The sequence below is a fragment of the Nyctibius grandis genome, chromosome 33 (genome assembly GCF_013368605.1).
Source record: "Nyctibius grandis isolate bNycGra1 chromosome 33, bNycGra1.pri, whole genome shotgun sequence".
NCBI lineage: Eukaryota > Metazoa > Chordata > Aves > Nyctibiiformes > Nyctibiidae > Nyctibius > Nyctibius grandis.
Genome location: NC_090690.1, coordinates 373,023 through 494,918, shown reverse-complemented (window position 1 = coordinate 494,918; position 121,896 = coordinate 373,023). Strand labels below are relative to the sequence as shown.

Here is a 121,896-nt window from a genome sequence, read left to right as displayed (position 1 = left end):
ATGCAGCGCAGCAGGGCCGGCTCCGGGCAGGTTTGGAGCCGGTGGCATTTAGATGGGAGGCTCCAAGGAGGCATTTAAACACCGTCCATGTGACAGAGCCGGCTCTTAGTCACAGTCCCCAGAAACAACAGCGAGGCTCTGCCCGGGGCAGCGCCAGGGCTTGGCGTGCCTCTTTCCCAGGCACATGGAAATTTCCATGGAATTAGCGTGCGGGTAATTATTACCATCTGCCTCCTCGCAGACACCAGTCACCGCGCCGGCCGGCTCCGGCACTCCTCGGGGTGCTGGATGGGTAGGGGCTGCGGGAGCCCTGAGCTCTGCCAGCAGCTCAGCGGGACGGTCCCAGAGCCCTGGCTGCTGCCCTTCCAGTGAGGGGGACCCCACAGCTGGGGCACATCTGGGCTCTGCCTGATCGCCGCCTGCCTCTCCCTGCAGCGTGCCCGCTCTGCGCCTGTCCCGCCGCCGCCGTGGGCATCGTCAGCCCCTGCCCTCGGGGGAACGGCTTTCCCGGAAGAGTTTCGTGGCCTTGGCTGTGTGTGACTGTTAAAGGTCTTGTGACACTTCGCACAGCTGGGAAGCGAAGCCGTCTCTCTCGCAGCCGTGCTCGCCCCCGGACTGTCGGAGCGGGGCTGTGCCTTGGCTGGGGCTCCTGGGGGGTCTCGAACAAGACCTGTCGCTGCTCTGAGGCTGAGGCTGTGGCTTGCAGGTGGCCACACTGCCCCTTGCTGCTGTCCCCAGGGGCTGGGAAAGCTCAGTTCGGTTTTTGCCAGTGTTTGTGGGGCTGAGGGAGCTCTAGGGAGGTTGGCATGGGCTGGCACTGCGCTTCTGGGGTTTGGCAACCAGTTTTCTCTCCTAGGGTGCTACGTAACCCTCATTTAATTTTGGTGTCTTCCCCCTCCTGATTTTCCCTTGCGGTGTCTGAGCAGAAAGCCTGCCGTTTCCCAGGGGTCTGTGTGTGTTTGTGGCTCGGGGGGGGCCCGGAGCGCTGGGGCTGCCGAAAGAGCCGAGCTCCAGTGGGAGCCGGGCACGGGGCAGCAGCACTGGCACGTTACCTGCTGCGCTCGGCGTCCGGCAGCCCTGCCTGGTGCTTGTGGCACCCGTTTGCCAATGTGTGATTGTGGCTGGAGCCTTGGCTTCCTCACCTGGTGCCAGGGCAGCCCGGTGAGGAGAGAGATGCAGATGGGAGGGGGTGTTACGTTCGGGTTCACCCCTTGGCAGAGGTCCGCAGCGCAGTGAGGCCTCATGAAAGCCTATTTCTGAGGTAAAGCTTGGTGCATCATCCCAGCCTCGCGGTGTGTGCAGGTGCCAGGCACCCCCCGAGGTCTGAGCCGAAGCGCATCTCTAAACCGCGGCGGTCCGGCACCCCGGGGGTTCGCCTGGGCTGGGGCAGCGTTTCCAAACGCATCACTTGGAAACGGCTGCAGGAAATTCTTCTGAAACCAAAGGCACGGAAACGAAAGGGCCGAGCCCTGAGGAAAGGTGCGGTGCCACAGCCCGGCCCTTGGGCACGCATGGGTGCTGCGCTGGGTGCCACACAGCCCTGCCAGCAGGTCGCTCCCAGCCCGTTCACCGGGCAGGGCTCGTCCTCCTCTGCAAGGTGGGCAGCGGCGCAGGAGCAGCACGTCACGTATGGGGTGTTCGGTGTCTTAGGCACATGCAGAGCACGAGCGCAGCCAAAAGACCGCTCTGAGCTCTGCATGTCGGGCCTGGGAATGCAAAAAACCATCTGGTCGCCTCCGTCACCTGCCTGCCACAAGCGAGTCAGGGCTCTGGGCTTGTGCTCCAGGCTGAGACCCCCGGGCGCTCCCTCCCTGGCACAGCCAGCAGCGGTCAGCCGGGGAAAGCACGAGGGGCTGGAGCAGGACCCGTGCTCCCCTGTGGAGCTGCCGGGCTGCGGGGCAGGATCTGGGGCAGACCTCCTCCCGGGGGCTGTTTGCTGCTGGGTTTTCCTTTGCCCGCAGGGCCGCGGTGCAGTGCCAGGGGAGGCTGCGGGCATCCCAGGGAGGTATCGCCAGCAGCGCGGGCGGCTGGCAGCACCTCCGGAGGGCTCGGGGTGCCCAGGCTGTGGGCGATGCACGGGTGCTGCCCGCGCCACTGCCAGGGACCGTGCACCCACGTGCGGGGCCCCCACGCCACGTCCCACGTGGTTGTCACCTGACTTGGCCGTGGTGACCGACCGCAGCAGCCTCCAGCCTCCCTTTGGTTTTGTTTTTCTCATTTTTTGGAAGGTGAAAGCTTTCAAGACTGTCAACACTTTTCTTGCCAAAAAATAATGCAGCCTAAGCCAGAACACCCTGACCGACAAAAAGAAGATTAATATGTGAGTTTTCAGTTTCTCAGAAGTAAAAAGCCCCAAATGGTGTCAGAAATGGATATGTTCTCTCAGGCACTTTAATTAAAATAAATCCAACCAGGACGTTTCCTTAGCAGGGTCACCTCTGTGCTTTTAAACTGCTTTGTTAAATCTCTCCCCCGCGAAGGGGTCTGGCTGCTGTCTGACAGCGGGGCTGGCTGTTTGTCTGGTTTCCCCTTCAGGGGGTGATTTGAGGAGGGGCTGTTTTAAGGGGAGAGATGGCATCGGTGCTTCATCAGGGCTGCTTGACTGAGCGCCCCAGCTAAGGGGCTCAGACCCCATTTTCCCATTGACTGTGCAGGATGAGGGGCTGTGCTGGGGGCTGGGGGCTGGTGGGAGCCCCCTGAGGTGAGGAAGTTCAGCCCCTGCAAGCAGCTCTGGAGTGCAGCGTGAAGCACCCTGGTCTCAGGACTAGACCCAATTTGCATCGTTAAGATCTGCGTAATGTCAAATTCGCTGGATGAAAGGAGGGAAAGAGACAGAACAAGTCCAAGGGAGCTGACGTGAACACGCGTGGGATGCTGGCTCTTGACACCAGGCTGCGTGCTGGCCTGTTATTAATAATCTGGCAGCAAAGTTATGTCCCTGCAGCGGGACGCAGCTCCAGCGCCCTCGCTGCCGAAGCCACAGCCTCAGCACGGCACTCTGTGGAACAGGGAACTTAGCTGGGAGCCTGGTGAATAGACGGTCAGATACCTCGGTGATGGGCATCTGGGGTAACCCAGAGGAGCTGGAGATTTCAGCGCTGAGGTCATGGCTGGTTTATGTCGGCCCAGAGTGAGGTCCAGGCTGGCAGAAGCCACTGAGAGCTGAGGACAGATCATAAAAGTGGTGTGCGGGTCCCTGCCCCGCACCGAGGGGGTCCCTGCCCCGCACCGGGGTCCCCGAGGGGCGGTGACCGGGCGCACCTGGGTCCCAGCGCCCCCGGCCCGGCCCCGCGCGGGGGAAGCGGCCGCCCCCCCGGGCCGGGCCGGGCCGTGCCGGGCCGCCCCCCTCCTGCGGGGGCGGGGACGCTGCCGGGGCCGGCGGAGCGCGGCGGCAGCACGGCCCGGCCCGGCCATGGGGGCGGCCCAGAGCCAGAAGCCGGCGGCGGAGGGGTCCCCGCAGCATCGGTGAGTGCGGGCGGGGGGGTCGCGGTCCGTCCCGGGGTCGGGGCCGCCCCGCTGCCCCCAGCGCCGGCTCCTTCGGGGCTGCTCCGGCGGCGGCGGAGGGAAATGAGAGCGTGGAGGGGTTAAAGTGGGGGGGAAAGCGCCGTTCCGCCCCTGCCCCCCTTCAGCCCCCCCAGCCCGTGCCCCGACACCCCGTCCCCGGGGTTCCCAGGCTGCAGCTCAGACCCCTCCCGCGGTGGGAGCCCGGGGCAGCTCCGTCACCCCGCGATTTACCCCGTCCCCCTCGCTGCGAGGACCCAGCAGCGATTCTCGGTGCCGCCGTTGGAAAACCAGGTGTGGAGGTGGGGGCTGGCAGGGGGTGCAGGGGCTGGCTGGGGGTCCGGGGGCTGGCTGGGGGTCTGGGGGCCAGTGAGAGCCAGGGGCAGGGCTGGGGGAGCTGCTCCTCACCAGCTGGCTCAGATGCTGCAAACGAAAGGGAAAGCGTGCCAGCTGCGGTCAGCAGGAAGACTGGAGGCACCTTATCTGTAAATCAACCAAAACACTTCGTGGAACATGGAAATATTTACTTTAAGTGAGCTGCCCTGCGGTGCCGCGCTGGGAGCTTTGCTGCTGCTTCTCTGAGCCAGCCTGTGCTGCGGGGACACTGGCCAGGCCACGGGGACCTGGTGCCCAGCTGAGCACTGAGTTTGTCCCGGAGCCTTTGCCAGCCTTAACCGAGCAGGTGACCCCGCAGCCAGGCTGCAGCTCTTCTAAACGTTTACAAACACCCCTCTGTTTGCAAACGCTGGGTTCCGACAGGGAAAACAAGTGCTTTCTCCCCCTTGTAGCTGCTCAGCCCGCCGTTATTCCCTGCAGTGTCTCCCAAACACACATCAGAAGGTTCCCAGGCAGGAAAACCATCCTGTTGTTCACTGTGTGCATTGGAGCCGCTCCTCTCTGCCCCGTCGGACTCGGCTGCTTCTCCTTCCCACCTGTTTGCTCCACCTTGAGCAAACTTTGTTTTGTTCCCCTCCCGCCCTTTATCATCTCCCTTGCCCCGCTCCCTGTGCCGGCTGCTCTCCTCGCTCCTCAGCTGCCCCCCCATCCCTGCCAGCGCCCCAGGTTATGGGGCTGAGGGGCTACCCGCTTCCCAATATCACCAAGTCCTGACTAAACCCAGGGAGCCGAGGCCTGACAAACACCTGATAAGAGCGTTCCTGCCGCACAGCACTGGTATTTTTAGCAAACAGAGTGAAGGAGTTGGTAGGGGAGCAAAGGAGCAGCAAGACGAAGGCAGATGCTGGCGTTCATAAACCATCAGGGTGAAAATCAGGCTGGAACTCGCGTGCCTTGAGCCTGTTTCTGCTGAATTGCTTTGCATGAGCTCGCATCCATGCGAGCAGCGTCAGTGGGATCAAGCTGTGGTTGTCGTTTTTAAAATGCAGGAATAGCCGCGCGTTCGTTGTCGCATCGGTCCTTTTTAATGCAGTCACAAACGTTTGTGTTTATTAATTTGATGGTGGTGTGGTGGGGAAAGACAGCTGGAGCCCGGGGGCTGGTTGGTGGCGTCTGGGGCCCGTGTGTGACAGTTGTGTCCTTTACTTCTATTTTTGTAGAGCTATTTTGATGGAATGTGCAGCGATGGGAACTGTCACATCCCGGGGCTGTGAAGGGGGCCGGGGGAGCTGAGCTGCTCAGCAGCTCGAATTCCAGAGCATTCGGTATTGCACTTCTCAGTCCCGTGACCTGTGACTGGGCTGCGGCTGCGCCAGGGTCAGGAGAGGCAAAAGGAACCTGGGAATTTTGCTGTCGCGGATTTGCCCTGTCGCGGTCCTGCCTGGTCCCCCGGCAGTGACCTCGTCGCAATGGTGGGAACATGCCCCAAAACGCCAGTGGGGTTGGGTCGCTGCCGCTTTCCACCCCTGCTGCAGGGGTCAGGGCAGGGGTCGGGCTAAGGCGCCCCCTCCGCTCCTGGGTGCTGCGGGCAGGGCGAGCCCGAGGGAAGCCGCAGAGCCCCGGCCCCCCCCCGCGACCCGGAGAGCCGGAGCCGCTCCGCAGCCCTCGGAAATCCCGTCCTGGAGTGCCCTCTAGTGAGAGCACCGCCGGGCTCCGGGGGTGCTCTGGGATCCTGCGGGATGCTCTGGGATCCTGCGGGATGCTGCCGCGCCCGAGGGATGCTCTGGGATCCTCCGGGATGCCGCCATGCCTGGGGGATGCTCTGGCATGCTCCAGGATGCTCTGGGATGGTGCCGCGCCCGGGAGATGCTCCGGGATGCTCTGGCATCCTCCAGCATCCTCTGGGATGCTCCGGGATGCTGCCGCGCCCAGGGGATGCTCTGGGATGCTCCAGGATGCTGCCATGCCCGGGGCTCGCTGCTGCCCCTGGCAGGGTGGGACCCCGAGGCCCTCGTCCAGCGCTGATGCTCTTCCTGTGGCCTTGGTTTTCTGCTTGCCCGTTGCTTGCCCTTTCCTGGGGCCTGATTCCCTTCCTAATTCGGGCTGTCAGGGAGGGTGAGGCTCTCCTCAGGGCGCTCTGCGGCCCGAGCAGGTGAGCCGCAGACGGGAGTTACCAGCATTAATCTTTTCAGTGTCACTGCGAAGGCCAGGAGACGTATCATGGAACCATCTCTCTCCCCGCTGTTTGCTGCGCGTCGTCGCTGGCACACACAAGCCTTTGTGTGAATAGTTCTCTTAATTCCCCAAGTCTACATTTTTCACAATGCGATGGCAGAGAATAACTTACCTTCTTACTGATGCATGGGCCTGCTTTAAACTGAGGAAAACATGATAAATAGAGTAGGGTGGCGTAAAAACAACAACAGAAGAATGTTCCCATGAAACACCTCGTGCCTTCTTTTCTGGAGGAGGTAAATGTTCTGTGGATAAAGTGCTTATTACAAGCTTTTAAGCAGACTTATATAGCAGCAAAATATGGATTCATGTTGTATCGGTGTGCTGATCTCCCCGGGCTGCCCTGCAATCCCCTGCTGAAAGGTCCCTTTCACCGGGGCACGGCTGGCAGTGCCGTCCTCCCGTCCCGTCCTGGGGCTGGCTGCGGGGAGCCGAGCCCTGGTCCCCACGAGGGAGTGAAAGGCCCCGGAGTGGAGAAAAATGCAAACCCACAAAAGATCCATTTCTGAGCTAGAAATGGAAGCGCTGGCTCGCTGCTCTGTGCCCAGAAAAGCTCGGCAGCCAGAAATAGATGTTCTCCTGCCTAATGAAAGGGCTGAGAATGGCAACTGCAGGTGCACGCCTTGCTCTGACCCGGGGCACTGCAGCTCCAAACATGACTGTGGCTGCGTGATACCTGTTCCACAGCGCGTATTTCCCACACCCTTCCCGGGGACTGAGGTGTGGTAACAGTGAGGAGAGTGGGGCACGAGGTGTTTGTGGGACGTGAGGCCGGGCGGAGGCCCTGCTGCCAGCCAGCCAGGAGGAGATTCATCCTGGTATAAAATAAGGGAAAGTCCGTCTGGGTGCGGAGCTGTTATCCCTGGATGCAGCCGCCTTCCGGCGAGGATCAGCAGCAGCAGAGCGAGCGAGGTTTTGCATCTTTTTGCAGCCTTTGTGACACCAGGGCTCTTCCAGCTCCAAAATCTTTGGGGCTCCAAAGAGCAGAGCGCTGCTGCTCTCCCCCTTCCCTGGAAAGCCAAAGGACGGGAGGTGACAGCAGCGCAAGGGACGGCCCGTCCAGCTGCTGCGTGTGCAGGCTGCAGCTCACCGCGCCGATGGAAACTGCTGCCAGCTCTTTATTTGAACGGGTCAGCGTCCTCCCTGCTCTGCAGAAATGTGTCTGCTGACTGTGCCGAGCCGTGTTTGGCAGCCGGGGCCACCGGTGTGGCTGACAAAGTCAGGTTGTCTCTTCAGCATTTGATTTGCAGCCTGTGTTGCTGCCAGGCTGGGTTGGGTGCCAAGCTGGAAAATGCCACTCGAGGCATTTTCTTAATTGCTCGTCGTAAACAGCAAGTGGCAGCAGGCTCTGCTCTTGCACTGCTCCGGTATCTGCCTGCCCCAGGGCCCTGCAGGCCAGGAGCTCTGCAGCCCGTGCCCGTGCTGTTCAGTCCTGCTGATCCCGTCCTCTCCTTCCTCTGGGCGGTGGGTGGGAGCGGGGGGGTCCTCGCTGGGCGCGCGGCGTCTGCGTGCAGCCTTCACAATGGGAGGATGCTGCTGGCTTCCTCCGCTCATGCGCCCCAGCTCCCTCGCCCAACAAGTGGGGGGGCTGTGGAAGTCAGTCCACACGTTGTTCAGCTCCTTCCCCTCCGCAGCGGAGGCAGCTCGCTCCTGCTGCTGGCACCCACGCCAGCTGCTGCTCCGGCGTCGTGCGCGTTTCTGCTCTCTCTGTGCTGTCCCCGGCAGAACCCAGGCAGCCGGTTTGAAACGCGGCGATGCCGTCGCTCCGGCTGGCCTGCGGGGTCGGCGGGGGTTCGGTGGGAAGGGGCAGAGGGAGGAGGGTTCAGGCTGCAGCGAGCGGTGCTGCAGAGCAGCACGCGCTGGAGATCTCCTTATGTAAAACCCATCTGCAGAAATCAGCTCTGCCGCCTCACATGGTGGGAAGGAGGCTGCTCCTTTCTGCTCACAGCGGGCGTGGGCGGCAGGATGCTGAGCTTCTGCTTCAGCCCCTGGGTTTTGGCTAAGCTTTGGTAGGTGTCACTTAGTCCCCTCTGGCTCGGTGTCCTCTGCGTGGCAGCAGGGAGGTTTGCAGGGCTCCTTGTCCCCTGGACCCCGGGGATGTGGAGGGCAGCACTGTGCTGTGGCCAGGGTGATATTGTGGGGTGTGGACACGTGAGCTGCTTCTGCCGCTGGCCCGCGGTGGGAACCTTTGCCCTGGCTGAACCAGAGGTGTCTTTGGGAGAGTCTGGAAATGTTGTGTAAGGGGATACAAGATATTCTTTGACAGAGGCCAGGCGATAAAAGCGTGCAGCAATGACATATATTTAATAAGGACACCAACAGATGGAAGCCTGGAAGAAAGGATCCCTGTAGCGAGGTTATTTGAGCTGCTCCGCAGTGAGGAATGAGCCCTTTGAAGCATCTGATAGAGGCTGGTGTTAGAGGCAGCCAGACCAGATGGACGGGTCTGCTCTGACCCAGAGGCCTCTCTGCCCATGCGGAGGCATTCCTCACACGGAGCTGGCTGATGATTCACAGGAAAGCACCGGGCTGTGGGCTCGGGCTGCCACGTGAGCACTTCGTGTGGTTATGGAGGGCCAATAGCGCTGCTTCGCCATGGGCCGGGCTGGCTTTGCAGCGGGACAGTGGTCTGCCCTTTCCCAGGTCATCCCTGGGACCTGCCGCGGGGCGCGGGGCGAGCGGCAGCAACTGTCCAGAGCCAGTAATGCCGCTGCCTGTAACAGATCTGCTGCCCGAGCCCCCGACATTCCTCACTTCGGGCACTGCGTGGCATCGGTAACGTTACGCTCCTCTCTCTAGCAAGTGCGTGGGAGGTAATGAATTTGGGAGCGGGAGCCCTCGTTAGGGGGAAGACTCCCAAGGGAGGCCAGCCTGGCCGTGTTTATTTCTGCAGGGACTGTGGGCTGTTATTTTTAACAATAGTTTAATAAATAAATAAACCAGCTGCCACGGAAGGATATAGCATCAGCCAGGGCTGCTGAGGCCGGTATTTCCTTGGAAAATGGAAGGGGCAGGTGTTTCCCTGCCCTCTGCCCCTGTCCCTCTGAGTCCGACTGCTCGGGAGCCATGGGCTCCGCCGGGCACTGGGCAGCCCCCCCACCCTGGGCCAGGCTGCCCGGGGGCCGCTCGCCCTGTGGGGCAGCTCCCGGCGAGCCTGGGGCGTTCGCTGGCACGTCCAGAGTGGAAGGAATCCGCCGTCCCGCCGGCTGGGTTGCAGCACAGGTGCAGCCCCCATAAGTGTGGGATAAATCGGGGGGGGATCTGGTTTCACAGCCCCCGGCCCGCTGGCGCGGGGGTCTCCTTCGGCGCAGGGGGTGTGGGGGGCGGTGGGGCACAGCGCAGCATCCCGGGGGGGGGACAGTGGGCTCGGGGCTGGCGCTTGGGCGGCGCTGGGAGCGATGTGCCCCCCCTCCGCGCAGGGGCTGCCGCGGCTCCGCGTTTGGGCAGAAATCGGTGGATTTGACAGTTTGCGTGGGAAGGGAGGGAGGGGCGCGGCGGCGGCAGCCTGTCCTCACCCGGGCGGCGGGGTGGGGGCTCGGGGGCGCTGCCCCGCATCTCCCCCCGCATCCCCGTATCCTCCCGCATCCTCTCCGCATCCCCCCCCGCATCCCCCCCCCGCCGGCGGGCGCGTCCAGCGGAGGGCGCGGGCGGGCGGCGGGGCCGGGGGGGCTCCCGTGGGCCGGTCCCTCCCGGGCGGGCGGCGCCGGGGGGCGGCGGGGGCGGGCGCTCTCCCCGCCGGCGAGTCGTGCGGCCCGGGGGAGGCCCTTGGCTGGCGGCGGGGCGGCGCGGCCGCAGTGAGCCCGGCGGGGAGCGGAGCGGGGAGCGGCGCTCCGATGGCGTTCAGCGCCTGGCAGATCCTCTCGCCGGTGCAGTGGGCCCGCTGGACCTGGTCGGCGGTGCGGGGCGGCGGCAGCCCCGAGGGGGAGGACGGCGGGGCGGAGGGCTCGGCCCTGGGCTTCAGGCAAGTGACCCGCGTCCCCTTCCCCGGCCCGGCTCCGCCGTCCCACCCGCGCGGGGGCGGCCACGGGCGGCGTGCGGGGCTGCGGGCGCGTCCCGGCTGCGCCCTGTCCCCCCCCTCCCCCGGCCCCCGCCGCCCCTCGCTGCCCGCTCGCTGCCTGGCATCGGCTTGGCTGCTCCGCGCCTGGAAGTGGGGGGGGGGCAGAGGCTGCCGGAGGTGCCCGGCGGGGCTGGATGTGCCCGGCGGTGCTGGGCGCTGCCCGCCCGGGGAGGTGCCGGCGGGCGCAGGGCTGGAGCATCCCGGCTGGTTTCCCACGCCGGCTCCGCGGCAGCGCTCCGGAGCGCGGGGGGAGATGCCGGCGGGGCTGCCGCGGCCGTGGGGTGCGTGGCGGATGCTCACGCAGCCTGGGAAGGACCCGAGAGCCGCAATCCCGGAGGCCCGGCCCGGATGCGGGTTGGGGCGCGGGGGGATGCTCACGCTGCCGTTTCACCTGCTCTCCCTTTCCGTTTGCCAGCGTGTCCCGCCGGACAGGAGCCAGCGGCCGCCGCAGGATGCCCACGGCCGGCCGGGCCGGGAGCCGGCCTGGCTGGAGGCGTGGGCAGTGTGGAGGATTTCAGAGCTAGCCTTGAAAGCGGTAATTCCTCACTCTTTTCCCCCTCCTCGGCAGCTCGGACTCCGAAGGTAATTTTGAGACCCCCGAAGCAGAAACGCCGACCTGCTCGCCCCTAAAGGAGTTCTGCGAGCCACCGCCGGGATCGCCGGAGCCCGAGGCCGGGACCCAAGGTAAGGAGCCAGCACGCACCTTCTGCTTGTCGGCTCTGTGCTCTGGATGCGGAAAGGCAGGGTGGGGTCAAGGAGGAGAAGTCGCTTGTTTTGAATAATGCCTGCCACATTTTCTGTGGTTAGTGGCCTGGGTGGTTCAAACGCCAGGACTCAGGGCTGTGTGCGGTGCTAAGGGCTGTTCCCTCGCTTGAGTGAAACGTTGGGTTTATTGAATCGCTTTGGAGAGGAGGGGGCTGCACTGCGGGCTCAGAAGGGTCGGTTTGCCCCCCTTAGCTTGTGCCTACGCAGTGCAAAATTATCGTTGTGCTGTTTTGCAACCATCGGTCGCACCCTCCGGCCGCCCCCAAGCCCAGCCTGAGGAAGAGCGAGGGGCTGCAGGAGGCAGAGCATTAACCCTTGGCCTTTTGGGCACCAACTCCCCCCCCGTCGTACCCTTCTCTCCAGGGGAGATCGCAGTTGGTCCCTGTGGCTGAGCTCGGTGTTTGTGTCTGGTTTTGTGCTGCTGGGAGGAGGCTTTGAAGCTCCAGGACCTCTGCAACAGCCGCTGGAGGTTATCAGGGCAGGGAGGAGACCTCCCCTTCCCTCTGCTCTCGCAGCAGAGCAGGGTGACTGGGCAATGTCAGGACGTCCGTGAGACCCCACGGGTGGTGGCGGAGGGGCAGCATCTCTGGGGCACGGGGCAGGGGGCCGGGAGGTCCCGGACGGGCTGTCCCGAGCATCCTCTGCCCTCACTCACTGCTGCAGGGCCCCGGTATGGCACTGGCAATATTGTGCTTTTCCGGAATGCTCACAACAGTGGGCTGGGAGCTTCCTGCTCAGCTCGTTTCAGAGTGTGGTAGCTCGAACCAGACCCTGGGTCCTCCATGTGCAGGAGCCCAAGTACTGTGTGACCTTGGCAGTAACAGGGTGCTGTGGCTCTCCATCTTCTGCGGTGTTGTTTCACTGTTGGCATGGATCTGGGTGCCCATCACCGTGGAAAACACAGGTCGGTTTGCCTTGGTGGAGAGAGCGCTTGGTTCATCCTTCTGATAATCGCAGCTCTTGGAATAATCCTTCCCGTTTAAGAAGGGATGATAGAGGCGTCTTTGCTTTGGGGGATAATGTCTGGGGAGGACGAGAGAGGAGATAAAGGTTTTCCCAGCAGGTATGAGGATCTTTTGTGCCAAAGCTTCTGCTCAGGGAAGCGCGTTGCCTCAGACTCCAGGAGTCACCGTCCTCAAAGCGCGCCCGTGTCCCTGCTTCCCGGGGCACGGCAGCGAGGGAGCCGGCTGCTCCCGGCACCCCACGCACAAAGGTCGCAGTGTTGCGGTGCCAAGGGGACGATCTCCGGCAAAAGCTGTTTTTCCGCGCTGGCTGGTGGAGAGCGGGATGTTGGAGGCAGCACAGGGCCAAACCGCAGTGCCGCTGCCCCCAGCTCCATCCCTGCCCTGCCCGCGCTCCGGCTGCATCTCTGGGGTCTCTGAAATGGTGGAGAGAAGGGATTGCCCAGGTGCGGCGTGCGAAGGCATCCTGGGGTGTTAAATCACCGTACCTTAGGTAATCTCTGCGTTAAGCCCTCATCTTGGCAGTGCTGCTCTGCAGCAGCGTGTGCCCTCTCATCTGGCTGCAGCAGCGGTGATACACGCCGTGGTGGGAGGTGATCCAGCGTGATGGCTGCTTGTCAGCGCTGGAACCGCCACGCTGCCGTGTGCGGGGAGCAGCTGCTGCCTGCGTGCCCCTGGGAGGGCAGCGCACCAGCCCAGGCACCCGGGCTGGCACCCAGGCTGGCACCCGGGCTGGCACCCGGGCTGGCACAGCCTCTCCCAGGCGCGGAGGGACCCTCAGGAGCAGGCACCCATCTGTCTTACAGCTGCAGCCTCACCCTTACTTGGGATAAACAGGGTTAGGAAACTTGTAAGACAGAAGCGGTGACCCGGGGGCTGGCTGCTCTGTGTGCAGCTGAGGGGTGGCCTGGGTGCGTTAAACCCTGCTCTCGGGGACAAAAATTCAGGGGTCCCGGTGCCCCGGGGAGGGGCTGCACTGAGGCTTTGTGCCCGCTCAGGATCACTCGGACAGTTTTCCTCGTGCTGTGTGGGGTGGTGGAGGCTGTAGCTCTGTCCTTTCCTTGCTCAGGTTATCTGCAGCCATCTGCCAGGAGATGTTCTGTGCGAGGAAATGAGCAGAAGCAGCAAACATGGAACCGCCAGCGATGGGAACAGGCTCCTCGGCTCTCGCTGCTGTTACCCTGGCGCAGGGCACGTGTTTTCCGGCGCGCTGGCGGCAGCATGGTTTGCCGGTTTGCTGATTCTTAACAGAATAGATTTAAAAATAGATCAACGGCTGCTGAACAAAAGCGGAAAGCCAAAAGAGGAAAGAAGTCGTTAGCTACGTAAGCCCGGGCTGACTGCACCAGGCAGATATCCTGTGCTCAGCCTGCGTGCGCGGGGAAGGGGGACGTGCGTGACTCGGGTCGGGGGCTGCGGAGGGCGGAGGGGTTGTTCTCGCCGGCGTTTGGCATTCAGGGCTGCGCGGAGGATGGCTGCTGCCTCGCTTGGCTGCTCTATGTGGGCTGAAAAGGGCGCGGAGCCTTCGCATCGCAGCGCCGCTGCTGCCAAGTTCCACTGAATCGTTTAAGGGAGCGAGGGATGGCACGCAGGAAAGCTGTTCAGCCAGCCCGTGTTTGTGTTTAATTTCAGCCCGAGGAAGACAAGCGCAACGATTATAATGCACGCTGCGGTGCCAGACTGTCCTCTCTGTACGGTTTTCTTTGGAGAGTATAAAATCCCCGTTTTCACTTTGTACCCTCCCCTCCACGCACGCTGGCCGGGCCAGGAGCAGGTTTGCGCTGCTGGTTTTGGGGATCCACGGTGCCTTTTGCTGGACTGGCGTTTGGGCTCGATCCTGGGGTCGCCGGGCATGCCTGGCTGCTGGCAGTGTCTGTTTTCATGCAGGGACTAAAATGTCCTCAGCTGCAGGGCACAGCGCCGGGGGAAACGGGAGAGCTCGGGGTCACCTTCCCGGGATGCTGCTAAAGGCTCGCGCCCAGCAGAGCCGGGCAGCTGGGGGGTCGGGGTGCACACCTCCGCTCTGCCCCAGCATCCCCAGGCCCTTCGGGTCACTGGTTTCTGCATCCTGTGTAATTGTTCCCGCAGGAACGCTGGGGGGCCTGGGGCCAGGCTGTGCCCCCCAGCCCTCGCTGGGCAGGAGGACCCGTGCGGGGTGGGTTTGCCTGGGATGCCATCACCTTTGGGACTGCTTCACAGGAGGGTGTTTTTGCAGGCAGGAGGGGCAGGGGCTGGCTCCCCGTCCCTGCGAGAGGCAGCCGATGCCCTGGCTGGTGCCCTGGGAGCACCCCTGGTCCCGCAGGTCCCTGTGGCGAGGGCTCTGCCCCACAAACCATCGCGCGCTTCATCCTGGCAGCGCTCTCCGGGGGATTAATTGACCCCATCGCTTTGCCAGCCTCTGTGCTCTCTGTATGGAGCGATCTCGGTGCCAACAGGAGCCCGTCCCGGGGTGGCCTCAGCCCCTGAGGCTGGGGTCCCTGGGGGAGGTGGAGAGCTCAGCCCAAGCAGGGCTAAACCCCCGAGCTTGCAGGAGGGATGGTCCTCCTTCAGAAGCTGACCAGAATCGCTGGCAAGCTCCTGGGCAGCCCTTCACCTGTGCCTCCTGCCTCCCAGTATATTCCAGTTCCTCAGCCTCCCGGACTGGCTGAGCGGGCGGGCTGTGCTGCAGGCGGGGGAGAGCGGAGGAGCTGGGCTGTCTCGGGCACAGAAAGGGCGTGAATCACAAAATGGGAAGACCTGGGAGGGTGGTTCTTCTAATTTTTGTGCAGAAATGGTTGTTCTGAGCGATGGTCACACGCAGCAGCCCTCCTCTCCCCGCCCTGCAGCCGGCCGCGGTGGTTTGCATGCCGCCTGCTTGCTATTCAAGAAGTAATTACTCATTGCTTGGGTTGGAAACCAGGATGGGCTTGTGTCTGTGAGAACGGCGGCTGCAAAACCTTCCGGTGGGAACGTAAAATGCATTTGAAAGGTGCCTTTTGCCCTGGCTTTGAAGTCTGTTCTTCTATTCAGGACCGTCTCGGCGAGGTTTAAAACATCTGAGCAGCACAGCAAGTGTAATAAAGTTTTCTTTGGGGTCTGTTAAGGAGGTTTTCTTGGTTCCTAAGGATGGAAGGGCCTGGCAGGCGCTGCCTCGGAGGGTTTTCTGGCCGCACTCCAAGTACGTTTCCACTGGGTTTGTGTTTACTGATGCGTTTCTGGGGCAGCGAGGCGATGTCTGTTTGGAGGGAGCTTTTCTGCAGTCGGAGGGAGCTTTTCTGCAGTCTCAGGGAGCGCACAGCCCCTCATGATTCATTTCCATGGCTTTTAGCATCCTAGGGATCAATTATGCAAACGAGGAGCCATCAGCTGAGTCAGGGCTGCTGGCTCCATGTCCTGGATTAGCCCCGGGACCAGATATTTGCCTGATTCACTTTCCTTCTGCCAGCCTGTGACTCGCTCAGTCACCAGCGAACGTGAGCTGGTTGCAGACGCCCGGTGACAGGAGAAACCTTTGCAGGGAGATGCGGGTGTGGGGGTCCGTGGGAGCTCTTCATCTGCATCGTGGACAAACCTCCTCCCTGCAAAATGGGGCACGCTCGATGTGATGCCCCTCCGCGGCCATCACCGGTGTGTCAGGGCAGGGGAGGGGGACAGGCGGGTTTCCCTGGCACAGGCTCGGCGTCACCCCTGCCGCTGCTCCCAGCCAGGTTCTCAAACCAGTCTGGTCCTAGGGTGAGCACTGGTTTTGTTCTGCCCTTGGAGGACCTGACTGGGCTGCATCTCCCCAGAAAGGGTCCTGTGCACGCCCTGATGGGTGCTGAGCACCCCGCATCCCATCCTGCCTTATCCTGGGTGTGTGTGCAATCGTCCCGGTTGGGATGCGGGAGAAGAGGTGCGGATGAGCTGGACAGGGGGGACACCGGGTGTTCTCCTCGTGTGCCGGTTGGTGGGTGCAGCTTTCGCGATGCCTCGGTGGATAAGGAGCTTCCCCATCCCCTGGCGGCAAAGAAAAAATTAAACAGTAAAAGGATTTAGGGGAAGGGATCGGAGTAACAGTGATTAAGTCACGGACTGGGATTTGTGATTAAGAAGCTCTGACGGTGTGGTGAGCCTGGGGTGAACGCACGGGCGTGTTGGTGGGTCGGCTGGCGGGGGTAGAGAACGGCTCCCCGCAGGGGCTCGCCCTCGGTGTGCGGTTTATGTGCGTTTTCTCCGCTGTGTTTGTGGAAAGAGACCAAAAGCCAGGGTGACGGGCTCGTTCTGGCTGGTGGGGAGGCTGAGCGTTGGGTCAGTGGATCCCCCATAAAAATCTGACCCTGGAGCAGCCCTGAGGAGGGGAGAGGAACCCCTCTGGAAGGGGGTGCGTGGCAGGAGGGGGTTTAACCGGCTCCTTTTATCTTTTCAGAGCCACGTGGCCATGGTGACCTGCTGGTAGGGGCAGCCCGCCGGGACAGCTCGCCTGGGAAGCACCCTAAAGATGAGGCTCAACCGGAGACCGGAGCCCCCAGAGCCAGCTCGGATGCTGCAGGGGAAACTGACCCCGAAGACTCGTCCCTGACGCAGCCCCCGGCTGAGACGCAGCCCCCGGCCACCCGGGAGCGGGGCATGTCGGGAGGGGACCCGGTGGACGCCGACGCGGGGCTGCAGGCTGATGCCCTGGCCCAGGAGTGCTCGCCCAGCTGGGACCAACTCGGGAAAGGGAAACCACCTTCGCTGGGGAGGAAAGCAGAAGAAAGCACAGAGGAGACCCCGGTGCCCCGAGCATCCTACCCGTTCGACCCCGAGCAGTACGACGAGGGCGTGAACCCCTTTGTGGCAGGGGGCTGCCGGCTGCAGGGCTCCCCCCCGGCGTCCCCGCGCCGCCTCCCCCGTCCCGGCGGCAGCCCCGGTGAGCCGGGGGGGGACCCGGAGCCCCAAGGGCAGGTCCCAAAACCCGAGGTCGATGTTACGGAGCAGGGGGAGAGCGCGGAGGCCAGGAGAGCTACGCCCAGGAAGGGCAGCAGGATCCCGGCCAGCAAGCTGACGCCGAAGAGACACCGAGAGCCCCCCAGGAGACCAGCCGAGGATGCGGAGAGGGGTCCCACGGAGCCGCCGCCGCCCCGGGGCTCCCCCCGGCTGGGTCCCGAGCTCTGGGACAGCGCGGATCTCAACCCCCTCGGCGCCAGCTCAGCGCTGCAGAACTCGCCGGCTCTCTCCAAGGGCTCCTACCAGTTCGACCCCAATAACTTTGACTCCGTGGATCCCTTTAAGCCCACCAAGACCCTCGCCAGCTCCGCCGCCGACTCCTGCCCCACTGCCGAGAACAGCCTCAACGAAATCCTCGAGTCTCAGACGCTGGAGGTGCAGGACGACCTCGTGAAAGGCAGAGACTCCCCCAAGAAGCCCAAGTCCCGCCTGATAACGTGAGTGCCGGCGCACGGGCTGCTGCTCCCCTGCCCCGCGCCTTCGGAGCGAGCCCCGAGTACCGACGTACCACCCCGTGTCCCGGCGGAGGGGCAGCTCCCCTCTCCCCGCCGGTGCTCCGGTCGTTCAGGGGCGGATGGGAGGAGAGGGACGGGTGTCCCGGCGCGGTGCCGGTGCCCAGGGTCCCCAGGCAGCGTGGGGAGGGCTGGATCAGGCCCCGTTTCGCAGGGTCACCTCTTTGGAAGTGCCCTCGGGGCTCCAGGCCGTGGGGCCGAGGTGCGGGCGCTGGAGGGTTGTGGGCTCAGAGCAAACCTGGCCCGGAGGCTTGAGCTGGGCTTGCGCGAGGGTTTGTGGGTCGCCTGGAGCTTGTGACCGCGGGCGCTGCTGGGACATTTTGTGAGCTGCCACTGGGTTTCCTTTTTATAACAGGGAGGAGGATGGAGGTTAAACAGGCAGGTTGGTTGTTGCTCTTATTACCTCTGCACAGGAGGTAGGGAGCTGCGTGTCCCTCACTGAACTATTTAAGTGCACATTTAGTTCCTGATCCGTGCTATTTAAAATCCCCGTGTAAATGGTGACGTCTCGTGGTGCCTCCTGGGAGCGCAGACAGCAGTACCCTCCTCTGGGAACAGCTTTAGTGGCCAAACTGGGCTGTTTTCTTGGTGTTTCACCTGTTATGTCACAAACGTCCTCCAGCCCGGGTCTGGGCGGTGCTGAGGTCTCAGCCTGACGCTTCAGATTGCTGCTGGGCTGGGCTCTGCCCCGGTCCTTCCGCTGTAATTTGTGATTGTGCTTAACACGGGCAATTGGAGCCCGTTGCAGGGCTAAGCAGGAAATCAGCTTAAAAGGGGAAATTTGAGGAGCGCAGAGTTTGTGGCTGGTTTCACAGTAAAACCAGAACAAGCTGCCCCTCTGCTAACGGATCCGCTGGTGGGAAAACCAGCGAAGGGCTTTGACAGAGAGAGCGGATAAAACCCAGCAGGGAAAAATAAGGGTATGTTGGGTGGTTTTTCTCTTGGAAACACTTTGCAGGGCGTTAGTGGAGATGATCTAAGGGTCGGCGTTCCCGTGTGTGGTGGGAGCTGGCGGCAAGGGGCAGCAGTGGGGGGTGCTCAGGCTCCCTCACCTCGGAGCACCCCAGGCACTCGCCTGCCCTGGCAGCGGGGTTTGTGGTTGGATCTCCTCCTGCCGCCGCACACGGCGATGGCAGCCTCAGAGCACCCTGTGTCTGTGTGCTCCTTCCGAAAGGACAGCGCGGGGCAGCTCGCGGTGCTGCTCCAGCTGAGCGTTAATGTCCAGGTCTTTTCGCATTGATATCCAGGTCTTTTCACACGCTCTTCTTCTCTCCATCTGTCTTTCTCTCTCCCTGTCCGTGCTTTGGGGCATCAGGACTACTGAACAAGTCAGATTTCTCTGTTTTCTCTTGTAAGTACTCTCTACTCTGTTTCTTTCTCCTTTTCCTGTGCTGGTTTTTGTCCCCTCTCTCTGGGTGTGTGCTGGCTCCGTGGCATGCCGGCTCCTCTTGCCCTTTGGCTCGTGCTCTCGGCTGTCTGCTCTGTCCCCCGCACCCCCCGGCTGGGTCCTGGGGGCGAGGGGGGCGAGGAGCCGTGCTGGAGGCGGGTGCCTGTGCTTGCTCCCGCAGCATGCCCGCTCCCAGCGCCCCTCGGTGATGTGCAATCCAGAAACCAGCTAACGGAGGGGGAGAGGGTTCCATGCAGTCCGGGTCCCTGAAAGACGGGGAGGTTTTAGCCCTGAGGATGAGGGTGTCCTTTACCCCCTCCCACGCCAAACCCCCAGGGAGGCGGCTGCTGTAGAGGGGCAGGGTGGGGAGCATCAGCGGGGAGGTGAGGGGGTCAGGGGCTGTCTCTCCTCTGGCTCCAGGACGTGTGGCTCTCAGGGGAGCTTTGCCCTCACAGCCAGCCCCAAACAGGGCTCCCTTTAGCTCTTCGGTGGCTGCCAGAGCCGACGTGCTCGTGGCTCCCCTTCGAAGCATCCCTCCTGTGCCCAAAGCTGGGGCGGTGGAGCGGGTCTGCGAGATCCTGGATGGGCTGGAAAGCCCAGCTCGATAAAGTAGCCTTCACTCGCTGCCCTGCGCACGGTGCCGCTGCAGCAGGGCCGTGCTGTACCCCCGTGGTGGGACACCGGTGAAATATCAAGTGCCCCGTGCTGTGTCCCCTGGGCTTGCTGCTGCCCTGCGCCTGCATCCTGCGGGAAGGGCACGCAGCAGGGACCAGGGTGACCCCTGTTCAGTGTCCCGTGATGCTCCATGTCTCTTGCAGCTTGTCAGCCCCCCTGGACCCTCTGGGGCTCCTCTGGCTGGGAATGCGGGCAGGGGGCTGCGTGTCCCGGCCGTGGGGCAGAGCCGCAGGGGCTGCCTTGCCTGTCCTCTCCCCATTTCCCCACCCCTTGAGTTACCGAGCTGTTACCGTGGTGTGGGGGGGCATCAAACCAGCATCAGGCAGTGTGATAACAGCGGCCCCGGGAGTCCGGAGGAGGGTGACCAAGCTGGTGAAGGGTCTGGAGGGTCTGACCTACGAGGAATGGCTGAGGGAGCTGGGGGTGTTTAGCCTGGAGAAGAGGAGGCTCAGAGGTGACCTTAGTGCAGTCTACAACTACCTGAAGGGAGGGTGTAGCGCAGTGGGAGTCGGCCTCTTCTCCCAGTCAACCAGCGATAGGACAAGAGGACACAGCCTCAAGCTTCGCCAGGGGAGGGTCAGGTTGGACATTAGGAAACATTTCTTCTCAGCAAGGGTCATTAGCCATTGGAAGGGGCTGCCCAGGGAGGTGGTGGAGTCACCATCTCTGGAGGGGTTTAAGACAAGCCTGGACATGGCACTTAGTGCGCTGGTCTAGTTGCCATGGTGGTGTCAGGGCAATGGTTGGACTCGATGAGCCCAGAGGGCTCTGCCAACCTCATTGATTCTGTGACCACACAATTCAGAGAGGGTGGTGAGGTGCGGGAGCAGAGCTCGTGCCCTCCTTGGCGTCCCGGGGGCGAGTGCCATGACACATGTCATCCCGTCGCTGGTCCCTCAGCCCCTGTGGGCTTTGGTGACACGGACCCAGCGCTGCTGGGGCTGGTCCACAACTGTCCCTCCGCTGCCTCGAGCTGACCCGGCGTGTCGGGATGTGGCTGTGCACTGCGAGGAGCCCAGGACACCGAGCTGGAGGGCATCCAGCCACGGGACCACCTGCACGAGCACCCGGAGCTAAACCTTCTCGCATCTGCAAGGCCCTTCTCCGTGGGACAGCGTCTGCGTCTGGCAGAGGGAGCGTTCAAGGCACGGCGGATTGTCCCGGTGCCCTCGAACCAGCAGCCCCCTGCCCCGGCGCGCGGGTCTGGCTCACGTGGGAGACGCGTGGATGCTGCGGGGACGTCCCAGACAAACCTCCAGCTGCCGGGACAGGGCATGGGGCGGCCTGGGATGGTTCCTGCCTGCAGAAAACCCACGGGCACGCAGACCCCGGGATGCCACCGCAGGGGTGCAGCGGGGGAATCCGTCTGTGCCGGCTCCTCGGCGATCGCCTCTCGCCATCGGCGCCGCGGGTCCTTCCTCTGATCCTTGCCTTCAGCAGGAATAAACACCTCCAGCACAAACCCACTTGCTCTGTAGTCGTGTGTTTTGTTCGCTTGTTCCCTCTGTCCGCTCCAGAACTCGCTCTGCCTCGGTATTTCACTGGCGAGGGGGTTGCTGCTCGCGGCGGGTGCACTGCTGGCGCCGGGGCTGCCTCCCCCTGCTTGGGCTGTCCCGCATGCGTCCCCGCGCCGCCCGCGCCAGCCCACCCCTCAGCCCGACGCCTCTCTCTCCTCCGCAGGAGCGGCTGCAAGGTGAAGCAGTACGAGACGCAGGCCCTGGCCCTGGACGTGGGCGCTCAGGTACGTGGGGTCCGAACCCGGAGCTGGGATGCGCGGATGGCAGCGTGGGGGGAGCTGGGGTAGCCAAGCTTCGGGCTGGCGTGTGGTGGTTGGCGCCCACCCCGGGGTGGGTCTGTCCCTTGGGGGGTTCCTGGCCAGCAAACGTGCTCTGTTTTCCATGTGGTTCCTTAGGGACCCTGTGCATGGGTTTTAGCCCTGTCCCCAGCGTGGGCCAGAGCAAAGCGTGGAGCTCCGTGGTCAGGTTAATGGGTTTTGCTGGTTAATCCCCGGCACCGTGTGTTTCCTTGTGCCAAAACCTGCCAAGGAGCTGGCGGGGAGCAGCTTGGTGGTGGATGCTCGTGCCTTCCACACGCTGTCCAGGCAGCCTGGTTACCTGATCCCCACGGATTAGCTCGGTCCTGCTGAACCACATGCCTTGATCCCGCAGGATGGAGGAGCGTTGATCTCAGAAATCCCAGGTATTGCAAATCGGGATGGACGTGCCACCGATGAGGAGAAGCTGGCCTCCACCACCGCCGTGCAGAAACCGGCCGGGCTGGAGAAGAAGGGCGAGCCGGAGGATGACCTGGAGTACTTCGAGTGCTCGAACGTCCCCGTGCCGGCGGCGAAGCACGGCTTGGAGGCAGGTGAGGAGCGTCCCCGCTGCCTCCGGCTCTGGGGATGCGCCGTGCCTGCGCCCAGGCGATCCCCACAGCCGCTGGCACCGCAGCTTCACCACAGTCTGTTGGCACTGACAGGGCTAAAGGCTGTCCCTCCCTCCTGGTTGCGGGGTGCCCGGCCCAAAGCCTGTGCCAGGAGCGGGGCTGCCAGCAGTCGCTGTCCCAGCTTAGGGCTGTGGCTGATGGAGATCTCCATGTCGCTGCAGCAGACCCCCGCTAACGCGCCTGGTGGCACTTCGCTGTCAGCCTCTGTGTAATTAGCCTCTGCCCAAACCATTAAAAAATAATTAAAAGCCAGGCGACATGGCATTTAATCAATAGCAAAGTTACAGGTGCGAGCAGGAGAAATCACCGCGCGGGGGGTTTGCGCCGGTGCCCGTTCATCATCTCTCCTGGGTGCTGCTGGAGAGGAGAGTGGTCCTTTGTCTCTGCAGGGAGGGACGATGTGACAGCCAGCGGAGAGGCTGGGAGGGTTTATTTATTGCTGCTGTCTCAGAGAGCCGGGCAGGGGTGCGCAGGCTCGGCGCTGGCTGCAGGGACGGTGCTGTGGGCTGTGACAAGCAGCTGCTGGCCAGGGCACAGGGGTAAATGGGGGGAAACATGAGGAAATGTGCAGTCACGGGCGCTGCGGTGCCTCCTAGAATCTGCTGCTGTCAAGAATCGCAGGGGCCATGTGGCAGCTCCGTGGGAGGCGTTGGGCCCCGCTGGCGTGGGCTGGGGCTTGTGCAGCCGGGCTTCACCCCAGGGATGCGTCCTGCCCGCGCCAGCCAAAAGTGCAGAGCGACCCCAGCGTCTTCACTGCTCCTCCTCGGCCCCCGCGCGCCGGGGGGACGGCTGGTGCGGGTGGCAGCTGCGGGGACACGGGGCTGAACTGCCACCAGAACGGGGCTGACCTGCCACCAGAGGGGAGTGTGGGCTTCCAGTCCGGGGAGTGCAGGAGGAGAGGGTGGCAGGGGTGCAGGATGCGTCCCCCCTGCAAGGGCAGGAGCCGGGGGCTAAGAAGCCTTTTGGGAGGGGAAGCTCCGGGGATGCAGAGGCTCAGGGGTACCCCACCGCATCCCAAATGTGCCTGTGCCACCAGGGTCTTTTTTCCAGGTAGCTGAGGGGTTGTGTTTGCTTGTCTGCAGGCTTTGAAAAGGAGATCTCCAAGCAGCTGGAAAAGGATGGGCCTGGCATCTTCCCTGTGAGTGCCTCTTGCTTCCTCCTCCATCGCCCGCGGGGAGGCTCGGGGTGGCTGTGCCAGGGCTGGCGTGTGGCTCAGCGGGACGCAGGGGCTGTGGGAGGGCTGGTCCCCCGGCACCGCCGCTGCTGCCAGCCCCGCCGTGCAGAGGGGTGCGGGGAAGCTAAATGGGGGAGAACACCCCAAACAGGGGAGTGGGGTGAAGAGCAAACCCACGCAGCATCCCAGCTGGGTGCTTCCCCCAGGGCAGCCCCGGGCTGTGCTCCGTGGACAAGCCCCCCGCCGCCGTCACCAGCACGAGGAGCGACAGTCCCCTGGATGGCATCTGCCTCAGCGCGTCCGAGAAGACGGCCGTGCTCACGCTCATCAGAGAGGAGGTAAGGGATGGGGACCCCGTCCTCACCCCAGCGTGGCAGCCACCCGGGGCTGCCCCTCGCCGGACCCCTGACGCTGTGGGGGGAGCGGGGACAGCTCTGCTGTGCCCGTGGCGGGGGGTCTGGTCCCCTGCGCATCGCAGGCGTGGGGCAGCAGCCACCCAGAGCGCGTCCCGAGGGTCCCGTGTCTGCTGCCACCTAGATTATCACCAAGGAGATCGAAGCAAACGAGTGGAAGAAGAAATACGAGGAGAGCCGCCAGGAAGTCTTGGAGATGAGGTAAAAGCCTTCCCCCGCGTTCCCCCGCCCCGTGCTCCGCGTGGTCCCCGTGGGAGGTGGGCGAGCACCAAGGGCTGCCCTCGTGGCAAGGGGAAGGGGCGGCCCTGGGGCAGTTTGCTGGCAGCGGGGCTGTAGGTGTGTGTCTGCAAAAAACTGCTGCCTCTCACCTGCTTTTTTTTCTCCCTTCCTTCTAGGAAAATCGTGGCCGAGTACGAGAAGACCATCGCGCAGATGATAGGTACGGTGCCGTGGCCTGGCCGGGCGCGGGGGGCAGGGAGCTGGCTGCGTGGCCATCACCGTGTCCCCGCTGTTTGTCCTCCATCACAGAGGACGAGCAGAGGACAAACATGACGTCTCAGAAGAACCTGCAGCAGCTCACGATGGAAAAGGATCAGGCTCTGGCAGACCTAAACTCGGTGGAGAGGTCCCTGTCGGATCTCTTCAGGCGATACGAAAACCTGAAGGGTGTCCTCGAAGGCTTCAAGAAGGTCCGTACCTTGGTTCCCTCTTTGGTCCCTGGGCGCAGAGCTCCCACGCAGCATCGCCCCCGCTCTGTCCTGTGCTGCAGCAGCTTTTTCCCACGCTGCCGAGCTGGATGAGGAGCTCCAGCATGAGGGAGAAGCTGGGTCTGTTTAAAACCTTTTCTGTTACACTCAGACCAGGATCCATCATCCCATCAGAGCAACATCTCTCTGCTCAGTCCTGATGCAGATGGATGTACATTTTTTTTTTTCCCCAGAATGAAGAAGCTCTGAAGAAGTGCGCTCAAGATTATTTAACCCGGGTCAAGCAAGAAGAGCAGCGGTATCAGGCCCTGAAAGTCCACGCAGAAGAAAAATTAGACAAGTAATGTCATGCACAGGATTGCTGGGTGTGCTGAGGAGCTTTCTGTGTGCTTAAAGACCTTGTAGGGCAGAGTCTGGGTTTGGCTTCCCTGAGGCTGGAAGGCAGGAGCTTATTGATGTGAAAAGCTGCCTTTTACAACCTCAGGCTCAAGTGACTTAGACTGGCCGTTAAGTAAGGCAGCACAAAGCCCTGAATAGATTCTCTGATCTCTGCTTAGATTTTTTTAAAGGATAAACTGAGGTTCACAGTCTATTTACAGTCACTTAACGGGTTCCCACGTTTCAGAGGGCTCGTGTTTGGGTTGTGCGAAGGGGCCGCGCAGCCACCGAGGCTCAGCTGATGAGCAGTAGCTGGGTGAAGTGGGTGAAGTGGGTGAGGAACTGGTTTAGCTTCGCTCTGAGAAAGCAGAGTTTCCGTACAGGAGTTTGGAGGAGAATTAATCCAGTTTCACACAGGTTTTCCCATAGGGAAAACTCCTGATGCATCCAGGCGAGCCGGAGCCGGGCCCTGCCAGTGCCACGATGCTCCTCGTGCCCGCGCCCAGACGTGACCCCCGTGCCCTTCTCTCCCCCCGCCGCAGAGCCAACGAGGAGATCGCCCAGGTGCGCGCCAAGGCCAAGGCGGAGAGCGCGGCGCTGCACGCGGGGCTGCGCCGGGAGCAGATGAAGGTGGAGTCCCTGGAGAGGGCCCTGCAGCAGAAGGTACCCCAGCATCCTGCCGCTGCCCCGGGGGTCCTGCAGGGTTCTGGCCCAGAAAGTGTTTTGTGGTTTTGGTTTTGGGTTTTTCTTTTTGTTTGTGATTTTTTGTTTAAATGTACGACCGTGTCCTCTCGCGAGGAGGGAGATGCAGGCTCTGCCCGGGCGTAGGCTGCGTGCAGCGAGGTGGCTGCGGGTCAGGGCTGGCGTGTGGCCCTGAGCACAGGCGTTATCCGCGGGAGTCCTCAGGGTCTGCTTTTCTTCCAGAACCAGGAGATTGAGGAGCTGACCAAGATCTGCGACGAGCTGATAGCGAAGCTGGGGAAGACAGACTGAGTCCCACCGCCCCTCGCCCAGCACTCCGCACTTGGCCGCTTTTCTCGTCACGTCAAGCACTTTGCCTTATCGCCCCGGAGCCCCCCGGCAGAGAAGCACACGCGTCCGGCTGCCTGCGCCGCTCCGTCCCCACGCTGTCCCTGTCCCTGTGCCCCCAGGGCTCCGGGGCTGGGCTCCCCGCGGTCGGGCTGGGCGTGTGTCCCTCCTGGGGTCAGCAGCAAGCGGCCGCCGCGCCGTCCATCCGCACGGTGCCACCCCCCCGCTGGGAGGTGACGCCCCGGGCTCTGTCCCCCTCGGCCGGGTGGGTCTGGGGGTGCCCCTGCGTGCTCTGTCACTTACTGTCCTCACGTGCTCCATCGCACAGGTCCTGCCCTGGTACGGGGGTGACGCAGGTTGGGATGCACTGGGGAGGGGGACCTAGCGTGTGGGTGGGGAGGCAGCAAAGGGGGTTGGGGACCCCGGGCACCCACCACAGGTGGTTTGGGGTCACCGGTGTGGATCCTCTGGCTGAAGCAGCCTCCCAGTAGATCAGTCAGTTTAGGGGGAGGCAGAGGATTCCAGGGGCTGGTCCCAGTCTCTGGTAGGCGGGTGGAACATGGCACCGCGCGTTCCTGTCCCCGGCCGTGCCAGCCTCGGAGGAAGGCAGACGACGTCTCTGCGTCCGTGCACTTTATTGGCGTTTATGAGCACTCGGGTTCTCTGCTCACTTCTTCCCATTGGGCACGGTCCTGCCCCACGTGTCCTTCCCCCAGGAGCACGTTTGCTGCCACTTAACCAGTAGTTACTGAGGTCCTGTCAAAGGAGAGTCCAGCCAAGGGGGGCACAGGAGGGTTCTGCACCAAGACGTGTGTGAGAAACGGGGAGATGTTGGTTCTGGAGAGCTGGGGCTTGTCCACCCTGCCCCGGCCCCCTGCCCGCAGCCCTGGCACCTCCCGGGCCGTGTTACCGGGGGGGTCTCTGCTCCGCTTTAACACCTCACCCCTTTGCACAGCTGCCAGAAAGGCAAAACTTTTTTTTTCTTCTTTTTTCCTTTCTCCTCCCCACACGTCTCTCTAATGGGCTGGTGGAAAAGCCTCTGCTAGGTCATCTACAAAGACCGTTTCTGTTTGGGGAGTCCAAATGCCAGCCCCAGCCCCCTGCACCGTGACTCCCCTCCGTGTCATCAGCGTTCGGGGTTTCGCAGACCACAGCACCGCTCTCCTCCTCCTCATGTGTCTCGCTCCACAGCAGCTCTCCTGCCCGGGTGTGAGGGACCCCTTCTAGGCTGCGGGTGGCTGGGCAGGGCGGTGGGGACTCCAGGGGGTGCTGCACCTTTGCCCCTTCTGAGGGTCCGCACCGGCAAATGCAGACCCCTGCCCCTCTGGCCCCAGTGCTGTTGCGTCCCTGTGCTTGTCAGCGTGCACTCCCAGCCTGGGCAAAGAAGATTCCTAAGGAATGATTTATTAACTATAATATGGTTATAGTTACATATATATAAATATATATATAATGGTTATAGTTATATATAATAGAAGGCGTGTGTTTGTGAACGGGCAGGACTGTTGCATCTCGCGTGTTGCTCTCCGGCGTGCGGAGCCGGCCCTGGGGCTGGGGGCTGGGGGCTGGCTCGGCCCCGGGGCTGGGGGCTGGGGGCTGGCTCGGCCCCGGGGCTGGGGGCTGGCTCGGCCCCGGGGCTCCCACCCGGTGAGGCTGCAGGGGCCGACGCCAGCACTCGCTGGTGCTGCTGTTCCCAGGTGTGTGTTTGCCAGCAGGTCTCTGTCTGCAGTGAAGTGCCAACCAGTAACCACCCCGACTGCAAAGCGCTCCCCCCCGTCCCCCCAGCGTGTCCCCCCCAGAGGCAGGAACTTTCTCTGCAGTGACTACTACCCCGATCGCTTCGTGCCATGTACGTAACTGCCACCACCATCAATTTTATATGTACAATAATTTCCCTTTTTTATGTCAGGTAAATATTTGTAAGAGTTATACTCACACAAATGAGATTATTATAATGATTACTAATATATTTTTTTTTTCCATGTTTCATTGCCTGAATAAAAATTGTGTTTATCATTCTTGAAAGCTTTGTTGGTGTTTGTGAGGTCAGTGAAGGGTTTCGGAGAAGCTGGCTTTATCCTCTCGGAGGGGCCACGTGTGTATTGATGGGGTTGATAATGCAGTTGGTTTCGAATAGGCACGGCTGAAATCTGTGTTCGTATGAACAAGCAGTTCGGGGCTGTCCTGTGCACGGGGGCTCCTCGGGGCAGCGAGGGCTGGGTGACCCCTGCCCGTGCCCTGGGTTGGGGAGGGGAGCGCGGACGTGGGGCTCGCTCTATGCTCTGGGTCTGCTCTGGTTTGTGAGGGGAACGGTAAAAGCAAGTGAACAAGGATGGGGAGGAAAGAAAGGGGAGTGATGAAGGGAGGAGAGAGAAGGATGGCCGGGAGCGTGGAGAGGAGAGTGGGAGTTTGACTGCGAGAAGGGTAACGTGGGGCAAGGCAGCGAACTGCTGCCTGGAAGCCCAGCCGCTGCTCCTCCAGCACGGCGATCTGCCGGGAGTTTCCCTTAGTCATAACGCGAGAAAAAAGGGAACGGGTACTGAAACCGAAAAGAGCAAGTCTGGACGGAAGAGAAGCAATAATTCAGCACGCTGGGATCCAGCCGTGGAACTCCCTGCTGCAGGATGCTGCTGGAACAGAGACCTCGGTGAGGGTAAGAGGGTCCGAAGTCCTGGAGAACATGGAACATGGATATCGAGCCTTGTGAGGGTTAACACCAACAGGGATGCTTGGCTGCTCCCCACGGGAGGGAAGACTCCAGAAAGGAGATTGTTCTGTGTCTGCTGTGGGCCCTGCTCCTTCCCCTGGGTACACAAGGATGCTTATCTGTGGGGGACCCTAGGTGCTGGCGGGACCTCCAAAGGCCCTGGGGCAGAGACGTCCCCTCACGCCCCTACGTCTGCTACTGGGGTGTCTCTGCGAGTTCAGGGGGCTGCTCGCTCCCTGGCACAGGCTACAGCAGCGAAACATACTGAAAGCTCCAGGAGGAGAACTGCAAGGCTCCCCGAAGGAAGGAGGAGCAGTGTGACTAGCTGCCGTGTGACTGCGCCGTGGAGAACAGAGCTGCTTCAGATCCCGGCCCTGGTGCGAGTCACAAGGTCGGCAAGAGATGCCCCGGTATAAAAATACTCCATGGAACAGTTTAGTCTTTGCAAAGCAGGCAGGGTGGGGGGGCAGCCCAACAGAGCAGCCAGCCCTGCCTTGGGGCAGGAGAGTTACTTTTCCAACCTCCTGTTTTCTCTTTGTTTGTTTGCTTTTTTTTAATTCTAAGTATAACCCAGTTGCTGTGACCTGCATTTCCATAACTGGTGTTTTTTCATGCTTCAGGTCTTGGTTCCTGTATAGCACTTTCAAAAGCTCTACAGTGAGTGCTTGGCACTTTCAGACTCCGGCTCCATCAGTGTTTGCAGCTGGGTGAGGATGGGCTTTAGGGTCCGTGGCCGTCTGTGTGCGCGGGGAGATGGGCAGTGCAAGGAGTAACGCAGCAGCTGCACCGAGGGGTGATCCTGCCCTTAAAAGGTGCAGGAGGGGCGATGCCAAAATCCTGCTGTGTCGTGCACAGCAAAATGGGTGTCCGGGCTAGAGTCGCCCCGGGAGCATCGGCTTGCGATGATGCACGGTCCCATCGGGGTGTTGGCAGGAGGGGCGGAGGGAGGTCATCACTTCTTTTCTCCTGATGTAATTATTAAATGATGCCTTTTGGGCTGCAGCTTCTGGCAGGGTGTGTGGCTGCACCGTCCCTCAACGGGGAAACCGTGGAGGGATGAGAGCGGGGAGGGAGCTCCTCCGACACGCGGCCACGGGCGGCTGGCAGCAGCGAGGGGGGCAGCCGTGGCTGGACGGTGAGGGCAGGGGGGGCGAACAGCCCTGCCAGGGTCCGACAGGAAACTTCTGGAACAAAATAACGTCATGTGCAAAACGCTGGGCGATCGCCACCCGCGTGGTGTCCGCGTGGTCCACCAGCACTGGTTTCACCCGCGCTGGGAGAAAGTGCTTCGGGGCCAGATGCAGCTCCCAAGAGAAAGCAGGGACTTTCCAAGGGCGCAGCCGCGGGAGCCCGCGCTGTGCTGGGCAGCGTGGGGCGGAGGCGGCGGGGAGGGAGGGTTTGCTGCTCCCCAAATCCACCCTGAGCTTTGGCAGCAGCTCTCCCAAGCGATGCTCCCACAGGAACTGACCCCAGCCTGGGCAGCTCATGTCCCTTCGATGCCACGCTCCGGCACATGCGTAAAAGCGTGGTGAGAGCGGGCCCTCGCCTGCCGTGCTCCCGCGGGCTGCATCTGTGAGGCTGGAGGCTGTTTGGGCAACGTTCCACAACGTGGAAGGGGAAAAAAAAACATTGTTCTAAAAATGACCGAGGCCATAGGAAATGCTCGGGGTCGAGGCAATGTGTTTAATTAACAACTCTTTGTACAGCAAGCGCTGGACAGAGTGCAATTTTCCTGCTCTGGGAGAAAGATAATCTCCAAATGCACAGCAGGATCCCCACAACTAGAGTCTCACCCTAAAGTGCTCTCACCTGCTTGCTTGTACGTGCTCGGATGCTGCTGTATTTGATGTTACGTGCCGTAATAAGGCCGTGGGAGTGGGGAAAGGTTTTTGCAAAGCAGTACCATGCCCTGTGTGGTTTGGAAGCCTTGGGACTTTGAGTTTGTGTCAACGTGAGGGCTAACTGTCTAGCAGGACCGCTGAAGCGTGCCTACACACAGCAGCTTCTCTTGCATGAGAATCCACTCGCTATTTTGAGCATCTCAGCGAGCAGCACAGGCGCTGGCCCCAGGCAGGGTCTCTGTCAGGGTCGCTGGTCTCAGGGGAGGCAGTTTCCCGTGGCAGGGGTGCAGCCAGACCCCCGGGCCCCGGGGCAGCTCGCAGAACGGGCCTGGGAAACTGCCGCCGCGTCCCGGGCCGGGGCAGGAGCAGTTCGGGGGACGCTGATTTACGGAGCTGTTTTCTGTCGGGTTTGGGGGGCTCTTGCCAGGAAAGACCCGAGCCCAGCACTGGGGGGGCTCTCGGAGGAGCTCTCCCACCCCGCGGCGAGGGGGCAAAGCTCAGGGCAGGGACGGGGACCGGGAGCGGGCTGGCCCCGGCCCCGCTCCGCAGCGGGACCCCCGCGGCGGCCGCCCGGGGGCGCGGACCGTGCCGGTGCCGCTGCGGGGGGACGGACCCCGGCGCCCCGCACTCACATCCGGGGCCGGCTTCGCTAATGGGAGGCGTAATTAACCCGGAAAGAAGCGGCGGCGGCGCCAGGGGCACACCCCCTCGGCCCGGCCCGCCCCCGCGCCCGGCGTGCGGAGCGCCCGCGCCCCCGGCCCGGCCATGCGCGGGGGGCGCAGCCCGGAGACGCCGCGGGGTGAGTGCGGGGCCACGCGGGGACCCCTCCTGCCCCGTCCCCACCCGCGGGGGTGCCCGGCGGGACCCCCGCAAGAAGGGGCTGGCGTGGCCGCGGGGTCGGGGCGGCCGGAGCCGTCGGTGCCCCCGCGCCCGCAGCGCGCTGCGGGGCGGCTCCGCCTGCGCGGCCCCGGGGTCCGACCCCGAGGGGCCGCCGCTGCGTGGGGCTGGGCCGGCGGTGCGGGGATGGGGCGGGCCCCCCCTGCACGGCGCCGCTTGCAGCGAGGGGACGGAGGGAGCCGGAGGGAGCGGGGCTGCTCCTGCGGGGTGTTGCGCTGTGCGGGGAGCGGGTCCCGGGGGGCTCGGGGTGCTGCACGCGGTGGGCTCTGGGTCGGTGGGGTTGGTGGCAAACGTGCGGGGTTGATTTGGGACCTGCAGCTCTTCAGAGTGTGTTCCCCTGCCCGTGTTTCTGTGGGGGGATGAAGAAAAGTATCCTCGCTGCTCCCAGCCTGCCTTCCAACAGGTTAATTAATTCGTTAAGGCAAATGGAATCAGCAGTTGGTGGCCGGGCTCTGCCTACACCGTCTGTGTGCGAGCCGCCGGATAGACGTCGGCAGGGCGAGCTCTGGAAACTCCTTTGCAAGGCCAGGTAGAAGGAAGTCGTGCTGCAACCGCTGCGGCTCGCTCAGAGCTGCGTGGCGGCAGCGGGCGTCGCAGCTTGGAGCCCCCCTGGAACGGGGGTGGTCGCCCCGCGCCCCAAACGGCACGAGGGCAGCACGACAGACAGGCGGGAGAGGGGAGGAGGAGGAGGATGCCGTGGCTGCGTGCAGGTGCGATGGGCCATGCTGTGGAGCGAGGTGCTGAGGAGATGCCTCCGGCCAGCGCTGCTGCGGCGCTCTGAAGGGCAGGTCTCCTGTCGCCTTGGCTTCTTCTGCTGTGGGTTCCCGTGGGTCACGTTCCCGTGGCTGTAGCTGCGCAGCGAGTACCAGGAGCAGGACAGAGCAGGGCACGGGCAGCCGTGGTGGTGTGATGAAGCGCTGGCGTCCTGGGGATGCTTCCTGGAAAGTCTGGCTGTGTGGCTGCACACGAGGCCTTTGAGCCAGCAGTGACTGCAGAGGGGGGCTTGGGGGCCGCTTGGATGGTGCCCTGCACCTTCTGCGCCCTCCTGGGAAGCAGTTACCTGTATCCTGGGAGGCAGGCGAGAGGGTATTTTTGTTATAAACCTTCCTCTGTAGCCTGATTGCTCTTGTCATCTCATTAACTGAGCCAGAAAAGGGTGGTTGTTCTTGGTGGGATGTTATGGCTCTGAAAAAGCTGGGAAGTCAGTTGCTTCAGAGGTAGGGAAGAGTCCTGGAAACCCCTGATGTACTTCACTAGGGGATGGCATAAATTCATGAAGGGGATCTGGTAATGGTGATAAATAGTAAACATCAGTGCAAACTGAGCGTTTTCTGGCCCTCCCGGAGCTCCCGAGCAGGGGGACCAAATACCCACGTGCTGGTGGAGCTGGCGATGCTGCTTTTATCCTTTTCCTATGGAAAAGTGCAATTTTCAGCGGCTGCAAGGAGCCAGTTCGTGTCCTGCAGGCAGTGGGATGTGCGGGGACGGGGAGCACAGTCTGGAGGGCAGAGCGTGGAGCAGCTGCAGTCTCCTCTGCCCAAAGGTTTTGCATATCCAAGTGCAGTCTGAGGTCAGCTCGCACAGAAGACTTGAGCTGGTTTGGGGCTTCCAGCCAAGCCGGTATTAATTAAGGATGGCAGGGGGGAATGTAGGGAGTCCCGGGGGGGGTCCGGTGGGCCTGGCACCACAGCCCCGAGGGGCTGGGGACTCGTCTCTGTGCTGCCTGCAGCGCACCTCGGCTCCTTCTCATCTCTCTCATACACGAAATCTCTGGACTTTTATTAGCAGCAGGAGAAAGATAATTTATGAGGCCTGGTCTGAATGTGTTGGTATGGTTGAAGGCACTTGGAAATCTGCTTTCCGTGTGCTTCCCCCTGCCCACAAAAACAACCCCACAAAAAAGCAGTAAAACGTGAAGTGCCCACATCACCCTTGCATCAGGGCACACGTGTTCTTTTAGAACAGCCTCTTCGCCTGAAGCAGAGCGATTTCCCTCTGAGCAAAGCCCTGATACCCATCTCTGAAGCGCTGGTGATGATAAACTCTGAGCTCCTGACAACAGGTTGGCTTGTTTTCTGCCACCTCTACCTTTGCAGCTGCACCACAACTCTTGCACAACACTTGCCTCCTGGGGCCCCGCTCCGCTGCAGCTCTGCAGCTCAAAAATAGCATTTCCTCCTTTTCTGCATGAGATCTTGTATTTGTGCAGCCTCCGCTTCTGGCACCTGCGCGAGTCACCCCTCTTCTACCGGACGAACCGCGCCGGGTTCAGCTCGCGTCCTTTCGGTAACGCTGCCTCCATCCCCACCCGCCCTCAGCGTGGCGAGGGGCTCTGCCACGGGTGTCGGCGTGGGCTCGGCACGGCGTTCCTCCCTGCTGCTTTCTGCAGAGGGGGTTTGTGCCGAGGCTGTCGCAGCCCACTCTGCTCCTCCGTGGCTGCCGTGGCCGAGGGGAGCTCGGAGGCGAGCTCCTGGCTGGGGAGCAGCGTGGCAGACCTGGTGACACGGCGTGGCCCCGCGGCGATGGGTCATTGTTTTCCCTGCTGACTCGGCACCCTGGCCGCACACATTTTCTGCTGGAGTTGCAGATTGTTTTCCATTTCCTGGGAGTGTGCTCGGGCTCTCTCCAGCGCGCAGTCTGCTTTGGGATTATTTTTTGTTACGGTTCCCAGGGATCTGGTGTCTCGTGCCAAATCCTTTGTGGCTGCTCTGTCCCCCCTCTCGGGCTGAGCGGGGATGCGGGGCTGCCCCGCGCTGCTGAGCTCTCCGGAGGGCAGCTCGGTGTGCGGGCTGGGGCTGGCAGCTCTCGGGGCTGGGGAGCGACGGGCACCTCCACGGGGTTTGTGCAACACGTGTGTGCAAACGCCTCGCTTTTCATTGCGGGGAGGCAGCTACCGTGCTCGCGTGGGTCAGCCCTGGCAGGCTGCCCCTTCCCTCCCCCCTGGGAGCTCGGGTGCGGGCTGAGCGGCTGTGCTGGCATCCCGGCACGCCTGGCACCGACGGGTGAGATGGATGTAGGTGCTCCCTGGGGAGCTGGGGCTGCGGGAGCGGAGCACCCACCTCTCCCTGCCTGTGCCTCCCCCGCAGGGTGATGCGAGAAGGAGCCCGGCATGCCGTACGTGGACCGGCAGAACCGTATCTGCGGCTTCCTGGACATCGAAGAAAATGAGACCTGCGGCAAGTTTCTGCGGAGGTATTTCATCCTGGACACCCAGGCCAACTGCCTGCTCTGGTACATGGACAACCCCCAGGTAGGCTCCGGCGCCAGCCCCAGCTTTAGGCTCCCGTGGCCCCAGCTTCACGCTGGGCACGTCCGTGGAAGTTGTTAGCGAGTCTTTAGCTGCCTCTCGGGCTCCCCGCTGGGCTGCCCTGGCAGAGGCATCTCCTCTGGGTCCCCCAAGGAGGGTGCTGTCTGCTGCATCAGTTGTCTGTCGGGGTGTCCCATGGCTGAGTGTGGCCATGACCAGCTCCAGCAGAATAAACCCCTCACAGCTTCTGTGGCTCACGGCACCACGAGCCACTGACACCCCGGAGGAGCCTACAGAAGTGCTGTGCCCATGTGAGGTGTTACCTCTCCCTTGTTCCTTAGCGTAGAGACAGTGACAACAAGTAAGAGAAGAGTTTATCCTAGAAATACTTACCGTCTTGGAAGTGGTGTCATGCAGCAAGAGCACTTAGACCAGGTGGCTGGGGGAGCTGGAGTCTGTGCGTGTCGCACCCGACGTTGATGGGAGCTAAATGACAGCCCTGCTCCCCTCCTCCGTGTTCTCCCCGCCGTTTAACCCCCGTGGCTCATTTAATGTTTTGCAGAACCTGGCAATCGGTGCGGGTGCAGTCGGATCTCTGCAGCTGACCTACATCTCCAAGGTACTGCCGGGGGGGGCGGAGGGAAGGCCAACGCTCCCCGCTGTCCCCTGCTCCGCTCAGCTTTCCCGGGACAGGCGATGGCAGCACCGGGGGCGAGGTCCTGCCCAGACCGGGAGCCTGAGCGGGTCCGTGGGCAGGGGGGAGCATCCCCACAGCACGGCTGATCCCAGCGCTGGGACCAGCGCTCGCCTTCACCCACCACCCGGCACGGGACGAGCTGCGCGGTCGGGGCGCGGGAGGAAGAGGAACTGCTCTGCCATGGGGAAGGACGCGGGCGCAGGGGCTGAGCGGGGCCGGGAGCCTGGTGTCGGTGTGAGCTGGACGCAGAGCTGGCGACCAGCACCGTGCTGCTGCTCCAGCACGGGACCGAGCCGGGGTTTGTGCTCGTACCGCGGTGCCCCTCTCGCAGTGGCACTCGGTCCCCATCACCCCGGCACGGTGCCTCCCGCTGCGGGCCCCGCTGCAGCCCGAGGTCTGCGGGAGGGTGCTCGTCAGACCCAAGGAGGATGGGGAGGTGGGGACGGTCCCGAGGTCCCGCTCGTGATGGGTTCGGGGGCACCAGTAGCTCTGCCCTGCGCTTAGAGGGCAGCGCCCTGCAGGATGAGACCTGTGAGCTTGGTCTGTGTGTTGTAACGGCATTATCCAGCCTCCACGGGATGGGAAAATAGAGCAATAAATGCCAGCGACTGGCACGCGTGGAGCCGTGGCTGCGAGCACGACCGCGGAGAGCGGAGCTGCCGCCGTCCTTCTCCCACGAGCCGCCCCTCGGCCGCTGCGGGGAGCGGGGGCTCGCGGACGCGGAGCCGGATAAAGAGTTGGACAGATCTCCCTGTTCCTGCTGAATCATGATTTATAAATTAAGCGCAGATGAAGCAACGCCGGGAGGTTGAGCCTTCCCCATTTCGGAAAGAGCCTCGCTTATAAATTATGTACGTTTTAGTCTACAGGAAAATTGCTGTAGGGCAGCACTTGGTCCCAAACTGCAGGATGGGGTTATGCCAGCGGCTGTAACTACCCGCTGTAAATACGCCAGAAGAATGGAGGTTTGCTTGAGAAAACATATTTAAAGCATTATAGACTGGCTTCGAAGGAGGAAGCTTGTCAGAATAAATACTCCATGAATGCTGTGCTTGGAGCCCCGGGGAATATTATTCTTATATAAATGATTCCTGCTCTTTAGGGAGAAACCACTACTATTTTCCCTCAATTTTCTTAATTGCTGACAAGAGCGGCTGTGTCAGGGCAGCAGAATCCCGCGCTTTCAGGGCCCGTGAAAGCTTTCTGCTCTCCTCAGCGCGGCCAGTGCTGGGGGGTCACAGCCCCGTCTCGGCACTGACCTTCCCCCAGTGCCACACGTGGGCTGCGTGACCCCCGGGACGGGCCGGCTCCCCAGCAGCTCCTGGGCATGTCCAGCTCTCCCGCGTGCCGTCAGCGTGTGCTGTTGTCTTTAATTCTGTATTTAATTTGCCCCGTTGCAGGTCAGCATTGCCACCCCCAAACAGAAGCCGAAAACTCCGTTCTGCTTTGGTGAGTGAGGGGGACCCCGGGCCCTGGTGGGGCTCTGCGGGGGGGACCCCCACCACGGGGGGCTGCGGCTGAGGTGCCTCCCCTGAGCCCTCCCGGCTGCTGCCGGCCGGCCCGCGGGACCCACCTGGAGCATCCTTGCGCTCGGGGAGGGAAGGGGCTGCTGGCTGGGGTTCCCTAACTCCTCTTTCCGTTCCCTTCTCCGATAGTCATCAACGCTTTGTCTCAGCGCTATTTCTTACAAGCCAGCGATCAGAAGGACCTGCAGGACTGGGTGGAGGCGCTGAACCGGGCCAGTAAGATCACGGTAGGTGCGTCGCGCTCGGCTCTGGGGTCACCGAGTCCCGCCTCGATGGTCCGCTCGATCAGCGCCTGGGAGAGCTGGGGATGTTCCCCCCGCCATCCCCAGGGGTGCTCGAGCACCTGGTCGGGGTTTACTTTGCTGCTCTTCGCTCGAGCATCGTCACGCTCCCCGCCCAGCTGCTGCAGGGGACGGCACGTGCGCCCCGGGGAAGGTCCTGTGGGATCTGTCCCCGTCCCCACCTGCTCTGGGGACGTTTCCCTCCTGTCCCCTGGGACACCCATAACCGAGTCCTCGCTGTGGCTGTCAAAGGGCGTCTTTCTGTGCTTCAATAATTTATTTACTCAATTTTTATTCTCTGTGGAACACCGGGTCTGGTGACGAGGCGTAGCAAGTGCCCTGTGCTGTAGGGCATCGCAGGGCAGGTTGTGCCTAGATCCAGGGGGGGGGTGTCTGCCATCTCCTCCCGTCCGCTGTTGTGTTCACATCACCATAAATTAATGGTCACTGACCCAGTAGCTGGCGGAGGCTGCGCTGCTCGGCTGCCCGGCGCTCCCGGCGATGAGGGACGCTGCTGCCACGGAGCACGAGCCCCGTCTGCACGCTGTGGCCGCTGCTCCCTTGGCAGCGCCGCACGCCGGGGCTCGGGGGCTGGGGTTCCTGGCACCGCGACGGGGGGTCCCTGCAAAAGGCTCCTGCGTGCCCGGCTTTGGCAGCGTTGCCATGTGCAATGGCTGCAGGGCTTTGCTGGATCATGCGCTGATGGGTATTGTTCATGGTTTGTAAACTAAACACAAGGCAAAATCACGGCAAACAGTCTAGGATTGGGTCCTATCAAATAACCTTTTTTCCTTTAATTTTTTGTTTAAAAATCACTGGAGTGTTGTGTTTATCCCTGTGGGAAACTCATCTACGAGACCAGACCTGGCTTGTATTTTCTTGTAGCTGCAGATACATTAAAGGTGACAACCCCAGCGCCTGAAGCTGCCGAGCTGGCTGCACGGGCTCGGGCTTGTCCCTTCCCCTTTATGGGTTCGGGTGATATTGGCCACAAGCAACTCGCCTCCAAACCCAGTAGGGATTGTAACCAGAGCCTGCCCAGGCTGTTTGTTGGGGTAGCTGCCTGCGGGGTCACTGGTGCGATGGCAGGGAGAGATGCAGCTTCTGTCCCTGCGATAAACCACGGTGATTTTCACACCCTGCTGTTGGCCAGCCCTTCCCTGCTCCGGCTGTCCCAGCCCTTCCCCGGGGTGTGGGTGACGCTGCCGCTCTGCCCGGTGTGGGAAATCTCTCTCCCCGCTCCGCAGCTCCCCGTAGGTCTCCGTTTGCGCCTGGGTTTCCTTGGGCCGCTCCGAGGTGCGGTGGCATCGTCGCTCTGGCGTGGGTGGGGAGGCACAGGAGGGCCATCGGGAGAGGTTCTGGCTCTCGATGGCGCATGGACCCTTGCCAGCCTCTGGCCCTTGAGGGTCTCCCCCCTGCCCTGGGCTCTGTGGGGCTCCCGGGCGCGGGTGCATCACACCAGGGACGCTCATGCCCTTGGCACCGGCCGAGCCGCTCGCCGCGGTGGGACGGGGAGGATGGGGCAGCGGTCTGGGCATTGCTCCCGGTGCAGGGATCCGGGTTCAGCTTCTGCTTCTCACGGAGATTTCTCTGCTCTTGGCAAATCGGTTCCTGTGTTTCCTCACCCTGCGTGCTGTCCCTGCAGCCGGGGCCTCGGGGGCTCGAGGCACTGAGGTGTGACCGTGACCGGGGACACTGCTCAGCTCTGCACGAGGAGGCTCAAGCTGGCAGCAGCACCGACCGGTGCCGGGCACTGAGCAGCACCTTCCCCTCGTGCTGCTGCCTGCAGGGATGCAGCTCCTGCCCTCTGCCCTCGCCCCGCTGCCCACGATGTCTCTGCGTTGTGAAACCGTTTCCTCCCGTGCCGGCTCCCCAGCCCTGCCACGCACCCACCTCCTGCTCGCCCGGGGCAGCGCAGGTCGCTCCCTGTGTGCCCGGGGTGGGCTGGGGCCAGAGACCCCCGTTAGTGGCATTAGAGAAGTGGAAGTGCAAACTTGGGAAGGGAAACTTGGAAACTTTCTGTCCAGAGCCGGGTGCCAGGGGGAAGGGGCTGGGGCGGGGAAGGGGAGGATGCCGGTACCCAGAGCCGGGTCCCCGCGGCGCAGCCTCTGCCCGGGGATGCGGAGACACGACCTGCCCGGCTGCGCGTCGGTGTAAGACAGAAAGTTTCCAACTTTCCCCTGCAGACCAGCTGCCTCCTCGGGCAGGTGAAAGCTCATCGCTAAGCCCAGCTGTAAGCAGCTCGGGGACAATTAAAGGAGCAAGTGTCCCACAAACGCGTGGGGCTGCAGAGGCGAGTCCCAGACTTGTGAGGTGATGCTTGGCTTGTTCATTTATTATTTTTTAAAGGGACTGCACTTAGGCTGGGGGGACAGAGGCGGCGGTGCCCGGTGCAGGCGTGGGGCTGCCCAGCACGGTCACGCCTGTGCCCCTCACCCCCTTTCTTTCCCCCATAGGTGCCGAAGGGCGGCAGCATCCCCCCGGCCACGGAGGTGGTGAAGCCTCCGGCCGTGCCCCCGGCCCAGGAGAGGAAGCCCCAGGTGGCCTACAAAACCGAGATCATCGGGGGGGTGGTGGTCCACACGCCCATCTCCATCAACCAGGTGAGCTGGCAGGACGGGTGTCGGAGCAGCAGAGCTCGTGGACGGGGGTCCCGTGGCCTGGCGCTGGGCTGGGGTCCAGGGGTCTGGGGGGGTCCAGCTGTGGGGCTGGAGGCAGTTTGGGCTGTTGGGGCGGCTGGTTTGTGCTTTCATTTCTGGAAACCAGCTTGGTGCCTGCAAACCCTTCCCACTCGGGTGTATAAATAGCTGCACTGAGCACCCCGTAGCACCCTCCTCTGTCTCGCTCTGAAGTGTGATGAGATGAGGGGGTGTGAGGAGGAGGAGGCTACGAATCTGCCCGGCTTCCTGGCCACCCCTCACCATCCACCCACCCGTCTGGGGCCCAGATCCCCCGCCGAGGTGCCCGGGGCAGAGGGACCCTGTGCTGCTGTCCCCACCGCAGCGGCCGCAGGGCCTGGCCCGTCCCCGAGGCGGTGGCTGGCACCACTCGCCGTGGCTCTGCACCCCCTTCCCTCAGCTCGTGGCCATCGGTGCCTCCCCTCTTCGGGCGCTCGTCCGGCTCTGGGTCTCACTTCAGCTCTTATCAGTGGCAGCACTAAAAATAGAGCAGAGAGTTAGATCATCGCAGCGTTCCTTTGCTGGCAGGCGCGTGTGACGCTCCCCTGGCCGCGGGGTTTGTCGGGGTGCGGAGGCACACGGGGTCGGTGGGGCTGGCGCCTGGGACGCTGCGGGACCCTCAGCCCCGTGCGTGGCGTGGGGAAGGGCAGGGGCTGTGCCTCCCCCTGCTTCCCCCTGTGCCTGCGATCCAGCCCTGGGACTTGTTTGTTTCAGTGAGTTAAAGCTGCTCTGTCCTCCTGCCTCCCCGTCCTGCCCTGCCACCACCTCTGGGAGCCGCGAGCTCCATCCTCAGCGCTCGCCCAACCTCTTTCTCTCACAGAGGGTTTTTTAGAGGTGGTGCAGCAGCTGCTGGGCTATTTTCCGCGCTCTTGCCCCGTGTGAAATGGCAATTCCTCCGCTGCAGCTTCCTGGGCGCGTCCGTGGTTTCCTGGCTCTGGGCCGGCAGCGGGGAGCCCCGCGCCCCGGCTGCACCCCCAGACCGCCCAGCAGCATCGCCCCGGCCCCTGGGGGTGACGCTCCCTCTCGCAGCAGCATCCCCCCCTCTGGTTTGGGACACAGACATGGGTGACGCTCGGCGGGGCCGGTGCAGCCCGGGCGAGGGGTGCGGGTGGTCCCCCCGTGCCGGCCGGGCTGGGGCTCTGCCCCGCCGCTCTCGGGGTGCAGGGTGGTGGTTTGGGGCCAGCCAAACGGCTGCTGGTCTCTGTCCTGGAGAAACCAGAGCAGCCTCCCGGAGGTGCTGGGAGGGGCGGCGCGGGCAGGTCGCTGGTTAACCGCGCTGGCACTCGCACGGCGCGGGGCCATATAAGGCTGCGTCGGGCAGAGCCAGCCCGGCTGCCATGGCAATGCCGAAACCTCAGCGGAGCTGGAGGAAGGGGTTGGAGGGACGGGGGAAGGAGATGAGCGCAGATGTTTCGTCTCAACCATCCTCTGCGCTGCCGAGGGGGAAGGGAGGGCGCTGCGGGGGGAGAGGGGCGACACTGGCAGCGGGGCAGGGTCTGGCCCTCGGGATGCGCTGGGGGGTGCCCGGGGTGAGCCAGGGGATGGGTGCTGGGCACGCAGCCACGGCAGCGAGCATCGCGCTTGGGGAGAGGCTGCTCGGGGCCGGGGAAGTGCGGGTTTTCCACCTGAGCTCCAAACATCACAGCTGCTTTCGGGAGAATTTGGCTGTGAGAATGTAGAGCGGAGACTTCACGGCTTCCCTGAGCAGTTTGTTCCCACGACATATTGCCTGCGCCGGTTGGAAAGCAGCCCTGCTTTCTGGCTTGGGTTTGCCTGGCTCCAGCTTCCAGCTGGTGGGTTTGGTTCTGCCTCCCTCTGCCAGGCGAAGGGGCTGCTCGCCCCGTGCTCCCCGGGCAGGGCTGTGGTGCAGGCGAGCTGCTCCTCAGTGCTGACTGAGCCGGGCACACGAGGTCCCTGCACTCCCCTGCTGCGAGGGATTTTCTCCAGCCCTCAAATTGCTTCTGTGGCTTTTCTGTAGCCTTTCCAATTTCTTAATGTTGTTTTTAACATGTGGGTGCCAAGAGGGTGAACAGTCCCCGGGCAGCAGCCTGAAAAGCTGCATGCGAGGAGATACCATCAGCTCTGGGCTCTGGCTCATCGCCCTGCTCGTGTCCAGGCATCGCAGTCAGCCCCGGGCACGCAGCGCTGCGCTCGGGGCTTGCTCGGGGTTGCTTCTCCCTCCGGCTCAGGGGTCCTGCCTTCTCCCCGGGAGTTCCCCTCCCTGCTCTCTCCCTGCTCCCTGTAACTCTGTGCTCTCCGGTTGCAGAACGGGGGGGACGGAGGGGAGGGCGGCGACGTGGCCGCCCACCCGCTGCTGCGGCGCTCGCAGAGCTACATCCCCACCTCGGCCACCAAGCCGCCCGCCGGGCCCCCCGTCCTCAAGAGCGGCTACGGCGTGAAGCAGGGCAACGTGGTGAGTGTGGGGGTCCCCTGCGCCGCGGGTGGGCTTGGGCTGCCCCGTGGGTGCTCCGGGGATGCTCTGGGTGCAGGACCACAGCAGCGTGGGGACGGCGTTGAGCGGTTCCCTCCTCTCTCTTCCAGAGGAAGAGCTGGAAGCGACGGTACTTTGTTCTGGATGAATTTTCCATCAGTTACTACAAGTGTGAGCAGGTGAGTGGTCCCCCCCGGGACCGGCTGCTCCGAGCAGGGGTCTGTGGGGGCTTTGTGAGCACAGGCGAGCGCTGCCAGCCCCGGGGGCCAGCCGGGCCCCTCAGCATCTCCTCTCGTCCCCGCAGGACAAGGAGCCCCTGCGCTCGATCCTCCTGAAGGACGTCTGCAAGACCCACGAGTGCCTGGTCAAGTCTGGGTAATGCTCCCGTCCGTGTTTCCCTGGGCAGCAGCTCCTGCCGCAGTCCCGGGTGGTGCCGGGGCCGGAGCAGCCAACGGGAGCTCCGGGTGCTCCGGGTGCGGGGGGGAAGCAGCCCCCGAGGAGCCAAACCAGGGGAGGGCAGGCGGGGAACTCGGCTCTCTCCTTTGGGGAGCCCAGAGGGCCCCCAACAGCGGCTGCTGCTGCGAGACCGTGCCAGGCAGTGAAAAATGAACTAAGAAAACAAACCTCTGTAGCGAAGTAAAAATACAATTTATTAATGTGTCTTTGAATTGTTTTTTTTAATAAGTAATAGCTCACATTTTAAATGAACTGTAAATGAGGTGGGTTACGGGTCTGGGGAGGGGCAGGGGTTTGCTGGCAGAGGCTGGAGTGTGTTTGTAGGTGCAGGTTTGGAGGCTGGGGTCGTCGTCTCAAAATCCCAATGAGATCCAAGGTTTGCCTTCAGTGTGCTTTTCCCCAGCCCACTCCAGAGATGAGGGTCAATACGGATTTTTTCCATCCACGACGACTCCTGGGCAGTGACCGTCTCTTTCTCGCTGTTCCCAGGGACCTCCTGATGCGGGACAACCTCTTTGAGATCGTAACGAGCTCCAGGACCTTCTACATCCAGGTGAGGCAGCCGAGGCCGTTTGCTGGGCAGCGCCCTCAGCTCTCTCTGGCCCGCACCAGCCGCACACGGGCTGATCCCCAGCAGCCCCTCGGCCAGCGGACGCGAGCAGATGAGTCTGTGACAGCTTCGCCCGGCGCGGGGGCACGGGCAGCAAGGGAGGGCTGCCGCGCGGTTTCACTTCTCCCCTTGGGCTTATTTATAATAGCGAGCAGGAAAAAGCAGAGGCACGAGCACGGGGCGATCCCGTGAGCATCCCGAGCACCTCCGCTGTCCCGCGGCTCCGGGCAGCCCCTCGCTGCCTGCGGAGGGTGTCGGGTCGGTCTCCCCGTCGCTGGCTGAGGCAGCGGATGGGGGATGCTGTGCCCGGTGCTCTTGGTGTTTGCAACACCCCTCGGCACTTGCACCCCTGAAGAGCAGCCGCCGTGCCGTGCCGTGCCGTGCCGTGCCGTGCCGTGGCTGCACATCCCCACGTGCACGGGCAAATCCCCCAAGCCCTGCTGCCCGGAGAGGGGGCCCCGGGCGGGCTCGTGGCAGGAGGCAGACCCCAGTGCAGGGACAGGGTTGGTCACACCCCGACAATTGTTTTTTTTCCTTAAATGCTTTATCCATTCTTGGTATAAAAATGGTGCAGGGTGGAGAGCGGCTCCCCTTCCGCGGGGGAGGAGAGGGTGTTGTGGTGACTTTTAGGCAAGGATAAATGAGTAGAAAATATTCCGGGGACCCTGGTGGCCTGTCCGCCTGCGTGTCTGTGCTTCGCTGCGGGGATGGAGGCTGGTTGTGCCGGGGGCTGCAGAAGGCAGAGGCTCACGGCCGGTGTGTGTTGCAGGCGGACAGCCCCGAGGACATGCACAGCTGGATCCGAGCCATCGCGGGGGCCGTCCAGGCCCTGAAAACCCGCCCGAGGGTAAGTCACGTCCTCTCTGCTTCATATTTAGTGTCACATGAAGATTATGCCAAGGTACAAGATATTTATTTAGTGGCTTGTGTAAGAGCTCGGTTAGCCCCTTTCCAGGACGGGATCCCTGCCCTCCCCGGGCTGGTTTGCCAGTCACTGGAAAAGTTTCCTTGAACAAGATTGAGAAGTGAGATTGAGCCGTCAAACCTGACCTGCGTGAGCCCTGCTCTGCTCCGGGGCACGAGCGAGAGCCAGACCGATGGCAAAGGGCCGTTTAATTCGGATGGGCAGTTTGCTCAGGGGTTTTTCCCTTCCTGCAGAAGGTCCCGGTCCCCAGCGCTTGGCAGATTGCTCACAGCGTGGCACGCACAGCCGCCAGCGCTCGCCCTGTGTCTGTCCTTGCAGGAGATGTCCTTCGTGAGATCCACCTCCATGGGCAGGCCCGGGGGCCCCTCGGCCCCCTCCCAGCAGCGGCTGGTGGCGGAGGAGAGGCGAGCGCTGGGCCGAGCCCCCTCCACCTCCTCCTGGCAGCCCTGGACGCCGGTGCCGCGGGCGGAGGGGAAGCAGCCGGCGCCGGAGGAGATGCCCGCGCTGCCGAGGGACCCCGTGTTCCTGCCGGCCCCGGCGGAGCGCGACGCCGGAGCCACGCCGGGCATGCGCGTGCGGCACAGGTCGGAGCCGCAGCATCTCAACGAGAAGCCGTTCGCCTTCGACCTGGACGATGAAAGCATCCGGACCTCGGACGTCTGAGCGGGTGCCGAGCCCCCCCCGGCCCCACGCGCCGCCTCGCCGGCTGCCGGGGTCCCCGCGGGGTGGTTTGGGGGCCCGGGATGGCCAGTCTCCACGCGGCCGCTCAGCGCCTCGGACCGAGCTCACCCCGTCGTCTCGGCAGGGGCGAAGTGCCCCGTCCCTCCGCCGCCGCTCGCCCCTGCGATACGGGATCCGGCCGGACCCCTGTCCCTGCGCCCCGCGCTGCCGGGAGCGGGGTCCCTGCTGGCTCCCAGTGCCGTCGCTGGCTGCGTGGGGCGGGCAGTGCTGGTCCCCAGCACAGCCTGGCGCGGGGGCATCCTCTGCTGCATAATTCCCCCCAAAAACCAAGCCCGGAGGAAGCGGCAGGAGGTCTCGGGGGTGTGAAGGGGAGTGTGGCCTTTCCTGTGTCTGGAAAAACGTTTTTCTCCCCTTTTGTGCTGCTCAGCCTTACCTGGGCAGAGCCGGGGGGACGCCAGCCCACAGCCCCTGCATGAGGGACAGCGTCCTGGCACTGGAGCTCTGGGCAAGGCTGCAGGAGGTGCCCGGGGCTGCGCGGGGCCCTGCTGACGGGCACGTGGGATTTTAGATGCACTTGCCTCGGCCCAGCTCACTGCCACATCCCGTGTCAGACACGGGCACGCTTTGTGCCACCTCGGAGACCTGCTGGCTGAAACCCTGGGTGCCGGTGTGGGCATTGCACTGCCAGCTTAGCAGCGCCTGGCGTGCTCTGGAGTTAACAAGGCTTCCCTCTAGTGTGGACTAGTTACCTGTGCTTTTTTCCTTCCTTTTTTTTTTCCTTTTTTTTTCTTTCTTTTTATTTTTGGCATTACATGTTCTCTGCTCTGCAAAATCAGCCCAACATGCTCCCCAGGAGCAAAAAAAAATCTGGTTTGTCCCTGCCCTCCAGCTGTTTGACAGCTGTGCTTCAGCTAGCTCAGGCTCAGCCTGGGATGGAGCCGAGCTTTAGCAGTTGAGCTCTGAGGTGTTGATTCACCCCATGGTTCTTAAGATTGAAATTGCATCTTCCTGCATCGCTCCCCGCCGGTGTCGGGGGGCTGCCCCCAGCCGCGCGGTGCTGGAGCCCGGGGCGGGCGCAGCTGGAGGTGCCTCGGTGCAGCCTGGGGGGGTGATGGGGCCGCCCAAACTCGGGGGTAAGGGTGGCCCAGAGGGGTTGTGTGGGGGTGCTGGAGAACACTGGAACTATGAAAACGCGCGGGAATCGATGCAGACGGTACGGGGCGAGTGTTAATATTGGTTATTTAATTGTAGGAACCCACATCATGCTGGTCCTTTTTCTTCTCCTTTTTGCTTTGTTTGCACTAGTGTTTGAAATTTTTCTTTTCAGGCTGACTTGCTGTTTGGCTCGTAACGCGGTGTTTCAAAAATGCTTTAGTGATTTGCTCAGCCTGTCATTCACAGGGTCGGAGCATTCGGTGGTGGTGCTCTGACCTCATTTCTAGAGAACACCAAATGCAGAGGGATGAGGGTTACTTCGTGCAAGGCTTCAAAACCACGGAGTACCAAGTACTTTTTGTTGCTTGATAATCGCAAACTTTCCTCTGGCCTGGGATGGTGAAGCAGAAGCTCGTTGCGCAATTAGGGGTAATTATCCAGGAGGAGAAACCACCAGTGGCTCCAGCGCTGTTGCAACATTCCTGTTTCTCATTCCCACCCTCCCACGTCCCCCGGACAGCGCGTTGGTAAGGAACACGACAGCGTGGAGGAAACCGTCCCGTCCCCAGGCGATGTGCGTCCTCCCCGCCCCAGGCACAACTTTAATTTTATTGCTGCTGAGTTGAGAGCTCCAGCTATTGCTCACCTCGAGCCCTTCCGTGAGTAAGCGTGTCCCAATAAAACTCTTGGTTTAAACACTTTGTTCCTTTTTATTTTTTTTTTCGCTCTCAGTGTCACGTTTTCCAGCGAGAACTGGCTGAGCACCTTCCTGCGGGCAGCTGCGAGGTGGGCGCTGGCACTGCCTGGCACACAGGCGGGTTCTGGGGTGAGAGGGGGTGAGCACGTGGTGGCGTCAGGGAAGTCACAACCGTCTGTGCCTTTGAGTACACGGGCAGGAGGAAGGCTGTCGGACACCCTGGTATTCCCCAGCGCAGTCAGTGGCAGCCTCGGGCACGAAGGAATGTGAGGTCCTGCTGTTAGCTGGCAGCTGCTGGGCTGAGGACAGGGGGAGATGTTAATGACCACGGGCTTTTGCACACAGGATTATTATTTTTTTCTTTCTGGCTCACTGCATAATTCCACCCCCATGGGCTTTTCAGCCCCGTTGTTCCACTGGTCCGAAGAATGTGGTAGTTTCATGATGAAGCCTCCCCCCCACCCCACTGCCCTGAGGCCTCTGCAAAGCTGCCAAATTCAGATTACTTGTGACCTAACTGGGATATAAACCCCAGTCCCCGGAGAGGAGGAGTTGTTGCAATAAACCACAAACCAAAACTGGAATAGGCAGAATTCCCAGCCAGATTGAGCCCCGTTGCAGCTCCGCTGGAGACAGAAGTAACACGGGCAGAAACTCGCCAAAGGCGAAGGGCTGGAGGGTCCCTGGTTTGCAGAACTGGGTGAGAACGGGGAGGGCACATTTGCTGTATTTTATGTCAAAAGTGACTGGACTTTTTTGCATATATGGATTTTGTGTCTGGTTCTGTCTGTCACTCTGCAGCTTCCTTTTCCCGTTTTTATTCAGCTCGGTCAGTTTTCAGACTGCATCTGGTGGGGCTTCCTCTTTTGGCTGCGTGGTTGCTCAAAGCTCCCACTCATCTCGGTACCGCACGCACCCTGTGCCGTGGGCCAGAGCCGGGGGGTGACCGGCACGGGGGCAGGAGTTACCCCATGGCAGCTCCGACCCCTTCCCAGCTCGCCGATGGCTCCTGGTCGTTCCCTGCAGCTCCGGGTAGAAAGGAGTGTTCTGTCACTAATGAGGCAAGGTGATTAGTGTTGAACAGTTTTGTAAAACACAAATGGTTGCCACTGAATGGCCGTGGTTTTAGAGACTGTGACTGGCAGCACGGAAAGGGAATGCAACCTGCTGCCCTGGCAGCACGATGGAGGATGGTTTGAAAAGCACACTTACTATGAAGGGCAGGGGACAGGAACAGAATCAGGTAATTTTAAAATAACAGTGCAACCACTCCGAAGCAGTGTATGTGTCCTAGAGGTGATGTTTCTGTAACACGAGCAGGGCAGGGAGAGTTACTGCAATGGACACAAGCACTTCTTTTGAGAGGCCTGAATAGTAACTGTTTGCTGCCCTGTGGCTTTCCCCGCCTGCAAGATGGTGCAAAGTAATCTCTAAAGGGTGCAGGTTCTCCTAAACCTAACCCAGCTTCCCCTGCAGCCAGCAAACATGGCTTTACACAAATAATGCAGAATTAGAGCTCATCACTTTGCTGGAGACTCTCTATAACACTGGTTTGGGTTTGCAAAGTCTAGTAACACAAAACCACACACTAGTGGCCTGCGTCTCTGTGGCTGTACGTACTCTACTAATACTGAAAGCACGAGGAGTCAGCTCCTTCCAGACTTTATTAAGATTTGTTTGACCGCCTGTGTTTGCAAGGTCTGATTTCTTAACCTGTCACTGCCTGGGGGAAATCCAGATTATTTTAAACAAGCAAAATATACACTGAGCAATTTTGTGTCCATGATTTGTACAGAGGAATTAACAAGAATAATTGCTCTGCAGATGAAGTTACAGCTTTGTAAATCCACGCTTGTGCGAGGCAGAAGTCCTTCAAGCGTGGAGGAGTCCGTCCCCAGTCCTGCCGGTCCCTGCCGGGGTCAGCCCCGCTCCTCTCAGTACACGGTGCACCAGTTGCTGCCGTCGCTGGGCATCAGCCCGCCGGTGATGAGGAGAATCAGATCCACGAACCACCAGATGCCCAGTCCTCCGAGCGTCAGCAGCTTCCCCACGGCCGTCCCGGTGTGGCCCAGGCAGAACCGATCCACTCCGAAGCAACCCAGGAAGAAGGAGTAGAGCAGCGTGGTGATGAAGTAGTGCCCCGTGTACCTGCAGCGGGGGCGTGGGGAGCCGCGTCGAGGGGGGCTGCGGGGGGGGCGGCCGGTCCCCGCCCGCCTCGCCCCGAGCCTTACGGCGCGGCTCCCCCCGGTGGGGGCCGGGAGCGGTGCAGGGCCGGGAGAGGGCAGCGGGGCCGGGAGAGGGGATCGGGGCCCTCCCGCCCCCCGGGACCGCGTCCTACTTGACGCAGGGCCGGCTGCCCCGCAGGAAGCTCCGCGGCTCGGCGCACTCGATGCCGTCCAGCGCCCGGCACTGCACCCGCGTGTGGTCCACCTCGCCGTAGGCCTGTCCGCCGAACTGCGGGCACCGCGGCCGCGCTCAGCCGGGGCCGGGGCCGCCGTGCGAGGCCCCAAAGAGCCGCCCCCGGCCCTGCCCGCCCGCCCCTCACCTTCACGCAGCCGTGGCCCAGCTCCTGCTGCGCCGTGGCGTTCCCGCCGTGGTCCACCGGCTCCTCGCACTCCACGAACTCATCGGGGCTGCGGAGAAGGAGGGAGCGGTGAGGGAGGGCGCGGCGCCCGCTCCCCCCGCGGCCCGGCCCGGCCCGGCCCGGCCCGCCGCGCTCACAGGTAGGTGCAGAGGACGAGCGGCGCCCGCGGGTCGGTGTAGGCCCAGGCGGCAGCGGGCAGCCCCGGCGCGGGCGCCTCGGTCTCGGAGCCGTTGCGGGGCGGCCCGCGGGAGGCGCCGTGCAGCAGCAGCAGGTTGCCGAGCAGCAGCGCGGCCTGGCCGCACAGCAGCGCGTACCCCACGGGCGCGCCGCGCCGCGGCGCCATGGCGGCGGCCGCTGCTAGGAAACGCCGCGCCCGCCCCGGCCTCCGGGCCGCGCCGGCGCGGCGCCGGGACAGCCAATGGGCGCCCGCCGTCCTGCCCCGGGAGGCGGGGAACAGCGGCTCTCAACCAATCAGAGCAAAGGCGGAAGAAGCTGCCGTGGGGGCTTTGGGGAGGTGAGGCGGAAGTGCGCGCCAGGCGAGGAGGCGATTGGCTGCTGGGGAGGCCTGCCAGCCTATGGGCGAAGGCAAGGGGCGGGGCACCGGTGCTGGGCGCGGTCCCTCCCGCGCCCTTCCCGCCGTGAGGGGCGGCCGCGCTCCGCGCCGCTCCCGCCGCTGCCCGCGCAGGCCTCCGGCAGAGACGGGGCTCCGGACGCGCTGCCCCGCTCGGCGTGAGTTGCTGGGGCGCGGTGGGAGCCGGCTGGCGCGGGCGGGAGCGGCCCGCTGCCGGGGAGCGAGGCCTCGCTGCCCCCGGCCGCCGCTTGCCGCCCAGGCGCTCGCCCCGCGCCCGGCAGAGGTGCCCAGGGCGCCTGTCCCGGTACCGGGGACCCTTCCCTGCAGCAGGGCGCGCCCCGTGCCCCCGCCCCGGGGGTGCTCCCGCCTGCCGTTAGCCCCGGGGAAGGCCTCGCCGCGGGCCCCGCTCCCGCCTGGGCTGGGCAGCGGCAGGGAGGGGCGGCCGGGGCTCGCCGGGCTGCGGTGGGGCTCGCAGCTTCCCCCGAGCCCGGGCTGGGCGCTGCGGGGGCGGCCCTGGCCGGTGTGGGGAGCCTCTGCTCCCCTCACGGCAGAGGGGGGGTGAGGCTGAGCGTGCCCCGTGGGCCCGGCGCGGGGTGACACCCCCCTCCCCGGGGAGCTGCGGCTCTGGCTCGTCCGCTGGTGGCTAACGGCCGTTGTCGGGCTGCAGAGCTGTGCGGTGGCACTGCTGGAGTCCAATTCCCTCTGACCCGCGACAGGAGTTGGTTTGTCTGTGGGATGTGATGGCCGGCTGTCCCACTGAGCCCTTCTTCAATGATTAAGCAGCTTCCAAGTGGCTTTAGAAATACCTTAAAGGCTGCATAGCATGTGGGCTGGGTGGCAGTGGATTTTGTTGGCACCACTAAGGAAGGCAGAGGAAAAAATCACATCAAGTGTGTGTTTTGCTCAGGTTTTACACCATTCCGTCAGCATAAAGCATCTTTGAAATGGGTGCAAATGAAACTCATGCTTTAGGGCCTAATGCTTCAGACTTTACCACGTTAATTGCTGGCGGAGAGGTCATGTCCAAAGGGGCTGGGAACGCTGCCGGAGGCGAGAGGCGGCAGCAAGGAAACACCAGCCAGGGCAGCAGCGGGTCGTGGTCCGGAGGAGCTGTACAGCCTTGTGCTGCTTGGCGGAGGCTTAGAGCCAGGAGGGGTGAAGCTGTCTCTGCTCCCCTGAGCTCCCCGAAGTGTGGCTTTGGAAGTCTTTTGAAATAAAAGGAACTTGACCCCTTGAGCAAACAGCCTGTTAACAGGGAAACAGGGAAGGGATTTCAGGAGTTGCCTAGACCATCTGCCTGCCCAGAGGAGGAACTAGTCCTGTTCGGATAGCCGAGTAGCAGGATGTTTTTATCCTAATTGCCCTATCCCTTGTACAAAGGGATTGGCATTGGGAGCCCCCTTGCCTACTCTGTTTTGCTCAGAGAGCTGTAGAGATCTGCCTCTGAGTGCTTTCTGGATGAGACTTGGTGATTAACTGAAGAGAACGGCACACTCAGCTGTATAAAGGCAGAGGGTTGGAGACTGGGATCCTGCTATTGACCCTCTATATCTGGACACGCTGCTGCCTGTCTCCATCAGTTTTCTTCTGCCTTGTTTTCTTCTACCTCATTTAATCACCCCCACAGTGTCTTGAGGTCATTAGATTGGAAATGCCAAGCGCAGTTTGAGGCAGGTACGTGGCATTCATTAACTCCAGCTGGAAGCCAGGCAAAACATGTAATTTGATAAGAATGCATTTGGGAAAGAGCCATTACCAGGATTCGTAGGTGCCCATCAGCCCGCGATCACTGGTGCAGTGTTAACGAGTGTGTTGCTGGTGATGTCAGTGAAGTCCTGACTGCATCCAAAATCCTTGATCTGTTTTTATTTACAGTGCTTATAAGCAAACACCAGGCATGTGGTATGAGGAGAGGATGTGGGAGCCAGCAGGACTGAGGTTGGAGGGAGAACATGCCATGTCTGACTGTGCTATTTAAAACCACTTACATGTTTAGCCAGTTTAGTTGGAGTCCTTACACCCTTCAGTCTGGCAAAGGTACACACTTGGCAGTCACTAGAAAAGGGAGTGTAATGGCCAGCCCCAGCATGAGGATTTCTGAGAAATTTCTTTTCTTGCTGATTCTACAGCTTTGTTACTGTGAAAGGAACTGACAAACAGCAGAAGTCCTTTGGGGAATTCATTCCGTATCCTCTCCCCTGCCCTCACTGTCTGCTCGAGCACAGTGTGGCTCGCTAAACCACAGCCCAGCAGTGTCTGTCGTCCAGCTCACAAAGTGTCAGTGAACTCCACAAGTACACACGTGTATGAGATTTACACCCCAATACACCAGACCGCACTGCCACTAGTGTTGTACATCAGCCTTGCTCCCCTTAGAAACCAGACTAAAAATCTTCTAAAGCCTCCAAAGGGGCCTGGCAGTGACAAAGCACAAAGGAGGAAATGCCTCTTTGCGTGGGCTTGCCTGACCACTGCAGAGGAGATGCAAAGGTCCCAGTTATCTGCTGGTCCTCACGTCTCTGGCCTCGCACCGTCCTCTTCGCTGCATTCCCTAGGAAGTGGGGCTGCTGCCTTGTGGTCCCACAGGCAAGAGGACTGTGTCCCTGCTCTGTCAAAGGACAATGGAATGTTTTTCCTTGAAAAACACCAAACTCCTTTCCCCAGACATTGAGTGAGGTCCTTTTCAACATCTACCACATCAGCGTTGTCATCACATCGCACACTACCTTGCCTTTGGTGTTTGTAGTTGGGTTTGCACCTTTTTGGCTCACCAGCCACACCAGCGAGCGATCTCAGCTAGACTGGCTGCTGTGTTGCACGGCTTACTCTTGTGTTACCAATGTCCTGGGGAAATGAGGTGTCCAGCACGCATATTTGGTTTCCATTTGTGTACATTTTTTTGTAGTAAGTTCACTTCTTTGAGGTATTTCCTGTTTCTGCCTTTTATGCCTGTTTTAAGAGAGCATCGCTCCTGTTTAAGCCTTTGAAAGAATGAAACATGCTAATTTTAATATCAAGTAATCTCTAAGGCTCTTGTCTGCAATGGGTTTTCTCACTTTGCCTTATTCTAGTCATAAAGTCTGTGCTGAAGATAGCGAAGGGCCTGAATCCCAGTGCTTGCCTTTGAGGCTCAGTTGTGGCTTAAGACATCGCAGAGCGCCAGGATTTCTTGGTTTGTTTCACCTGGTTCTTCTCCAAGAGCATCTTCCACTATGTCTGAGCGATAGCTCTGCTGATGTGGGCATTTCAGGGGTGTTTGAACTGGGTGATCAGATGAGCAGCACTCGGTTCTGTTCCCAAAGTTGGCAGGTCTGCATTTGACCCAAAATGTGCCTTCAGAAGCTGCCCTAGCTTTCCGGCCTCATTTCTGGTTCGTTTCTGGAGCTTTGAGGTGTGTTGTCTTCAATTCCTTGTACTGCAAGGCTGCGATAGTGGTGGTGAGTGGTGGGAGAAGTCGAGGAAGGTGGATATAGCTCTTGCTAAATACGGACCAGGGAATCTCATGCCCCTCAGGCAGGAACTGTGGCTGATCCATGTTTGTGTGTTATTTGTACAGAGCACAGTGGCATCCGTATTTGATCCATGATATTATCCTAATCCACGGGAAGCCTCCTGCAGCTTGGGTAACACCCAGCTTCTGGGAAGCGCAGGGTATTACCTGACTCGAGCTATGTGCAGCTTCCATAAGGGCTGGAGATGTATAACCTCCGTGTTGTTTCTAACATCAGGCGGGAAGAAAATCCTCTGTCTCATCTCGCAGTGTTGTACATTCAGCGTGCTGGCTTCCCGCACGGCTCTGTGCTTTGGTCTGTTAGGATATGTAAAACTGGCTTCATAGAGTTGAGTTGTCCTGAGGAACAGGGGGTTTTCTGGTTGCTGGAGGCTGCGAGGGGGGAAACCTGAGACGTAGGTCATCTTCCTGCAGCTCCTGCAAAAATGGATGCAGAGTTTTGGGATGTGAAGGGCCAAACGACTCTTTCCTCTGTAGTTGCTTACCATAGCAATAGCAGTAGAAACCTCTATGATTCTCTTCTAGAATCTTCCAAGAACTCATGGTTAAGGAGAGGGGGAAGACTTGCGCCAATTGCTCAGCCTATTGCGTGTTTATTAACGGCATCTTTTGCTTTATGTGCATTCAAAAGCAATTTCTAAAACATTGTAGATGTTGGTCAGACCCCCGTGAGTGAGAGCTTGGGTGCGTATGGATGTTTCTGGCTGACAGCCCTCAAAGGGCACTCACGTCTCGTTGTCTGTTGTTTGTGCTGGTGAGATGTGTGTGGCCTTTGGTGTAGGTTTGGCTCGGTGTCTAGGGTGAGGTATTTCGCTGCATCTGTTTTGTTCAAGAGCAAAACAAAAACTGGTGAAGTACCACACTTGGAAAACCAGGAGAGGTTATCAGCATCTGAGAAGTTGTTGGTAAACCTGGATTTTATTTGTCTAGGCTCTCATACACTACTTATCACTATGGCATGAGGGTGCTTCTCCGTCACCCACTCGTAACGTGACTGCTGTGTCACATGTTGTTTATTCCTCCTTCTCCCGGAGGAAGCCACCGTGCTCTGCGGCGTGCCTCGGGAGGGTGGCTAATGGGTTGCTGTACACTGGCCGGAGGCTGGCCAGGGCCACATGCACGACGTGTGGAGCAGAGGGCTGCAAAGCCTGTGACAGTGTTTCATTGTGGAGAGTTTTTCTCTTCCTCACTCGTGTCCCGTGGTATCGCGCAGTGGAATGCGATGAAGTTGTGTTTCCATGTGCTTCAAATTTGTAACGTAGTTTTTTTTGGAAGGAAAGGCCAGAAGAGCCATTGTGTCTGTGGGCTGTGCTGAGACCAGCGCCCTTCAGCAGGCCTTTTCTTCGGGACTCCCTTGCTCTCGGGACTCGGTTGTTTCTCTCTAAGAAAGCACTGGACGCGTTAAGGCCGGGTTTCTTCCAGGCTCCGTGCCCCGGGCCGGTGCTGCCCGGGTGTCTGTCCCGACGCAGCCGGGCTCTCTCAGGGGGCCGGTGCGGACGGGGTGGCCCGGGTGGGCCCCGGGACGGCTGCCCCTGCGGCGGCTCCGCGGCGTCCCGGGGCAGCCGCCGCCGCTCCCGGCCGGGGCCGCCCCTTGTCCGCGGTGCCGCGGGCGGGCGGAGCGGCCCCGCCCCGGGGCGGTGAGGGCGGCGCGGCGCAGGCCCCGGCCCGGCCCCATAAGGCCGCGGGCCGCCGGCCGGACCCAGCGCCCCAGCCGGGAGGGGCGATGCGGACGCGGAGCGCCATGGCCTGGGCCCGGGCGGCGCGGAGCTGCCTCTGCCTCCTGCTGCTGGCCGCGCCCGGGCAGCCGGGCCGCGCGGGTGAGTGCGCCGGGCCGGGCCGGGCCGGGCCGGGCCTGGCCGCCGGCACCCCCCCTCCCCTCGGCCGGGCGGGCCGGGCCGGGCTGGCGGGCGGCCTCCGGCCCCCGTGCCCTTCCCGGGCCCCTGCCCCGTCCCCTCTGCGAGCGCCAGGCCCCATCACCCCCAGCGCTGCCAGGGCCCGGCCTGGCCCCGAGGGCCGGCAGGTGGGCTGGGAGACCCCCCCCCTCCTTCCCTTTGCCGGAGCGGGGGGTCCTGCCGGCTGTCCCCGCCTGCCCCCAGTGCGGGGCTCTGAGGGCAGGGGGATCCCCCCGTGCGGGCGGCCCTGGCGGTGCGTGGCCACGGCGCGGGGTCACAGGTGCGTGAAGGGCCGCGCGGGAGCGGGGCGCTGCGGGTGGTGGCACGGCCCGGGCCTGGCCAGGGCCCTCCCTGCCAAAAGGCTCCTGGAAGTGATCGGGAATGCTGCCGAGGGGACAGCGGGGCCTTTGTCTTGACCCGGCGGTGCGAGGAGGCCGCCCCGGTGAGCTGGCGCGGTCCCGTACACCTGCTCGAGTTCCCGGGCACCGGGGAGCGCTGGCGCTTGGCTCTGCAGCCCTCCTGTGCCAGGCTGGGCACTCTGCTCTCCAGGCTCTTGCCAGGCGGGTGGCAATCTGTGTACGGGAACGCCTGTCAAACGTGCGGCGGGGCGGGCACCCAGAAATGTGTGTGAGCAGGTCCTGGGTACAGCCGTGTAATTCCCCTGCCCAGAGGATGTGACATTTCTGTTCTGAGGTGACAGAACACCCACGTCGTTTCACTGCGTTTCAAGGGACACGTGCAGGGACCTGTGTCTTCCCCCTCCCTGTTTGGGTGGCCTCAGCCATCGCGGAGCCCGGGCAGCGCCTGCGCTGGCACAGCCGGGCACGGGGCAGGACCCCGGCCGGCTGCTCTCCCCCAGGGAGGACGGAGGCTGCGTCCTGGGGCAAGAACTGGGGCGCAGCGGAGTGCCATCGCTAGCGGCGGTGAGCGGGCACCGCGCTCCCTTTGTGGGCTTTTAACGAGTTGACGCTGTGCTGTCTTTATGGGCTGTTCATGAATCGAAACCGTTCTGTTTATGGGCTTTTACGATGCTGATTCTGATGTTATATATACATGATAGGCAGAAATGTCTCCTCTGTCGTCGTTTTCCTCCTCCTGAAGGGATATATGCACTGTGTTAAAGTTCTGCGTTCATCATTAATGCATAGTTTTATAGTCAGGGCTTCCTAATTGAGGAATCTTCTCTAAAACTAATATTGATGCTTCATGCTGAGCAGCAGTGCTCTTGTGGTGGGTATCTCTCCCCGAGGGATTCTGTGCTGCGAATCTCTTGCCTCTCACTTGGCGTGTTGCTGCTGGCGGCTGTGAGCTGTGCGCTAGACGAAAGCCAAGCTTTGAAAGGTGGCTGTTGGCTTGTGGTGGAGGTGGCACGGCGTGGTGGAAACTGCCTTGCCAGAGCGCCGAGGAGCGGAGTCTTAAATGACGCATCTCCGGGATATCGGACGCTTGTGCTTCCTGTGGACTGGTCGGCATTTTGAGGAGTGATGTTTTAGTTCCTACCTGAGGGTGGGAGGAAACACAGGTCCCCGAGTTACTGCTGGTGGGTGGCAGTGTTTCTCTCTGCCTTCTGGAGTCTCTGTCCCAGCTAACAGTGTCAAATGTGCGGTGGGAGGTGATGGACCTCCTTTGTCTCAGGTCTGAGTGTGGAGGAGAGGGGAGAAACAAGGCACCTGGTTCAGTTTATCCGGGCACTTCCAGCTTTGGGTTGGAACGTAAGTGCTTTGGACGCTCCCCGATAAACAGGGATATGAGGCAGAAATGAGGTGTTACTGGAAACTACTACCTGAGAATTCCTGAATGGACATAATCACATAGTGATGTGTAGCCTTAAGGGATTTGTACAGTGCAGATTCTCCCCTCCTGTTTGTGTCCGTAGGAGGCCTCAGCGTTTGGCTGTATAAATTCATAAAGAAACCGGCTGGCATGGCCATGGGCAGGGACTGTGGGGTTTGCTGCTTGGTCTCTTCCCCGATGCTTGGTGTCAGGCACACCCCAGGGTGTTCTAGCCATGCTTTACCAGTTTTTAAAGTGTCTAAACACTTTGGTTTGAGTTTTCTGGGGAGATGCAATGTTTGGTTAAGATAATTCCTTTGTTCAGCTCATGAAAAACACAGCACTGCCTCACCCATATTTCAACAAATCTGGGACAATCATTCAGCAGAGTAAAGAGGGGTTTTGTGGTTATTTCCTCTGTGTGAAGAATAAAAAGAGGAAAGAAATTTCAGTGTAGCTGATGTTGCCTCTTCTGGTGCTTTGTTTTTGGAAAAAGGAAGTTTGAAACATGACTTTGTAGTTTTTGCATGTCTTGGTCATTCTCATTTCTCAAGCTAAAATTAAAAAAAAAAGGTTTATTTGCTCAACTCTACCGAGTTCTGTGATTGAATTTGTCTTGCGTGGTTTCCTTTGGTGGCCAAATTCAAAGATAGCGACGTCTCCAAAGAGAAGAGTTCCCACGAACCTCCCCTGTGCGAAGCAAGCTGACATCTGCACAGCTGAGCCGCGGGGAAGTGAGTGGGCTCTGTGTGCGAGGAGCTCCTCTCCATGGGCACGGCTCTCAGGGGTGGGAGGGCAGAGGCTCCTGGGCCGCTGACCCGGGAGGGAGTGTGTCCTGGTGAGATTAATAGTCTTGCACCAGGGGATAGAGTGGCTTTGCTCTGTTTCTCCTTGTAGGAAGGTTCCAAGGTGGAGAGGATGTTGTGACGGTACCAGAGAAGAGGAGTAGTAGTCCTTTTTGTGGAAAAAGAGTAGCTGTTGTCTTGCAGACAAATGAGTGTGGCTTTAGAAAGGGCAGAAGGAACAGCAAGAGTCTAGACAGGAAACACTTACAGCATGGGTCAGGATTTCAGCAAGAGGGACGTAAGAATATTCTAGGAAATATTGCTGTAGAAGAGCTCAGTATCCTCATTAACATCCAACACCCCCAGTAAAATACTGAGGAAAAACTACAGTAACCGTTCTTGCCAGCTTTAATGTTAAACAAATATTCCAGGTGAGGAATAAAGTAAGTAGATGAATTTGCTTCTCTTGCCATGGTAGTTGGTCATCTTTTCCTGCCTTCTGAAAAGGCACTGTGACACAAGGAGACCCACTGGGTCTGAAGATTTAGAGCGAGGAAGGAGATGGAAAGAAAAGTCACGAGGGGTAGTACTCTGTAGAAGAACAGCTGGCCAGATGTTCCTGGGTGCTTTGGAGATGGAGTACCACTAAGGTGCTCCTTAGCCTTTGAGGTACAGGAGGAACTGAAACTGCTGGCTTCATAGGAAATGTTCCTGCTTTTAGCAGAAGGTTTGTTAGCTTGGTGTTTTGTATAAATCTCTAAATATTTTTGAGTGGACTTGGGTAATATTTACGTAGTGAAAGTGAAGGAGATTTTTGCTTCCAGTAATCCAAAGAGTAGATCTTACTACAGCTGTTGTCCTAGCAGAAAGGTTGGCTGCACCTAAAAATGCTTTTCCTAGTGTGTAATCGATTGAAGAAGTGATCGGTGGTTACGTGTCATTCTGGAAGGACATCTGTAAGCCGGTTCACAGGAGTTCCTCCTCAAACACATACTGCTTGGCAAAGCCCTCTGTGATTTTGGTAATGGGATACAGGGAGTGCACAGTGAGTTTGCAGTTGATACCCTGCCAGTCAGGTAGGATTCAGGCTCCTTGAAGGATTATTCTGATAGTGTGGACACATGAGAGAAATACCTGGCAGGAAGGTGCGGCTGTGAAAGGACGGGTGCGAAGTGTTCTGCTGAGGTGGACATGATTGTCTGCACAAGTACGAGCAAATGAAAAATGGGATGCAGGAGTATGCTGGCAGGAAAGGAAATGAGTGTTAGAGTAGGTGAAGTGACAAGTGAATCAGCCGTGCTGTTATGGAAGAAAGAGTAACCTGTGGAGATACACAAACACACAAAGCACGTGAACCTTGTGGGGCCTCACTGGACTGTTGTGTCCTGTTTGGGGTCCTCTTTCAGGACATGTGAACGGTCAGAGAGCTAAGAAATAGGGTCCACAAGGAAATACTGAATATTGGCTTTTACTTAGCTGAAGGAAAGGAGAGGGGAGTGTGACAGCACACCTCGAAAATCTAAAAATTTGCAGCCAGACAGAAGGGGAGTAAACTGTCCACCTCCTCTGGGGATTAGAGACACAGCTTACAACACAGCGAGGGAGATCCGTTGGGCATCAGGGGTGCTTGCTGGAGATGCTCCGTGTGGAACTGGTCCTGCCCTGGGGCCCGAGGATGGCCTAGATGGCTGCGTAAAGCTTTTGGCACCTCTTCTAGTGAGCAGTCTGCTGCCTAAGTGTCGAATGAGTGGTGCAGCTGACCTCATCTGTTAATTGTAATCAATTATAACAGTGGTTAATTTAATGAGTTTGTTGTTTAATGCTTTAGCAATGTGCATCTTTTGACTCAGACATGCACACAGCTAATAGAAGATGAAAACTTGTTGCTGCTAGCTGGTGCTCTAGGTTTGATACGGTTTTGGTCAAGCCTTTACATTTATAGTAAAATGGCTAAAAGTTGCTAGTGTGGGTGCAGGCACGGGATAAATCCGAACAGAATGTCAGCAGTGTCTTACTTCTGTGTGGTGCTGATTTTTTTCCTGACTCTATTTCCAGGCCAGGCCAGTCCCCTTCCTCGGGCTGGGACGGGGGTTCTCTGCACCTTCCTTGTCAGCGTCTGTCTGCAGCCTGAGCTGGTCACATGCTGATGAGTTGTTTGTGTGAAATGAGTTCATTTTGTGGTGTAATAGGCCACAGTCTAAACTTTCTTATTTCTTTTCTTTTTTTGCTTCCAGTGAAGAGTATGTCATGACCTCACGTCAGCAGGCTTGGGAAGGAGTTACAGTAAGAGAAGGGTGATAACTGGGGTGAGCCGTTCAGTGTGGGTGGATGTAGCTGGGTGCTGTGTTTCTGTAGCTGAGCCAACGATCCGCAGGCGTGCCCAGGTCTGTGAAAACAGGAGATGCAGCTTGACTTACACAGAATGTAGGTCTTACCTGTCGGGGAGAGAATACCCTAACAGCTTACCTCAGCGTCTGGAGAGCCCTAACGGCTACAACACGTCTCAATGGTTTTCAAGCTCCCGCACGCCACGGAACGTGCACAACATTCCTACTGTGGATTTGGGGTGGGGAGGGGAAGATGATTCACATCTTCCTAGTTGCCTCCGATGCTTGATAATTAAAGGCAGTCTTTAATGAGATAAGATAAATATAGTGGATGCAATTGTTTTTTTTTCCTTGGAAATACAATCTCAACTAGTGTTACACCCGAGAATGATAAGGAACATGTTCTCAGTGGTGACACGTAGCACAACTCGGAGAGCAGCCTTGGCCAGTGGCAGGAAGCACCTGAGTACAAGAAATCCTGTAAGTTACTGAAAAATTTACTGCAAACTGCTGTGCTTGAGAACCATACTTATATTGCAACGGAGTTTCTCAAAAGGGAGTGGAGAAAAATTTACAAAAACCAGCATATCTTAGGAAAACAGAATTCAAACATCTTATGTGGAAAATAGCTGAGTATCTGGGTTTGGTTTTTGCTGTCACTTCTACCTTTCCTTAATTGCCATGAATTAATCCACCTTTACTTTGTACTGAAATGTATGGGTGAATTCTCATGGCTAGTAACCGTCTTGACTGGAGAGCAGCAACTTAATACCAGTGTGGTTGCAGGAACGTGCCTGATAATGCCTTCACAGCGTGCTGGAACCTCGCGTTGATCTAGACTGCTGCGACAGCTGCAGACTGCCTTGGCCTTGCTAGAATTTTGCTTTGTGCTAATTAGGTCAGGCTGAGTGCGTTTTTCTTCCCTGGGCGAGACAAGGTCTGAATGTGTCGGTCACTAGAAGGAGTGCTGGGTGCTAGTTGGGACTGGAGGTGGCCAGCGTGTTATTGGGTTAAGGATATACCTCTCAAGACTTGTGTTTCTTGGTAGGAAAAAGGCCCGTCCCCTCATAGCAGCCTTTCAAGGCAGGAGGAGGATTTAGGCGCAGGATTGTCTCTCGCATGTTCTAATTTCTGCTCTGTTGCGCTTGTCCCTTTCATTGGATTTTTGATTAACTGCTCTGGTGCCCTCTTTGAGGGCCGCTGGTGATGTGTGAACTGTTGCGTCAGCAGCCGGCGTGGAAATAGGTCCTTTGTGAAGGGAGGGTCGATGCTGCGGAGGTGCTGCCGTGACGGATGCTTCAGGGACGGGGTGTGCTGCGCTCTCGGCCGCTGTGGAGCGGTTCTGTCCGGGTGAGAATCCCACAGAACAAACTCCCGTCTCTTCTGTCCATCAGTGGGCTGCTTGTCAGTTTGATGTACTGAAAGATGGGGGAGAAAGAATATCTTTGTGAGAAGAGAACTGAAAGTTAAAGGGAAATTAGCATTATGGTTGAACTTCTGCTATGAAGGCTGCGTTGCTCTTTTTAGTTCCTCTAGAAAGCAAGGTGGTGCCTTCCGACCCTTGTAGCTTGTCCTAGTAGGAAGCACTTTGTGAAGCAAGGCAAACACCTCCTCCTCTGATGAATTGTCCCCACAATGAAGGGAAGAATAAGGCATTGTACCTGCCACCAGCTCCCAAAGTGGGGGTAGTGGAGGGAGGGAAGGGGGGCAGAAAGCGGGAGAAGACTCAGAGTATTCGGAGAGTTGAAAACTGCTCTTTGAGTGCTGTTTCTCTAAGAGCGAGCCTCGGAGCTGCACTCTTCCCAGAAATCCCTCCCAGTCTTGTTAGCTTCGCATGATGATTCACTCCTTTGTTTTCTGCTTCCAAGCTGCTTTCGGGGAGGCACACCGCTTTCTGAGCGCTGCGGAGATTAACCATGCCCTGGTGTTTCTGTAGCGCGTGTCCAAAACTGTCCAAATGCCACAGTGTCACGTCCCCCACTAGTAAAGGCACTTCTGGAGGGCAGTGGGAAAGTAGCAAGTGCAGAGCAAGAGCTCGGCACTGGATACGAGTGAAATGCGTGGTTGGAAATGAGAAGTGTAGAGAAGGGATTTGCCGGAGTGTGTACTTTTGGTGGTTCATCCCAGGGAAGGAAGCAGCCCTTCCCTCCCCTGTTTGCGGGCCAAGGAGGCACTGACACTGTACTTGTGTAGCCTGTGAACGTAAGGGCTGTTTTCAGGAAGTTTATCTCTGCTTTTTTAATACTTTTTTTCCAACAATCACTGTAATTTCTGAAACTTCTGCTGCAGTACATGTACTGTGTTATTTCTTGAGAAACAACACAGCTCTGCCTGTGCTTGTGTGACGCAAGTGCTGTATTACCCATAGACGCACTGCAATACATGTGTTCTGCAAACAGGACGTACATACATGCTGTAACGGGAGAGAAGTGAAAGCAATCTGACTGCTTTTGCTTCCTCTGTGGGGATATCGGGGCAAGAGCGCAGAAGCGGACGCGCTTCTCACCTGGGCAGTCGCTTACCGGGGTGCCCGTTGGGAACGCTGACCTGGGGTGATACTGGTGGTGTTGGGGTCGCGTGGCAGCCTGCTGGTGCTGGGGCGAGAGGCTGCGGGGGTCTGAATGTCCCTGCAGCTTGGCGGGGCTGGCTCGGGGAGGCTTTTGGGGAGCCCCTGGCATTTCAACCCTGCGGGGGGGCTCTGCCCGTTTCTCAGGTGACGGAGCAGGGCTCCCGCGGGGGCTTTGGGCACGCGGTGCCTTCGTGTGACTCGCAAAGGCACGGCCGCCTTCGGGGTTGCGGTGTGAGTTCTGGCGTGCTCAAAGTGGCTGGTTTTTAAATGAACGTTGTATCTCAGTCCCACTCGGAGGGTTTTTGGAGGATCTCGGAAACTAACCACCCCCTCACCGCCGCGAGGTGTGTGTCGACTATTTCTGGAGATAAACGGTGACAAGGAGGGTAACTGCTGCCTCCCCCCTGCCTTTGGGTTGGGAAGCTGATGATGAGCTCACTGATTCCATTGCCATGAGCTAGTAAAACTGTTGCTCTGAATCCTGCCTCCAGCCCCAGGCAACCAACCTCCCGCTTCCCCGGAGAGCAGCTCCTGAGCCAGGCACCGGCAGACAGCGGCTGTTGATGGGAAGAGTAATTTACATGTGCGATTTATTCGTGTTTACACAGTCGATACAGAACAGTTGCTTGCAAAAACTGATGCCTTATAAAGGAAACTTGGACTGTAGACTTTTGTTTGGTTCAGAGGATCTGGCTGATGTTGCACACGCAAATCATTTATGAAGTGATCTGCAAAGGCCGCTTTGTTGCATGTGTTTGTTTCACCTCAGTTGTTTTTATAAGGCCCTTAAGAACTCTCTAAGAACACAGTGAGTAGTACTGGCCTTGTGTCAGAGGTTTGGCTGCGATGTGCGGGGCGAGGGCGTAACGCTGAGCTCGGCTGGGCTGGCTTTGTGCCGCCCTGCTGTTAGGAAGCTGCTGGAGCCCCTGGGAGCTGGTCTGGAGAGGCTGCGTGGTGGGGCTGGCGCGGTTCTGCAGCGCAGGACGCCTGGTTTTGACGCTGTCTTTCTGTGTGTCCTTGAACAAGTTCTCCTGTGCTGACCTGCTTTGTTACACGCTCCGATTCCTGCTGATGGAAGGTGGTGGCGTACGAGATAGGTACTTGTAAGACAGTGATTGGAATGCAAAGCTTTCAATTTGAAACCTTCTGGTAAATTTGGCGTCTCCTCTGCTGTTTGTGCGTTGTTTTCCCTGGTCTCTCACAAGGCAGTCCAAGCGTGCTCCGCTCTGACGTTTGCTCTGTGCTCTCCTGTGTGCATCAGGGCCTCTGGCTTTTTCTGTTCAGGTTACAGCTCTCCGAACGCGTGTGGTGCCTGGGCAACGTGGTGCTGTGTTGTTTCTTAAAAGTAGAGCTTGTAAGTATGCGATAAGAAACGATGCCAGTCTGGTGGCAGAGGGATCTGCCCTGTGCAGCACTGCAGACCCAGTTTCAGGGGTCTGTGATGAGTTGGAGACCTGAACTGGAGTCACAGGCTGCCTCCCTCCTACTGAAGGGGCTTTTCCTGAATCATCATTTTCGTCCTTGCACCTTGTCCTTCCGACTGCTTTTTCTTTAACCAGTGTTTCTGTTCTGCTTTCTAGGTTTCCAGCAGGTTTCTCTGTTGTCTTCCTATGAAGTTGTAATCCCGCAGAGGTTAGGAAGAGAACGGCGAGAGGCTTCCAATGTCTCCTCAGTACAGGTACTGGGCAGTCTGAAAAATGCCTTCAGTTTGGTATCTACTTCCTAACGAGGTCCACCCAAAACTCACTTGAAATTCTCACAAAACGCTATCGGACTCATCTAGCAGCAAACAAGTATCCATCCTTACAAAAGGTATTACATCTAGCTTTGCCTTTAGGTGAGTTACAGTAAATACCTCCCTGCTCCAGAGGTTACAAGTTGCCACAATGGATTTTTGATCTGGGTGTGAAAGTTGCGTAAGGAGAGTTGTTAAGCACCGGAATGAGTTTCAAAGAGGTGGTGGAATCGTTGTCCTAGGAGATGCTCGAAGTCTGACTGGAGGAGGCCCTGAGCAGCCTGGGCCAGCTCTGTAGCTGGCCCTGCTTTGAGCAGGGGTCAGATTAGACAACCTCCAGTGGTACTTTCCAGCCTGTATTATTCTGCTGTAGCCACGTAACTAAAGACTGCACACTTCAAAGTATTTGGATTAGACCAACTGTGTTGAGTCACAAATCTTATGAACGTTGGCAGAATTCAATATTAACAAAAATGCCTTGCAGTTTGTTGCAGTCGCTGACTAGTGCTCCTGCTGTGATATTTAATGTAGTGGTCAGGCGATTCAGCTTATCCACTTAATATTTAAGGGTCCTGGTTGCTCTGTGTAGCACTTGGCTAAGGCAAGGCTGTGGAGGTACTGGCTCACTGTCAGTGTTCAGTACTAAAACTGTACTGTCCTTTTCCAGCTGTAACTAAGAGTTTTTCTGTGGAAGTCTTAGAAACAAGGAGTAAGAAAACCACAAAGCTATTTTGAAATACCTCCCTTCATGTGACTTTTCCCCAGTTACACAGAAAGGGATGCCAGGTTCTAGAGGTAGGGACAATTATAAAATAGGTTTCAGGCTCACCCACACATGGTTATTCCAAGCAAGATTTAGGAAGGAAAGTTCATTACCTCAGCACCTGGCTATTTCAGTGTGTGGACACGGCAGTCGTTTTGTCTCCTGGATGGCCGGGAACCAGGGCAGATCCTGAAGGCTGTGGCCAGCTTCTCATGGCAAAGGCTTGTGGGGTCAGCAAAGCTGGCGAGGAGCACGAGGAGCACCCGCTCCCCTGGCTGGCGTTGGGGTACCAGCAGGAAGCGTGATGGGAGAGGCAGCTCAGCCCGACAGAGCTCTGCGTCCCTCTGGGAGGTGGTTTAAGTTTTGTTGGGATCAGCTGCATCTCCAGCAGGGTCTTTGCTGCCACAGCTGTATCTGGGAAGGCTCGGGGTACAGCCTCGTCCTGAGGGACAGAGCAGTTTAATGCTATAGTCGTAGCAGCGATGGAGCACGCAGAGACTGTTTTCTGTCAAACTTTTGTTGATTTCAAAGAATGTTTTATTCATTAACATGAGTAAAATGCAACTTTTTTTTATATTCAGGACAAGGTGTCGTATGCTATTGAGATAGAGGGAAAAGAATACACGATTCATCTAGAAAAGAACAAGTAAGTGGTGAATTCCTTTAGATTCCAGAATAATAAATTCCATCTTTGTGTCCAGATAATGAGCTGGCAGGTAGCATGCGAGGTCTGATTCTTGAGGTTCTTTGAGAGGGGCAGTTACATGCTACCTCTGCGAAATCTGCAGAGAAAGATGGCGAAAGTGGCTTCAGTCACACAGCCTTGGCTATCAGCCAGAAGTTTTGTTGAACTCCAGCAGCCCTGGTGATCCCCTCTCGTGAAGGAAGCAGTAGTTTGCTCAAAGGGGACCTGGGGAATCGCTGAATTGACTCTCTCCATTCACATCTAAAAATAAACAAGCTGAACTATATTTCAAGTAAATATTTTCACTTTCTTCTGGGGTTTGTTTATTGTTTCAGGGTTTTTTTTTCCTGTCTCAGTAGCACAAGAATACTAATAAAAGAGGAAACTGACTTTATATCCAAGGCCTTAAACTCCATAACTTACAGACAGTATAGATGTTGTCTGTCTTGCATTTAATTTTTCAAGGGCTACTTGCAGCAACAGCACGTTACCATTTATCAGGCTGTTGCTTCTTAAACCTGCCCTCATAATAGACAAAAGAGACAGAACTATTTAAATGTACAAGCCCTTGGGGATCTCTAGTTGCCACTGGCCAAGCCCCTGACCCTCGGGAGCTTGGGAATTCAGCTGCGCCGCATCGAGGGATTTGCCAGTATGGGTCAGCGGTCTGAATCGTGGGAGACTTCCCTGAGCACTTCCTTCCAGAACTGGGGAAGAGAGGTCATACGCAGCAGACTAATTGCTGTGATTTTTTTTTTTTATTATTCTGCATGAAAACAAGCTTTTAGCACAACTTAATGGGTTTTGATGCTTGTTTTACTTATCCGTGGGGGGGTGGTTGGTATGATTTCATTAATGGTTCTGCCATTCTGATATCTTGGGGTTTGCTGTGGAAATGCACTATTTCTTCGTTAATTTTGGGGGTTCTTCCTTTTGAATGTTTCCTTATTTAATTGCAATTTGTATTTGTGACACTTTTGATTAGGATCATCTTTCTGCCCTGCTGTAGTGCCGTAGTCATTTCATGGAATTCCTCTTGTCTTCCTTCCCCCCTTTCCTCACAGAGAACTGCTGCCCAAAGATTTCACAGTTTATACCTACGATGAGGAGGGGAAGTTGCAATCTGAATATCCAGATGTCCAGGTAGGATTTCTTTCTTTTTATACCCTTACCGAAGGCGACTTGAACACTGAGCATCTACAGGATGAGGGAGTCATGTATTACAAAATGATAGTTGTATTTTTCTCTGGGCCACCTTCTAATCCCATGCGCACGCTGCACTCTTCCTGGAGAGAGTCCTTGATTTTGGAGGAGGATCTAGCCTGGAGCTTGTAATAGACCCATATTTTCTTATGTGGAAGGATTAGCACGTGCCTTCAGTGCTTTCTGCGTTCGTTGCTGAAACAACAGGCGACATAATCTACCTGACCCTTATAATAACGTTCAAAAATGCACTTGCCAGAGAAAATGGAGTGTGTTTGCCCCATACTACCCCCTTGTCTGGTTTCCAAAATGGGTATGTACAGAGGGCAAAACGGGAGTATTCTGTCTCGTCAGGGCTGATGAGGGATGTACTGTGCAACCGAGAAGTTCTGGCAGCACAGTGCCTGTGGGCCAGGATGGCAGGTGTCGGCCCTCTTCTTGCTGGAGAGAGGTTACGTCCAAGTCGAGCGCTCTGCAGGGCTGCTCTCTAGCAGACTGAGTGGTGATTTGGCCCAAATCTGTAGGGAGGGGCTGGCCTCGAAATATTTGAGGCAGGGTGGAGGACAGAAGTTAAGAGTAGGATGGCTTACGGTCAAGTTAAGAAATCCAGTGGCTACGTAATGCTTCTGAGCCCTGCTTGCCTGGTGTTTATAACGTGTTGGCAGCGCCAGCTCTGAAGCCAGCTTCAGGTAGAATGAGCGGGCAAGGGGGATTTTAAACTGGAATCGATAACGAACTGTGGGCCCCATCGAGCTGTGAAGAGCATCTGCTTTACAGGACAGGGATCCAGTTGGAGTCCTGTGCCCCTGGCATCTTGATTAGCTGCTTGTATGTGAGTCCGTGTGGCACTAAGGCGGGTGGGGAAGTTTTTCGATGCATGTTAGCAAAGGAAATGCTGTTGTATTGTGGTAGAGCTAGAAGTGGGTTAGGAGCTACAGACTGTAGATAAAAGGCATGTGGTAAATTTAACTTAAAGCATGTTGTGTTCTCAAGCTGTAACTACAGCTGGTCAGTGGCAGGTGTAGCAATGACGTGATCAGAGATCACACTGGGTGTGCAGTGTGTGTGTGCAATGTGTGTGTAATGTGCCCTTGTTTTCCCGTGTAGGATCACTGCCATTATCAGGGGTACGTGGAGGGGACCCTGGATTCTGTGGTTGCTGTCAGCACTTGCTCGGGGCTCAGGTAGCACAGCTCATCTTTTGTGTCCCTGTTGTCACGTGAGTCTCGCGGCTCGCTGAACCTGAAACAAAATTCTTGCTGTTTTTAACTGCTGTTCAGCCAGGCAGGGACTCATTGACCGGGGCCAAGCTGCAATAGTGTGTGCCTTTGTGCAGACTGTCTGTGGTATCTTTTATCACGTAGTTAACAGATATTTGCAATGCCATTAAATAAGTTGATTAATGCAGTTTGTATCAGAGTACAGTAAGTTGTTCTTTGACACAAATTTTGGCTTAGTTTCCAATTTGCATAGATGGTCACTACAAAGAACTGTACGTAGTGCAACGATGGAAAGTCGAACAGTAGTCTGCAAATTTTACAAAATTGGCCCTACAGCATGTGCACTTCAAATTTGATTGGGAATTTTTTCTGTTTTGAGCTAAATTCCATATGTTTTGGGACATTGATTTTTTGCAGTGCTGTGTTGGACACCAGAGTGGCAATAGTGTATTTGAACTGAAGCGTTTCTGCTTAAGGCTTGTGATTTAATTTCTGGGGCATTGCAGACTTTTACAAAAATGTTTAATTTACTGTATTTGTGAAGGCCCTACCCAAGGAAAGGCTGCTTTCAGGCTTGGAATGAAGCATGCTCTTTTGCAAGGACTGAGATATAGACGTACCTTTAGTTATTAAAGAATAACTGTTGCTTTGTTTTACTGTAAAAATCTGGGTAACTATCCTCTGTGCTTAATGCAAGAATTTCTCACACGCTACCGTATTTTAGGGGTTTGGTGACAATAGGGAACATCACCTATGGAATTGAACCCATGGATTCCTCTTCTGGCTCTAAACACATTTTATATCGATTGGATAATGTGAAGAAAGAGCCCACGATGTGTGGGGTAACCACCAGCGACCACGAAAGGGAACATCCAGAGGAAAATCACCATCCCAGTATGACTCAGCTGCTGCGAGTAAGTACTTCACTATTTTCTCCATAGTCCCTATAACGGCTTTTGTGAGTGTTCAGAATATGGAAGCAGCTTATCAGATTTCCTGGGGCTTAACACATACCTAAAGGTTTCTGATTCAGAGGGCTTTCGACGCTGCTGAGGAACTCAGTAGCTTCAACAAAGCAGTTGCAATTTCCTTCTGCTTCAGCACACAGCGGTGAGAGTTGGGTGGCTGGTTAGATTATTCATGGGCAGAGCTTTTTGGGACTTACCAGGGCAGGAACACTCCCATTACTGGAGAGGCTCATTAACGAAGTGGTGTATCAGAAGCCAGCAGAATATTGTGTTGTTTATTCCATTCTCCAACCCATCAGAATAAGAGTTTGGTGTGGAGGTCCCCCTTGTTCTTTGGCTGTGCAGGAACAAGGTTGCAGTAAAAGCAGGAGTGTGAAAAACATTGTGTTTCACTTCAAGGTTGTTGGCAGTTGCTTGTTAGAATCTTTCTGCTCCCTTATAAAAGCGTGTGCTGTATTTCCAAAGAAACCTGTGTGAAAAGTGAAAAGGCCCCTTGCTTTTGAAACACAGGAAATCTTTGTGCAGCTGAACGTTAGTGTAAAACACTTACAGTTGAATTGTCAGTGCATTGGATTACACTTCTTGGTTTTGGCTTGTTATCATCTTGGCAGAGTGTGCTTTGGGTGTGTCCCTCAAACCACGAGTTGTATCAAGTGAAATATGACAATGTCATGATTTTTTTTTTGTTTATGCTTGAATTAATAAAATTGAAGTTGTCTGAAACTTTTTTCCACAGAGAAAGAGAGCGGTCCTACATCAAACAAGATATGTGGAGCTGTTCATAGTTGTGGATAAAGAAAAGGTGGGGATTATCTGTTGCTTTCCCTTCCTTCTCCCTAGGAGAGGGCTTGAAAAGTCTTTGTTAGTCCTAGATGGATTGTTGAAAGACAATGAGGCTTTAGCCAAGGTTATGCAAATACACTAACTAAAACTGAATAAACATGTTCTATGCAGCACTCTTCAGGAAAAGAGTAGACTGTGTCAGACATGGAGAGTTTCTATCAGCAAGGAGTGTAATAACATAAGGAAAACACATGGCAAAAACCACCATTGCTGTTTTCTCTTGAATACTGAGCTGTTGAGCAATAGCAGTGAAGAAGCTGCTGTCTTGATCAGCGTCTTCTTGACAGGAGATTTGGAGCCAGGCAGAAGTGTTTTTCGTGTTACTAGTCTTAAAATGTTTTGTTCCTGTTTCTAACTCTTGTCTTTATCTCTTCTCTTCATGACTAAGTTTCTTTGTCTTGCAGTTTGAAGATTTTGGGAAGAGTGAAACAGAAGTAAGAGAACACATGGTGCAACTGGCAAACTTCCTTGACAGTGTAAGTTAAAGCTACACTGAGTGTCCGTGGGAATGACGCTGTGTGTAGCAGCCCTGCAGCTCTCTTTACTTTTATGACCTTCCACCTTGGCGTCTATTCTGCTACCGCTTTGGTGAGAATGAAATAAAGGTTTTTTTCAAGCCAGGAGCTAAACCTGTTTCCTCAGGTGTGATGTTGAAGACTGATAGAACTCAGAGTCGTGCAGCATTGTGCTGAAGGAGGAGCAGGGGCTGCGAGGCGATGGCAGTGTTTACTGACAGTGGGCTTTGGCGAGTGCATCACTATGAAAGCTTTTCCACCTCTAAATTCATCTGCAGTCATCGTACTTGAGAATTAATTTAGGGAACTCTTCCAACCTGCACTACATAGTGAGTGACAGGACAGATTGTTGCCGTTATTGCATTTCTTGTGTATGTGTGAAGGTTAGAGAAAAAGCATGTCTCTCAACTTGGCTGTTTCAGATGATGCTATTTGTCAGGATTGAGACTCCGTTTTATTTCTGTTTTGGATTTTCTGATAGTATGTCCAGTGAGGCATTTAAGCATTGATCCTTTAGCTAATGAAAGCCTAAATCACAGGGAAAATGCATTCTGGTGGTTTGAATTGTGTACTAACTTCAAAAAAAACAACAAACACAAACAGAAAAAGTAGATTCTTGCAATAAGATACTTAATGCCAGACCACGTGTTGTTCTCTGAAGGTCTTCAGAAATATTTATCCTTTTTTTTTTCTTCCCCAGATGTACATCATGTTGAACATCCGCATTGTGCTGGTTGGTCTAGAGATCTGGAAGTACGACAACATCATTAGCACAGATGGAGGTGCTGGTGATGTGCTGGCAAATTTTGTACAGTGGCGAGAGAAGAATCTTGTTTTGCGCCGGAGACATGACAGTGCCCAGTTTGTCCTGTGAGTTGCAGTTCCTGCCCTTTGGCTCTTAAGCAGCTTATTCTATTCCTGTCTGCTCAGCCGTGCTGTAGGATCAAAAGTCGCCGCTGTATTTCAGCAGAGGATCCGGTGCAATCTGCTGTGGTTTGTGTATTTGTGAAAACATTCCAAGTCAACGTAAGCATTTTTAAGAAGGTTTCTGTGGTCCTTGCATTCAGTGTCCTCTCTGACAGGTATATTGCTAAATAACAATTTTTTTTCTTGTCCCACATGTCCTGCAATGTTATTTGTTGTATTGTATAAAACTTCCATTCAGATAATCCTTTGTCAGGTTGTACACAGGTTAGACTTGTAATCTAGGGCTTTTTCCACTTGAAAATGAGCATAAGCCTGGTGCAGAGTGTTGCATTTTAATGGAGAAAAAGTCGTTTCTGCAGTTGGTGTCCAGAAGCTGGCTACGTGGTTTGAGCTTTGACACGTGACGTTAATCTGCTGTCCCCACTGCCTTAAACTAGCACAGGGCTTCCTGAGCTGTCGCCTCTGCCCTGCTTCCAGGACGCGTGCCCCTGTGCACTTCCCGCGCCCGCAGATAGCGCGGGCCCGAGGAAGTCAGTGCCCAAAGCAGAGAAGGGGCAGAGGCGAGAGCACTGCTCCACACGGGGCAGCAGCCCAGCCTGCCCTTGCACAAAGCAGGAGCTCCCCTTCCCGCAGGGGCTGGGAGCCTCTTCTCCTCCGAGGCAGAACAGCACCGTTCAAGTGATGAGGGTGAAATGGCTGAAAAAACATTCATTTTAAAAATTCTTTTATATGAAGTAAGATGTGGTGCATTGTGCTGTTGCACTTAAGCTTTAAGAACTGTGGAGAAACAAAATGAGAGAGTAATGAGAAGGAAGTTGACAAGGAAAGAAATCTATGGAGTTTGGCAGTAGTAGAAAGGCAGCTAACAGCCAATTAAAACAAATGATTTTAAGGGTGGATCGTTTAGCTCTTTATATTTAGAGGGAAGATATGGAAGAGGCTGGCATTGTCTACAAACTCTTGTCATAATTTAAAAGAATAAAAGAACCGTGAACAGAAAGATAAAGCTGAACTGGTACATTGATACCCACAGTCAATAGCAGCGCTCCTGGCAGTGCTCCTTCATCAGCGCTGGAAGAGCCGTGTTTCGTGCCCCACGGGCAGGAGCGGTGTCCTGAGCGGCTGTGCCACTGGGCTGTGCTGTGGGCAGTATCGTGTGCCTGCACAGACAGGATGATTGCCTTTTCTTTTCTCCCCATGACTGTAGGAAGAAGGGGTTTGGTGGCACAGCTGGAATGGCCTACGTTGGAACAGTGTGCTCCAAGAGCCACGCAGGAGGCATTAACGTGGTGAGATATCTTTAGTGATACTGTGAATGTGATCAAGGTAAGAGTTTTGCACTCCAGAAGCCTTCCTGGAAGTGCAGAATCTTTAATAACGAAGCTGAAGTGGCTTAGTGGGGGCTATTGTGTGGTCCCCAACTGCTTCTGGCAATTCCATGATATCTGGATCACCACCTTTCTGTAGTCTTCTGCATCCTCTGCTCAGCTTCCCCTCTCCTCAGTGTGCAGTACTCATGGAAAAGGGAAAGGATTTCTCTGCTGATGTTTTCAGCACCCCTGCCTTAGAAGTGTGTGGGAGCTGTGGGTGTTGTCAAATCTATCCTCTGGTGTTTGCTTGACCTGCACAGTCGTGAACTCCTAGAGCAGTTCACTGCCCTCTTTATGTGAAATTGCCGAGCGTTAATGAACTGAATTGCTGACCTCAGATAACTTGCAATCCCAGCAGTCTTGTTTTCTTGGACTAATGACAGAATTACTAGAAAAGGAGTTTGCATATTTAAGGAGATTTGGGCTGGTGTGGAGAACTCTATAGTTTTTGTGTTAGTGTTGCAGCTGCAGTTGTTCAGTAGTGTCCCAACTATGTTTATCTAATGTTTATCTAAGAGCTCTTTTTACTAAGCAGGTGACAGGCACTCGGTTGCAAAGCAAGAGAATCCTGTTAATGTAGAGACAGAATGACAGGAGTGTCTTTTTGGCACATAAGTGAACACTGACTTTTTCTCAGTACAAGCTGTCTGCTAATTTTCTTCTGTTTTGTTCTCGTGCAGTTTGGAAGAATCAGTATACAGATGTTTGCATCAATTATGGCTCACGAACTGGGACATAACCTGGGGATGAACCACGACGATGAACGTGTCTGTCACTGTGGAGCAAGCAGTTGCATTATGAGCTCTGGAGCATCGTAAGTAGCTGACCAAAGGGAAGGCATTTTCCGAGGGTCAAAACTCCCCACCCATGCACTTAGTTTTTACAGGTTGCTTTCATCTTGCAAAGAGTCGTGTCAAGCTTGCAGGTCGTGAGGAAAGCAAATGTTGCCCTTGTTCTACAAGTGAGGGAATGCCTGAGGGTTGGCTTAGTGTAAAGATATGCTCATGTTCTCTGTTGCAGCGGATCAAGGAACTTCAGCAGCTGCAGTGCAGAAGACTTTGAGAAGCTGACTCTTAACAAAGGTGGAAGCTGCCTGCTCAACGTTCCCAAGCCTGATGAAACCTATAGCGTCCCATACTGTGGGAACAAGCTGGTAGATGCTGGGGAGGAGTGTGACTGTGGTTCACCAAAGGTTAGAAGCTTGTGTGTTTTACAAATGCTGCCAGGGCAGCCTTGCGTGACCCTCGCCGGAGAGGGGACTGTCATGGCAGAGGGTGAGATTCTGTGACGTTCACAGCTCTTCTCTTTTCAGGAGTGTGAAAGTGATCCTTGCTGTGAACCAGGCACTTGCAAACTCCGATCCGGTGCTGAATGCGCTTATGGTGACTGCTGTAAAAACTGCCAGGTAAGAGACTCGAAGGTGTTATTTGGAAGTGTTCTTCAGTGGTTGAGAAAAGGAGAGCGTTGGCCTAGCCCGTGCCTCTGTGAGAGGGAGCTGTCACGCCTGTGCACAGCACCCACCGAGGGCTTCAGATCAATGCCCTTTTTTTGGGGCATGTTGTGGGTCAGGTGCAGTGTTCACCTCTGCTGTAAGGTTTCTATTTTCTGATGCAGTTTCCCCCTCCCCTCTCTCTTTAGCTCCTTCCAGGAGGAACCGAGTGTCGGGCGAGTAACAACGAGTGTGACCTTCCAGAGTACTGCAACGGCACGTCCCAGTTCTGCCAGCCCGACTTCACCGTTCAGAACGGTCACCCGTGCCACAACGAGGAGGCCTACTGTTACAACGGCGTCTGCCAGTACTACGATGCACAGTGTCAGGATATCTTTGGCTCAAGTAAGGAAGAGCTCAGTGTTACAGTTTTTCTAGGAGAAGTAGCTAAAAGAATACACTAAGTTTATTTAAAATAGATTTACTTGTTTTCCTGTAACAAAGACCAGCTGGCTTTGGCGAAGGATTTGAAATAATGGTATTTATGGCTTCGTCTTCACACGTTCTTCCTTTGCTACATTTAATGCTGTGCTGGTGACTCAAGTAGTAATTTTCTTGTGCTGATCGTTCCTGTTACAGTGGGGCTTCTGGTGTGTAGGGCTGTAAAGAAGCCATGAAGAATTATCAAATGGTATAACTGACCCAATGTTATGTGACTTGTTCTCACTCTCATTTTAAACTTGGAACTTTGTAGTGCTGATGTTTTTACCTCTTGATTGTTCTGATCGAGTTCTTAAGCTTTCTGTGCTGCATGGAAAATACTAGGTGTAGCAGGGTAATTGCTGTGGGTAAAGGAGACATGATGTGAGATGTTTCTGTCCCTGTTTAACTTGGTTCCTCTGTCTGGGGGATGGGCTGTTGTTTGCAGAAGCCAAAGCAGCCCCCAGCATTTGTTTTACTGAAGTGAATTCCAAGGGTGACAGATTTGGCAACTGTGGTTTCCATGGCAATGACTACAAGAAATGTTCCAGCTGGTGAGTTGAGCCCAGTGCATCCAGAAGTTCCTAAATGTATCACTGAGAGCCCTGGTTCGGGTGCTGTAGTGTTAGTTTGGGGTGTTTGAGCAGGTGCGCTGGGGAGAGACATGTTATCCCATGATCTAACCTTACTGACGTGTGTGCATCGTTCTGAAACCACAGTGAGATAGCTTAGAAAAGATGTGGTTTATCCTGATTTCTGAAGCTGTTATTAGGACTTAAAGCCCCCACACTTACACAGTTTTAAGTTTTGCTGACTTTTGTTTTAGAGTGGCTTTAACTCTTGCACAAGTTGTCTTAAAGCAAGTGTGTTCCACATCTCCCATCGCTGATTGTTCTTATCCTGAGCTGTTCACATACAGAAAAACGAGTAGCAAATCATCATGTTTTCTGTAACGTAAAGGTCCCAACAGCTTACAGAAAGAAGGGATAAATCCATACTCTGGCAGCACTCAAATGAGGCCCAGCTCAATTTTGTTGGGCAAGTTGCCTCTATTTTCTTTTCAGGTAGTGTCTTCCAGTAGAAAGAAAAGATCGTATCAAAGGCGTGCTGGTCTTTTTGTCAGAATAAATTCAAGTGTCACTACAGTATTCATATGTTGATGTTGTAGGAATGCCATGTGTGGGAAGCTGCAATGTGAAAATGTGAAAACTATGCCTGTTTTTGGAATTAAGCCTGCTATTATCCAAACCCCCATTATCCAAAGAGACACCACGTGGTGCTGGGGTGTAGATTTCCAGCTAGGCTCTGATGTCCCAGACCCAGGAATGGTGAATGAAGGCACCAAGTGTGGTACTGGAAAGGTAATTAACAATTAAAAAGTTATTTCTTAAAGCAATAATTTGGGGTTTTCATGTGAATAAAATTTTGAGCTGCATTGTTGCATGAGTATTTATGGCCATTAATTTTCTTGATGCCTGTAGTTAATGCAAAGCTGGGCGAGTCCATCAGTTCCCCACGCTGCCTGGTACTGCAGTGCATGTGCATAAAAAATGTAATGAGCCTTTCATTTATAGATGAAGCAAAAGGGACTGAGTTTGTCGAGAGCCAGAATCTTTGCTCTGTCAATGAGCAGAAAGAGCCAAGCACACACAAATGCCTTTAAGACAACTTTAAATTAAAATCCAACTCAACTAGAAAGCCCAGCAGCTTAGCCCCAGCAGAGGAATGTGCACTCCACATATCCTTACTGTGCACCATTTAATTGCTGTTCCTTTACATTCAGACTAGAGACAAAAGACTCCCAGGGACAGTTCAGACCCCGTGCTGAGAAGCCTTGTGTAGAACAGAGCGTTTCTGTAGAGCTGGGGTTTATCACGTAAGAGTATGAGACTTGCTTTGTGGTCAGTGGGGCAGAGTGGCTGCGGAGCAGGCAGCGGGGGAAGAGGGGGTGGGTCAGTGAAATGCCATCGTGCCTCATTTGTGTGCGTCTCTGATTCCCCAAGATCTGCAGGCACTTCCAGTGCGTGAGTGCCTCCGTGCTGAACTACGACTGTGACGTGGAGAGGCAGTGCCACGGGCACGGGGTAAGCAGAGCGAGAGCCTCCGCTCCTGCTCACAGTCCACTTGCATTGAACACTAAGCTTGTACGTTTTATATAACTGGCGGTGTTTCCACGTGAGGTCCTCTGGCGTCTTTTTCACAAGAACACTAGATTTTTACAGCCAATGACCGTGCAAATATGTAAACAGACTTTCTTTACCGAAAGTCCCAGTTTGAGCCAGGTACACTGTAGTTGTTCCTCATCAGTAGTGTCTATATACTAGTCTCTTTTGCACCTCGGAAGTCTTTTGCCCTTCTCTGTTTAAGGCTGTAACTAATGTGGAATAAAGTAATCGTGATGCTAGATGCAGTGCTTAAAAAACTTCCGTGGGCTTCTTGAGGATGGGTTTTGCTATAAAATGCTGCTTTTTGGTACTGCTGATGAGAAAACTGCCTTTAACAGCAAGAATTGGATCAAAGTTATGTAAGCTGGGCAAGTTTTAAAATGGTGGATAGTAACTTAATTTTTCTGTTTTGTTTAACAGTAAAACTCTCTATAAAATGTCTCTGGGCAAGAGAGCCCGTAACAGTATAAAAAAATCTTTGACAGCAGCTCTTAGGATGATACTTTTTTGCCAGGCAAGAAGAATTCCCAATTCCAGTATTACGGGTGTAATTTGAAACTCTGCATCTCACAAGTGGGGGAAAAAAAAAAAAGCGCCATGCTCTTTAAGCCGTTGGGATGGCTGATCTTTGGAAGCTCATCCTGAACAGGGCTGTGCTTGCCCAGTCATGTGAAATCTTGGGACGCCTGGCCAAGGACTACGTAGAACTGACGTGGGAGTTAGCAGTTAAAGTTCTCCAGGCTGAACGATATGGAAAGGACAGAACAGACGGTCATGGCTACTGCACGCTGCTTTTAAATACGTAGAAACTTAAGTTACTAAATAGACCTTCTTGTGATGCTTGTGTTGTTTCAATCCAGGTGTGCAACAACAACAGGAACTGTCACTGCGAAGCAGGCTGGGCCCCCCCGTACTGCGATGCCAAAGGCTACGGGGGAAGCGTGGACAGTGGCCCTCCCTACAACGGCAAGTGCTTGTCAGGCAGCTCCAGAGCCCCGGGCCTGGCCTGGGAAGGGTGGTGCTGGGCTGAGCGCAGGGTGCCTGGTTGCTCTGAAGCAGCTGACTTCTGGTGGCTGAAGTGCTGGTGGTTGGCTCCTCACCTAGTTTCATTTTCAAACTAGTCCAGTTAAAGTTGGGGGCTCAAGGTGCTGCACTTCTCTTCTGGGATCTGGGTGTCTGTGCAGAAGCTGAGCTGGTTTAATTACCTTCGGGTGATTTCTGCCACCCTGGACCAAGATCCTCGTGGACTTCTCTGTATCCAAGCTGGGAGCTGAAGCCCCTTCCATTCTTAGATCCAAAAACATGAAATTTGGCTGAGGATGTGGGTTCAGATCCGTGGATGTGAATGTGCATCTCTGTAAGGACATGCTGCTTCTGGCAGCGGTGGCAGAGATGAGGAGCTGCTCTGATTTGCCTTTTTTTTTTCCTGGAGGGAAAAGATGGGTGGGGGAGGGAGTTTTGTGGGGTTGTTTTCTTGTAGTTTTTTCCCCAGGGAAAGGGAAAAAAATGTTTGATGTGGCAAGATGATGTATCTATGTACTTGGAAGTTACATGTACTATGTTTGAATGTGAAGAGTGAGAACGTGGTGCCTGAGGCAGGGGAGCACAATTCATGCACATGAGAAAGCAAACTGAAAGAGGCTGTGAAGCTTCACTGGCAGTTTGAAGATGAAATAGGAAGCCAAATCCAAGCTATAATTTGGAGAAAACTTGTGCAATGCCCATATGGAGTCTATAAAGATGGGATTGATGTAGTCCCTTCTATGAGCTGCAGGAATGATCTTGAAGACTGTTTTTCATAGGATGGTGTGGGCTTTGGGGAAAGCTAGACACTATGCTGGTGCAATAACAGACTGGAGAATCACGTCGGAGCATGGACAGATGCCTCAAATCATCAGGCAAAAAAAGGGAAAGGCTTTTTTTGTACAGCCTGCAGTGGAGAAAGTTGCTGCATGTGAAAATGTAGAGGTTGTTAAGAACCCGAGTTCTTTGCCTACAGCAAACAAGGGTAGGAGAAGAGGAAGATTAAGGATCAGACCAAAGGGCAGAAGCTCTGTTTTCCTCTTTCAGTTGAGCTCATAAGATCTTCACAGTAATTTAGTGGAAGAAAAATTAGGTATTGGTCTAGTAATTCAATATGCTGTTATAGCCCAGAGTATCATGGGATGTACAGTTCTTTCATCTTTGACCAGACAACCCCTGTGAAAAGTTAATCAGAAAATAATATATTTTGGCATATGTTTTGCAGTCTTACTAGATTCTTTAGTTTTTTCTTCTGTGAAAAATAGAAAATAGTTGTGTAACAAATCCTGACAAGTATTCACAGCTACAATGAGTCAAGTGGTGGCTACACCATGTAATACTTTTTTTCTTCTCTGTCGTTTTGTTCCCATCAGACAAAGACACATCGCTGAGGAATGGGCTGCTGGTGTTTTTTTTCCTGGTCCTCCCACTCCTTGTAGCTGCTGCTCTGGCATTTGCAAAAAGAGACAGGCTGAAGCGATGCTGTAGAAGATTAATGTCACGCTGCCATTCGTAAGCATAGGCTGCTTTTTACCTTCTCCTCTGCCCTTTTGGAGTAGTCCACGGAGATGTGTTTACTCAAGCCACTGCCAAAGCATGGAGGCATATTCCAGTCCCAAGATGGCAGGCAAAGGCCCCTGCATCAAGTGACATGTGTAGCTTGCCTGGGCGATGACAGAAAAGATAAATTCATCTTAAATGGAGGGAGCAGCGAACTCTCTTTTTACGATTATGTTTGTTGTCGTGCATTGGGGATGGGGTTTATATTTTTGGGTCCCATCTTTGGTATAAAATGGCAAAATGAAGCTCTTGTAGTCCTAAACAGAAAAAGGGTTATGTTGTTTATTAGATTTGGGGGAAATATTATCTTCCTGACATTTGATATGTGCTAAGATATATAAATCCATCTAGCAGGTTCAAGGTGCTTGGATTCATAGCCTGCGCAGTCGTTCTGTCAAGGTCACACGCTCACACCGTCCGTATCCATTGGATTTCAGGTCACTTCAGTCACCACCTCCTAGGACAGAGACCGAACCGAGAGACTACCAGCACAGAGGCTTTTCACACGGCATGCCTTACGCTCCCAGAGCTGCTCCCATGGTAGGGATGATCCACTTTTCGTTACTTTGTCATGTGTTACTCTAAAGTAGTAGCAGTTGGCAGTGTGTATAATATAACAGTAGGCAGTTTATATAATTTTTGCCCTAATAAAAGCTTCAGAGTTACTTTATTTTTTTTCATTCCTGCAAATCAGGTTTTCTCTTTGCGAAGAGGCAAAGAGAACATTTATTTCCTGAGGTGTGTGGGGGGAACTCCTCAGTTTCCCACTGTTGAAGCTTTTTTACGGGCTCTGCTTGGCTTGGCGAGCAGTTTAACTGCTTTGCTAGCCCCACTCCTTCTCAGACCAGTTATCTCTCTGGGTGCAGTAATTAGCCAAAGCACACTTGCAGAACAAATCAAACGCTTGTCGCGATCAGCCTTTCTGTTTTTTCCAAAATACAGTACTTCTCAGGCTACTGTTGCTGCTTTCTGCTGAGTTTCTCAGAAGGAAAGAGCAACTCTGACATTTCCAGGTTTGTTTGCAAGTGGTCCTAAATGTCACTTAACAAACAAAACAAATGTTTAAATTCCCTACGTGCAGATCTGTGAGTGTTCTCATGTTTTTCTTCGTAGGATATGGAACCAAATACCTTTCCTGTTCCATCTTACCCAGTTAACCAGCATCCTCAGCAGGCTTACCACCAGCCTTACTATGGGTCTCCGCAATACCAGGCACCACAGCCACAGAAGCTGCCGACAAGGTTGGTTGAGTTACTGCAAATAACTATTGGCACTTGCGCTGGTGTGTATCGATTGTCGTTGCCTTCAGCCCTGTAAGCATTAGGGTCTTTCATCACACATTATATGCAAGCAGGACTGACCTTTCGTTGGAAGAAGGTCCTCCATTTCACACTGTGGGACTGCGGGGCTGTTACCCACAGCATTCATTCCACATGCTGTCACGGCTGCCTGTTGATTAACAGGTTTCAGGATGCTTTTTTGGGGCCAGATTAGCCCTGCATACAGGTGAATAAAATGTTTTTCAGAATAGGCAGGTTAAAAAGAAATTACTCAAAAATATGTCATTTTGCTCATTCATGAACGTTATTGCCAAGTATGGGATCATTTCTCATGAACTTTGAACAGAAAGTTTTCCTCTATTTTTCATTTTACTTTTTAATTGTATCTCTAAGATGTAACGGCTGTGCTGTAAAACAGAAAGCGGAAGGTGTCGAGAGGGAGTGCTTCAGAGCAGCCTGTGTTGGTGGGAAGCTCATGGGGGTCTTTAAACTATTTGGGCAGAAGATGGTGTGTTAACAAACGGGGGGTTCCCTGAGGATTTCAGGCAACGGAAAGCAGGGTCTGGCCATGCGTGTTCGCAGCGAGTGTTGAGCGTGGGGGCTGGGGAGCAGCTGGCAGGGGACAGTCCCCACCGTGGTGCCAGTGCCAGGCAAGGGGGCGAGGGACGTGCGTGTGGCTGTAGGCACGTGGGCTGACGCCAGCTTCTCTGTCCCCTTGCAGGCCGCCGCCTCCGCAGCAGAGATGTGCACCTCAGGGACCTCCTCCGCCACAGCAAAAAGGTTTACCTCAGGGACAGTATTTTCCTTCCCGACCGGCACCTTTGCCTCCCAAATAGCGTTTGGTTCTTTGGGGCTGTCACGTGAGCTGACCCGTTCACGAGACAGAGCTGGAGCTGCAGTTGTCCTTCTTGCATTGAGTGGCCCGTGGCAATCCCGGAGAGCCTTCCTGCTGCAGCCTGGGACGAGGCAGATGAGAGAGCGAAACGAGGAATGTAAAACTGCAAACTAAATACCTCTGCCAAAGCTACGGGAGCTGAGAACACCTGACCCGTTCCCAGATCTGAGTGCTGTGGCTTTGTGAACCGCAGCAGGGCTGTCCAGCTGGGAGGGGAGCAGCCTGCAGTTGGGTAATCTTTAAGGACAGCACTTGGGGGTTGCTTTTGGTTTCCCCATTTCTGCGATGAGCCCCAGTAATGGAATTGTCTGATTTGTTGTCATCTTTCTAAATGTACAGTGAAGAATCAGAGTAACCCCACGCCGTCTGCAAAACAAGATCTGGCCAATTGATCTAAAATTATTTGGCACTGACTGGGAAATGTTACCGTTTCCACATTAATGGCACAAGTGAAATAAGGTATCAGTGTACTTTTTCAGAGGAAGATAAATATCTTGTAAACATGTTTATGCATGTATATATGTTTATTGATGTGTAGTAATGCACTTAAATTCTTACTTCCATGCTGACTGACACTAAGCTGTGCTATATGAGCACTGATTTTATAGTTTTAAATTAGTAGTTGTGAGTTGCTAAATGAGAATCCTGTGCTAATCTCCACTAATATCATGAATGGACAATGAAAATAAAGGTACGAAAAGACACGGCCATATTTTGGTTTTAAAAAATGGGGTGCTCTTAGGTTTTAATTTGGGTTGAAGGACTGAGTAGCAGTCCCTGCAGAACACAGAGAAGCAAAAAAAGTCTCTTTGCCCAGATCACCTGAGCTTCTCTGAGCACTTTAACAGGAACCTGTTGGCTAATGCAACCTTTTCACCTCGTCCCCAAACCGTTTTAGTGTCAGTCAGGATGCTTACAGGCTAGCTGGCGTTGGATGGGACTGCCACCCTTTCTACACCACTGACTAAACCGCGTTGTAAAACTCTCTCTGAAAAGGAGCGTTGAGTGTTTGGTGTGCTGGCCGAGGAGAGGAGGGCTGCTAGTCGTGGCGCCGTTGGGCTGTGGGTAGAAACTGGATGCTGGTGGTCACAAATAATCTGTTACACAAACTTTGCTGAAAATGAAATAAGTACTGAAAGGAGTGCTTGGCTTTTTCACTTAGTGCTAGCCACAGAGTACAGACTCAATCTGTAAAATCCCCCGTAATATTGCCAAAAAAAGAAATATATTTTCCTCTGTATATACATATATATATATATATAGTGTTTGCATTTGCAGTAATAAAATACTTGAACTCCTGTGGTTTCCCCTAGGCTTAGACTTAAGATTTATAACACTATTAAAATATGTAAAACGTCACCTAGAATATCACCAGATGTATTTGTGGGGGTCTCCTGTTTGTTCCAAGATAATCAGTCCCTAATTGGTGTTGTATTTCCTCGGTTCGGGCTGTCTGTAGCGAAGCTGGAGGCGGCGGCGGTGGGAGCAGGGGCGAGGGGAGGGGAGCCAGGGGATGAAGCCATCCACGAGACGTACTTGATTGTATTTGAAGCTGTATGTGTGAACTAAAACTATGCTGAAAATGGTGCCTTTTAATAGATAAAGAGTTTTTATACTTCCAGCGTGCACGTTAGCAGTATTCGCAGGGGGGTGGTGTGGGGCAGCGGACACGCGGTGTGTAGCAGCGATCCTGGGAAGGGAAATGGCTCAGGTTCTACACGTTGGCTGTTGGAGGTGACCACTGACTGTTCTTTAAAGTGAACTCCTAGAGCCACCAACACACGCTGCCCTGCTGGGGCCGTACCTGGTGCCTGTGGTGGCTGCGGGTCCGTGTCGCAGCGCGGGGTCCGTGCCCTGCTCACGGTGTGCCCAGGCTCGGCAGCCCCCAGCGAGTCCCCAGGTCCCTCCTGGTGGTCCCCAGGTCTTGCACGGTTCCTGCAGGCCAAGCACGGGACACGGGACATCGGTTTGGCGTCACCGGGGTCCCGGGGAAGCCCAGCCGCAGAGGGACCGTCCCTGTGCTGCTGCCAGCCTAACGCACCCCAGGCCCTGGCGGTGCAGCCTCCCGTGGGGGCCTGGAGCATCCCTGCATCTCGAGGGGAGGTCCGGGGGGGACACATCTCACAGCCCCTGCCCGCAGCGAGGGAGCTTCCCTGAGCCTTCCCCAGGGGCGGATGCCCACTGGAACAGAGATCAGTGTTTGCTCCGTGATGACGCCTTATCAGCAACCTTTGGCCGTGTTTGCTCAGACCCTCCAGCCATTGGGCGGCCGGGCCTGGCCCCCCCGGACAAGGTACGCTTTGGTGGCCGTGGCGCGCGGCGCGGGCTCGGCACGTACCGGGAGCGGGGCAGCCGGCACGTCTCCACCGAGCCAGAGCACGGCCAGACCTCGCGGGCAGCGCCCGGTGATGGAGCCCGGCGACGGCACGGAGGAGACCCCGCAGCCTCTGGCACTGGCCAGGTTTCAGCTCTCCGAGGAGTTCGGCTTCCTTCTCCCCGATCCTCTGGTAGGAGATGGCTGCGCTGCTGCGTCTGCGGGCTACGAGGGCCAGGGAACAGAAAAATAGAGGGGCTGGTGAGCGGCTTTCTGGGTGGGTTTCAATTAATGCTACTCTAACAGTTTGTAAAGAGCAGTGGGGAAGGCGCGTGCTATTTTGGGTTAGGCAGTTTCATAAGACAAACCCCTCGCTTTAAAAATGATTAAACTGGCTGCAGCGAGTGGCACAGGGAGAGGAGAAGGAGCTTTGCAATTCACACGTTGGCCTTGGCTTTGCAGGATTTCAGGGAATACGAGGAGAGCAGTTGGAGGATGGGAGATCTCAGAGCGGTGCCATTTATCACTGGGCTCACTTCGCAGCGGGAGCGCTCAGGGACTGGCAGATACTTGTTTATCAGCCGTTAATTCACAATTACCCAGGCTGGTGTTACGAGAGGAGGAACCAGAGGCAAACCGTTAGCACAATGTGCAGGGCTGGGTGGATGCTGGGAGCCGGGGCTGGCAGTGCCCGCTGCCCTCCCTTCCCCGTGGGCGCTGCCAGAGCCCCAGGAAAACCTCTGCGAACGCGGCAGGGTGGGACGGCGAAGGAACCCCAGTCCTCCCTGGCCGGGCACTGTCTGGCACAGCCCTCCCCGAGGCTGCCCAGCCCCAGAGTGGCTCACAGCCCCACTCCCCTGGTTGCCTTCCCTCCCTGGCCCGTACGGCTCTCCTGCGGTACAGCCGGGGGAGCTGGGTGTTGCCTCGGCTCCAAAGAGTTTACCCAGGGCTGGGCTTATCTCCAAGCCCTCTGTTCCCTCCTGCTCCTGTCCCAGCACCTCCCGTGCCCCAGCACGGGGTTACTGTCCCCACCCCGGGACACACAGGCTCTGCAGCAGCTCCCTGAGGGTCACGCCGGTCCCCAGAGCTCCCTCAGTGCAGGAGCCGTGGGTGCGCAGGGGACGTGCCCCCCTCTGCTCCCCCGGACCCCGCGCCGGGGCAGCCAGCCCGGCTCTCTCAGCCGAGCCATCACCTCCAAGCCCAGTGACTTCTTCCCCGGCCTGGCGCTGGCAGTGCCATGTTTGCTGTGAGCTGTCCCCCCTCGGCTGCCGCCTGCCCGCGCTGCGCTGCTCCGGGCCCCATTTCTCACAACCTCTCGCTGTTTCACGAGGGACGGTGGTGGCAGCTTGTCCCCCCAGCCCAGCACAGCCCTGAAGCCTCCTCTTTAGGGGAGGGGGCTGCCCTCTCCCCTGGGCCAGCTCTGCTGGCGCCAGATTTAACCCCTGGACACATCTGCCTCATCCTGAGCTGCTCGGGAGGAGAGAAGAGCCCCAGCCTTGCGCTGCCGCGCGCAGCCGGGCAGTGCAGTGACAGCCTCCCTCTCGCCCCCACACCAAGGCGGAGCTGCCGGCGCCCTACGGCCCCTGGATGGAGGTTGCCCACGACCTGCCTCAGCTCATCGCAAGCCATCGGCTCCGCTCACGAGTTCTCCAGGTACCCGTGTGAGCTCCCCTGGCTCTGGAGCTCGCTCTTCAGCATTGAACAGGCTGCCCAGGGCAGTGGTGGGGTCACCATCGTGTGCGTCCCAGCGTGAGGGGGGGCAGCGCCTTTTGGGGTGAAATCCTGCAGTTTGCTGTCCGTGCTCACAAACCAGCAATGGCAAATCGGGAGCAAGTCCTGCAGGGGCAGGAGGGCACGGAGGGCGGGGGCCAGGGCAGGCAGAGGCACTGGGAGGGTCTCTCTCTGGCTGGGGGGCAGCCCCCCACCGTGGGGGCCCTGGGCATCGCCTGCGGTGCCCCTCGCTCCCAAGGGTCTCCCTGGCAGATGCCACAGCTGAGCGCCCGGCACCTCTATGGGCACGAGGAGCTGCGCCTGGCGCATCTGGTGCTCGGCTTCATCACCATGGGCTACGTCTGGCAGGAGGGCGAGGAGGGCGCCGTGAAGGTAAAAGCAACTGGAGCGAGTTCACCTACTCCTTGGGGTCTGGGGGTGATGCTGCTCCCCTGGGACTCATCCCGTGGAGCAAAGCCCCTGTCCCGAGGCTGCAGCAGGAGTGTGGCCCCTCCTGCCTGGTTGGGTGCCCCTAGACGGGCACCTTTCGCCAGCCTGACAGTGTCCCCGTCCTCTCCTGTGCTTTGTGCCATTCAGGTCCTGCCCCGGAATCTCGCTGTCCCCTTCTGGGAGGTCTCGCAGGCCCTCGGCCTCCCACCCATCCTCACCCACGCAGACTTTGTGTTGGCCAACTGGAGGAGGAAGGACCCCAACGGGTAAATGGGCAAACGGGGCGGGGGGCCTGTCTCATGGAGGGGTCTGGGGAAGGGTCTTGCTGGGCAGGGGGGAGCGGCACCGGGTGCCTCTGGGAGCATCATCCCAGGGACGGCGCTTCCCCTGGGCCAGCTCCCACGGAGCACAGTCCGCTGCTGAAACAATTCATAACCTCTCTCTTTCTCTCTCCTTTTCTTGTGCATTTGCTGGCAATAACTGAAATGCCTTCAGGCCTCTGGAAATTGAGTAAGTACTTAAGATGCTTATTTATTTTCTGACAGTATTAGTTTTGTTTGAACTGGCTTAGTGCTCCGACACTGCAGGGCTCTGCTTGGGTTGAACCTCTCTCTTGATGCACGAGCGCAGCAAGCCCCGCTCAGTCTTTGGCACACAAACGCCGCTGCAACAGCAGCAACGTGCCGGGGCTGCGGCTGAGCCGTGGGCTGCTCAAGCTTGGCCATCACAGGCCAGGCTTTCAGCCCAGCGAGCGCACGGAGAGGGTCGTGGACCCCTCTGAACCAGAGCAGCCCCTCTCCCCCTGTGCTCTGTGCCAGCTCGTCTCTGCCCACGGTGCAGATAAGAGGCTCTGCAGCTCTTTTCTGCTCCGAGGGCTCAGCGGGTCCTGGGGTGTGCGGGGAAACCCCGACCAAGAGCCCCCCTGACCCCCGTCCCTGCAGGAACCTGGACACCATCGTCTCGCTGCCCGGCGGGGAGAGCCTGCGAGGCTTCGTCCTCGTCACCCTCCTGGTAGAGAAGGCGGCTGTGCCTGGGATTAAGGTAGGGAGCCGCTGTGCCCCGTAGCTCTTTGCTCGCCCTGAGCACCCACGAGGTGTGCCCGGCCCCTGCACGCTTGCCCCCGGGCTGGGGGGGGCACGGAGCTGGCGTGGGTGGCAGCAGGTATCCAGGGCTGCTGGACGCAGACACCCCGGCCCCCACATCACTCAGTGCTCTCCCTCCTCTCCTCTCGCAGGCCGTCGTTCAGGCCCTTCGTGCCATCCTGCAGCTCGACGAGGAGACCCTGCACGGAGCCCTGCAGGAGCTGGCGGAGGCCATCGGGGCCATGGGCAAGGCTTTGAGGCGGATGCACGGTAACCGCAGCCTGCGGCGGGAGGGCAGGGGAATAATTGCCCGCAGCAACGTCCATGGTCTGATTTCCTCCTAGACTACGTGGATCCGGCAGTGTTTTACACGGTGATCCGGATCTTTCTCTCTGGGTAAGTGCAGCGCCGTTCCCTCCAGAGCCGTGTCGGGAGCTCCTGGGCCAGGGGAGCAGGGGATGCGCTGGGAAGGGGCAGCTCGGACGGGGCACGGGGTCCTGCGGGGCGGGGAAGGACCCGGCGCTGTGTCCCCAAGGGTGGTCCCAAGGGTGACATGGTCCTGCCGCCCTCGAGGGAGGGAGTTCCCAGGTGCTCGACCCACCGCGCAGAGCCGGAGCCGCTGGGCAAGGACCATGGCAGAGGGCTGGGGTCTGTCCCCCCCCCCCGGCTTCTCTCCATCCCACCCTTCAGCTCAGCCCCCGCACGATCTCTGCACCGCAACAGCCGTAACTCTTGGCCCGAACAGCTTTGGTAGGACGAGACTAACTTCTCCCTGCTCCACACTGCACACACAAAGCTGCAAAGCTGAGTGCGGGTCTCTTCCCCCTGCCTGTTAAGGAAACATCTATAACAAGCCTCTTGCTGTTGCTCCGTTACAATTCCATTAATTAACAACACCATTCCCCCCCAACACTGAACAGAGTCAGCTGGGCGAGGCAGCAGCCGGCACGAGAGCCAGCGCTGCGGTTTGCCGTCCCTCAGCGTCCCCGTGGAGCATCCCCAGCTGCTCCGCTCCGGCTTCTCAGGGGGTTTCTATTTCTGTTTCTCCTCAGCATTCCTGAGTCAAAAGGCTCCATGCCATGATTAGGTTTCTCTCATTTTTTATCCAAGCTGACCTTGTCTTGATGGTCATCTGCCTGGAAAAACATGCCTTTGAAATTCCCTTCTGCTTATAAGAACTTCCCACTAGTAAAGGTTACTATAAATACATCCCCGGGAGAGCTAAAAATATTATGGTATTTGATAATGAATCTATTTTCTCTGCATTTTTGTGCAAAATCTGCTCCAGTCATCAAACGGCCTTAGCAGCCAGCACCGAAAGCTTCATGAAACAGTGCATTCTTCAGAAGGTCACGGGATATTTTTGTGCCAGGCGCATTATCTCTGAAATCATAACTCCTCTTCCCATTTATCCATTTTTGCACAACAGCCGGATGACAGGGGCTGTGAGTTAATGGTGCTCGGGGGGGAGGCACACGCTGCCCGGTCACTGGGCTCACCGAGGACGAGCAGCTTTATGAGAGGGAGGAAATCACATTACAGGCTTGTTCTCTGCTGAGGTAAATAAAGGCAGGGTGTCCTGCACTGTCCTTAAAGACCTCATCTCGAGAGTAACCAGAACAGGCAAAAATCCAAAGTACAAACTTCAAGGGCTCGGAAGAGCGCTTGGGTGACTGTCTCCCACTCCTCCTGGTCACCGGGATTTCACGGAATTAATGCACCAGGAGCTGCTGTCTGGCTTTGCCCAGACAAGGGCCCCCTCCCCTCCTGCACCCCCTGTGCAGCTCTCTGGGTGCAGCCCCCGCGCGGGGCCGGGCGGCCGTGGGTGCTCCCAGCGTGCAGCAGCCCCACAGCACGATCCCCGGCTCGCAGGCAGGGGGTCAGGGGGGATTCGTCCCTACACCCGCGACCTTGTCGTGCGCCTCGACGCAGGGTTTGCTGTCCAAGTTTATCTCGCGTTTGAGGACGGCCGACGGGGCTGAGCGAGGAGGGGGAGATCCATGGGCCGCGTCAGGAAGGTTTTGCTCCCTCTTGCTGGCCCAGGGTCCCTTCCCGCAGCCCCCCGGGCGCTCCCCGCCTGACCGCCGTGTCCCCCCCAGCTGGAAGGATAACCCGGCCATGCCCGAGGGGCTCGTGTACGAAGGGGTGTCCGAGGAGCCGGCAACGTACTCAGGGGGGAGCGCGGCGCAGAGCACCGTCCTTCACGCCTTTGACGAGCTCCTGGGGATCCGCCACGGCGAGGAGAGCAGTAAGTCACACGCTTTTCCTTTTTCCTAAGCAAACGGGGGGCAGGGGAAGAGCCAGAGCAATTCCCAGGGCTGTGCCCAGCTCTGCCGGCCGACGGGACACGCGCCCACCTCGCCCTGCAGAGCCCGGCTGGGACAAGACTCTGCCCGGTTCGTTAGGGAGGAAATCTATAAAGGATTTATAAAATCTATAGGAGGAAATCTATAAAGGAGGCTCTGGCAGGCGCTTCCTCACCGCTGTGAATTCCCCCCTGGACAGACTTTGCTTTTTGCACGTCAGCGTTTTACTGAGGTTATCTACGGGAGCAGAGATGATGGGGCAGAGCACGCCAGCACCCTGCCAGTAACTCAGCCCATCCATTCACGGAGCGTCGCATTAGGCTGGCCCACAGGAGAATATATTTCTCAGAAATTAGTGAAACCACTCTAATAGCAAAAGAAAAAAAAAAAACAAACCCAAACAACCCAAAACCAAAACGCTGAGAGCAAGGGCTAAAACCTGCTTTTTAGGGTTAAGACCAGCCTTAACGGAGCAGTGACCTAATGTGGGTTTTCTTTCTCAATTAATTAATTGGAAGCACCGAGACAGAGCAGAGGAGGGCAGGAGGCTGCGCTGGCTGCTGGCACCACAGGGCACAGCTGGGTGTTGGGGACAGGCAGTGGTCACCAGCCTGCGGGAAGGATGCTTCAGGGCTTCGTGCTCCCGGCGTCGCGGGAGGCAAAACTCCCGGGTGGTTTCCCACCGCTGAGCGAGTTGCGGCCACCACAACATCCTTCCTCCTTTGCTGGTGTCTCGCAGGCGCCTTCCTGCACAGGATGAGGGACTACATGCCCCCGCCGCACAGAGCCTTCGTGGAGGAGATCCGCCGAGCCCCGTCCCTGCGGCAGCACGTGCTCTCCTCCACGGACACGCGGCTCCGCGCTGCCTTCAACCGCTGTGTCTCTGCGCTGGCAGACTTCAGGTCCTGCCACATCGCCGTCGTCACCAGGTACATCGCCGTGGCGGCAGCCAAAGCCAAGGCCGAGCGAGCAGAGCCGGGCAACGGGGCTGGCCCCTCTGCGGGGAAGCCCCCGTCCGCGCTGGAGGCCAAAGGGACCGGCGGGTCCCACATCTTCAGCTTCCTGAAGAGCGTCAGGGACAGCACCAGGGCGGGGGGGATAAGGGCCTGACCCACCCCGGGGGTTTGCCGGGCACCGCGCGGAGCGGGTGCAGGAGGCCGAGCGGCTCCGGTGCGTGTCTGCGACCTTCACCGAACGCCCCCGCTCAGCAGCACCCGTCCTGCTGCTCGCCTCTGGGGCACGGGGAGCGCGTCTGGGCTCTCGAGGGAGGAGAGCACTGCTGCTGACAGCCCCAAAAGGCACAGAGTGAGCGCAGCGTCCTCCCACGGCACTGGGATGGGCACAGCGTCCTTCCATGCCACCAGGGTGGGCACAGCATCCTCCCACAACACCAGGATGGGCACAGCGTCCTCCCACGGCACCAGAATGGGCACAGCATCCTCCCACGGCACTGGGATGGGCACAGCATCCTCCCACGGCACTGGGATGGGCACAGCATCCTTCCACAGCACCAGCATGGGCACAGCGTCCTTCCATGGCACCGGGATGGGCACAGCATCCTCCCACAGCACCAGGGTGGGCACAGCATCCTCCCACGGCACCGGGAGCAGCTGTGGCTGGACACACCTGGGGTTACACGGACTAATAAAGCAGCAGTTCCCAGACCCAGCCGTGCTGCCGGGCCCTGTGTCCGTCGCGAAGCCGCGTCCCCGGCCCGTCGCGACATCCCAGCGCTTCTCCATCGCGAGGTGGCGGCAGACACCTGCCTTTGGCTCCGCCGCCGGGCTCGCTCGCAGCCGAGGACCGGGGGAGGCAGGTACAGCGGGGCACCGGTGGGGATCGGGGGGGGCTGCGGCAAGTGCTGGGGGCCGCAAGACGGGGCTTCCCGACGGGCACCCCGGTCTCAGGTCGGGCTCTCGGTGGCCCGGCGTTTCACAATCACCCGTGTGGGTCCAGGACAGGCGGTTTTCTCTGCTGCAGCGCCTGTCCCCGGTTAGAACAGCAGAGACCTGACACCGCTGGTGCGTCGGCAGCGGGACCGCAGTTGCTCACAGGGGAAGGCTGCTGCCAAGCGCCAGCTCCCGGGGCGTGGGAACGATGCTGAAGTGACCCAACCCCAGCCGAGAGGGGAGAGCGGACGAGAGGAGTGAGCGGGGCGTGTGGGGACAGCGCGGGCTGTCGTGGAGGGGCTGCGTTAAGGCGCGAGGTTTTACTCCCCATTGCCAACTTCTTTGCAGCTCCTGATTTGTTAAGGGCTCAGGAGGTCACAGGGGCAAAGCTGTAATGCTTGGGCAGGCACAGGCTGCACTTCCTTAAGTCTCAGTGAGCGATGCCATGCTGTGGCGGGGGAGCGGGGACAGAGGGTTTCCTCGAGGGGCTGCAAGGGAGAAACACCTCAGCCAAACCCATGGTCCTCACCAGGTACGTGCCACAGACCAGCACCCAGCCTGATGCCAGGCTCAGCGCCCAAGGTGCCCTTTTACAGCGAGAGAGCATCCCCAGACTCCCCAGAATCAGCATCTTTAGGGCAATCAGGCCATATGCCTCCGTGTTTTGCCTGCCCAGTTTTGCTGGCCCAGCCACCGGAGACAGGTTTCGCACCCAATCAGTGTCTTGCTGCAAAAATAGCTCTGGCAGTGCCACTTCTGCGCTGTCAGAAGAGTCAAGGTCCTTAGAAATGAGACTTTATTCCCATAAGGGCAACAAAAAGCTCAGCACACGGCAGCTTGAATTATTAAAGCTCCTCGCTAAATTTTATTCTGTGCCCTCTTGGAAAGGCAGTCCTGACGCTGGGGCTTGGGAGAAGATATCTTCAGTAAACAACCTATGGGAACGTGTCAGCACCTTTAAATCTTTGCCTGGCAGCCCTCATTCCACTCGATCCTCATTTCTGAATAGCTGCTGCATATTTTATGTAGGAAATATTTCATTCTGATGATTGTCTTGGTCTATTGCATTTCAGACCATTTCAGGAAAACAGCAAACTTAGAGAGGGGGGGGAACCATCACTCCAGCTAAACGAGAAATACAATCAGGCCTGGCAGGGACCCGGCGTGGGCTGGTGCTGGGGGGACGTGAGGGCTCCACGTGCGCTGTGGGGTGCCCGAACCCAAGATATTGGTGCCAGGAAGGGCCAAAGGGCCCCCGGGGGGATTTTGTTCCTGCTGCAAACCCTTCCCCACACACGCTGCCCCTGCCCCGGACCAGCAGAATCCAGCAACACTCCAACTCGGGAGGAAGGAGGGCGGCTTCGTGCCACCTTGGAAGAGAAAAGGGGAGCTGGGAAACCAGAGGAGAGATGCCAGAGGGCCAAGGGGGTACCCCGCACCCGCGGGCACGTGCACCTTCAACACACACCTTTTGGGGCATGAAGAAGGTGCCTAAAAACTGCACAGAAAGGGTCGGACCACGGCGTTCCCAGGTGGGCAAACTCCACAGCAAGGGCTCACGCTTGAGTCCGCTTTACCCGGGGCTTTGTGAGAGACGCATCCAGTGACAACACACGCGTTAGGCAGATTCAGCTGCTTTAAAGCCGGACTCGGGGAGGCTCCTGCCGCCCTCGCGGCGCCCAGACAGCGACGCACAGACCCTGCCTCTCTTCTCCCGGCAGGCTGGGACAGCCGCTTCGCGAGAGCTTTGATTTCTCTCTGTTTCCAAACCACTGCTGTCTAATATTGATCACAAGACGCAGACATCTAAGGTCTCGGGTGTGTTACGGCTGGAAGCACGTTGCACTTAAATAATTTATGCCTATGCCTAAAAAAATGCCACAAGGTGTTTGAGAGCAGCACGGTGCCTGGTGTTCGTTCTGTGCAGTGCCACCTGCATGGCAGCCCACGGGCACCCAGCGAGCCGGGGACGTGCGGGATGAGCCCGGCCGCAGCTCTCCATCCCCTTTACAGAGCCACTGGTGTAGCAGCAGTGTCCGGTCTCTGCTGCTCTGCTCCCTGTGCCCTGTTTCGAGCCCGCAGCCTTTCCCCAGCCAGCGCCCGGCCCTCGCGGGGCGGCACTGAACAGCAGCCACGGACCCGAACTGGCACCACCCGCACAGAAAACTCTGTTATCTCTGCAAACAGGGGCCCGGCCCTGCGGCGCTGAGGCACACGTTTCCATTGCGAAGCTGCAGCCTGGGAGCCACCCGCCGGCCCCGGCACTCCCAGCCCTGCTCCGGGGTGTCCCCCTTGGGCTTAACTCCTCGTTACCCCCTTTTATTAAGCAGAGATTCCCCCCCCTGTGGTGTCTGACGGTCGGACCCGTGTGATGGAGGAGGAAGCCTGGAGCACACCCACGGTGGCAGGAGGAGACCTTCGATGCCACCAAACCTCACGAGAGCCCTGGTTGGTCCCGGGACCTGCCCGCAGCGTGGTGGCCAGGCCAGTCCCCAGTCCTGCCCACCGGGCCCCCTCCTTGGCAGCCGCCATCCCACCCACGCTGCTTGCTCAGACTTTCCATCCTTCTCCTTGGTTGCTCCAGCCCCAGGCTCCCTCGTTGCCTTGCCCGGGTCTCGCCCAGGTCACCTTCCACTGCGGCAAATCTGCGCGATGGTTCCCGAGACGCCTCGTCCCGGTGGCCGGGCTGCTGGCCCCCTCCCCAGGGCATCTCAGCCCAGCAGACACAGCCAAGCGCTTTGCTGCAGCTCCTGCTGCCGCCCCCGTCCCCGTGAATATTTGAAATCGAACAAGAATACAAACATTTGGATTCTAGACACTTCCCAGCCCCGACCTTATTTATCGTACTTGGCTCTGCTCCTGGCACCGGGGCCAGCAGAGGCTCCAAACGACTTGGGTTATTTAACGTGCTGTGCACAGATCAGTCTCGCTCTCCCCTCTAGCCACAGGTTTCCCTTTGTGGTTTGCTGCACACTTATTATGACCATCAATATCCAAGTAATTAAAATCCCCCATTATCCAGGTCCTGGCTGCCATAGGAGTTCCTCATAAGCTATAAACCATTTCATGATCAACTTCCCTTAAGCGCCCGGGAGGGCTGCAGCCTCCTCTCGGGATGCCCTGGCTGCCGTTACAGCCCTACACGTCCCACCGAAGCCGCCGGCTCCAGCCCGGAGCGCGTCCGCCGTCCCTCGCCGCACGGCCCCGGTCGGTGCCAGGATTGCTCAGGTTTATCCCCGCCTGTCTCAGGTTTATCCCTGCCTGTCTCTATCCCCTCCGAGCTTATCTCAGAGCAACCTCCCCACCACAGGTCTTAAAGCAATTTTTTAACAACGACGCAGTTTGCTTTGCAGCTCCCCCTTGGCAGGGACAGGAGGGCACAGACAATAACTGCCTTCACCTTCCTTCTGGCGCTGCCGCTTGCCCAAGACCTGGTGTTTTATCTGGTGCCTGCCCTGAGCACCGCGTCCCTCTGAGCGCTCGCCCTGGCAAAGGCACAAGAATCACAGCGGGCTCCGTCTCTGCCCGGGAATTACTCACCTCTGCAGCCCAGATAGGATTAGAGGACATGACTCAAGCCCAAACCTGCTAATTACGGCACAGACGGAGGAGGAGGGAGGAGCTGCTGGATTACACCTGCTATGGAAGCGAGGGGCTCCCCGGAGGAGGGGGCGGCCGGGGGTCCCTCTGCTCCGGCTCCCCCATCCCAGCACGAACCCCCCCCGCCGTGGAGCAGCTCCTGGGCTGGGCACACCAAGGGGAGGGGGCGAAACCCGCGGGCTTTGGGGGCGAGATCCCCGAGGCTGGGCTGACTTTGCTGCATTTACTGAGAGACGAGCACAGCAGGTGCTGTTAGAGTAATGGGAAAATAAGCACCACGAAGAAAGTGCATTAGTATGAAATATGGGGTTTTCCAGTAAATAAATCATGGCCGTTATTTGCATGTATGATATCAAGAGAGTGTGTCTGGTTGGTGCTGGCTGGAGCATCAGACACAAAGATTGTTGTTGCCAGTGCCATGTCGCCGGTGCCATGCTGCTGGTGGCTTGTGCCATGCTGCTGGTGCTATGTGCCATGTTGCTGGTGCTATGTGGCATGTTGCTGGTGCCATGTCACCGGTGGCATGTCGCTGGTGCCTTGTGGCATGTCACCGGTGCCATGCTGCTGGTGGCACGTCGCCGGCGCCGTGCGGAGGAAGCGCCGTGGCCGCCCCAACGCCTGTTTGCGGAGTTAGTCACCGCGGCCCGTCGTTGCTAGCCGGGGTAAACAAGGGCAAACAAAGGCGCTGGCGTGGCAGGCGGGCACAGCGAGCCCCATCCCCGGCTCCCCCAGAGCTCTGTCAAACCGGCTGCTTAGAAAAAATTAAAAATAAAGGACAAAAAGACAAGTGGCTGCTGTTATTGCAGTAAGAGGCTGGCTCATGCTGGGCTCCGCTGCTAAATATACTCAGTGTTTACTGTACGCACGAACAGTAGGAAGCCTCCTGAAATGGCACGGGGGTTGCGCTGATTCTTTTCGGCAATCAATCACGCCTGGCTCGAGCCATTTTTATCCAGACACAAACGGAAAATATTTTCCTGGTTTAATTTCTACTGATGAAAGACATTTCCTCAACAGAGGGGAGCCCCGTGGCCCTGGGGAGGGAGAAGAAATCCCCGAGGAAACTATTTCCCAGCGGAGACTCAGGGCAGAGCCCGCGCAGAGGGATGCCCTGAGCAGACGGGGCGGGTCGGGGCACCGGGTACCGAGGCTGTTCGTCCTGCTTCTTCCCAATTAATGTGCTGAACAAGAGGCTGGGGCATGGGTCTCCCCCTGACCAGCCTTCCCCAGGGCAGCCCCCACCCACCCCAGCCCGTCCGGGGTTTGTGGGTGCAGCCCTGCCTAGGGGAGGGGGGGTGAGCACTGTCCCCTCCACTGCGCCGGGATCCTCTGCCGTGATGGGAGGACTGTGGAGGGGCAGGGGCTTGGGGTCACATATCTGCTGGAGTTTGTTTACTTTCTCCATAAGATTTCCCTAAACAGCGTCGGGAAACCTCGTGGTGGCCAGCACTGACTCAGCGTTCTGCACGGAGGCGAGCTCACTGGCCTCGTTACTCGACGTCGTGCTCGACACTGTTTACTGGTTGACAATGTGTTTTGGTTTTATTTGTGCCTCACGTCAGAGCGGCGTGTGCGGAGCTCCTGACGTGTCCCCGCCGGCCCCGCAGCACCCCCAGCTCCCCCAGCCCCACCTGTGGGTCCTGGAGGGTTTGTGGGGGGGCACCCTGGCCCTGTGGGGTGGTCCCGGCCCCATGACATCCCTGTGCCCTGAATGGCCCCATCCCTGTGGTGCTCTGTGTCCCCCATGTCCCTGTCCCCCTAGTGCCCTTATGCCCTGTGGGGCTCTGTCCCTGTGATCTCCCTGTGCCCCAGGTTGAGGGGGAGGCAGGGGGGACCCCAGAGGTGCTGGGGGGCTGTGCCAGGCTGATGCCACCCACTCGTTCCCTGGCAGCTGCCTGGCTCTGCCCTCACACATGCAGCCTGTTGGTGCTTCATTAGCTGGGGTTTAATTTCCTGTCCCTCCCTCTCTGAGCAGAGAGTTTTGGGTAGAGTTCTTCTTCCTGGGCTGCTGGTGGCTCCTGATGTGTGGGAGCAGAGTGGGGTGCTCCCTGTGCCCCCCTGGATCATCCCACCCTGTCTTCAGACACCCAAAGGTGAAAAATCCACCCCGAAGGGAGTGACCAGGGTGATGGGAGTGAATTAAAATTACTGCTTGCCTCCACATCCCCCCTAGAAACATTTTTGCAGGGCTTGGAGGGCTTTGGGGTTTCTCAGGGTGTTTGGAGTGTGCTGGGGGTGTTGAGGGGCAAGCACTGGAGCAGGGAGGGCGATGTGAGACCCCCCATGCCCACGCAGAGCTGCTGTGTGTGGCTGAGATGCTTTTAAGGTCAGAGGCTTGTTTCTCCTGGGTCTGAAAGGGATCGTGGTCCTGGGGCTGGTTGGGGGCCCCAAATCCTCAGGGCAGGCTGGGGGGATGTGGGGTGGGGGCACGTGAGATGGAGGGAGGTGGCTGTGGTCTGGGGCCAAGGCCGTTGCCTGGCCAGCACCCTGCCAAACCCACAGCCAGCCCTGTGCCGCGTCCGGGGCCAGGGGGAGCTTTCGGGGCAGCTCTGGGTGCTGGCACGCTCCTGCCCCGGTCCCAGTGGGGCTGCCAGTGATTGTTAGTGGTGTTCAGGTGGAGGAGCTGTGGTGAGAGGGGCGATGCCCCCACCCCGCCCCGGGCAGGCAGGTGTTGGGCATTTCCTAATCAGTTAAGTGCCTTCCTGGAGAAGATGGAGGAGGTGAAGATCAGGCAAAGCCACGAGCTGGTTTCTGTTGGGTTTTTTGCACCCAATGGTGCTTGTAGCATCTCTTAATGTCTTGAGCTGCTGGGGGGGGTTGTTGTGGCCAGAGCAGCTCGGAGTGTGGCGACAAATCCTGGCTCGGAGGCACCGTCCGGCGCGGGGAGCGTGGCAGTGGCGAAGGAAACTGGAGCTCAGGTAATCCCGGCCACCTCGGGGAGATTGTCGTGGGCACGAATGTCATAACTGTAGTCTCTGATGGCTGCGTGTTCATAGGTGATGTTTATGGGTGGTTTTATAGGATATTTGCAGAGGGAAGGGTCAGTCCTGTGCCATGAAAACCTGTGAGCCCTTTGGAGAGAGCTCTTGGTGCTAGTAGTGGTCTGTGCCGGGGCAGGAGCCTTTGTTTGGTGCTGTTGTTCCTCTCAGCCTTAGTTTTGGCCTAGAAAGTGGTGCAGGTCTCTTGTTTTTCCCCTTTCCCCCCGAGACAGAGTGCATTGAGCGAGTCCTGCAGCCTGCGCTGGCTTGTTTTGCCCCTGCAAATGCCTCCGTGTGCCCCGGGGAGGGTGTCGGTGCTCTCGGGGGGTGAGGACGTGTCAGGTCCCGCTCCCAGGGATGCTCACAGTGAAAGAGGGGCTGTGATGGTACCATGGTGCTGAGGCTGCAGCTCCTGCTGGGAGCAGACAGGGTTTTTAGGAGCAGAAGGGGTTTTTAGGAGCAGATGGATGCTGCTGAAGTAGTTCTGCGTTTCCAAGCCCTGGGAGTGAGGACCCCAAGGCAGTGGCCCCTGAGCCATCAGCTGATGGACAGACCCTTTGCTTTGAGGTCCTGCTGCGCTCCTGAGCTCTGTGGGACAGAGGCTGGTGTGTCGGTGCTGCTGGGAAACTCGTGCAGGTCAAATGGGGAATACTGGACCAGAGCTGTGGCTGTGGGGCAGCTGATGTGGGACAGGGATGGTCCTGGTTGTTTCTCCTGCCCATCTGTTAGTGTGTGCATCTGGACGAGGGGATCCAGGGCACCCTCGGTTCACAGGTGGCACCGAGTTGGGCAGCAGTGTTGATCTGGAGGGTAGGAAGGCTCTGCTGGGGGACCTGGACAGGCTGGATAGAGGTTGTATGAGGTTTAACAAGGCTCAGTGTCGGGTCCTGCACTTGGGGCACAACAACGACCCTGTGAACAGTTACAGGCTGGGGGAAGAGTGGCTGGAAAGTGCCTGGTGGTGTTTAGTCTGGAGAAAAGGAGGCTCAGGAAAGGAGGTTGTACTGAGGTGGGTGTTACTCTCTTCTCCCAGGTAACAAGACAAGAAGAAACAGTTGCAAGTTGTGCCAGGGGAGGTTTAGATTGGATATTAGGAAAATTTCTTCACTGAAATGGTTGTCAGGCATTGGAACAGGCTGCCCAGGGCAGTGGTGGAGTCCTCATCCCTGGAGGGCTTTAAAAGCTGAGTAGATGTGGTGCTTAGGGACGTGGGGCAGTGCTGGACTTAGCAGTGCTGGGTTAATAGTTGGACTCAATGAGCTTAAAGGCCTTTTCCAACCAAAATGATTCTATGATTCATGTATGTACTGATGCAGATTCTAATTTCCCTTTGCTGTCTCTTGCTGCTGGATGAGCCACAGGTGCCCCTCTCCTTCCTTCCAGGACTGGCTGGCCAGTGTCACCCAGTGCATCCATCACCGGTCTGAGGGTACCTCTTTGGGGACCACCTCTAGAGAGATTCAGCCCCCCCTCCCTATCTATCATCTAATCTATCTCTCTCAATCAATCATTAAGTCTGGAACAAGCTGCCTGGGGAAGTGGTGGAGCCACCATCCCTGGAGGGAATTAAAGGTCATGTAGATGTGGTGCTTAGGGACAAGGTGTAGTGGTGAACTTGGCAGTGCTGGGTTAGTGATTGGCCTTTATGATCTTAAAAGCCTTTTCCAACCAAGGAAAGCCCCAAGGGCCTTCCATAGGAGGAGCCCCAAGGGAGGTAAGTGCTTTGCCTGGCTTGGAGCAAATGTTATTTTGCCCTGGGAAGTTTCCATCAGCTTTGATTCATTCCCTGAACATGGGCTTAATGCTCAGCAGCACCCTGGTGCTGGTGCATGTTTGTTTGTTTGTGCCAGGGAAGGGAGAAATTCTCCAAGAGGTTATTGATGCTTGAATTTGAACTGCCTGGGGCCAAAGTGAGGGGAGATAAAGCAAGGTGAGGTGCTTCACATGGCACAAGGTCTCAGAAATCTACTTTTCCTCCTGTGGCTGTCCAGACCCAAGAAATAAACACCTGAAGGGGAGCAGCTCTGTGCAGGCAACATAAGAGCAGCATAAGTGTATCACCTAAGACAAACACACATGCCCTGCTCCCCAGCAGCTCTCCCTGTGAGATGCCATTAAGTGCAGTGCACTGGCCCCCAGTGACAGCTCAGAGCTGGGTCTGCTGTGCTCCATGGCTGGACTGAGGGATCTTCAGGGTCTTTTCCAACCTAAGTTATTGATTCTGTGGTTGTTAAAGAGTGACATTGCCCTCACCCAGCTTAGCAAACAGAGGGACCAAGAGGCTCAAGGGGCTCAGCCCCCCACAATGAGGCACAGGGTGATGGAGGGACTGAGGGCTCTGACACAGAGAGCCAGGGCTGCAGCACCAGTGATAATTCAGGGGAGAGGAGGCAAAGGACACAAAGTGAAGCACCAGACTCTCAATACAAGATAATACTTTATTGTAAAGGTGGTCAGACAGAGGCAGTGCCCTCCCAGGCAGCTGCTGGAGCCTCCAGTCAGGGAAATAATAGTCAAAACTTAAGTGGGGGAGTGTGCTCAAGCAACAGACCCCCTGCACCCCCTCACCCCTGCCCACAGGCACCCCAGAGCAGTTGCTGGTCCCCATCCCTCAGGCTCTCCCCACCACACAGCAGCAGAGGAGCTCCCAGGGGAGCACACAGCAGTGCTGCCCAGCACTAGTGCAGCAGAGTTGCACACTGACATGGAAAGCCCTGAGCACAGGGGTTAAGGCAGGCTGCTTTGGGGAAAACCAGCAGCAACAAGAAAAAGATTTTAACTAACTCACCTCTGCTTTCCAGCAGCTTTTCCCCTCACTGAAGCTCAGTGGGACACAGCCTCTGCTGCACCAGGAAACAGCCCCCAGCTCCAGTCCAGTTCCAGCCCAGTCTGACCAGAGACACCAGCACTCTCAGCACTCAGAGCCCAAGAGCAGCACAAGTCAAGGCAGCAGGAACAGAGGCAGCCCTGGCACAGGAGCAAGGCTTGAAGCTGAAACCTTGTTCCCTGACCCAGCACTGCCTTGGAGCCCAGGGAACTGCACAGCACCTGATGCTGGCCCAGGGCCTGGCTGCTGTGCACCCTTCTCCCCCCAAGGTGTGGGGGTGAAGCCAGCAGAGTTAAACCCTGCAGCATTAAACACAGCATGGCAGTGCTGCAGGAGCACAGGTCACCCCAGCACAGCCTCAGGACCACCAGCACCATTTGTGCCCCCCCTGCACCCCCAGCTAAACATCAGTGCAAGCACCACCAGAGCAGCTCTCTCAAGCCCAGCACCAGTTAAGATTCACTTTATTAGCAGCTCTAGACTAAGAGTCTGGAGAAGAGCCCACAGGCAAGGACAAAGCAAATAGCTATAAGCTAGAGAGCCAAGGACAAGGAGAAAAGGGGAGAAGTAAGACAAAGCACCCCCAAGATTCAGTAACAGCTCCCCCACTTTTGTCCACAGGAACCCCCTTCCCCTGCACACCTTCTCCAAGTCCACATGGCACATCACTGATGTTTTGCAGGTCAAGCAGGTCTTCTGTACACCCAAGGCACAGGGGAACAGCCCCTCGCTTGGGTGCTCCCACACTTTCCAGCAGCTGCCACTGGAGATCACACAGAGCTTCATCCAGAACCAGGACAGGACCTACAAGTTCAAAGGTGGAGACCATCACCAAGGGCTACAGGCAGCAGGAGAAGCTGCCAGCCAGCCCCTGGAGCTCAGCACCTTCCTCAAAGTGGACAAGTGGGGCAGGTTCAGCTCCCACCCACCTGGGGGGAATAAACCCCCACCCCATCACAGCTGGGCAGCTCCAGGGACCAGGAGAGCTCCCCCCCCTCTGAGAAGACTCTCCTCCCAGTATGGAAGCAACAGCCCAGACCCCTCTCAGAAGTCTGGAGCAAGACACATGCACGAGATGGAGAGCATGGGGGGGCTCATAGCCACCCCCAGACCCTCCCTCCCAGCAGCTCTAAGTGCTGCATTGTTCATCCCTGCCTGGGACTAGGGGGTCATGGCAACAAGATACCCCCCCTCCCTAGGAGACCACCCCCAGCAGCAAGGGGGCTCCCAGGGGTCTCAGCACCTGAGGCCCCCCTCAGACCCCCACCCAGGGGGGCCCTGACACCTAAAGGGGCCCCTCTCAGACCCCCACCCAGGGGGGGCCCTGAAGCCTAAAGGGGCCCCCCCCTCAGACCCCCACCCAGGGGGAGGTCCCCTCCAGGGAGACCCTCCCCCAGGGGTGGGGCAGGCCCCTCCCCAGGGGTGGGGCCAGCCCCACCCCCTCACAGCCACAGCTCGATGTAGTTGCCCAGCCCTCCCACCCAAAAAAAATAATCTCATGTCTGAGATAGCTTTTGGCCCATTCTGTACTCCCCAACCAGAAGAAATAGGCAAAAACTCACCAGCTCAGGCTCCACCTTCTTCTTTAACCCTTTCCTGTCCAGGCAACCTGCAAAAGAAAATACACACAATTAAGCACAGACCCACCCACAAGAAATAAAGCAATAGAAAAAGCCAAAAACTCACCAGCTCAAGCTCCATCCTCTTTAACCCTTTCCTGACCAAGAAAGCTGCAAAAATAATACACAATTAAGCACAGCCCCAGGGGGCTCAAACCCACCCAGGATTTGAGGGGGTTGGGGTTGGGCCCCCCCTCCCCCCAGGAACCACCTCCCTTACCCCTTCTCATCAAGTGCAGCCAGCACTGGAGCTCACCACCTTCCCAAGAGAGCTGGAACAACCTGCAAAGACAGATATCATTATTTACAGAATGGGGTGGGAGGGTCCTTAAAGACTATCTAGTTCCAACCTGGGCCAGTGTCTCACCACCCTCACTGGAAAGAATTTCTTACTAACATCTCATTTAAAACTATTCCCCCTCATCCTATCACTCCACACCCTTCTAAAAAGTCCCTCTCCCAAGCTCCTGTAGCCCCTTCAGGTACTGCAAGGCTGCTAGAAGGTCTCTCAGGAGCCTTTGCTTCTCCATACTGAATCACCTCAACTCTCTAAGCCTGTCTTCATAGGAAGGTGTTGCAGCCCCCAACCAGTCCATGTCCTTCTCCTGTCAAGGGCCCCAGAGCTAGACACCAGTGTAGGTGGGGACTCACCAGAGCAGAGTAGAAGGGGAGAAAATGCTGGTCTCAAAACACATAGCTCCACTTGTCCAGCAGCAGAAGCACCTGGAAAATAAAAATTCCACTCATTGGGGGCCCTGAGCCCCCCTGCTCCCACCACAGGGAGGGGAAAGGTGGGGCTACACCTTAGGAACCCCCCCAGGCAGGGGGGCTCACACCAAGGGCAGCCTCTGCCCAGGGAGAAGCACCCAGCCACCCACAAAGGGGCTCTGAGGGTCCTTACCTGGGTCTCTCCACACTGCAGAGTCCAACTCCATCCCAGCATCTGCTCCTTGGCTGCAGAAGCTGCACCAGGTCCTGGGGGAGAAAAAGAGAGAGCAGGACCAGGTGGGCTGGCAGCACCTTCCCCCAGTACAGACTAGGGGGAAGCCCCCCAGCAGCCCAGCCACAGCTCACACCCCCATCTTACCCCTCACTCCATCAATCCATCATCCAGCAGAGCCAGGATACACACCTTCAGGGCTGAAAGAGAAACACAGGACTGCTGCAGGCTGGGGGGGCATCCAGCACCCCCCACACCTGGGAGGGAGCCAGCCCAAGGCACAGCCCCATCCCCAGGGCATCCCCCTACCCCACTCACCTCCAGGGCTCAGGGGCACCCCCTGCTCACAGCAGGGCAGGGATGCAGCAGCCCCAAACCCACCAGGGGGATGAGGGCACCCAGCAATGCTCCATACCTACCCAGGGTGGGACAAGGCAGCCAGGCAGCAGCTCCCAGGAGGCACCCAGGATCCCCCAGCAGCTCCCAGTAGGTACCCAGGATCTCCCAGCAGCTCCCAGTAGGTACCCAGGATCTCCCAGCAGTCCTCAGTAGCTCCCAGCAGCCCCCAGGGGGGTTTAAGAACCCCCAGGATTGGGCCGTGCCCGATGGGGCACAGCTGTGCCGGGGGGGGCCCAGCCCCCAGCAGCTGGGGGTTGTTGCTTCGTTACCACAGCTGGTTCGTTAGCACTGGCACCCAGGCACCCTGCCCGGGGGGTTTGCTCTGTGTGCCCCCACCCAGCCCCGCTGGGGACCCCAGGACAGGGAGCCCCAGGGCACGGAGGGGCTGGGGGGGCCCTTCCCCAGGAGTACGACCTGCACACGGGGCTGGTTTCCAGTCTGGCACCGAACTGCTGAGGGATCAGAGCCGGAGCAGGAGTCACGGCTCAATTACACCCAATTAGCAGTTTGCTGATCAGCAGGGGTTCTGTCAGAGGGGCTGCAAAGGGCTTTTTGCTGCACCTACACACATCCCCACAGCATCACCCTTCTCCCCTTCCCTCCCCTCCTGCACAGAGCTGGAATAAACGTGTAGTTCTAAAACTCTTCTGTCCTGTTTGAGCAGATAACCCGCAGCAGAGAGACCGACCTACCCATAACCCTGCGCTGGCACTGGACGGGGATTCAAGGGCAGATCTGGAGAACAAAGACAAGGCTCCCTGTAAACAAGGCATCACTCACTCAGATTAGAACAATTAGGCAACGCGACTGTTGGGAAACATCTAGAAGGCATCACAGCAAGGGCTAGAGCAGCCTGAGCGCAGCGGCTGTCCGGGGGCTGCGGGACCCTCCCCGGCCCCGGCTCTGGGCTCTGCAGTGACAGGAGAGGGATCGCAGAAATTGCTTCTCTGGCAGCTACAAAGCGAGAGCTGTCAGGCCACGAGAGAGGGTGACGGGAGGCAAACACCATCTGTTTTCTCCGGGGAGCTCTTTTGTTACTGGAGGAATGCACGACAAGGCTGATAACACCACAGTCCCAAGCTAATCTCCCTCACGATTTACGTATCGGTTGATTTCCTGATAAACCTCCGCGGGCGCAGGCTGGGTGTTTCCCTCAGCTCTGATTATTGGATTTCTTCTCCCAGCGTTACACAGCTACACGTCCCCAAGCCGTGCTGCTACCAAATACATGCTGCTCATCCCCAAAACGCAGCCAGGACAGGAGCTGCCTCTGCCACGTTTTGCTTTGCCACAAGATTAAGGCCTGAAAACTACATTTGCAGGTTTTCTGCTAGCAAATCCCATCCCTCTGACCCAGGGCCCAGCTCAGCTCCCTCTGCACAAAGCGGACGCTTCTGGTCCTGGACCACTCGCAGTCGCAGCGTTGCAGAGGTGACCCTGGCGTCCCCCGTGTCACGGTCCCCGCAGACCACCAGCCTTCGCCGAGCCACTGCCCGGCCCAGGGGCTCCTCTGCACCGCCGCAGCCCTCACCAGGCACCGCAGAGCAGCAGCTCGAGGCCCCCCTGGACCCCCACATTGCCACTGTTCTGCCTCCACCCCGCGCCCCGCGGGAGGCCGTGCCACGCCATCCCGCACATCTGGCTCCAGACCCGGCGCCGACCCCCAGCACAGCCCTGGGCTGCGGCTCATGGGGTGACAGGGGGCACAGTGGGGGGCACAGCGGGCCCCTGAAGCCGAGCGGGACAAAGGCACGCGTCCTGTGTGCCACCCACCCCGCCTGCAGCAGAGGAAGCGGCTCGGCAGAGGTTACAGCCCCGATGAGGGGGCACCGGAGCGCCGGGACGTGTGTCTGCTACCGCGGGCTGGGCTGCGACAATGACCCGCGCCAGCGCCGCGTCCCAGCCCCAAGGCAGGATTTCCCGTGAGCCCGTCCCCTCCGCACCAGACAATGAGCTGTCTGACAACTGGAGACAGCTCTGCCTTCGCCCTTCTCCAGCCAGGGTACTCGGGGACCTTCAGGAAGATCAAACAGGAAATTCAGTAGAGAAAGAAAAAGGTTGTTCGTGCTGCAAAGTCTAAACTTTCATTGCCGTGCTCAGTCTCGCTGTCCCGGAGGAAGATGCTGAAGTCAGGGTATTGAAATACTTTCCCTGACTCCCATGGAAACAGCAGGACGTGGTGAGCTGGTCGCAGACACGATGGTTGGCTGTCATTTCAGGGTGCTGGCACATGAGCTGCCCATGAGCAGCCCCAACCCCCCAGGGACCAGCCTGGCCCCCCCAAACCTGCTCGCCGCTACCCTGCCCGCGGGCTCCGGGCGCAGCGTTTGCCTGCTGCCGCCTGCATCCCCTCCAGACACAGCTTTTCTCTTTTTCACAAGCTTTCATCTCAACCACACGCTCACCCCCAGCCTCTCTTGCAATTATCTCCCACTACAACCGGGGAGCTCCACAGCCAGAGCCTCCCTTCACGAGGCAGTTTTGGGAAGCCTCAAGCGACAGGAGAAGCCGCCCATGGCTCCCTCACCCAGCCAGCCCCCCAGCCCCCCGTGACAGCAAGCGTTTTACGCCAGAAGTCGAGGTGTCCTCAGCTCAGCTTTGCTGACCGCAGGGCTTCATTACAAGGGTGCTGGCTTTCAAAAGTGCCAGAAGTTTCTGTTCTGTGTCTTAGCAGGCGTGATTTACTTACTGTAACTGGCTATTCATCACGTCCTGCACTGCATTATTAACTCGGCGATCGTACATTTAGCAGAGAATTTATGAGAAACGAGGAGACGTTCATTATCAGTAACACCACAAACTTTACTCTTATATGGTCTCCCCGCGCGGGGCGATGCTCGGCAGCGCTCGCACAGCCGGGCAGCTCGGCGCGGTCCTTCAGCCTGCGCAGGACGGGGCTGGGCTGCAGCGCACCGAGCCCACAGCCCCTCGCTCCAGACAGCCCAGCCTGGTACAACAACGCCTGTCTCAGCAGCCCAGAAGCCAGCATCTAATTTAGTTCTCATAGGTAGGATAAAGAAAGGTTTTAAGTAGACACGGCACAAATTTTTTTCCCTATTACAAACTTTTCCGATGGAATTTAACCAGCTTAATCATGTCTTCTGTTGTCTGAGAACCAATAGCTTTCTTCTGCTTTTTCAGCAGGCAGCTGTGTGAGCAGGATTGTCTGAGAAGTGTCCTCACTTTCCAGCAAATACTGTTAAAATACAACCCACTGTACTGCACATCTGGATTGGGGACCACAGGACAAGTCACAGGGAACACACTCAAGTTAAGTTCTTGGGTTCTGTAAGCAAAGGGCACACAGCGTCCTGCCTCGAGGTCTGGGACAAGTGTTCCCAGATGCTCTAATGAAGGAACAACAACCACAGAAAGAACCGACCAGCAGCCAAACAAACAGAAAAACCCAGCTGGGGCCTGTGCTGCACAGACAGAGGCACCCGAGGCACAGCTGGAAGAAGCCGTGGGCAGGGAGAGCCGGGGCCGGCGCTGCCATTCGCACGACCTGGATGTCTGACAAAGGCCCGGGAATTTGGATTCCACGAGGAACACAATGAACCAGTTCCTCCTTGACCTTACAGCCGCCCCGCAGCTGCATCTGCTGCAGAGCCCTCCATCTCCAGACACGCTTCCCAGAGAGCAAACACAAGGAGCGGCATTTATGGCTCCCGAGAAGGGCAGGGATTCTCCCACCTCCACGGCCAGTGGAAGAAGTGAAGGCTGCACGTGAGCTGGGGGTCAAACACACGTAGTGAGGGAAAGGATGGGAAGAGAAGAGATGGTCTGAGGCTCCTGGGCGTTTCAGACTCTTAGATTTTATATATGCTAAAGACAAAGCACATATATATGTGTGTGTATATATATATAAAAGGCAATAACTTCATTTTCCCCTCCTGTCCCAAAGCCTTCCAGACGCCCTCCCCAAGGCTCAGTTTCCGCATATCTCGCTGTGGCCGGGAAGGTCTCCGCAGCACCGATGGTCTCCCAGGGGACTGCTGCATCTCACAGTAACAGCACGGTGTTACAAGCCGTGCCGGCTCAGGCAGGCCAGTGAAAGGAAAGCTATGCAAAACATGCCCTAGCAACATGCAAAGGCATCCCAGATTACCTTCTTTGGAGCGATTTTGGATGGGTACATAAATGCAGACCAAGTTCTCTGCAAGAGTTTGCAGGAAGGGCACTGCCTGCTCCAGCCACCCCTGCTGCTAAGGGCAGCCCTGGCCTTCCTGCACCGCCTGCCCTCGGGGCTGCCTGCTCCTCGCAGGGGCTGGCGGCTTTCCAGCAGCCCCTGCAGCGGCTTCTGGCCTGAGAAGCTCCCAGCTCTACCTGCCCCTCTCCCACAGCGGTGCAGCCGGGGCAGGCGGGATGCTCCAGCAATCCGCAGCTCCGAGCCAGAGATGCCTCCAGGTCTGTTTGAACATGCTTTGCATCGCCAGCGGCACACAGACCTGGCTGCTGAGTCACCATCCTGCCCCAATCCTGCCCAAATCCTCCCCGAACCCTTCCCGAACCCTCCCTGAACCCTCCCCTCCGGCAACAGCGTGCTCTGATTCCAGGACCCGGAGGCTCGGTTTAGTGTACAATAAATCATAAGCACTTCAGCTTCAAAACCTTCACGGCCACAACCTGGGACAGGATGCCTACGGGGTGCCCGGCAAGCTGCACTGCGGGATGCCCCAGAAGGGCCCCCCACACCCTAAAGCTGGCACAGCCCTGTCCGTCCCCCCGACAGAAGAGCCCCTGCGGCTGGAGCTCCCCAAGCCCGTCACATCGTGAGAAGCAGAGCGCAATTAGGGATGCGGCTGAGCTGCTCTGCAGAGACGTGGGGATAGGAATTAATCCTCCCATTAACGTGTGAAATGGAGCATTTGCATTTCACAAAGCAATTATACATTAATAGCAGGAGAGCTATGATAGAAATCACGTCTTGTCTGAAGTTTCGCTCCAATCCAATACGTGAATAATTCCTCCTAGGCATTACTGGGAAAGACCGATATAAACAAAAATTACTGGAAAAAAACAGATGAGGCATGCTTCATCCCTCAGTCAGAGCTGAACGCAACTAAATTTATACAAAGTGGGCAGAGAAGCTCAAAGGGGCAAAGACGTTTGTTACCGCTCAGTGCACGATGAGCTCACAGGAAAACGTGTGCTTCAGCTTGGCAGCTTTCTGATGTCTTACTCCTAAGGCATCAGCTTCATTCTCGGTTTCCATGGCAGATACTTTTCTGAGCTTGTATCTGCCACAAATATTGCTAATTTATTCTCTCAGCCACGTCTCTGCGAATACCTGCAGAACGACTCCACGTGCCGTAAGAGCGGTGAGAACCAGGCGTATGTTCACATGCCTCAGCTCTTGTTTTCGACCAGGGGAAAAAAAGACGGGCTCATTTTCTACAGCCACGGGATCACGGCCACTCTTCTGGCACTATTTTTTGCCCTAAATACTCTGAAACTGTATTATCTGTCCAGTGAAGCAAAGCACGTTTAGCATTTCAGCCCGACACCTTTTGCAGGCAGGTTTTCCCCTCGGGCAGCGCTGAGCGGGAGGGGACCAGCGATGAGCATCATCCTCCTTCCTACCGCTCGCCCCTCATATTCCGTGTTCATGGGAGTCTATAAACGTGAGGCTCCTTCACACGCAGACCCGGCAGCCAGCCCCATCACAAAGATCCTATTCTCAGGGAGGATTTACCAGCCCTGCAAATGTTGAGCAAACAGCGGCTGATGTGTAATTCTCACAAATTAGGCAAGAGTACAGTGAAGTGAGAGGCTTCGAAGTTTTTCTGGCAGAAGGAAAAGCACAAGCTTTTGTAAAGTAGTTGTTTATACGCTGAAGCCCATAACAGCTAGCACACACAAAAGAAATCCAGACAAACTTGTAAAAAGTAACCTGCACAATGACCACGGCGCAGAACCGGCAGAAAAAAATCGCAGACATATACAGGGAGAGCTCGCACCCCTAACGACAGCGTGGAGCAAAGTCCTGGCAGGCGCGGGGAAAGCCCGTCCTCAGGCAGGATGGGGGCAAAGGCAGGGCACGGGGTGGGATGAGGACGAAGGCAGGGCACAGGGCAGGATGGGGGCGAAGGCAGGGCACGGGGTGGGATGGGGGCGAAGGCAGGGCACAGGGCGGGGTGCGGGTGAACGCAGGGCACTGGGCTGCGCCAGGGCGTGCCCAGCACTTAGGGGTGATTCCCCAAGTCCGAGATAGGAAAGCAGTCAAACATGGAAACGCAGCCCGCTCCCTCTCCTAAAGATAAAAGCCTGGCAAGCCCTGGCCAGATGGATGTTCCTGAGAGCCTGGATGGAGCTGGGACCGGCAGTGGTCCTGGGGGCCAGGCAGCAGCCTGCCCTGCTCTGCATGGTGCCCAGTCAGCAACAGCTCATAACTAATCCTGTTCTCTGCTTGGTGCCGGCACAAACGCCCGGCACATGGGCTTCAGGTGCTGCTACCTCTCCCATGGCTCCACTGGCCACAGGAGAGGGTGTCTGCAGGGGCTGCGCTCAGACACATCCCTCCACTCTGTCCAAAGGAATGTGAAATGACCAGCGACCGGGCGACGTTACTCTGGATCTGCTCTTCGCTGCGGTCAGAGATCACCGCCACAGCTCTCCGGTAAATAAGGGAAACCCCTGGGGCCGTTGGTCAAACCGGCGTGGGGACAGAGGCTGTTTCTGGACTTCTTCAGCAAGGATGAGTAACGGGGATCATCAACACAACCAGTAAACAAGCCGCTAATTTTCCAAACAATGCTGCTGCAGCATCCGGCCACTTTTAAGCCATTAACCAGAATACACTTATCTCTGGCTCCCTGGCCTCAAGTGACTTTTGAACCCACTGCCATTCTGGGCCAGATTTATCTGTGCTCAGTAATACCAGATTTCTTAGCCCAGCAGGACACCCCAGTGGCCAGACCCGGCCCCTCGCCTGCACGTGTAGGCTCGCAGCCGGCACCTCTGCTAGTGCTGCAATAGTTCTCACCTGGAGTTTTAACTGTTTATTGCGTTATATATTCTGAATGTGAAGCCTGTTCTGCAGCGGGTCAAAGAAAAACCGTCCCCATGGCACAAACAGAAAACTTCTCATCTCGCCTACACGGCGGAGGAAAGTTGGCAACTCAACTGTTAAACTCGCCTGTGACTATTGGTGTTGACATCAGCGTGATCTCATCCCTGTAACTTGAGCCCTCGGCTGTTTCTCCAGACTGCCTTTAAATACCGGCCCTGGGAGCCAGCACAGCACCGATCCCTCTGACCCAGCCGGAGGGAGTGCCCGGCAGCACCCCACATAGATGAAAGCAAAGAGAAGCTGCAAAACTCCAGCCATGTCCACATCCCTGCGCGTGAGCCCCTCGGTCCACGGCTACCGCTTCGACACAGCCCTGCGCAAGAAAGCCGTGGCCAACATCTTTGAAAGCATCAACGAAGAGTCCCTACAGAAACTCTTCAAAAACTCCGGGGACAAGAAGGCAGAGGAAAGAGCCAAGATAATCCTCGCCACCGACCAGGACTTGGAGGAGAAAACCAGAGCACTGATGGCGCTAAAGCAGAGGCGAAAAGACAAGCTGCTCCAGTTCCTGACGCTTCGGAAATACTCCATTAAAGTCCACTGAACTGGTGGCCGGAGCAGGAATGGAGGAGAACATTTCGGGACGGGACTGTTTGTGACCTCCTACCACACACGGCACGCTCCGCTGCCCGGCGAGCTGCCGGCAGGACGGGGCACCCAGCAGACCGTCCGCGGGGCTTCAGCCCCACTGTGCACCCAGCAAACCGTGGCACCGACGGCAGCATCAGTGCGGACGGCAGCATCGGTGCACACAGCAGCATCAGCGGGGACGGCAGCATCGGCGCGGACGGCAGCGTGGTGGCCAGAGGCTCCCAGGGGAAGGGCAGCTCCAGGCGGAGGCAGCCAGGCTCCTCCGGGCAGCCGTGGGACCAAGCCGTGGGGGGACCCCGCGCCTGGACACGCCTCGAGACCTTCTGATGGACTTAGTGTTTTCTGACTTCACCGGTGTGCTTTGCCTTCCCAAACTTGTTTCTGTGAACCCAACTTGCTAAGCCCCGCTGTCATGGGCTGGGAGGGGGGTCTGGAGCCTGCTCAGCTCCTGCTCGTGGATCCCTTTGCCTTTGCGCACCGTCCGGGTGCAGTCAGTGCAGCCTTCAGGGAATGCATCTGCTCTAGAGACACACTACGCAACTGTAACTTTTCCTTCTCAAGCTGTATGTGTGCAGTATAAATTGTTTGCACAGAAGCAATAATAATGACATATTTCCCTGAATTTACTGTGAAGTTCCTTAATATTTTGTTCATTTCCCATTAACACTAAAAATGTACATATTGTAACTACAGTTCTTATTTGTATAGGTTACAATGGCTGTTAGACGAGTACGTCATGGTAATATTTTATGACAACATTATTATTAGATCAACTATAATTTATTGCATATGGCGATCTGAAATTTAATAAATTATGAAGTAAATATATTTTCTCTTGTCTGAAATGCTCAGTTCTCCTGGAGGAGTGGGGCTATCGGTCGTTTCATATAGATTCTGTTTTAAGAGCAGACTACCTGCACCTCTCCTTGATTCCCGAGGTGATTTGGCAGCGTGTTGCCGGCGCCTGCAGCAGCCCCTGGCTCCCTGCAGACCCACTGCCCAGGCCCGCAGCACCAGAGCCTGACCCGCGGTTGCTGTGGTGACTCTGGCATCCCCAGAATGACCGCACCAAATTTAACTGTAGATCAGACCGACTGCTAGTTTCCCCTATGTGATAAAGGACCGTTAAACCCTTTGCAATAGCGTAACAGAAAAATGGTTTAGAAAATGACCGGTTCTGAGCGGCAGCGAGCGGCGCGGTCCCGCGGGCTCCCGGCATTCCTGCGGAGCAGACCGAGAACTCGGCCTTGGCTCCCCATCATCCAGAGAAACAGCAGTGAGTTATGAACGCCTTGGCAGCAGAACTGGACTCAGCTTTTCTGCAGGTTTTGCCATACTATCATGATAGACTATGTTGAAAATACTTAAAAATAGCCAAGACTAGTTATTTATAAGTATGTCCTCTAGTAACCTCCTGCTTTAGAAAAAACATTCCCATGACTCTGCTTAGAGCAACAAAGATGAAACAATTCGGAAGAATGATAGACCAGCTACAGTTTTTTTGCCTACAGTAAAAACTCCAAACTGCCTGTAAGTCAGGGACACTAGAAATAATCTTTTAAATTACTTAATGGAATGGATAATTGTAATTATTGATAGCATGGTGAGGCACATCCAAGCATTGCCCGAGAGCACCAGGTTGGGGTACGCAATGTCCAGTGCACGAAGCAGCACCGGCTCCCCAAGCATCTCCGGGGCTGCGGTGCAGGGGGTGGGAGAAGCGTCAGCAGCCTGGGCCAGGCAGGAGCACCTCGGGCACCGCTGCCCCACGCTCCCATCGCTCCCGTGCTCAGCGTCGGCTGCAGGGACCTCGCTGGGGCAGGGAGGGGTGACACACGGTGGTCCCTCCTCCTGGGAGGACCAGCGGGAGCTGGGGTCACGCCTGGATCGGGATGGACCTTTTTGACAGGACCCCGAAGGCTTTTCAGAGCTGCCCTCGCTCAGCAGAACCTGCCTCAGCGTGGGATTTGCTCCGGAGCCTGTTCCCAGTTCCCCGGCATTCGACCTGTTCCAGTGCAGTGTCACACACTCAGCTGCAGCTGCTTCACCCGCCCGTGACACATCCCCACAAAACCATCCACAGTGACACAAACTGCCTCAAACGGCTGTTTCCAAAAAAGGCCAAGCGGGGCCGTCGAGCGGCCGCCCGCAGCCAGGACACGGCCGCGCCGCCCTCCTGCTGCCTCCACCCAAACGCTCCAGGCTTTCAGGACGCAGCTTCTTTCCTCCCGCTCCAGCAGGTTTTCCCATCAGAGCCATTTCTTGTGCTACAAACACTCAAACCAGAAGCCAGCGGGGTGATGCGGCCACCAAACCCATCTGCCTCTGGGGTGCGGTACGTGCCAGCAGCCCTGCTGCAAGGGGATGCTCCCCGGAACCCCCGTGGGTACCAAATCAGTTCTGTGCCATCCTGCTGCTTTCCTGTTCCCTGATGTGTGGCTGGGGCTTTGCTCACCCCTCTCCCCTGCCCTGGACCGCTGAGCTTTCCACAACACACCTCCCGTGCCAGGGCCAGCCATGGGTTCGTCACAGCCTCACCACCCTCTCAGCCCCCAACATCATCTGCCAACTTTCCTTCCTTGCAGAAAGCGAATCTGGCGGAAGCCACGACCGCGGCAGCCTGACAGCAACACCAACCAAAGCAGAGGCTGCCCCGACATCCCTGCTCACAAGCATTTGCATAACGTGATTGATAAGATCCTGTGGCTGAGGGACTTTATAGTCCCTCTTGTCTCATTACATTTAAATGACTGGCCCAAGTGGTGTCCCTGATAAATAAAGGCCGCTTACAATAAAGTTATGTTTATTGGATATTTACAGTAGGAAAAGGTGCCCGCCCCGCGCCCTGCCCCACTCCGTGCAGAGGGGGTGCAGGGGGGCCGGTCCCCCGCACGGTGCCGGGCCCTTCCTGCGCGCCCGGTGCCGCAGACCCGTGTCTGTCGGCGCGTGTGCTGCATTCCCGCGACAGCCCGGCAGCGCCCGCCCAGACGCGGGGGCCATTGTCCGCCTCCCCACGCAACAAACGCAGGAAAAGGCTGTTCAAGGTATTTCCTCCCGCCAGGAGCCGGGCGTTTCCATTAATTCTTCTCCATGAGTCAAACTGGCTGTACTGGGTGTCCCTCTGTCTCATCCTGAGGAACATGCGTCCGAACAGCTAATTTTATCCCGCTTTTCTAATGCTCTGCCACAGACGGGAGCACGGCGGAGGGGGTGGCTGTGCACCCCCGGCTCGAGCGGCCGTGCCCAGGAGCGTGCCGGTGGGCTCCCCGCTGCAGGCAGCCCAGGAGAAGCCATGGAAAGCCGGGACAGAAAACAAGCAGAAGCCTTTATCGCACAAGCTCTGGTTTGACAGAGTGGGGAAGGTGGGGAGCAGCTCGCAGGGTGCTGGGAAGAAGCAGCCCAGAGCAAAGGGGGGGTCAGTTAGAGCAGACGGCGCAGAGGTCCCACGATCTATCCCCCCCATCAAACAGCCATCCCCATCTCTCCAAAAAACTACTCTTGCAACCCTCCTGATGATGGGAAGACAGAGTTGGAACAAGCCAAGAGCACAGCTCGGCCTGCTCGCTGTGTTCAGAGGAGATGGGGACGTTCCCCAGGGGCTGAACACCCAGTACTGTGACCTCCTGATTTCTGGTGAAATCAAATAGACACGACACAAGCAGAGTCCAAAGCGGAGCTGGGCCAGACCTCACCCGGCAGTGTTTGTGTGCGGAGGAACAGGGTGCTCCGGGCAACGGCAACACCTCCCGGGCAAGTTGCCCTTCCACACTGTTGAGCAATGGGGCAAGTTAAAAATTGACTGTTCAGCCAAGCCGCACATCTGTTTGGCCCCGAGGCACAGACTCTCCTTTGCAAACAGGCGGCTCAGCACCCCGGGTGCACCTGGGGAATCCGCACTCGTGGGCGAGCACCTGAGCACGAGGTGTCTGCTGGCCCAGGGCACGGCAAAAGCCAGAGGAAAAAAAAACCAGGAATAAAAAAGACTTTTCTGCTTGCACAGCTCAACTTCAGCAGGTAGAAACAGGCACAGATGAAGCGTGTTTCACCTGTGGCTGCGAAAGGAAAACCTCCGCTATGAAGCCTGTTAAATGCGAGAGAAGAGCTACAAAGCAGTGAGATTTACAGTTGGGTCAGTGTGGTTTTCACAGAAAAGAGCTGGTCTGGGATTTCAAAGCACAAATGCCTCACATGCAGCAAGGTGATGCTACAGTGTGACTTTGAAGTGATAGACAAGGCTGTTGATGGGAAGAAAAGCCTCCGAAATACTGTAGCCAACAGGAGGTGGCACAGTTGCCATATATCTTTGCTAGAAAGTAACAGTTAGGCTATGACCTGAATCTTAATACACAGCCCTGAAAAAACCCTGTATTCTCATTGAGCTGCACACCGAATCGGTGCATGCGGCGCAGCACGACGACGCTCTGCTTTGGCACGCAGGGAAGTCACCCCATCCAACAGCAGCACCGCTGACGAGGGCTGACGAGGCACCGAGAGCTTTCTAAAGCATCAGAACCGAAATGCCATCTCTCACAGGATTAGTCACTCCGTGAAGTTTATCTGCCCCTCTGCTCCTCGCAGGGGCTCACGAGGGCTCTCCAGGAGGGCACCGAGGGGCTCGGAGCCGGGAGGGCTGCCACGGAGGCGGCCCGTGGGCTCCCTCGCATGCCAAGAGGTTTTTACAGTGCGTGCGTCCCCGGCAGGCAGGAGCGGGGTCCGGGCGATGAATCAGAGCTGAGCCAGCCACCGGTCACCCCCCGGACCCGGCTCCTCCGGCGCCCACGCACAGGGAGCATCGTCGTGCGAGTGTTGGCCCCGGTAACCCAGCAACAGCTGGGACTCAGCACTGCATCCTCCCCCGTGGAAAACCCGCTTCCTTGGAATGACCCTGCGTGGGCCCAGGCCGGGGGGGCTCGCTGACTGACTCACCCTACAGCGACGGGTTTGCCAAACACCCGGGTGGAAACCACACTGAGCGGCTGCCGGTGCCCCAGTGCCTGCGAGCAGGAGCAGGAGCAGGAGCAGGTCCCAGCACCGCGGCTCACGGGCAGGGCTCCAGCCTCCTGGGAAATGCAGCCACCCGGGCGGCTGCGCCGGTTTCTCCTGCTCCGTTCCTGCTGCTCTCCCACAGCATCAGAGAGCAATGGCATTTTTTAAACGCCCACGCAGAAGACAAAGTGGATTTCCATTGTCTTTGCAGAATAAAGGTGCTTTTATGCCTCACAGAAGTAGACAAAAACTGGCATACAAACGTCTCGCAATACCTTGACACAGTTCAAGGTACCTTCCCCACCCACTGCTGTTTCTGCTTTGACGTTGCATAATCGGAAGGAAAGAGAAAATTGTCAAATTCTGCTTCCCAGACTGGACGTATTCTCCAGCCGGGTTCCTGTTCAAAATTCACCTGCCATCCTGAATAGTAAAAAAGTTCTAATCCAGACGCGTTTTTTTCTCTCCCTCTCTCTGAACTGTAAAGTACGAGACACGATTTATTGCTTCACAGCCACCAGACCCTTTGCCTCTGTCAGGATTTTGGGGCGGCTCTGATTTACCTCCCACCACCCTCCCCCCAGTGTCGTTTCCCGAGCCCCTTTGCAGAATGACGACACGGGGCTGCCAGAGGATTCAAGGACAAACCTACACTTCAAAGGCACATCGAAACCTTGACCTGAGTGAGGTCCATGGAAAAAATCCAGAAGACTTGAAAGATTTTGTACAGAAGTAAAAACCTTGAATATATTCTGCAGAAAGCGCTGCCAAACACACGCTATTTCTATCCTGATTCAAACAATAAGCCTCTTCCTAAATACTGAGTGTCTTGGCTGCAATAAAAAGTATGCAAAAACGCCTTATTATGGTGGAGAGACATTTATCAAAGTCAAGGACTAGGTTTTCCTTGGCTAACTGGCCAAAAAATAAAATAGCTTTTTTTTAAAAAAAGTGAATAGAACATGATCTGCCTTCTGAAATTAATTAGCTGAAGGTCAGATGATAGAAAAAAATGACCCATGTTGCCTTGAACTAACCCCCCAGATCCTTACGGACAAACCCGTGGAGGGGCTGCTCGGGGGTCTCTGCAGCTGGGAGACCCCGGGTTTACAGCGATTAACCCCTGTCCGTGCCCCCCCTCGGACCGAGCCCCATTAAACCCCTCCCGGAGCACTGCCAGGCATGTCCCCTCGCTCCCAGGAGCGATGGTGTTATAAACCTTTACACGCCTGATTTCAGGGCTTACAGATTGCCATAAGTAAATAAATTAGGTATAATTTAATATTTGATTGTAAGATTCACTGTTCCATTCTTTACAGCTTCTCAGGTGGGTGCGCAGTAATTGAGCTAAATGAAGAGCCCCATTAACTCCTGGCAGCGAGGAGCGGCTCCGGGTGCCGCTGCGGTAGCGTACGGCAGCACCGGCCTGGGAAACCCTCCACCATCTCCTGCCCGATCCCAGGCCCCCGGCGTGGGGGGCAAGGAAGCCCCTCTTCCTCACTTTGAGGGGAAATTATTGCTCTTTGCCGGTAATTAATGCCCAGAGCCACGTGCCCCCTCCCTGCCACAGAGTCTATGGTCACCTCACCAAAACCTGGGTTATTCTGGCACAAAACCCAGGGGTCATCTGGGGTCGGTTGTTACAGATCAAAATTTAGCCTTGCTGTTACTTTTGAGACCCTTTCAATTTGAATAACATCATAAACTATTTTTTTATAAGATATTAAAGCTAAGTCAAGTGTTTGAACTTGAAGCAGTAACCTAATATATTTTAATAGCTTCCCAGTGCAGAATCACTTCGCTTTCCTGTAGGCTGGCTTCCAGGCTGGGTTTAACCTCCCTTCTGCTTCCAGCTGTGCACAGCAGGTTTTGCCTACTACAAAATTAAAAATTTCATCCTTTTGTGTAGTATTTTAGTCAAGTGCTCCTCTCAGTTCTCTAATCATGTTAATCTTTGTTGCAGCACTATTCTCTGCAATCCATTATGTAATCAGCATGTTTGGGTCCTTCTTCAGAGACAGTTCAAACACGGGCCTTTAAACTGATTACCCAAAGTCCCATGTTAGGAGAATTATATCTGCATCCGCGGGCACCGGCGTTCCCCACCCCGCCGCTGTGACCCCCGCGGCTGAGCTATCGCAGGGATCTTTCTCAGAAACATCTCGTTTAAACTGACCAAACAAACCTTGGAAGACAATGCCCTTGCTCTGTCACTGACTGAGCTTTGGCTACGCAAACCGAAATTATCTTTAGCTGAGGAAAACATCAGTGAACCTGCACTGGCCTGGACTTACCCTGACACCGCCCTGACACAGGCAAAGTCCCGTTTGCCTGAGCAGGATTCGGGTTAAACATCAGCTGGGTACTGAGAGCTGCGGAGCACGACAGCACCTGGCCAGAAGCTGCACATTTTCACATCATTTATATCCTTTTACACTATTTAGACAAAGCAGGAGCACTGAGCCCATCCCTGCGGGCTCCTCTGCCACCCCACGGGCGATCCACTGCCAGAGCACACAGCCCAGCCCCTCAGACCCCCGGGGTCTGCACACCCACACTGCGCTTGTTTTCTATTTATTTCAGTTATTTTTCAAGCTGCTGTAAACACACAACCAAAACAGCCAGCAGTTTACATCTTTCCCCCTCCACAAGAGATATGTAAATCTGAAAATATTTTTTGCATATGAATAGTGCGTTAAGTCAGAGCGTCCCAAGTCCCCCGCAGCAAACTTTGATGATGGAAATGTGCCAGAAATAGCTGCTCCTAAATCCCATTGGCTTCCCAGCCCCCTCGGCGGAAACAGCCCTCTCTTCTGCTAGATCACTTCATGGGGTTTTGACCTTCCTTTGATACTCAAAAACTGATCTAGTGGGAAAAATCTTGGTTTGAAAACTAATTAGCGTTTTCCCCTGGATTCGGGGAGTGGGGCCAAGAGGGCTCAGCTGCGTTGGGCGATGCTTTTCAGAAGCGTGACCAGTGTAAAGCAGCCTGTGTACGCATCCCGGGTACCGTGGATGGGTGTTCGACGATTCCCCCCTTTTCTTCCTTTTAAGCAGTTTTATTTTCTAACCAAACCAGCGATTTGGACAAGCTGGGAACAGCCTTTCACGGCTCTCGGCGGTGCCGCCCTCCTGTGGCTGCAGAACTGCTCGAGGTGGAATAAAAACAGCTTAAAAATGCGATGCTCTGACCTAGCCACATAACTAAAACCTGCAGCCATTGCCTTGCCTTGCTAAACGCTTCAGCGTGGCATCTGAAGCCACAGTAACTCAGCAGCAATGCGAGAAAGGGGGTTTTATACTCAGTTATTGTTATGATCTTTCAGCTCAGCGATGTGATGCTGCTGCAGAGGGTGGGGACAGCGCTGAGACACGCTGGTGGGACAAGCGCTGCTTTGCTACAGCCACACCTCGCCATCCCAGGGCTTTACTCACTGCTGTGGTTTGGCATTGCCACGGTGGAACAATGTGGGCACCACCAGGCTGGACACACTTACTGATCCCACTAACTCCCACCGAGAGCTACTGGCTCTGTAAAATTCACACACACCAAAAGGTTTCCAGCACAGGGGGATTTGGGATAAATGCTTCACCCCAGTGACTCACCAACTTCCACAACACATTCTGGGTTCCCGACTTGTGCTATGGCAACAGCCAACGCAACACATTTTTTTGTAGGGTGTTTCACATAATGACCCTCTGCTGAAGCAACTCAAATTGCTGAAGAGACAGAAAAAGCACCTTAGCTCGTGCCCCAGCGAGGGGCAGCTGCTCACACAGCTACAGACCCAGCCACATCAAACATTCTGCAAAGCAGCCGGCGAGATGCAGGTACAAATGCTACTGTCGCACCTCATACGCAGATCCGCAGCCACTGGCACCAGAGAGGCAGCTCTCGGCTGCAGAAGGGGAACTGCCGGAGGGGACGGGCAGAGCTGGTGACCAAGCACGCGTTGGTGACCGTGCAGGGCGAGCGGCTGTGCTGGCAGGGTGGGAGAGCTGGGAGCTGGGCGCCCACCGCCACCGCCTGCCCCCAGCACTCCCCGATCGCTGCCACCAGCGTTTTGGGAGCAAAACCTGCATTCCTCAGACTCGGCTCCTCTGCATCTCATAGCAGACAAAACAAGCTCTCTAGCAAAGCGGGTGACTGACGAGGCCAGTGACACAGGGGTGTTGGGTACAGTGTGAATGTAACACAGGAAAATACAGCCACAGGTTAACCTGCACCAGGGTTTCTCTGGGAGTACCACAGAGGAACAGGCACAAACCAGCGGCCAGGCACATTGCGATACACCTCACTCTCCATGGCAGAGGTTAACTCACTCCGCACTTACCCTGTCACACACGTTTACTCTCAATTGCCCTGGTTTATCGCGTGCCTCCCCAGCAATCACGCCGCACCTATACCCGGTGCCCAGCGACCAATGCGGGCAGAGCCGTGTCAGCATGCGCGCCGTCACCCATCGCAAACACGCTGCGTCAGCCTCCCCAGGCCAAGGGCCAGCCTCTCTGCAGCCAGCGCTGCTGGAAGCAACAAAATTTATGCAACTGCTCCCCAAGAACGTGCATGTTTTACGAGCATTATAAATTGCAAGGGACTTGCGTCGCATCAACAAAATCCTGCACAGATTCAGAATTAAAAGTACCCTTGATTCGCTTACAGGGACATGTCAAAGCCTCCCTTAATTGTGATAAATCCCATTCTTTCATCTGAAGGTGACATTTCATGGCAAATAAGCCCAAGAAATTGAGTGGAACAAGGAAGAGCTTCCTGTTTTGTAAGTGATTTCCTATAATGAAGAAAGCTCAGCATGAAAACAGTAGGCTGCATGTCTGGAGCTCAGTTTTTTTAGGTCTCTGTTGATCCCAGGCAGGCAGATGGAATTCATCACCAGAAGCTAATCAGGGACACTGAGACCTAGTTGCATTTACAGGGAGAAAAACTCAGTTTGGGGAGTCACTAGAAGCCTGCCTCTCATAAGCACACTGCCTGCAGCTTACAGACCATTTCCCAGCCAGGCCCCGCTTGGGCCTGGCGGTGAAGGCCTCGAGGAGGGCGGCGGAGCTGTGCACAGGGCGCAGGTACCTGGGTCTGTCCCAGAGCAAAGAGGAGCTCCATCGCTCCAGCACGGCCTGGCAGGAGGCTGACAAGAGCAGCCGGGTAACTCGGCCTTTAACCCACCTGGCTCTACACTGCTGCCCCTGGGCAGACCCTTCTCCCAAGCACCTGTAGCCTGGAGGTCAAGTTGAAAACCCCCTTTTTCTTCCCCAGAGAAGGAAGCAGTCCTGGAAGCCCCCAGGACCCCCACAACACGCAGCCCTATCACCAGCCAAAACAGCCACGCCAGGCCTCGAGCCAGGCAGCCTCTACGCAAAGGGACCGAAGCAACCCCAGGTGGTCTAGGGACAGAAAAGAGCAGGAACCTACCCCAGAGCTGCTCTCGCCTCCTTGCCTCTTCCAGGACTCTGCCAAACTTCACCTGCTCCAGCTTCCCCTTATAAAGGGTAAGATCCCCCTGGGAGGCTCCAGCAGGCCCCTCCCAGCCCTCCTTCCCCCCAGCACACAGAGAGCCCTGCGATGACACCCTTCACCCCTTGGTCCATCCCCCGTGTCCCCCCCATGCCCCTCCAGGGGGGATCAGGGGGGTTCAGGCTGTGCCGGGGGGCTCTGGGTCCCCCAGGTCCCCGCTGACCATGAGCTCTATCACAAA

General features: G+C 57.2%; 6 protein-coding genes across 8 annotated transcripts; 5 read left to right on the top strand and 1 right to left on the bottom strand.

The window, feature by feature from the left end:
* The first annotated feature begins 3,379 nt into the window (after window positions 1-3,379).
* Window positions 3,380-27,545, top strand: TACC1 (transforming acidic coiled-coil containing protein 1). Of its 3 annotated transcripts, none has more exons than XM_068421375.1 (14): window positions 3,380-3,465; window positions 10,698-10,813; window positions 16,241-17,237; window positions 21,055-21,115; window positions 21,543-21,741; window positions 22,902-22,957; window positions 23,200-23,331; window positions 23,531-23,607; window positions 23,802-23,845; window positions 23,935-24,095; window positions 24,347-24,453; window positions 25,034-25,154; window positions 25,416-25,908; window positions 25,960-27,545. In XM_068421375.1, the coding sequence occupies exons 1-13, from the start codon at window positions 3,413-3,415 to the stop codon at window positions 25,482-25,484; spliced, it is 2,193 nt and encodes a 730-aa protein (XP_068277476.1). In that variant the 5' UTR covers window positions 3,380-3,412; the 3' UTR covers window positions 25,485-25,908; window positions 25,960-27,545. The 3 variants fall into 3 exon arrangements, with proteins under 3 accessions (XP_068277476.1, XP_068277478.1, XP_068277477.1); XM_068421376.1 differs by lacking the exon at window positions 3,380-3,465 and adding an exon at window positions 9,866-10,033; XM_068421377.1 differs by lacking the exons at window positions 3,380-3,465; window positions 10,698-10,813; window positions 16,241-17,237 and adding an exon at window positions 9,852-10,033.
* A 3,246-nt stretch (window positions 27,546-30,791) lies between these two features.
* Window positions 30,792-46,320, top strand: PLEKHA2 (pleckstrin homology domain containing A2). The gene is made up of 12 exons (XM_068421430.1): window positions 30,792-30,867; window positions 34,052-34,215; window positions 34,775-34,831; window positions 36,310-36,358; window positions 36,565-36,662; window positions 39,173-39,319; window positions 41,661-41,807; window positions 41,936-42,004; window positions 42,130-42,200; window positions 42,771-42,834; window positions 43,661-43,738; window positions 44,135-46,320. The coding sequence occupies exons 2-12, from the start codon at window positions 34,075-34,077 to the stop codon at window positions 44,477-44,479; spliced, it is 1,266 nt and encodes a 421-aa protein (XP_068277531.1). The 5' UTR covers window positions 30,792-30,867; window positions 34,052-34,074; the 3' UTR covers window positions 44,480-46,320.
* A 1,675-nt stretch (window positions 46,321-47,995) lies between these two features.
* Window positions 47,996-49,276, bottom strand: TM2D2 (TM2 domain containing 2). The gene is made up of 4 exons (XM_068421524.1): window positions 49,071-49,276; window positions 48,895-48,982; window positions 48,688-48,803; window positions 47,996-48,497 (listed from the first exon to the last, which is right to left on the bottom strand). The coding sequence occupies exons 1-4, from the start codon at window positions 49,274-49,276 to the stop codon at window positions 48,284-48,286; spliced, it is 624 nt and encodes a 207-aa protein (XP_068277625.1). The 3' UTR covers window positions 47,996-48,283.
* Window positions 49,277-54,696: 5,420 nt separating this feature from the next.
* ADAM9 (ADAM metallopeptidase domain 9) lies at window positions 54,697-83,043 on the top strand. Its single transcript, XM_068421483.1, has 22 exons — window positions 54,697-54,832; window positions 63,942-64,039; window positions 65,441-65,505; window positions 66,609-66,687; window positions 67,855-67,931; window positions 68,692-68,881; window positions 69,672-69,737; window positions 70,183-70,254; window positions 70,994-71,163; window positions 72,428-72,509; window positions 73,271-73,404; window positions 73,611-73,782; window positions 73,903-73,995; window positions 74,229-74,424; window positions 74,948-75,053; window positions 75,668-75,860; window positions 76,503-76,583; window positions 77,525-77,630; window positions 79,061-79,199; window positions 79,685-79,787; window positions 80,361-80,488; window positions 81,249-83,043. Exons 1-22 carry the CDS (start codon window positions 54,739-54,741, stop codon window positions 81,361-81,363), a joined length of 2,559 nt encoding a protein of 852 aa, XP_068277584.1. The 5' UTR covers window positions 54,697-54,738; the 3' UTR covers window positions 81,364-83,043.
* A 589-nt stretch (window positions 83,044-83,632) lies between these two features.
* LOC137675279 (indoleamine 2,3-dioxygenase 2-like) lies at window positions 83,633-90,394 on the top strand. The gene is made up of 10 exons (XM_068421282.1): window positions 83,633-83,929; window positions 85,294-85,389; window positions 85,720-85,839; window positions 86,044-86,162; window positions 86,392-86,406; window positions 86,838-86,937; window positions 87,131-87,248; window positions 87,323-87,374; window positions 89,078-89,226; window positions 90,024-90,394. The coding sequence occupies exons 1-10, from the start codon at window positions 83,633-83,635 to the stop codon at window positions 90,392-90,394; spliced, it is 1,437 nt and encodes a 478-aa protein (XP_068277383.1).
* A 20,384-nt stretch (window positions 90,395-110,778) lies between these two features.
* Window positions 110,779-112,027, top strand: TCIM (transcriptional and immune response regulator). The gene has a single exon (XM_068421503.1). The coding sequence runs from the start codon at window positions 110,832-110,834 to the stop codon at window positions 111,150-111,152; it is 321 nt and encodes a 106-aa protein (XP_068277604.1). The 5' UTR covers window positions 110,779-110,831; the 3' UTR covers window positions 111,153-112,027.
* Window positions 112,028-121,896: the final 9,869 nt, after the last annotated feature.

Bases quoted from the DNA above. Each gene is read 5' to 3' on its own strand.
- TACC1 (XM_068421376.1), top strand. From the start codon at position 9,906: ATGGCGTTCAGCGCCTGGCAGATCCTCTCGCCGGTGCAGTGGGCCCGC. The intron at 23,608-23,801 runs GTAAAAGCCTTC...CCTTCCTTCTAG, and splicing joins CAGGAAGTCTTGGAGATGAG to GAAAATCGTGGCCGAGTACG. The intron at 24,096-24,346 runs GTCCGTACCTTG...TTTTTTCCCCAG, and splicing joins TCCTCGAAGGCTTCAAGAAG to AATGAAGAAGCTCTGAAGAA.
- PLEKHA2 (XM_068421430.1), top strand. From the start codon at position 34,075: ATGCCGTACGTGGACCGGCAGAACCGTATCTGCGGCTTCCTGGACATC. The intron at 36,663-39,172 runs GTAGGTGCGTCG...TTTCCCCCATAG, and splicing joins ACCGGGCCAGTAAGATCACG to GTGCCGAAGGGCGGCAGCAT. The intron at 42,201-42,770 runs GTAATGCTCCCG...CGCTGTTCCCAG, and splicing joins GAGTGCCTGGTCAAGTCTGG to GGACCTCCTGATGCGGGACA.
- TM2D2 (XM_068421524.1), bottom strand. From the start codon at position 49,276: ATGGCGCCGCGGCGCGGCGCGCCCGTGGGGTACGCGCTGCTGTGCGGC. The intron at 48,804-48,894 runs GTGAGGGGCGGG...CGGTGCCCGCAG, and splicing joins TGGGCCACGGCTGCGTGAAG to TTCGGCGGACAGGCCTACGG. The intron at 48,498-48,687 runs GTAGGACGCGGT...CCCCCGCTGCAG, and splicing joins GGCAGCCGGCCCTGCGTCAA to GTACACGGGGCACTACTTCA.
- ADAM9 (XM_068421483.1), top strand. From the start codon at position 54,739: ATGCGGACGCGGAGCGCCATGGCCTGGGCCCGGGCGGCGCGGAGCTGC. The intron at 66,688-67,854 runs GTAGGATTTCTT...TTTCCCGTGTAG, and splicing joins CTGAATATCCAGATGTCCAG to GATCACTGCCATTATCAGGG. The intron at 71,164-72,427 runs GTGAGTTGCAGT...CCATGACTGTAG, and splicing joins GACAGTGCCCAGTTTGTCCT to GAAGAAGGGGTTTGGTGGCA.
- LOC137675279 (XM_068421282.1), top strand. From the start codon at position 83,633: ATGACGCCTTATCAGCAACCTTTGGCCGTGTTTGCTCAGACCCTCCAG. The intron at 85,390-85,719 runs GTACCCGTGTGA...TCTCCCTGGCAG, and splicing joins TCCGCTCACGAGTTCTCCAG to ATGCCACAGCTGAGCGCCCG. The intron at 86,938-87,130 runs GTAGGGAGCCGC...CTCCTCTCGCAG, and splicing joins CGGCTGTGCCTGGGATTAAG to GCCGTCGTTCAGGCCCTTCG.
- TCIM (XM_068421503.1), top strand. From the start codon at position 110,832: ATGAAAGCAAAGAGAAGCTGCAAAACTCCAGCCATGTCCACATCCCTG.